The sequence below is a fragment of the Xiphophorus couchianus genome, chromosome 23, assembly GCF_001444195.1.
Source record: "Xiphophorus couchianus chromosome 23, X_couchianus-1.0, whole genome shotgun sequence".
In the NCBI taxonomy this organism is placed as follows: Eukaryota; Metazoa; Chordata; class Actinopteri; order Cyprinodontiformes; family Poeciliidae; genus Xiphophorus; species Xiphophorus couchianus.
In genome coordinates, this window is record NC_040250.1 from 25,384,205 (window position 1) to 25,526,749 (window position 142,545).

A 142,545-nucleotide genomic window follows, 5' to 3' on the forward strand; every position below is an offset into this window, starting at 1 on the left:
TGCACCACTTCCTACCTCCATTTATCATGTAAAAGAAAATAATCAGGTTCATTGTGAATAACCATCCAATGTACACAAGTCAAGTGCCTCAATCCACAGTCGTGGAAATTTACGCAAAACCATTGTTTTATGTTGTTTCGTAATTGAGTTAATTGCAAAAATGCCAGTTGCTAACTCCCACCTGCAGGTGGCAGTATTTCTTACTTCTACGACACTGCTGCCACATCCTTACTTGATGTCAAGTTATAGTCTGTGATCGATAAACAAAAATCAAGCTACTGAAGTTATTTAAAGAATAAAAAAGATTTTTTTTTTGTATCCAGTCTGCTTGATATTTTCTTTCTCATTTTTTTTTTTTGTAAGGGGTTTTAATAAGGGAAAAAGTTTTTAAAAATTCACAAAATTATTTGCAAATATTTCTAAAGTTACACCTCAGAATCAGTGATTTTGATTAGAAGGGAAAAAAATCACAAAAACAGCCGTGAAATCCCGGAGGGACACACTAATGCAGACGGACACCAAACGACGCCGCCGCGTTACCCACCGCAGATAAGATACTGACTGCATACGATGCTTCAACGAAACCTCACCTCGAGAAACCCCGCACCATCCCTCCCCCCCTGCCCCTCCAAAAGCAACACTGTGGACAGTTTCATGTACACAAAGGCAACCCGTGTGAGCGGATAACCGTGGAGTCGAGACAGTTGTGAGGAGACGGGGGACACGTGGAATGACATTTTATTGCGGCGATTAGTCGTTTTTCAGACAACAAGGCTCCCAAAAAGAAAACATTGAAAACAAACAGCAAATGTACAAAACAGCACACCCTTCTTTTTATTTGCCATCAACAGAAATTTAATAAGGTTGCGAGAGTACATAACAGAAAGTAACGGTGTGTGTGTGTGTGTGTGTGTGTGTGTGTGTGTGTGTGTGGACGTGAGGTGTGATGACGTTGAGATGAATGGGACGAGCTTGATGTCAAAAGCCAAAGTAAGCACCATCGTCATGTAGTCAGGGAAAGGCCATATTTCAGTAAGAAATATCCTAGAACGGGTGAGGAGAGGTTAAACATGATACAAGAGGGTTGTTATCACAGTTTTCAGACATTTTTTCTTCTATTTTTTTTAATACCAACTAAAGAAAAAAATCAGAACAATAATTGGTGTAGCACTACTTTATCATGCAATTTACTTTAGTAAACCTTCTGACACACAGACAAAATATACTTCAGTAAGTAGAACTCAATACATCTCTGTCCAGCAATAGTCACAAAGCCTGTAATTTATACTCTTTAAATGTGAGATCCCTATCAAAAATAATATGCAGATTTTTTTTCCTTTTTCTTAATATATCTAAAGTGCAAGTATTCAGTTTTTTTTTTTTATTCAATGCTTTCTGTAAGTATAAAATACAAAGGAAAAAAACGGCAAGATGTTTTTCCTGTTTACATGTTATATTTTCTGAAAGGAGGAGCATCATATATAACAAACCATATATATATATATATTTATATACACACACATACACGCACGCCCACGCACGCACGCACGCCCACGCACGCCACAGATAAAATATGTTTGAAAGATACAACATATGATCTCAAATGGGGATGGGTAAAGGGATCAAACGGTGTCATGGGATATGTTCATTGTGCATTGACCCCCCCCAAAACCCCACTTCCCCGTTCGGGTGACCCCCCCTGCCCCCCCACACCTGAACGGGGGTCTAGTCGTTCCTAACGTCTCTACAACTATACACAACAGTAGCCTGTACAGTCTGCAGACATCATGGACCCTACTGCTTTGTGCGTGTGCAAACCGAAGACGTGCCGAATGGACCCAACCTCCCTACACCCCTTGCACTCCCAAGCCCCCCCCCGGCCCCCATCCACACCTGTCAGGGGTTTTGTGATGAGTCACACAAAAGTGCTTGGCTTTGACAAGAGGCTGCGATTGGCTGTGATTTTTATTTATTTGTCTTTTTGATTGTTCACTGGGAACTCCATAAGCAAACAAAAAATCAACAAAGAACATTTAGTTGTGGGGGGGGGGGGCACCTTGTTGGAAGTTTGTGTTTCCTTCAGAGCTTTTATTTTTGCAGAAGCAAGTCGCCGCCTCCTGCATGTGTTCTTTTTATTTTTATTTTTATCTGATTTGGAAGTTTGTTGTTGGGCCGCCGCTAACAGATGATGAGCTTTCAGTAGAAATGTCACATTTCAGTCAGAGAGAGACGATCTGATTGGTTTCATTTGAAAGAAGAAAAAAAAAATGCAACCAATATCTCTAGTCCTGCAAAAGTGCTACATTGATTACAGTAATTGTAATGATGTTATCCATTAATATTAAAGTTGAGTGATAACTAGTTACATTTACTCGGTTGCATTTACTTGAGTAACTTTTTGGGGGGAAAAATAACAATTTTTTTAGGAGTATTCTTAATATGCTGCACTTTATATTTTTAATCCAGTAACTTTATTACGAAGTATCGTTACTTTTACTTGAGTAAAATTTCTGGATTCTCCACCAGCTGAATGAAAACAAACATTTTTTTACCCCACAAAATTTCACCATACTCGGACACACACACACACACACACCCACACACACACACACACACACCTGTGGTTCTTGTTAAAGTTTCACAAGTTTTCAATTGAAAGAATTTTGTTTGGAAAAATGTTTGTTTTGCCTGATTTTATTTATTTATTTATTTGCAATTATGTTATTGATGTGAATTATTTTCAGTTTGGTCTTGTAAAAAACAGAAATTTCACGTAAGTTCATATTTCAGTCCATCTGGTGATGTAATTTTTAAATATCAAATTGATTGATCATTTGAACAGTTACTCAGTACTTTAGTAGACTTTTTTTTAAAAAACTTTTTTTCTTTTACCCGAGTAATTTCCTGATTGGATACTTTTTACTCGAGTAAAAATACATTAAAGTAGTGCTACTCTTACTTGAGTACGTATCGTTGGTACTCTCCCATCCTCTGGTATTTTGATTCTTACAGAAAGACTTAATAAGCAAAACCAGAAGTGCTTACTGCTCAGAATATTTGAGCTTTTTTTTTATTGAGATTTCTTGGTGGCGCTTCATTAAATGAGGCTTAGTTTGTTCCAGCTGAATTGGTTCTGGTGGGGGTTTTTTTTGAGGGGAGGCGGGAGGAGGGGGGGTTCCCAGCCATCTAACTGGCAGTGCACAGCAACAGGTGTGGGTGGGGGGAGTGCCACAGAGCAAAAGACATTCACTCTGGTACTTTCTCTAGGATCGTTTTTTCAAACATCAAAACAATAGCAGCTGGAAAATCTTCCGGGTTGGAAACCTTAAGTTTTTAGACCCGTCGGCCGTTCCCATGCCTACTTGTTGCCGATCGTTCTGCCAGGTGTTCTGTCCGGATGCAGACAACAAGCGCCGAAAGCTGGAGTCAACTTTGCAACCTTAACAACAACAGCCAGCAGGAGGCTAAGTCCGTCACTTTTCCAGTTTTTGCTCAACAAGCATCGCATGTTTCAAGAAAATAAAAAGCTCATTTGACAAAGAAGCGCTGCGGTCGATAAACACGAAAAGGCCGGGAAATGGCGCGTTAGAGGTGCTGCTGCGAGGCCGCCTGGAGTATAATTAATCAACCCATCATCCTCATCAATGCTAACAGCTTTGGCGCAGGCTGAACTTCAGCGCAGAGCCTGACCACTGACACACAAAAACAGCAGCACACAAAACGCCGGCCTACCATTTTGCATCCCCAAAAAAAGCTCTAATCTGGGCAACAACATGGCTGCAAGGTCACTCCGGGTTTTTTTTTTTTTTTGTTTGCTTTGAGTCTGTGTGATCTCCCGTGAAATAAGAAACCAGAATCAATCAGCAAAAAAAAAAATCAATCCCACGTGCGTCCCCCTTCGCCTCCTTTTTTGCCGCGTAATCCGACACAGAGCCGCGACCCAAAAGAAAAAGGGGCCTAGTCACGTTTCAAGACAGAACCACTCTGTGACAAAAACACAACTGCCCCCTCCGCAGCGCTGGCCTGTACGGTATACGTGTCGGGGTCTTTCGGAAAGAAGAGGGTGCAAGTTTCATAAAGTCTGAGCAGGTTCGGCCTCTCATTAATGGCTGCCGGGGAGATGCGGGGGGACGGGGGGTGTGTGTGGGTTAGCCGTGTGTTGCATGAACCTGGCGGAGAACTAAATTTAATCAAGCTAAGGAGAGAGTACTTTGGAGGATGAGTGCTGCCACAGAGAGTCTTGACCCTCAGGATGAACTCAGACTGACCTCAGATGTGCTTTGTCGGGCACACAGTCATCGGTGGCTCATGTTCAATAAATACCGGCGTTTTATTTATTTTTTTTATCATTCACAAGCCGGGGCGATGAAATAATCTCTGCAAGCGAGAGAAAAAGGTCCTGCTAGGATCTGAAAGGCGGCTGCTGGTAAGCCCAAAGCAGGGCAGTGCCAGGCTTTCGTCGGGCCTTTCATCATCTCTCTCTCTCTCTCTTTTTTTCTCTCTCTCCATGAGCCAAAATGTCTTTACATGAAACAGGCGGCGTTATCAGAAGCATCTCTCTCGGATGCCAGAAGGGTGATGAATCAAACACAACTCCGCCTTTTTAAAAACAAAAATCGAAGCGGACCCGTTGTCATCCTGCTGCCGAGGTGTGTCTCAGCTTTCCCCGACGCTTTTTATTCCGGCCTGTCTGTGTCCCCCAACCCACCGCAGCCACGTGACGGGATCAGTTGAGCTAGCCGCTGTGTGCCAACTGGCCTTGCATAAACCTGATTGTGATAGAAGCGTTCAATTTTAAGTTATTAAGTCAGCACAGAGAGACCGGACCGGACCTGGGTAGAAGAATCTGAAAGCTACGTCCGACGGACATGCTGTGACCCTCACCGCAGCAACGACTGGAAACACCCTCCCTCCATGCTTTAGCTGATCAGCTAGCAAAAGTGCTTCCAATAATCAAATAAAAGCCCAAGCTGATTTGTAGTTCACCTGTCCTGCAGTCGACCGTTCCCAACAAGCTCTCACTCCAAACACACAGCTTTCCTGGCTCCTAGTGACAAGAGGCCTTGTGCAGTTCGAGACACCATTCAACATACTTTAGAGACCTCCCAAACACTCAGAGAGCAACGGGGGGCCTCAGCAGGGGGAGGCTGGATGTGTGCTGTCAGCCTCCTCTGGACCCCTGCCTTCAAGAAGCAGTTGAAGTCCAGCGGAGACCAACGCGGGGGGGAGGGGGTGGGGGGTCCAACATTGCCACGGATAGGGGCGGTTGTGTGTCTGCATTGTGTGCATCCGAAGAGGAGCGAGGAGGGGGCGATCTCATTGGTGAAGGACACATGAAAACACTAAACTAGTGTATGCGCACCAAAAATAAAACCCAGACAAGGCAGCCTACCGGTTTTACAGAACGAGAAGGGAAAACGAGACCTCACTACGACGTTTTGTCAGCTTGAGCAGTCTTCACATTTGGGAAATATAACGCAGAAGCATCGACCTCTATCTTCGTGCTCTCGAATATCTACCGATCACACAGCCTGTACATCTTCTTCTTCGTCTTTTTTTTTGTTTTTTCTTCCTCTTTTAATAGTCTGTACACTTGATACAATGCCACCATTGGCACGTACACAATATTGCACACTAATATGAAACGTCATACATCAGCCAGGCGGCTTCTTCTCTTGCTGGGAAGGAGAAACCCGAGACGTTTTTGGACAATGTATACATGGAGACATAAACAAGGAAGACAGAAGAAAAGAATAAAAAATAAAACAAATTATGCAAAAGTGACATGTTATGTGTGGCGAGAGGTCCCGAGGACCCGGTCAAGGGCTGTAGCACCATGAAAAGATAGACACTGCCTGGGCCCTCCGTTGATAGGCCTCTGCATCCTCTGGTCTGTACTCACACTCTCTGCATGGGGCAAACCTCTCAGCTCCTATCCGGCAGCTCTTCATCCTTTATTTTATTTGATTTTTTTGTCAACATCATGGTGCATATAGTTAGCAAATCCATCTCTTGGGTCTTTCTGCCATGTCTACGAGATGCCACACCACTAGTCGTGTAGCAAGGGGGGTTCCTGAGCTCCCTGTTGGCATAATACAGTGAGCACCCCCTCGAATTTCATTGGCCCCAGCCCTTTCCAGCCACCCACCGACCCACCACCACCGCATCTGTCCATCCCTCACGTCCCTCTCAGCTGACTTTTGGTGTTGCCGTGCTCCATGCACCGCAGGGGCGAGCAACCCGCAGCCTCCCCCGTCGGTGAGTAGGATATATATATATATATATATAGATATACATATATATCTCTGCCTACTGTTAACAACACTCGTAAATAAAAACATACAACGGTCGAGGTCACAGACCATCCATGTGAGAACACGTAAACGAGTGGAGTGTATAAGGCACGGGTCGTAATGACGTCAGAGGATGCTGTTGCCTCGCCGCGCGCTGACGCGTCTCACTTTCTTTTTTTCCCCTTTGTTTTGTTTGTTTGTTTGTTGTTGGGTTTTTTTGTTTTGTTTTCTGCGTCTTGCGCTCCCACAACTGGACCTTTTAACCTTTTTTTCCCCCCGCATCCTCCCTCCCCAACCCCATCCAGAGGAAAGAGCAACAAAGTAACAAATAAGACAAGAAGAAGAAGAAGAAGAAGAAAAAGAAAAAAACGTTACCCACTGAAAACGTGGGTATCTTAATAAGGATTTCTTTTTTACAGCTGATTCACAAAATCATAATTAGTACATCTAAGTTAGCACTTTTCTCCTTTAGGTTTACATGGACATGGTGCAAGAGAGTTGATATTCAATAGAGAAGCTCAGCTTTATCCCGTTTGCTTGAGCCCCCGAACCCCCCGACCCAAACCCCCGAACCCCCCGACCCAGCAAGGGGCCTTTTGAATTCTGTCTCAAACCTTTTCCAGGATTGCATGATAGAAATACTGTCGTTAGCTGACCATGCGTCCGGTCAAATCATCGTCTACTCCACCAACTTCTTTACAAAGCATGAGCCTACACACATGCTGACAGGTGTTTACAAGCCTGTAGTGCTTCTTATTCAATAAGAGTGCTTTTATATATATATATATATTTATTCTGCGAACCTTTTTTGTTTTGTTTTTTTTTTCTTCACACAAGTAAACTTTACATCTTCTGGTTTCTGATTTTGGTTTCATAAAATCCATTGTACATTATATCCTCTTTGTGCTGATGTCAAATATTAATTCAACATGAAGACTGTCGATTCATATAATAGACCTCTGTGGTTTTTTCTTTTCTTTTTTTAAACTTTGATTAAATCTTAGTATATATATATATATATATATATATATATATATATATATATATATATATATATATATATATATATATATATATCGCAGGTTGAAAACATTTTCGAAATAGCTTTAACGTGTGCAAAATCTGTCATCGATAGAGATAGACTATAAACACTCTGTTCATTGTCGTTTAAGTCAAGTAGGAAACAGTTTCATATCTTACAGTTCGGTCCTTGATAGCAGCGGCTTACTGTTACATGGGTGGTAAGTGGGGTGACATCCAGTAAAATGAGCGAGGAGGCAGCAGAGGTGCTGCCATGTCTGTGGAGGTTGTGTGTGTGGGGTGATTCCCTTGGAAAATCTCGATCTATTTTACAGTTAAAAGTCTGGTGTGTGTTCTCCCCCCACCCCCCTCTATCTTTCTCTCACACAGTTCAGATTTCGACTTTGCTTGGTTCACCTCGGCTCCTCTTTAAGATCCCCAGTCAGTCGTCGTCGCCGTCGTCCGCGCCGTGCGGGCCCTCAGGTAGCAGTTCGGAGGCCCGCTTCTCTCTACTCCGCTCCTGGATCTTCCGCATCTCCTCCGCGTATTTACAGAAGGTGTTGCCGAATTTGGACCACACTTTGCAGGGCACCGTGATGGAGTTCCGGTACGTGGGCTTCACCTCGCTCACCCGCATGAACACGCCGTACTTGTTGGAGCCCACGTCGAAGAAGAAGCGCTTGTTGTCGACCGTGAGCGAGGTGCCCTCCGGGAGCTCCGCCGGCTCCTCGTCCACGCCGTAGTCGTCGATGAGTTTGGCCAGAGCGTCGCGGAACTCGATGAGACCCTGCGCCGGCAGAGCGATGGTCTGGCCTTGCGCACTTCCCAATCCGGGGCCCCGATTAACGGTCTGCCGGATCCTCAGGAACCGCCCCCTCTGGTTCTCTTTCAGATCCATGTAATATTTCCGATTCTCCCGCACCAGGAATTCGCTTTTCAGCGCCCGCCGCGGCTCATCCTGCACCATGTCCGGGTTCGTCGGGCCCAGCTGGGCGTAATGTTCGATAAAGTCCCCGAGGTAGTCGCGGAACTCCACGGCCACGGACATGGAGAGCGTGAGGCGGCTCTTGTTCCCCCCAGCGCCGACCTCGGCTATCTTTAGGAAGCGGCCTTTCACATTCTGCTTCACGTCAAGGTAGAAGCGCTTGTTCTGGATGTCGACGCGCTTGGAGGCGAGCTCCTCGGTGTCGTGCTGCAGCCGAGACATGGCGCCCATCGCGCCCGGGGGCAGCGAGCCGGGGCCTGCGATGGGCCCTCCGTGGTCACTGCCACTGTCTCTGTCCGCCATGATGCTGCCTCCCTGCGTTACCTTCCACCGTCTCCCTCTGCCTGCTGCAACCTCGACTGCCCGTCAAGCCGCTCCGCTGCTCTATCGCGAGACGACAGAAGGGCAGGGGAAAAAGAAAAAAGAAAAAGAAAGTAGCAGGAATCTGTGCTGCGTTCAAGAAACACACGCTGCTTTCGCAACACTCAGCAGACGTTTTAGCTTTAAATAAAGCCACGTACCGCGGAGTAAAGTCAGCTTTGGTCAGAATCCAGCTGAAACGTCGCAGTAAAAGTTTGGCCTTAACGAGATCGGAGGGGTTCGTCACATGTGCTGCCCTCGTGTTTTGGTGTCTGAAATCTTCTTTGTCCTCGTTCTCATTCTGAAATCCGATAAAAGGCAGAGCCCGGACAAAGCCTCACCTGGTGGTTATCGGACGGGTGTTTCAGCACCAAGGACAGCCGTTCGGGGCGGTCAGCACCACGGACAGTGAACCCGCACAGTCCCAGTGGAGGCGGATGAAGAGCGGGATGAAGGGGGGATTTGTGAATGAGTCCGTGTGGGAGTCCGCGGGGCGGGGGGACCTGATGAGCTGCGGAACATCATGAATTATTTCACTCACATTTTTTTCTTCTTCTTCTAGCTGTGTCATTCTTAGGAACAGCGCAGTTCCCGCTTGCCAACATTAATAAATAGATTTTGTGTTGGAAACGGATTTATTTTTGTTAAATAAACCAAACCTTTTTTTTTTTTTAGTGTCGGTTGTACTTTAATTTGACATGCGCATTTGCTACCTTTTTGAACCTTGATTTATTTATTTTTATGCAAGTTTTATCAATGAACTTGTTCATATGTTTTGGTAGGTTTTTTTTCCCAGTTAGTTGAATATTTCAAGTTTTTGTGATCTTACAGTGTCTATGTACTCACATGTTTTCAGATTATTTTTTTTTTTAAAGAAACCTATATTATCTATTTCTATATTTTGGACCTCGTGGTGAGTTTATAACCAAGTTTTGTGGATGCAAAACAAGCCACAATGATCACCAAACAGATGAAGATGCTACTTTATTATTATTATTATTTATCATTATTATTCTTTAACTGTAAGTTTACCACGTAAGTTGATTGAGAATAAATTCTCATTTTCAACAATGACCTGGCCATGAAGCAATAAAACATAATAATATATTATGACGGACTTCAAATCGTTGTGAAATGCCATTGCAGCCCTTCACAGATTGATGGGCTGCAACAGTTGCCTCTCTAAAGTCACAGCGTTTGTCTCAACAGGATCACCTCCTCTATAACTTTATATGTAAGCTAATTAGCTTTGATTAGCAGTTTGCTTCTTTTCTCATTAGAGTTTTGACAATCCTGGAAACTATCATTTTCACATTGGTAAAAAACCCCCAAACTTTTCCGAGAGTCTGATTGGACAGGGTCTGTTTTGTTTTGTTTCTTCTGATGACGGTTTTGCATGCCTAATGAAATCTTTATCATCCTCTTTCTTTCCTCGGGATATTTCTGTAAAATAATGTGGTTTTGTGGCGAGTTCACATTTGATCAATTTGCTCCAGCCGCGTTTGACGTGGCTGAGCTTATTTCCAGATATATGTGTAAAACAGGAACAATGCAGCATTTTATTGAGACGAACAGTACAAACAAGTAAAGCTAGCGTTTGCACAAAAAAATGATGATTAATAAGTGTAATTTAAGTATTGAACACTTTGTGTCCTTTAGTTAACTTTAGTCTGTGAGTATCGTCAAAGTTTCATCGATCAAAGGACAGAAAATTGCGCTAATATTGTAATTAATATTTTTAAATATGCTATATAGTACCACCGCTGCTTTTTCCTCTCTTTTCAAACGAGGCCTAATCTCTTGCTAGTGACTTACCATGGACAGTAATGCTCTTGCTAAGCTAACGCATTCATTTTCGGTTGAGCTTTAATTAGCTTCTACTGGAAGCACGTTAGCTCCCGTTTACCCACCATCTACATTTAATTCTTTTTTTAATATTATTTTTCAAAACAGACAATCCAAGAGTCTCTGTCCCTAAACTAACAATTTGAATTTCCCATTTGGTAACCTTTACCGTAACCCTAGCGACGCTAACAGTGAAATATCAGCAAACGGAAAGGGAGGAGAGCTAGCGTTGTCCTAGCACATACGGGTGCCAAAGAGGGTCAATACAGTCAGACGTGCATGAATTGGATTTTTTTATTTTATGTGAAGAAACAAATGCCGAGTCCGATTGTTCTTTAGAAATGAATCACACATTTATGTGAGTTTATGTTTGGAAGTGAGGAAATATCAGAAGGCGTCCAAAAGAAACAAAGCTGACTTAATTGGTGATTGACATGGGTGGAAGATAATCGCAATATTATTTTTAGACCATGAGATGTATTGTAATTTTGGGTTCATATCAGAAGAGATTTTATCTTACAAAAAAAAATAAAAATTTCTTACTTTCGCAAAAGAACAACCTCCTACCTTAGCTTATAACAAATGTTCCGCGTTCTAAATTAAAAAAAAAAAAAGGTTCTTCCACGGTTTTGAACTTTATCAAGAAATCAGATTTGGACCTTCGAACATGACATTTGAGAACCGCTGATCTACAACAGCGACGCATCACATCAGAATGTCAATCAAAAGTTTATTGGTTTCAGTTGAAATAGTGAAACTCCTGCGGCTTAAACACACACTGAGGACACGGAACATGTCCAGCATTTGTTCATGTTGATTTTGGGTGACGACGGTTTTACAGTTTAGGAAAATCCAGCATTCATTTTCCCGGAAAAGTCTTATTTAAAACGAAAGTACATTTACTCAAAAATGCGCCGGATGACATGGGGTTGTTTTGGTCATACCGAAATAGATGTATTTCGCAAAACTTGCAACGGAAACACTTTTTCCGCATCTCATGAATCACGTGATCGACAGCCTGACGTCACTGCTGGCGGTGGGGGGGAAGATGAAGTCGCTCCCAAGTAGGCGGGGCTTGTCGGGCCCTCGCCTGAATAAGATGCCGACGTCTGCTCTGATTGGCTGATAGATGATGAAATATGGATATATCTCATGTATCTATTAACAACATATGACTATATGACTTATTGCCTGAACAAGATTGAGATTTTAATTGAATTTCCTATTTAACGGAAACACAGTGATTACAAAATTGTGTTTTCTAGTTTATTTTATTTTTATTTATATTATTATTTTTTTTTACATTAGCAGAATATAGACAAAGACTTGTGTTGACACCATTAGTGATGCTGCTTTCACCCATACCTGCACACTTCCTTTTTAGCCAAACTTTTTTCCCTCCACTCAACTTTCCCAGCCTATTTCTGGATACAGAACTTATTAAGCCTTGTGTCTCCAACTGATTGGGTGGAAAAGCGGGGATTTTTTTTAAAATTAGCAGCACGTGAGGAGCGGAAACGTTCACGGCCGCAGACAGTGGCAGCTGTTGCAGGAGTGAATTGCAGTGACTCGCGTATTTCGGGGCGTGCTCATCTTGTAGCGGTGAGGACAGAGAGAGAGAGAGAGAGATGGGGGGGCTGAGTGTTTCTGACGGGAACGTAAAGATGAAGTCCTGAAGCCCCTCTGCACACATCGGGGGGGATCCATTGAGAGAGTTTCGCAGCGTTAGTCATCCTTACAACCATCCGCAGCGCGTGTGAGTGTGTGTGTGCGCGTCTGTTGCGCGCCCACCCCGTGTACCCTGAGACCCACAACTGGGAGGGGGGGGGGGGGGGGTGGCACGGTCGCACGCCGGCGGAGGGCGTTTCGCCCCGGGTTGTCAGGCTGTTTGCGCAGGACGTGGCGGGCCGACGCCGGCGACAGGGCAGGTGATGTTTGCTCACGTCAGCCGCTCGCGTTTGATGCGGGGCGCAGGGGACGCGGATGGAGGGCGCGCGCTACTGTTGCACCGGATAACTGCTGCTCATCCTGTCCGTCTGCCCCCCCCCCCCCCCCCTCCCCCCTCCCATCCCCACCTCTTCTCGTTTCTTTCTTTCTTTTTTTTTTTTTTAACTTATTTTCATTTATTTTTTCTTTTAGCTTCTTTTTGGACCAGTGGAACTCTTGAAGAGCGAAAAGACGCGGGACTACAGGATTTATTTTTTCGTATTTATTCATTATTTTTATTTTTAGGCGCGTGTGCGTGGAGTGCGCATCATTCCCTGTGATTCCCCCTGTACGCGCAAGAGAGGCAACGCGCCCACCCATGCGATGCTAGCCTATTAGCTGAAGAGAGAGGCAGAGGGAGAAAGAGAGAAAGAGAGAGAGAAAGAGGGAGAGAGGTTTCAAGTCCTGGATCTTATAGAGGCGGCTAATTTACGAGTCTTGTTTTGCCTTTCAGGAAGGGGGAGGGGGGAAACCGGGAGAGATAAGAAGGGGAGGGTGGTCGGTGAAGGAGAATGCAGCAATCACATTTTTGAGCATGCAGAAGCGGGCCGTTTCCGGTTCCTAGGCTCGCCGTATCATCAGCCCCCATCCGACGCCAAGCAGCAGCCGTATGGGGAAAGCAGAGCCAGACCCAGATGGCATGGACACTTCCACGACGTCTGCCGCTCTGCCCCGCCTGCCCTGCCGGAGCCCGTTCGCTGCCGCTGCAGCCGCTGCCGCCGCCGCCGCCGCCGTCTCTCTCCTCCAGCTCGCTCCGCCGCCCAGCAGCACTGCAGCACAGCACAGGCTGACGGCATGAGGCTGGATCCGGTGCATCTCTCCATGCTGGTCATCGGGGTCTCTTTCGCCTGCTACGCCCCGAGTCTCAACTCCCTCCAGGACCAGGCGTACCGATCGGCCGTGGTCATCGAGGGCGAGGTGCGCTCCTCCCCGGAGAACGTCTCCGCCAGCGAGCCCTACAGCGTGAATGTCAGAGTGCTGGATGTGTGGCCCGTCAACAGCGGCGGCCTCGAGAGGGAGCAGCTCGTGACCGTCGGGGACTTCGGCTCCGAGACGCCCTGCACCACGGTGGAGAAGGACCACAGGTACATCTTTTTCATGGACCCGACCGCCGAGCCGCTAGTGTTCAAGGCGTCCTACGCCCCCGTGGACGCCAGCGAGCCGGAACTGAAGAAGAATGTGGAGAGAGTGCTGTGCGAGGACTGCGGTAAGTTTAACTCCCCACCCGACATACACACACCACCACCACCCACTCGCTTCTCCTCAACCTCAACCTCAACACAAACACCCCCTTTATACCTGCCGTGCACCTTCAGGTGCCACGGTGATGTAAGGCGATCTGTGGATGCCTGGCGTCTGGTCCGCACAAGCTTGTCAGGGGGGAGGAGGAAGTGGGGGGGCGGGGGGAGGGGGGCAGAGAAACTGAACACCCGAAACCTCCACAAACTCCAGATTTTTTTTTCTTTTTTTTTTTTTGGGTCCGAATCGCGAATGAGAAATGAGCGACGGGACGCGCCGAGCAAAAAGTTGTAGATTCCAGTTTCGGTTCCGTGTCTGGCGGAGATGCCGCGTGTCACAGAGTCGGACCAAGTGTGCCAGAATCACGAGACGGACGCCTTAAGCCTCCTCCTGCAACTTTTACACGGCTGCCCTTTCGTTGGAGCGGCTGCTGTCGGATTTGGTGCTAAAATGGTGCAAATCCTCCAGAGCTCGTTGCGACGGCAGCATGTCGGTGGAGGCAACTTGTCGACAGCTTCTGCGTGTAAATATGACACAAACGTGCCTTTGTTTATTACCCTTTACATCACAGAAGCTGTTGTACATAATGTCTCATGATTAAATATGTATAAGAAACTCCCAGTACAGTATGTAATAGTGTAGTAGAAGTTTACGTTAAAACAAGAGATTTTGTGGGGAATAAACTCAATTCTTCTCAAATTTCTCTTCCCCCCCCCCCCACGTATGGGGATCAGCTAATTAGCTCCAAATGAAAAGGCGTGTTTGTTAAAAGCAAGGTTGGGATGAAAACAGCTGACACCACGCAGTTAAACAAGACAAAAATAAATAATAAAAAAAGCTTTATGTTCTCTATATGTAGCATGCAGAATAAACACGGCTGCTGTCTGGAGGCAGCAATACCTCCAGAAAAGCTCACTCGGGATGTCTAAACAAAGGATTCAGCGAGTGTTTGAAATGACAGCTCCTCGATCTATTTTTACATCGGCGACCTGCTAAAATTATCAAGCCTTTAATCCGTTTTGACAGCCGCTGTTGTCGTCAGTCTAAATATATTTCCGTAAAGGAGGCAGGAGTTCAGGAGAGGAGCTCTACTCAGCAGATGTTAGCTTCAGCTTTGCCTCTTTTTTCTCTTTTCTTTTCTTTTTTTTTTGCCCCGTGTGTGTGTGTGTGTGTGTGTGTGAGAGAGAGAGTCCCTGCAGCTTGGCTTTGTGAATAATGCATGTTTTTCACCACAGGAGTAACACACACACACACACACACACACACCCACACACGCACACACACACACACACACACACACACACACACACACACACTCACATGAAGAAGCAGCTACAGCGGACGCAGAGTGAGTTAGTGACTTTATCACCCTGCAGGATGGCAACAAGTGGCATCGTTGCAACTTAGGTTTTTTATTTTTATTTTACCTTCCATATTAAAGTGCTTTTAGGTTGCTAGATGGTAAATGAAATCACACAGGCGTAAACAATAACACCTCAGTTAAAAATAAAGGTTATTGCTTTTAAGTTTCGCTTTACTTTTAAAGTTGATCAGAGCTTTTCGGAGCTTCTTAATTGTCATCGCTGTATGCACACGTGTATATGAGATGATGCTTTTAGCCGCACTTTTAGGTTTTCAAAAGTGCAGGGGATGTGAGTGGATTGGAAAGGGGTTGTGGCTGGGGATCACATCATACAGTAGCTCCAAAAAAATACAGCAATGCTCCCTGAACGGCACAAAGCAGTCATGAATACTTAAAGGGGCAGAGTTATGTGTTTTTCAGGCACATAGTGGCATTTTGCAGCACAATTAAGTGGCTAAAAATGCGGTACACTGCTGTACAAAGTCAATTTTACTTTGTAATTTAGTCTCTGTCTCTTTAAGAAGCTCCTGCTCTTCCTGAAACATCCGCTTTTAGGAAGTCATCAAAACATCACTCCTCTGTTAACCCTTTAACGTCGTTTCACCAGAAGTAGCTTGGGTAGTGACTCTAGCAGATGTGCAGTTCCACCAGGTGTTTGCTAATCCCTGCTGGCTAGTCTGAAGGAGCTGAGTGGAGGAGGGCAGCTCTGTGAAGCTCTGAGGAGGAGCTTTGTCCACGGAGGTGGCGCCCGGTCCACCCAGGCGTTCTGCACAGCTGAATGGTTGCCACGAGAGATGAACAATTTTACATGATACTGCCACTTTGACTACGCATGATCAGGGATCAGAATTCAAATGTGTTTTTCTTAAGCTCCCCAGTTTTGTTTTGTAATTTCTGTCACTTCCTGGAATATTTTTACTTGTTGGTTGTGACTGGGGATTGGATGAGAGCGATCTGTCTATCGTTCGCTCGTGATGTGGTTCTGTTACGTACTCTGCATACGTTTTGGCCTTCTTGGTGTTCCATACGTAGGAGCCTGTGTAGGAGACGTAAATTTAGTGAGGTAGAAAAGCTCAACGCTACAAACTATGTGTTTGTTCACGAAGATGTATGTGCAAGTCTTGCAGATTTTGAGCAAAGCTGCATGAAAAGTGAGGGTGTTAAAACTCACTTTAACCCCTTTGGGATTTGACCACCGGTTTGAACAGGACCTGTGCTTCACTTCAACCCCCTGGCAAAATTAGCAGGATGTAAAGGCTGGTAAAAATGTCCAAAGGTCATTGTAAGAGAACTGGCGTCTTGGGTCCACCAAATCTCCACGACGACAACTTAATGTCCACTTTTTGGGGAGAAATGCCAGAGAAAGCCTTTTCTGTCCTACCATCACAAACGGAAACATGTGGAGTTTGTTGAACTCTGTTGTACTGTAACTGGAACAATGTGCTAATTAGATTACAGTTGAGCTTCTTGGCTCTGATAAAAGTCGAATAGCTTGTTTATATCTGTCCAAACAGGCTTTTTACAGACAACTTTTTAGCACCGTTTGTGCTCGGCCGGTGTGTCCTGGTGTAGCCCCAAAGAGGTTGGAAAGTGGACTTTTTAACCGATTTAAACATTTAACCTAAACAAAGACGTTTATGGTCAGGCGAAGTTAGTCCATTTCATTAATCAGCATTCTTCTTTTAATCTTTCACTCTTCTGCCACATTTCCACATTGTCGTTTTATCTGTGTGGATTCAATGGAATTTCCTAAAAAAAACATGGATTACGCTACAACTAAGAAATATCGTAGGGTTTGGGCGATATGGAATTTTATCACGATATCTTGTGACGCCGATAAATATTGTAACTTAAAAAACAATTTATTGCTGACTGTTTTTTTTAGATAACTGTGTGACTGTGACTGCACAAGCACAAATATTGTTCTCGAAAAACATAAAAAATAGGCTTCTTACGATGCCACTCATTTCAAAACGTGTGATTTATATCACCGAGATGCACAGTATCTGCATTTAACTTTTATTTATTTTTTTATTTACTGATATTTATCGACGATCTTGTGGAGCCAAAAGTGAAGAAGATGGCAAGAATCACATTTGAGATCTAACTTTTACTAACTTCTTATTTACCGTTAGTAACTGATATCCGCCATGACAACGATAAATCAAAATGTCTCATCTTGATAGGACTTTTTTTTTTTTTTGCGATAAATGACACGACAAATGCCCAAACCTATAACTGTAAAACAGTTTGAGGATCTCTGCATCCTGATCACATGCAGGGTACATCCACAGTTAAAGGAGTTGAAGGTCCAACATATTTATCAGCATGGAAAACTTGTCAGGATGAAATGGAGTTACTGCTACTATTATTAACTATCTTGTCACATTCTCACATTACTTGAGAAAAACATTAATTGCTGTTTTTTTATATCGTCTTAACTATTAGCTCTAATCCTTTCCCTTGTTCTTGTCCTTCTCAGCGGCGTCTCTCTCTGTTGCAACAACGTTTTGTTGAAATAAAATCCTCAGTTGCGTCCATGACGTCTGTCTGTGCTGAGCTGAAGTCAGAGACGATCTAAACTATTTCCATCGCTCTAATTTGTTGCCTCTTCCCCCGACGTTTTGGGTTTTCATCCTTTCAGTGCCTACTCCCTGTCTTCTCCCTCCGTCTCTGCTTCATTTCTTTCCAGAATAATTGTCTCTCCAATAAATTAGCCAGTTTTTAGTGCTTCCTTTGTTCCTATGGAGGACTGGTCCTGCCAAGATAGGCACTAAAAATCCAAATAAATAAATGGCTTGATAAAGTAATTAATTCATCGGACAAACACTGCATATGAAAAATAAATAGGAGAGCTTTCCCAACTCCTCCTCAAGTTGACCAATAGGAGGGAAGGTGACTCTGCACCTGACCGGGCTCCTTTACCGTCTCCTTCCTCCTTTGTCACTTTGCCTCCTGCGGAGAGTCAGAGGAAAGAAAGGAAATATGAGGAAAAGAAAAAAGAAATATGTAAATAAATGGACAAAGGAAAAAATTGCAAAGAGATGATACTGTGTGATTTATAAAAGTGACGGCAAAACAAATTAAAAACAGAAAATGAAAAAAATGAGGAAAGAAAGAAATATTTAAATAAAAAAATCTTTAAAAGAACTGGATTGGAAATAATAAAAAATGTGATAATACCAGGATACATGATCTATGGAATAATGGAAAATTCACAACATTTGAGGACTTAAGAACACGATATGACATTGTCTCCAGGGACTTTTATAAATATCTTCAAGTACGGCATTACGTTACAGCAAAAATGGACTCACTTGAGCTCCCAGGGGATTATTATTTACTTGAAAAAACTATTCTTGATTGTCATAAACGTGGGAGATTTGTGTCAAGATTCTATGCTGAATTGCAAGCCCTACGGAAAGATAATATGGAGAATTTAAGATCAACCTGGAACATAACTCTGAAAAGTACAATTGATTCAGAAGCATGGGAAGACATTTTGACTCTGCCTTCCAGAATGTCAGTATGTAACCGTTATGAAGAAATGCAATATTTATAATATTTTACATAATGTATATATTTCTCCATATATATATATATATATATATATATATATATATATATATATATATATATATATGCAAGTACACACCAGGAAGTTCTCCAAATTGTCCCACATGTAAAGTAATCACAGGGACTAGAATTCACTGTTTATGGGAGTGTAAAATTATAGAGGCATTCTGGCGAGGAGTATGTCGAGAAATCAGCTCCGCTATAGGACAAACACTTCTCCCTAGTCCAGTCCTGTGTCTCCTTGGGTTCATACCCAGTCACCTGGATACTCACAAAGAGATTGTGCAATTCCTATTGATGTTGGCCAGAAAATCGATAATGCTTAAATGGGTTGGTTGTGATGCCCCTTCGATCCAGCTGTGGAAAAACTTACTTTCTGAAGTTGTTGTATTAGAAAGATTGAGATACTGTATGAATGGGAAATTCTTTGCTTTTAAAAAAGATGGGAACGTATTCTTGAATACTTCAAAATTTCAAAATTAAAAAACCAGTCATGTGAATCCGAATGATGTTTATGTATAAATTGGTTACGTTTCTCATACGATTGCTGTAATTTATGTACACGCCTCCGGTTTTGTTTTCTGTATCAGTGCTGTATAAGTTTTGTCCTGTTATTGTTCTTTCCTTTTCTCTTTTTGTATAAATGTTCAAAAATACCTAATAAACGTAATATAAAAAAAATGTGATAATGCTAAATTAATACTTCATACTTTTGAAAATTATAAGAAAATATTACTTTATCACACACTCTATAATCAATTAAATTGGGAAAGTTTTATTATTTAATTTTTAATTTACAAACATCATTGGCACCTGCACTGGTTCTTCTGGAGTTTTTCGGGAGCACGTTCCAATTCATCTGATAGAAAAATAAATTCACATTTTGACAAGTGGTCCACGTTTCCATTACCTAACAGTTGAAAGCTTTGTTCAACAGTTGTTGATTTGCTAGCAAAAGATATAATGACGCAACAGAGAGAGGTAGTAGTTTAGAATGAGGAGGACCTCATTATCCTCACATAAAATGGATAAAAATTAATATAGTCAGCCACATCTTTAAAAAAAAATGTACACAAGGTCAGATTCAGAAAAGTTTTCGTCCACATGAACTCACACAAATCTGCCCCTGAGTGTTGTTTTAAACGTGCCACACCCATAGGGGGCAGTGTAGCGCAAAGCTTAAATCTGCCAGCCAATCAGATGGCTTCAAAAACCCATACACATGAATATGTTGAAAACAGCCACGACTTCCTGTTGGGAATAAAACATGGCGCCAGTAGGTTCATTTATGTGAACAGACATATGGGTTGATGTACCTTTAAATAGCATGTTAGAATAGAAAGTTACTAAAGCATAAAAGTATCTCGATTGGGAATCTTGTCAAATCAAGTATGTGGATATTTGGGCGCAATATTTGTCGCAGGCCAAGGGTATAACTTTGTGTTGTAAATTGGTGGGGAGGAAGAGGAGCAGCAGGGGGCTCCTCTTACTGGAAGGTCTTTTCTTTTATCAGTGCTAAGAATAAGGCCAAAACCTACATGTGAATGCCAGACAGTCTTATTGAATAAATTAGGATTTACGTCCTGATCAGGCTTGTCAGATTAATAATACATTTTGAAAATGATCTTTTAGGAGTAATTAAACATACTATGAAATATAAATATATTAAGACATACGTAATCTAATTAATCTATATAATGTCTTTCACTTGGTGATGGATCTGCTGACAAAGGAACTTTTCATTCATATTCTAGTTTATGGACTCAGCCTGTATTTGCTGAATGTTTCCCTACAGTGGAAAACAGTTTCACAATTCAGTAATATTTTTATGAAGAATTATCACATAGTTGTAGTTTGGTTTCTGTCAGTTCTAGAAACAAGAGAGAACAAAGCAAATTTCTCTTTATTATGGTCCATAATTTAATTTTACTTAATAGGAGCCATGATTTAAAATGTAACAAACTTTGGTTTCTATTTGCTTTATGAAATATTTCATCCTATTTGATGATTGCTCTGAATATCAACACGTCCTACGATCAAATGATGTAATTTGGGAAAAATGTAGAAAAACGGGTGACTGTATTATTTTTTTCTGTCTGTCAGCTTTAGATTAGTAAAAGATTAGTTCAAGTGCATCAGGAATTAACACAAAAAAGGACATACAAACACCAAACAGAACATTCTGTCTGTTGCAGATTTATGTTTTTGAATTTCCATTTTGCAATCACTAGGAAGTGATCGCCTTAACACTCGCGGTGGTTGATAAGCTAATTTAAACACCTGCACTTCTGATGATCTGTCAGAAAATCTATGTGGGTCGCCTTATTTTGTGTTAATTGAACCGAAATACTCCGAACTGCACAGCAAGAGTGCATGTTAAGGTGATAAAAGTTAAGCTAGCATAGCTAACCGACTCTCTCTCCACTTTCTTTATTTTAATTAAAGCTTTTTACTGAAATGTGATCCCTTTGCACCATATCTTGCTGTCGTAGTGTTGACAATATCAAAACTTTGGGTCCCCTTCTCAGATTATTTACTTGATTGTGTCGTTTCCCCGACCACCAATATTCCTGACTCGATGCAAAGCAACAGCAAGTCACCTGATGTCCAATCCACTAGATCGCTGAGCGGACTTGCCGTTTACGTTTTACATGGGAATTTTAAAAAGCACCACCTGTCTGTTAATGCTTTGAGTACAACGTGCATACATAGATGAAGGCACATAAAGAAAAAAAGGTGCAGGAAATATTGGTGGGGACGTGTCCCCGTCATGCCAGAGTTGGTGGGGACACGTCCACACCAGTCCTTCAGGAAGTTACGCCTAAGTCGCAGGTTGTAATGCGTGGGACTGTAAATCTCCGTTTTCCCATGTGCACACGCAAACACAAATACAGTTATATCAAATCTTCACTGTGGTCAGAGTATTTTCCTAAATGATCATTTCATAGCGATGAAAGGTCGAAACGGATAAAACTGTATTTTCTTCCCAGACATCCGGCTACGCTAGTGCCTTCATTTTAGTTCGCATCTTTACGCGTTAACGTGTTGAGTTTCCCGTATAATAAAAAACTAGATTTTGCAGGAATCTTTTTTGTAATGCTTAACAGCCGCAATCCCGCCACGAGTACCAGGCCCTGAAATGTAGCAAAGTCGACCGGCCCTGTCCAAACCTCAACTGAAGTGTTTTTACAGCTACGCGTGTGATGCGGCTCGGCAGTAAACGCTGGCAAACACAGCCAATTCAGTCAGCACTAATTTAAAACAACACCAGCTGCGGGTATTTTGAGTTTGTTCTACCTTCAAGCTAAAAAAAAACCAAACAAACAAAAAAAAACTGAAATGATTTGCAGATCTCGGCCTTCTGCTTACTTGAGCTGAACGCGAGACTGATTCTCTCGCTAGCGTACGGATCGTTACGGAGCTCTGCTGCATTCCACTTCTTTTCTTTCTAATCTCGCGAATGCTAAGCTACAGCTAAAATGCTCGCTTCTGAAAGCACAAAACAATTCCTGACATCCCGAGCGCGAGGCATGTCTCCTCTGATCACGGCTGCTGGCGTGCCGTTTCAGATGCATTGACAGTTTGTTCCTAAAAATAGCTTCATCTGATGCCCAAACATGCTCCTGTCACTGAAGCCAAATCTAACGCTGCGTAAACTCCCTCCTTCTCTCTCTCTCTCTCTCTCGTCCTGCTGTAGCCGAATGTAGCTAACGTGTGAGGTACAGCTTCTGCCTGCCCTTCTGTCAGTCACTCAAAACGTGGAGCAGAGGAAGGAGACGGGCGGAGGGGTCTTTAGCTTTAGAACTACAAAGACATGCGGCAGTAACTTTCACTCATAGCGAGGCCTTTGCTACCCCGTCAGAGCTGAAGACACAGAGGTCAGGGGTGAAACTACTGTACGTGTGTGTGCGCGTTTGTTTCTAATACCTTGTGGGGACCATCTTTCTGCCGTATACTACATTGTGGGGACACACTGCTCTTTGTGGAGACTAAAGCCTGGTCCCCACAAGGGGAAACGCTGTTTTTGGGTCAGGGGTCAGATTTAGGACTAAGGTGTGAATTGAGTTTTGGTTAGTGTCAGGTATGTAATGGATAGGGTAAAGGTAAGGGTAAGCTGTACGCTGTAGAAATGAATGGAAGTCAATGGAAAGTCCACGCAAAGATAGCCGCGGAAACATGTGTGTGTGTGTGTGTGTGTGGTTCATGGATTCGTCTCAACACGTGTGCACAGTATGCACTGTTGGTCCAATTTATTCCGAAATGAGACGGAAACGCGTCCTGATCCACGCACGCCTGTGGGGTTTTAATATCCACTCCCCACAAAAACAGAAACTCTTACCAAGAAATTTCGGTCCAGTTTTGTAGTGTAAACATTTCCGCACACTTGGAAATGAGACGAAACTTAATCAACTGACTTTTCAGCAAGAAATAGGAGCTTGGTTTAAGTCAAAAAGACTTTCTCAATGTTGATGAAAAGGTTCTAGCTATACGTGACGTCATCTGCCAGTGGAACAAGACATTTTCCCTCTATTATGACTTATAATAGGGGAAAATGTTTTGTTTATCTGATAAAACTAGATATTTAGAAATATTTTAACGACTGGTCTGTGTTTTGATTACCTAACAGTTGGAAGGGTTTGGGTTAGCAAGGGTTAGGTAACCAGCAGTTGTTGAATTCAACAAGTGTTGGTTTGCTAGCCGTCAAAGCAATAAATAAGAGACATTTTTCCCATATTATGACTTATATTAGGTAGATAGTTCTTTCAAATCAATATTAATAACCTATGCAGCTATACAAATACATATTATTGAACTATTTGTTTTGATTTTGTGCTAGCTCCTACTAATGGTGATAGTTTTGCTAATAGTGTTGCCTCCTGCTAATAGTGTTAGCTTATGTTTTTAGTATTACCTAATACTAATGGTTTTAGGTCCTGCTAACAGAGCTAGTACCTGCAACTAATGTTGGCTCCAGCTAACAGTGTTAGCTCCTGCTAATGTTGTTAGCTCCTACTAATGGTGCCAGTTTCTGCTAATAGTGTTAGCTTGTCCTAATGATGTTAACTCCTGCTAATGGTGTTTCTGCAGTGTTCAAGATTTCATGTTATAGACCAACATTATTGGTTTTGCAGAATTTTGCTGAGTTTAGATGGGAAGCATCTTTGAAAGCCAGTTTCCCAGTTCTGTCAGATCTCTGGACGAATGAACACATGAATATGTTTTGACCTGAGCTATTCCAATGTCGATTTAGTGTTGTTGTCCTGCTGGAAGTTGTTAAAATACTGTAGACTGTGTCTTCTTTTCCTCTTAACGGAGTTATGCACCAGTGAGTTGGTCTCCCCTTTAATAAAATATGTTAGTTTGTGGTTGTGACGTTACAAAACGCAGGAAAGCTTAAGGAATCAGAACACTTCCCTGAGCCCATATGTATAATCTTCAAGCAAGGTTTAACGTTTATGGCTGTCTTTTATAATCCAACCATTTCTTTTCAATGTTTTTGATCTTTGCTCTTAATTTACAGAACTAATCCCTTCTGTTACTTTTTTTTCATTCAGTGCTTTTTTTCTCTCGTTCTTTTTGCAATCCAGGAAATGAGCCTGCAGCTAAAATAGATATTTCTTTCTCTTCTTACCTGATGAGTGATTCAGTCTCCCTCAAGAAAATATCACGTTTACTTTTATCGGAGCTTTTTTTAAAAAAAATCATGTCTGTGTACTACAGGTGCAATTGTTTTACATTTAGATGATTAATTTAGAGTTGTATTGTCAGTGTGCACACTAGTTACGTATCCAGTTTGACAATGATGGAGATTTCCTAAATTTACTTAAAAATAAGGCTGATCTTGCATAAGTAAAAGTTAAAAAGTCTTATGTTCTTTATGAAGCCCAAATTTGAACAACACCCCCTTTTTTTTTAACAATTTACGAGGAACATTTGGTGTTTTTGCACAAAGTCTTTGTATCAACTGGAATTTTACTCAGTATTGCTTCAGAAAGGATATTGCTGGTATCAAACATCACTAATATTTGGAGGCGTGGCCAACACGGACTGGACGGCTTTGTTTACTTCCTCTGCTGCCATTGCTAAAACCACAGACTGCAGTTCTAAAACATCATTCACAATTTCTCCTTCTGTTCGCTGATTGGTAGAATTGTACCGGAGGAATCCAAGTCAATGTGAGAAAGTCCAGACGGACAACTGGAGGGAGATGAGAAAGCGATATCCAGGCTAGCTCCATGGCAAACAGAGGCTAAAAGCTGAAGGGGGTAAAGCAAAGGCTAGCTCTTCTACAGTTAGCCGGGCTAACTGTAAAGCTTCCTTTCAAACTGTTATCGATATCTCTGTGCTTCCTCTGACTTTGTTTTGAAATCCCCCACTGACAACGGAAATGACTAACTTTGACTCTTTCTCTCTGAGAACTAGCCACCACACCAGAGTGTTGCTATCAGTCAGACCTGATCGCACTTAGCAAGGCGTGTTCATAAACTGAAAAAAGAGTGGGGTTTTTGTGTTTCTGACCAGCTCGTTTCTAATCGAGCAGAAAGTTCTCTTGATTGCGAGTCACCGGCTAATTTCTGGTAGCGTCTGTAATCATGGCCCATAGATCTGCATTTCACTTCAGGCTGAACATGGGCTGCTATGTGGACAGCATGCTGGCATAAACCTGCATTCAGAGAGACTTGCTGGTTCGATCTATGACTTGATGAGTATGTGTGTGTGTGTGTGTGTGTACCAGGTTTTCATATCCTTACGGGATATGAAAACCTATTTCTGTCTACAATGTGGGGTCATCGGGACCATTGCTTCTTGTGGGGACATTTTCTTGGTCCCCATGAGGGAAATTGTTGCTTTTGGGTTAGTGGTTAGGTTTAGGGTAAAGGTTAAGGTAAGGGTTAGGTATGTGATGGTTAGGGTTAGGATTATGGGTAAGGGTTAGGCTGTAGAAATTAATTGAAGTCTATGTGAAGTCCCCACAAGTGATGAAAACACGACTGTGTGTGTGTATGTGTGTGTCTATGCACGCACCGCCTCCCCTCACTTGTCTGCCTCGTCCTTTCTGCCTCTTTGTTGTGTTATCTATGTCTATTTCAGATCCCCTCTGTGTGTCGCTCTCTCTTCTGTTACCCTTTTCTTCTCGTCTTGCTCACTGTCCTAGTCTCAGCAGAGCACCCCCCCCCTCCTCCCCGCACACACACACAGCAATGCCAGTTAGCTGTTGTAGTTGCTGCTGTGCTGCAGATGCCCCAGTGTGCTGTCATTAGCAGAGAGATCTGGGGCTGCTATAAATTATGCACGCAGAATAACAGAAGGCAGAGGAATTCTCCACTGCTGCCTTGCCTGCCTGACTGCATGCATCTCTGTGTGTGTGTGTGTGTGTGTGTGTGTGTGTGTGTGTGTGTGTGTGTGTACCGCAGGTGGATGTATAGGCCACGTCTCAGCCCAATTATGTTCTCCTCATGTCATAATGATCAACTCCGTTTGCCGAGGAGTGTGTATTAGCGCGCCTCTTTGTCACACAGCTCCCTCCTGACGCCAGAGTCGTGTAGCTTCATGTCCTTCAGTTATTCAGTGTGTTTCCATGGATGTGTGCATGTGTGTGTGTTGTGTTGTCTGTGAATAATGTATCAGCACTCATCTTTCTCAGCAGTCAGACTTAGTGGAAAACTCCAACACACACCTCTTAAAGGGACGTTGCCACATGGCTTTGTTTGTGAATGAGAGAGGTTTTAGTGTAACCCCCACCTACACACACACACACACACACACACACACACGTGCACAGATGAACCGCACACACCACCCATCCCATTTACTGCATCAGTAACAGTGCTCTTTTCTGACCTGGTGGATTTGTCTGATGTTTTTTCCTCTTTTTTTCTTTTCTTCTCTTCTTTTCTCAGCAGAGATGATCTCTTCGTAGAATCAAATTCCAAATTAGAAAGCGTTTGTCTCGCTGCTGCACGTAAAGCGTTTTAAGGCGACAGTTTCAGTTCATCTGAGACATCTTACAGTTTTCTTGGAGAGCCTTTTTATTTTCCTTTTTCTTTTTTTTCTGATCTTTTGGCATTCTCCTCCGTTCCCATCTCTGCTCTGCCAGACTTTAAGGGGGTTGGCGTTCAGTCAGCGGAGCCGAATATTTGTGAAGCTAGCAAAGTGACATGTTCTGCTGCCACTCCGGCAAGGACTCTATTTCTGTCAAATCCCCGTTGCTTTTGAGCAAGGCAGTCCGCTGACGAGCTCTGACCCAGCGCAGTTTCCAGACGAACACAATGTGCAGAGCTGTGGAAAAAGTATTTGCTCCCCCTACAGGCTTCCTGGGCAGCTTTGCTCTCCTTTAAAGTTTCGGATCATCAAACAGATTTTAATATCAGTTAAAAGATAACCAGAGCAAAACGATAAATAAAATGCAGTTTGCTAATGAATAAAAGCGATCCACACCAACCCGACGCTATGTGCAGGGAGTAATTGCACCCTAGGCATAATCCTGTCACAATAATCAATAAATCATCTAATCGCATGAATTAAAATGAGCGCCAATAATTTCCATTTGTTAAAGAGACGCTTCAGTTTAAATATTGTCGAAAAATCGGCTGCAAACATTTGACGCCCAGTACGAAGCAGTTAGTTTGCACTACCTGCCACTTTTGCCTGTTTTCCAGGTGTTATTCTTTTTTAATTACAGAAACGTCATAATCCATTTTAAATAATGCTGTTTTGTTTATTTATTTTAGATATTTACTTCAGTTCTTGTATGAAACTTTCTTAAGAAATTGAAGAGTTTTTTTCCTCTCTCTCTCTTTAAGAGGTTGCACTGGCATTAACACCCCATCATTAAATTAGTTAAAAATGGTTTCAAGATGTCAACATTGCTGTAAACTCTTCAAAATCTGAAACCGTTTCAGGCCCACCTAAGCATAAAAAACGAGTTCTTTCCTCCAGACACAGACATCTGTAATAATTGTCAATAATCTTTTAACATCGTCGTCGAGATTCTTACCTTTGCAGGATGATTTAATTACTTCTGAGGGTTTTATAACACATTTGTCCTGTTTTAGGTCACATACAGCTTTTACTTTTAGTTTTTGTTAAGATCATCGTGTAAAAAAATAAATAAATACAGAACCAATTTCAGCGACTCATTCGTCAGTCTGGAGGCATTAATGGAGTCTTGACCCCTAAATATGTCTGCATGCGGCTACGGCTGCTCTGCCTGGGAACCAGGATAAACATGAGATCAAAAAGTAGCATTAATGTTGACATGTAGCAGCGACAGCAGTGGTATTATAGCCAGCTGCTGTTCACGTGTTGAGCTGACAGAGAGGAGCTCAGCTCAGCTCTTATGTAACAACTACAGAGGCTGAATCTGCCGCTCTGGCATCAAATTCAACACAAATTGTACGATTTGAAAATTCACATCCACTGATTTCTGAGTGTGTTTTTTTGATTTTTTGCAAAAATCGTATTTAGTTTTGTCAGTGGTGGTCAAATTCATGTCTTTGTTATAAAGCAACATGTCATCCCGTCCTTCTAGCTTATTTGAGTCTTAACGGAATAAAAATCTCACACTGTTGCAACGTTTTTTCTTCTAAGTTGCTCCAATAAAAGCACAAAAACAAATGATAGAAAATCAAATATTTCAGCATGGATTTGAACAGAGATTGTTTTCTGCCAGTTTCATTCAAATATGAATAATTAGTTACTGAAATGTTTCCCACCCATCATGAACAATGTTTCTTACTGTTAAATGTTTGACTTCTGAAACCTTCCACTCAAAGGTTTCCTTGTTAAATATTATTGTTGATGTGTTTCCATGTTGGCATTGTATTAACCCCGTCTGCATAAAACTCCTGCTTGCTAATGGCTCATTAGCGAAGTGTTTTATTTAGCAGCTACTAGCGGCTAATTTTCCTCTTTAACCCTACTGAAGCGGTGAAGGTGCACTAATTTTCTCCTCACCCATTTCTTTTCTTTTTTGGCTTCCTCTTCGTTGAGGAAATAATGGCCGTCTCCAACTTGCTGTAGCTCACTTTAACTTGAGATCACGTTTCAATAATTTAAGAATGGCATGAAGACCAGATTGTTTTTTGTTCCGGCCCCTTTTCATAAATTTTGCATGTGAAAAATCTCTTCACCATGACAGTAGGACCGTTTTTCTCCATGGAGTCTCCTTCACCCGTTTTTTTTTTTTAATGATCCACGACTAGTTGAACACATTGGCTGTAATTTCCCGATGCGTAAAAACTCATGATTGCTTCAAAAACTGTATACCTTTATTATGTTTTTCACCTATGGATTTTCACATATGGATTGGGGGTTTACATTTTTTCGCCTTGGCAATGCATTCTGGGCTGACGACGTGCGTAGGTTAAAGTGGACTTATGAAAAAACACAGGAAGTTGGGGCGTGCTGTGGTGGGGGGTTAACACGCCCCACGTTTGGAGGCCTTAGTCCTGGACGCGGACATCGCTGGTTCGACTCCCGGTCCTGACGACCTTTGCTGCATGTCTTCCCCCCTTCCTGTCTGCCTACTGTTGAAAAAATACGAGCCATTAGTGCCGCAAAAACTCTTCGGAGAAAAAAATGGGAAAAAACCCCCCAAAAAACACAGGAAGTCAAGTTTGTGGAGGCTAACGTTACCGACATAAACATCTGGGTTGTTTCATCTGCTGCTACACAAGAGATATCTGCTGAAATAAACAGCCATGATTGGCTTGTGAACTACTTACTTGGCCCATGCTAGAGCTAGTAGGAGCTAATACTATTAGCAGTAGCTAACACTATTAACAAAAGTTAATTGTTTTAACAGGAACTTATTCCATTAGCAGAAGCTAACACCATTAGCAGTAGCTAACACCATTGGCAGAAGCTAACACCATTAACAGAAGGTAATACTATTTGCAGGAACTAACGCGACAGTGAGGCATCTTTAAATCTTTGTAACATTCTAATAGGGCTGTTCAAAAAAATATTTTAGTTATCGAGTATTCTATAGAATATTTTTATGATTATCTGAGGAATCAGATCTTTCTCTCTCTCACTCTGCGCCATCCCTACCTTTCGCTCCAAAACCGTGACGCCTTGACTCCAGCGCCAGAAAAGCTACCGTACTCCAACAGCTTTTCTGTAAGCTTCAGAAGCAGAAGTAAGAGCGCTGCCCTCCACAAATAATGATCCGGGCGGAACTCGGTGCACTACATAATAAAACATCATTTAACCAAGCTTCGAGGCAGATCAGTTTTCCTCGAGGAATTTTACTAATCGAGGTACTCGAATCATTCGAGGAATCGTTTCAGCCCTACATTCTAATATATTTGAGAAAATGTTTTGATTCCTATGTAATTGTGAGCAGCTCTAGAGACTCTTTGCAGCATACTGTTGGACTGGCATTTCCTAGCAGCAGCAGCACCAACACCAGCTTTATTGGCTGAATCTCTCCTCTTCCTCTGTTTGGTCCTCCTCATCTTCATTTCTTCTCGTCATTTGTCCATTACATCATATTTTAATGCGCTCTGGTTGTAATTGAAAGAGCTGAACTTTACTTGTTGGTCGGAACTAACGAATCACGACCTAGCATATGTCATGATGTCAGTGCTTTACGATTTAAACTCTGTCTGTACCTCTATTAAACAGAAAGCACTATAGTAGAGTCGAAATGATAAATCGGATTAATCGTGATGAACTGATTATTGAAATAATCGTCAACTGTTTTAGTCATCGATTAATCGTTAATTGGAGTATAGACTAAAAAAGGCCATTTGATGAAAAAAACAGCACAGTCAGAAATATACAAGTCAAAAATTTATTAAATATATTTAAGATAAAAAAAACAACTTTTATCTATAAATATGTTTGATCAAAAATTCCCAAGTGGCATCGTTTTAGTTTCAAATTCACTAAAGGAATGCTGTTATTGTCACTATTGTAGGCAATTAAAGTTTTTTCCTTATTTACAAAAATTCTGTTAAATTGCTTACTTGCTTCTTTTAATGCATTTCCAAAAGTGTATAAAAAAAGACCTAAGTGTGTAAATGAAAAATCTGTAGAATGTGACGAGTTTGTATCCGATTAATCGATTAATCGTCAGAATAATCGACCACCAAATTAGCTGCAGCCCTACAGTATGCTATCATACCGTACCGCATAGGCGTAACTTCCTGAAGGACTGGTGTGGACGTGTCCCCACCAACTCTGGCATGACGGGGACACGTCCCCACCAATATTTCCTGCACCTTTTTTTCTTTATGTGCCTTCATCTATGTATGCACGTTGTACTCAAAGCATTAACAGACAGGTGGTGCTTTTTAAAATTCCCATGTAAAACGTAAACGGCAAGTCCGCTCAGCGATCTAGTGGATTGGACATCAGGTGACTTGCTGTTGCTTTGCATCGAGTCAGGAATATCGGTGGTCGGGGAAACGACACAATCAAGTAAATAATCTGAGAAGGGGACCCAAAGTTTTGATATTGTCAACACTACGACAGCAAGATATGGTGCAAAGGGATCACATTTCAGTAAAAAGCTTTAATTAAAATAAAGAAAGTGGAGAGAGAGTCGGTTAGCTATGCTAGCTTAACTTTTATCACCTTAACATGCACTCTTGCTGTGCAGTTCGGAGTATTTCGGTTCAATTAACACAAAATAAGGCGACCCACATAGATTTTCTGACAGATCATCAGAAGTGCAGGTGTTTAAATTAGCTTATCAACCACCGCGAGTGTTAAGGCGATCACTTCCTAGTGATTGCAAAATGGAAATTCAAAAACATAAATCTGCAACAGACAGAATGTTCTGTTTGGTGTTTGTATGTCCTTTTTTGTGTTAATTCCTGATGCACTTGAACTAATCTTTTACTAATCTAAAGCTGACAGACAGAAAAAAATAATACAGTCACCCGTTTTTCTACATTTTTCCCAAATTACATCATTTGATCGTAGGACGTGTTGATATTCAGAGCAATCATCAAATAGGATGAAATATTTCATAAAGCAAATAGAAACCAAAGTTTGTTACATTTTAAATCATGGCTCCTATTAAGTAAAATTAAATTATGGACCATAATAAAGAGAAATTTGCTTTGTTCTCTCTTGTTTCTAGAACTGACAGAAACCAAACTACAACTATGTGATAATTCTTCATAAAAATATTACTGAATTGTGAAACTGTTTTCCACTGTAGGGAAACATTCAGCAAATACAGGCTGAGTCCATAAACTAGAATATGAATGAAAAGTTCCTTTGTCAGCAGATCCATCACCAAGTGAAAGACATTATATAGATTAATTAGATTACGTATGTCTTAATATATTTATATTTCATAGTATGTTTAATTACTCCTAAAAGATCATTTTCAAAATGTATTATTAATCTGACAAGCCTGATCAGGACGTAAATCCTAATTTATTCAATAAGACTGTCTGGCATTCACATGTAGGTTTTGGCCTTATTCTTAGCACTGATAAAAGAAAAGACCTTCCAGTAAGAAGAGCCCCCTGCTGCTCCTCTTCCTCCCCACCAATTTGCAACACCAAGTTACACCCTTGTCGTACCGACCAAGGTAAATAAAAAGAAGTCGACTCTGAACCGACCTCCTCTGCTCTTCATCCTCCCTCTGTCCTGGTTTCCATCAATTATTACTGTGAAAGGAAATTTTCATTAATTTTAAATCAACTTGTAATCTAAACCCCTCGCTACACACTGCACATATCCACACTGAGAAAAAGAAAGTGAACTCTGACCCTTACATTAAGCTCCGAGCATCATTTCATTCACGCTGTGGCTCCAGACTGGATGCGTCCTATTAACAAGGTGTTAAGAAGATCCCAGAGTCACGAATGCTCTCCTTTAAACCAATTAGGAATGACAATGAGCCTGGGACCGTCTCGTTGTACAATCTGTCCAGAGACAGTTGGATTCGCTCGCAGTAGATCCCTCGCCATGCTGCTCTCTTCATCGCGTCAGAGGCGTTGTGTGCTGATGGAAAGCGCTGATCGGCTTCCTCGGGCTGCGCTATAGGCTGCCTGAAATCAGCTTCACGCAGCAAACCGTTTGTTCACAGCCTCGTTTGGTGCTGCCAACGTGCAAAGATGCCAGGGTGAGACGAGATCCTCGATGAGTGACTTTCGGTGGACGGGGCACGGCGGGAAGGCCAGGGAGGTTTCACTGTTCAGCAGCGGCCTGTCGAACGACGATCAGAGTCACTTTTCCTGCTCCTGATCCAACATGTAACTTCGTTTTTAGCACTTGATCGGGTTTATGGCCAAGGATTTTCCGTACGCTACCTGATATTTGCCAGACATTTCAATCTGGAGAGACTCAGACGGAAAAAACAGCGATTAAAAAGGTTTATTGACATGCATGAATTTAAAGTTCTTTGGCGCTCGGGCCCCGGCTGAGGACATTGAGCTGTGAATTGCAATAAGCTCGGATGAGCATTCCCGATGTAGGTTAGGAATGTCATCCCCCGGGACCCGACACTGGTGGTGGAGGTCGGTGAAGGATGCGAGCCTGAAGAGTGGAGGTGGAGAAGGGGTGGAGGAGGGTTGAGCGCAGCTGGAAAGCGGAAGATGACATGAATGGGGGTCCTTATCAACTGGGCCTTGGTCGGTGATTGGACGTGACGTGGCTTGGTCCAGCGTTGATAGGTCAGCGGCGATGAGCGGGACGCGCCGATTGGATGATGCAGGTGGGGTTAAAGGGTCTTCCAGTTTGAATTTGCGCCCAGGCTTCATTTCATTTGGCCTGGGTGAAACCTGTTGGACACTGGGGAACAATGCGGTGGGGTTAGGTGCAGTCAGACGTACATCTCTGTCAAGGTTGGATTGTGATTTCATGAACCTTGATGATGCAAATATCCACGCAGGTTTTTTGGTTTGGGCCTTTTCATTATTTGCCTAACTAGAAGTTCAGTTTAGTGTGTCATCTGTGTCACTGTCTGTAATCTCAATTTATCTGTTTTGTCAAAGCCTCCTCTCTGGTGTTTGGTTTCTTTAAAAAGGAGCAGTGGCTGCTCGAGAGACGACGTCTTTAGGTCGACTCTCGTCCTAAAGACGCTTCGCCTCCCTACAGAGGACAGATCTGATCGATGCCTCGGTCCTCTTATCAAGACAATTGTGCCTGTTGGTCTGGGTTTCCAGCTTGCGGTTAAACATTGTGCGTTTGGCGGTTTGGTGGTTGGACGGCGGGCGTTTTGGACGGAAGAAAAGTGAGGATCGGTGGGGTTAGAAAAAGAAAAGGGAGGGCAGGAGGGACGGAGAGGCGAGATGCCGGGATGAATGAAAACAGAGGAGGCAGAAGTCAAAGACAGAATGCAAAGTGTTGGCACACACACACGGAAAAAAAAGAGCAGGTAGAGATATGAAATGAAAGAGGGATGAGCGGAGGACTGGTGGAAAGCAGGATCACTTGCAGAAGACTCCTGAGTGGAGAAAAGGAGAGATAGAGAGAATAGCTTTTCTCCACCGTTCTGCCCGCAAGCAGCCCTTCATTAACTACTCTATCTATCTATCTATCTATCTATCTATCTATCTATCTATCTATCTATCTATCTATCTATCTATCTATCTATCTATCTAAGTCTTTCTTTTCTTCCTGGCTGTCTCACACCCACAGTCCTTTTCTCTTGACTGTACATCTAGAGCAGAAGACAGCCCCTCTCTCTCTCTCTCCACCTCTCTGTATGGCTGTGTGTAGTTAAATGTGTGTATCTGTAAGAGGGGAAAAACCCTGATTTCTGCTGAATCTAATGTTTTTGTGTGTGTGTGTGTGTTTTTTTACCTAAATAGATCTCTGAGCCGCAAATAGAACAATGCACAGCAGCCAGGATAACACACAAGGTCGGGTCGGTTTGTGTTGTTTGTCAAGAGTCTTGGAAAAAAAAACAACCCAAGAAGGTATAGACAAGGGAAAACAAAGGAGGGAGTTATTGACAGAAACTGTTGAAAGCACACACACACACACACACACACACGCCAATGCACGTGATTATTTTCTTAACTATGTGTGTGTATGAAGGCCTTTGCACACATTCTTACTTCCTCACGCCTACAGAGGGTTGCCCGGGGCTCGCTGTTAGCCGGGCGATGCTGCATGCAGCCTGATGTGGCTGCCATCACTCACCACACACACACACCAACACACACAACACACACACACACACACACACACACACATTGCCTTTCCTACTTCTTCCACAATCTTATTTTCTACCTTCTTTCTTTCCTTCTTTTTTCCTGCCTGCCATCCTCTCTCTCTCTCTCTCTCTGCCGTGCCCTCCCCGGTTTCTATGGTGACAGCTGTGCGCTGCAGAAGTCACGCTGATTGGAGAAGGAGATAGAAGGAGCTTCTCTTCCTTTGTGCACGCACGCACACTCACGCGAGCGCGTCGCCTCCCGCCTCACACGCACGTTTTATGAATGTACTCCGGTTCCTCCCGCGGGGTTCAGGCATGTCGTCGCCGGGATGCCAAACACACCTAATCGGCCATGGCGTCCATATCGCTCACTGTTATTGGATCATGCTAAGCGAGAAATTAGATCAAGTTTTTGTTGACGCTCGCTCTGGCGGACAGAGACGAGGCTTGACGGGGGAGGAGTAGAGGCAGCGGAGGGAGAGAGAGAGCCGACCTTGAGAGGAAGACCTCTTGACGGACGGCTGATGGGAGCGCTGGTCACGTTTGATTGGACGCCGAGGCAACCTGGTCACAGGTTATTGGCCAGACACCGTTTCATAACCTCTCGGCGTTCCCGCTTCTTCTGAGTTCTCCACATCACTCAGCGATACAGACAGCTCGAAACTCACACACACACACACACACACACACACACACACACACACACACACACACAGATGTTTGCTCAGCTATCTTTGCGGGGACTTTCCATTGACTTCCATTAATTTCTACAGCCTAAACCTTACCCTTACCCTTGCCCTAACTCTAACCAAAACTCAATTCACACCTTAGTCCTATTTCTGACCCCTGACCCAAAAACAGCGTTTCCCCTTGTGGGGACCAGGCTTCGGTCCCCACAAGGGGCAGTGTGTCCCCACAACGTAGTATATGTCAGGAAAATGGTCCCCACAAGGTATTAGAAACAAACGCACACACACACACAGACACACACCGTCATGTTCAGCACACGTCTATATCCAGAAACAATCACACATCCCCATCAGTGCAAACACTGAATCGTACCTGCTTGGATTTGTGTGCCTCGCGTCATGTACTGGTGTGTGTGTGTGTGTGTGTGTGTGGGTGGGGGTGTGTGTGTGGGTGTGTGTATTCACTCCCTCCCTCACACTCGGCGGTACACATCGGCGGTGCTGTGGGAAAAATCTTTGCTGGGGTGTAAATTGCAGCTGCAGTTCGCTGAGTGAGGTCCTGCTACGGCTTGCTGGCTCGTCTGGGCTGCGTGTGTGGGATGTGTGAATCTTCTCTAATTGGGTTTGTGCACATGTGTGTTCAGAGTCGCTCTTTCATATTTTCTTCTTTGAGGCGAAATGTTTAGCGCGGACTTTTTTCTCTTTTTTTTTAACACTTTCAGTGTTAAGTCGTAATATTATGTTTGTTGCATCTCCCGGCTTGAAAGTTTTTATCCCTGAAATGTTCATCTGTAGGCTTTTTTTTAAAAGAATTTTTACCCAACTCAAAACACAACATCTTTCTCCTGTTGACTAAGTTCTTATTGCTGAAGTGCTGTGCAACTGTTGGCATGTTTGCTGTCTGTTCTGTTGATTGAGCTTGCAGCACACTTCAGGCAGGCTCCAGTTGCTTGTCTGGAGACACAACCGTTTCCCCTCTTTATAAACTTTAATGTTTTTGCTTTTAACATCTTTGAAATTTAATGGGCAGGTTTTTTTCCACGGTAATCTCGCGGACACGGCAATAGGGGTTGAATGATTTCATATTTTCTAAAGTCACAATTAAAACGATGAAAGTTGAGTCGACTTAGTTGCTGTGATGTCACAGAAATGGGGTAGAGAAGACTTTACAGCAAGTCACAGGGCCGGCTTTATTAGCTTTATTCGCTGCAAACATAATTTTAAAAAAAGGAAAAAAATCTGCTTGGGCAGAAGTCCATAAAAGCAGAACTTTATCCCGGACAGCTGTGGTCTTCTGACTGATTTGTCCGAAAAGTCGCAGAAAGTCAAGCCTGACTTTTTTTTTTTTTTCCCCTCATACTCATATGCTCATCTTGGACCAACAGGAGTCAAATTATCGATCACAGTTGTCCATGTTGGAACATTACAAGCTGCACGTTTTATAACCCGGTCACCATTGGTTACGGTTAAATTCAGCAGAGCCAGGCTGTTGGACCCGGTCTGCTCTCATCAGACCTATTTTAGTTAAAGAAGAACTTCAGCTTTGTCTGCATTTACTTTGCTTCTGGTTCATTTGTCTTAACTGCTGTAGGTGACCAAAAATAGTGGCGTTGTGTTGTGTCTTCAGCTTTTACGTTTGTTTAAAATAACCTTATACGAGAACGACCTCTTTATTTCCCACAATGCTGCTCATTGGACATATTCGTAAGCATGTTAGAATATGCAACGTGCCTCCAGCTTAAAATTGAAATGAGTTCAAATCACACAGAGTTAGCTGTAATTCTGTTTCTCTGACCTTTTTAAAATCATTATTATTATTATTATTTTGGTGTATGGAAGTTCATTTTGATTAGATTTTCTTAGCTTAGCAAATTCTCTATTATTGGATGGAGCTAATTGCTAATCAGGTTCATCATCCAGCAGGAGACCAAGTTCAAAAAAGTATCCATCTTGAAGAATGTTCCAAAGGTAAATCTTGTTCCCTGTGTTTATCTGAGCAGACAAAGGTTAATCCATCATATATAATTACCCGTCACTTTAAAAGAGACTGGTGGCCGCTTGCTACAGATGAGTCCTCATAAATACATGAAAAAGAAAAGCTAGATTTGACTCATGACATTCAAGCAGATAAAGGTGCATACGCCGGTGGTAAAGGTAAATTTGATTAGATAGACATGTTGCCGGGTATTTCTCTGCATCCCTCGTCTCCTTCTCATGGCTGTAATGACAGCTGAACGGGGGGCAGTGGCTCAAACGTTCCTGATCATGTTAAAGTAAAGGAAACTCGTACTTCTGCTATTACCGGAGCCACTCTAAGAGCTTCAGATGGCAGTGATATGAATCTGAATGTGTCCACTTTATTAAGCTGGATACAGCAATCACAAGAGGGACAAATGAACATCCGGTGGGTTATTTTTAAATTACTGCGACCTGTGAGCAAAAAAAAAAAAAAAAAATCAACAGTTAGCATGTTTTTCAGTTAGCATTTTTTATTTTTATTTTTTTACCACATCCTAAAATGTGTTGATAATGTTCTGGTTTTTCAGTTGTCTCTTTGAGTTTTAGGTGATTTAGAGATGGCCTACTGTCTATGATCGGTCAACCAGAAGATTTTTAAAGTGTAAACACGAAGAACAAAATCTGTTTACAAAAAAGCTGTTTACAAAAAGCTGAGTTTATCTGTGGCTATAATTTTAAAAAATATAGCAAAGAGTCTCTATAATGCAGTTTCCGTGGCTAGTGCTAGCTAAAGACGTCAGTCTCCATAATGCAGTTTCCGTGGCTAGCGTTAGCTAAAGACGTCAGTCTCTATAATGCAGTTTTCGTGGCTAGCGCTAGCTAAAGACGTCAGTCTCTATAATGTAGTTTCCGTGGCTAGCGTTAGCTAAAGACGTCAGTCTCTATAATGCAGTTTCCGTGGCTAGCGCTAGCTAAAGACGTCAGTCTCTATAATGCAGTTTCCGTGTCTAGCGTTAGCTAAAGACGTCAGTCTCTATAATGCAGTTTCCGTGGCTAGCGCTAGCTAAAGACGTCAGTCTCCATAATGCAGTTTCCGTGTCTAGCGTTAGCTAAAGACGTCAGTCTCTATAATGCAGTTTCCGTGGCTAGCGCTAGCTAAAGAGGTCAGTCTCTATAATGCAGTTTCCGTGGCTAGCGCTAGCTAAAGACGTCAGTCTCCATAATGCAGTTTCCGTGGCTAGCGCTAGCTAAAGAGGTCAGTCTCTATAATGCAGTTTCCGTGGCTAGCGCTAGCTAAAGACGTCAGTCTCCATAATGCAGTTTCCGTGTCTAGCGTTAGCTAAAGACGTCAGTCTCTATAATGCAGTTTCCGTGGCTAGCGCTAGCTAAAGAGGTCAGTCTCTATAATGCAGTTTCCGTGGCTAGCGCTAGCTAAAGACGTCAGTCTCTATAATGCAGTTTCCGTGGCTAGCGCTAGCTAAGGACATCAGTCTCTGGAGAACGTACATCCTCACCTAAGATTTCTTGGCTGTCAGCATTTTCAAATCCAACGTTTTGCATTACAGAAAAATGTCCAAATCTCCAAACGATAAAAGTATTTTTTCTGTACCCTGTTAGCCGTCATCTGATGAAACTCTCCCTCGTTCTCCAAGGGTGCATTCACACCAGCTCTATTTAGCCCTCTTTAATCAGACTCTGGTTCATTTGTTTAGAAAGTCCGGTTCGTTTTGGGAGATGGGAATGAATCGAACTCTGGCCCATGTAAAAACCCATGCATTGATTCAGCTGTGTGAACTCTGGTGAGGTTTGAATACAGGCGATCGCTAGGAAAGCAGGAAATGAACTACAACGCTTGGCATTCTGGGTAAACACAACTGAAACAAACATGCTTGTCTTGCGCTAGCGTGAAAAAAAACGTCGTCTTTTACCAGAGACAAAACAGAAATCCAACAACCCCAAAAGATCTGATGCTACTCCATCGTTGTTTACATTTCATGAAAGAGGCAGTTGCACTCATGTCTTCTTCTGAGGTTTTTGTGTTGTTTCCTTCAGTCGTTCTTGGTGCAGCGCCCCCACAGGCAGGGGAGGGAAACAGGTGTTTCAAAAGGGTTTGGTTGGTTTGACACAGTGCAGAGTGAAGGCAATTAATAGTCAGAAAAATCGATTGAATAATTTGTTGCTAAAATAATCATTAGGTGTAGCTTTAAATCAGGCCAGGACATTAATTCTTACCCTTTCTGCTAAATAAACAAGATTCATTAATTTCATCATCTTTTTTAAGCACTAAATGTTTTCCGTAGAGGGGTCTGTGTGGAAGCAGACTGAACTGACACCTTGAGACAGTTTGTAGGAATCCATTACCAGACTGACTGGTTGTTAACAAGGCTGGATATACGGTCAAACTGCATGTGTCCCACCCCACCTCCTCTGTGTGCTAACCTCCCACTCATAGTGTGTGTCACCAGACTTCGGGAAAAAAAACCCCTCCCGTCTGCGGAGGCCCGACATTTTCAACTTAACGCCTCACTCCGTTAACTCCCACACGGATTTCAGATGAACCCTGTGGTCTTGGGAGACGTCAGAGCTAGCGTTGCTGCAGGATTTTTGCGGTGCTGCATTGCTACAGTGAAATCATTCATATAAAAAAAAACAAAACAACAAAACAAACAAACTGTAACTCGGAGCCATCCAGACTTTGAAGCAGAGTAAGAGCAGCAGACTCTTTACGTTTACAAGTGTTTTCACGTTCGTGTTTGGCTTCCAGCTGCCGCGGTATTTCAGTGCGGTCTGTTCTTCTTCGTGTGCGTCTTTGTGGCGGGGGTTTCTTTTCTGGGTGGCATTTCTAGTTAACTCTTAATCATTCCTAATGTATTTACTTACAGCGAAGCTTTTCGTAACTTGCTTTTGAAAAGTGCAGCACAAAAACAAAGATTATTATTCTCCGAAGTATTTTGTCATCGTGAAGCTAAATGCCAGATCCGAGCAGCTGGAATAAGCGCGATGTCGCCTCCTCCCTTTGTAGAATCTCATCTCTTTTCCACATATGGTACATTGTTATTAGATTACAGTTCCCAGGATTTCCTAATTGTCTCCAGCAAAAAAAAAAAAACAAAAAAAAAACACACACACACACAAAAAAAAATCCAAAGCAAAACACAGGAAGATCACAGAAAGCAGGCTGCTCCGTGCCCTTTAGAAAACTATTTGTCACGGCGAGACTGTAGACAGCAAATGAGAAAGCTCTGCTTTTATTCATATTTACCAAAAATAATAAAAATGCTAAAAGCTCATTTTTATTTAACATGCCTTCTATGATTCCTTTGTTCATTCATAGCAAGCAATATGCGATTTTAAACAGCCTGAAGGAAAAAAAAAAAAGACAAATTGATTAAGAAAATAAATAGATAAAATAAAATCATTTATTTTTTAAAAAAACATCCAGAACTGATGCCCAATTTGCCTTCTGAATTTGTATACAATTCAACAGCTTTTCATTTCTGTACATATTTGTTATGGAATGTGTCTCCGTGTCCTGTTGAAGAAAATTAGCCGGCTTGTTCAAGAAATCTCCTTTATTTCTGGGAAACACACGAAGAAAGCAAAAAGCTTTTGCCACAACGAGAAGCCGCCAAAGGTGTTAGCCTGAGGACAAACGTAAAAGTCAAGGCTATACGCAGACGATCTCAGGACTTATCTCTCAGATTCTCCATCGAGCGGCAGGAAGGACGAGGAACTGAACTCGGGCAAGATGCCGCGCAATAAACTGTACAAACAAAGGATCAGAGCAATTTCTGCAGCCTTTGAAACAAGCAAAGAGAAAGGAGCAACGAAGCTGTTGCACTTTATGAAGGAAACTAGAACACAGGATCTAATATGTGAGTTTAAGCAAACACTCTGGGTCAAGGGTCTCAAACTCCAGTCCTCGAGGGCCGCAGTCCTGCAACTTTTAGATGTGCCTCTGCTGCACCACCTGAATAGAATAATTAGGTCATTAGCAAGGTTCTGGAGAACTGATCTACACAAGCAGGAGGCAATTAAGCCATTTCATTCCAGTGTTTTGTACCTGAGGCACATCTAAAAACTGCAGGACTGCGGCCCTCGAGGCCTGGAGTTTGAGACCCCTGCCTGGGTTCATTTAGTCAGTTTTCTGGGAGTAAACAAGTTATGTTACAATATTTCACCTGAAACTTTCTTTTACAGTCTGCGTGACTAAAAGAGGTTTGGTAAGATGTTGGGATAATAATTGATGAAGCGTCATATACTGTATATCTGGATAATATCAACGCATATTTCGCCGAACATAAAGTTGCAAGACTTTTGAGTTAAACATTTTCACTAACTGTACTCTGATCAGTGACGTGCGACGAGGTTCCTGACTGGCACCGGCTTCTCTGGAGTCTGATGGAAAAATACCAAATAGGAGACGAGGTATTTTATTTTTGTCTTTGATTTAAATACTTGGTTGTTTTAAAGACTTTTAATTGTACTTTTACCAATTCCACGCGGTTCAACATTACAGAACTTTCTCTAGCAAATTTTTTGGGACTTTTCAAACCCGGAAATGTTCGAGTTCTTTCTAAAAATTTCTGAGATTAACGTAGAAAATCCCTGAATTTTTTTTTTTCTTGCAACGTTTCGACTTTTAATTATTATTTTTAATTTAGTTTTTTTTTTCTAGAAGGTTTGTGCGATTGATGTCAAAATTTCAGAGTTTTTTTTTTGACAGAAATTTACACCTTTTTTTCTAACCATAATGGCCGTAACACGCCGCCGTTACGTGTTACGTAGGTGGTCGGGGTGATTCAGGATGAAGTGTAGTTGCGTAATCTGGTGTAATCTGACGCCTGCAGCAGTGGGCCTGCCATGTCCTTTAAGTTGCTCAAAGGATTTTATGATCACAGACACTTTTGCGTCAGACTTGTTGTCATTTAACCCCTTATCCATGCATTTCTTGGGGAACTGGAAGATGGCGTAACGTGTTGTGAATCTGAGTCAAGATGGAGCCATGTTGATCCGCACAGATCCTCAGGTATGAGGCGGAGATGTCACGGTCCGCCGACGCTGAAATATTACATCCTCCTGCTGAAAAGCTTCTAGTTACACAGCTTCTCTTAGCTGCCTCGATCTCCTCGCTCAGTTTGTTCACACAGGGCCTTCGAGTCTCTTCCTTGCTCTAACGCAGCTTCCCCGGATGTGAAGTAAGCCGGTTTATTATCGTATGCGTGGAAAGTCTCGGCGCGGACACACAAGTCCTCACAAAACCTGATGAATGACGTCACGGTGGACAGATGGACAGACAGATTGGGTTCTCACCTGAGGTTTTGAGTCCCACTGGAGGAGACGGCTGGCCAGACACGGGACATGTTGAAGAAGGGACTCGTTGTAGAAAACCTGTTTCCATATATTCAATAAAATGTTACAAATAAGAGTTATTAATGAAATGCAACTTGGTAATATTTTTGCTGTCTGTTATTTAGCTTCCTTCAAGTTGGAGGAGGTAAATAGCGCCCCTTATAGGCGAAACGGTATGGACAATTTCTTGTCTCAGCATTTTATGTTGTGACAAATTGTTGTTTTGAAGTATTTCAGTATTATGTGTTTCCAAGGCACATATAGAGACATTTTATAGCCCAGTCAAGTGACCATGTTACTGTCAGTTGTTATGAAAATGCTGCTTATATCAGATATGACTTAAAAGGAGTTTGACTTTGTAATTTAACTCCTTGAAATTGAGCCTCTGTCTCTTTAAGAAGCTCCTGCTCTTTCTGAAACTCCGCCTTCAGGAAGTTGTCCCAACATGGCTCCTACTATGTTGGGACAACAGTTGAAGTAACTCTTCAACAACATTTTTTTACCAGCGCTGCTCTGACTTGTAGCTCCTATTATGAGCTCAGCGGTTCCATTAGATGTTTGCTAATTACTGCTGGATAGTCTGAAGGAGCTGATTGAGAGAGTCCAGGAGAGCTAGTTCCTCTCCGGGGTTTTGTTCAGCTGAGTGGTTGCCCTGGAGATGAAGGGATTTCTCAAACATGCGTGAAAGAGTCGAGGCGACACTCATGTTGTCACGATGTGACGAGGGAATTGCATTATGACATGATGCAAAGCTTAAAAACAAAGTCAATTTTACGCAATACCGGCCCTTTAAAAATGAAAACACGCTGAATGTTTGCGTTCAGAACCAAAGTTTATGTTTGACGAAAGCACCAAACAAAGGCGGACTCTCAGCGATCACAGACGTCTGCTGTTTGTGGGAACGTCGCGGTTCTTCGTTTGTCTGCAGTGATGATGGAAAACGAGAGGCAGACAGAACCAAAGTTTTACATCAGGATTTGATTTTAAAGTGACGAAGTATGCAGCTCGCTCCACCGTGAATGTAGCTCGTCTTTGCAAGGAAGTCGAGGCAAATGTGAACATTTCTGGTTTGGAGTAAAACAGACTGAAGTCCAAATCCAGCAACCAAAGCCACACTAACACTGTGTCCACATTCATCCGTCTGTCCATAGACAGATGCATAATTGTTATATTGTTGCATAAAGTAAAAAAAACAAAAACACTTGTTTTGTTCTTATTTTATGAAAGGTGCCAAACTGACTTTTTGTGATTCTGCCTGAATTAAAAGGGATTGTATTGATTATACCACAGCAGAAATGTGACCGTTTTCATATTTATTATAAAACCTTACAGTAAATTACCCTACTTTCAGCTCTACATTAAAATCTGTCATAAATCATAAGTCATGTATGTTGTTATGCTAATTGTACTTTTTTTTGTTTTATCTCTTCCATCAACCTGCTGGGGAGCTACAAATGGAGATTAGCCTCTTTGGCTAAATCTCCCATCTTTACATCAAGTCATCATGTTGATTAATATCCATTGTCTTCTTTTATGAAATAAATAAAAAATAGAATTTCTTTCTAACCTTATTTATGGTATAAGACAAAAGGGACTACTTCACATATCTTTAAAATGAAGTTACTTACTTAACAAATAACCAATTTATCCACCACCTGAGTCCTAAAAGTCAAACAGTCATTTGAAGGTTTCAAAAATCATTTAGCTTGTAAAACTGTTTTATTTCTATAAGCAACAGCAAGTGAAAGACAGCTTCCCGTCTGAAGCATAGACACGTTAAAATGTTTTTTTTTTATAAGTTCATGTTTGCATCAAGCCTTAGTGGAGATCCACTGAACGGAATCTGGTCCCGAGTCTGTGACATCTGGAGTCCCGCTCAAGAAGCTGCTAAAATGCCTGGCAAATTATTCAGCAAAAAAAGGGGGGAAAAAAAGATGATGGCTTTGACACTCGCTGCTGCAGCATAACTCATTCTGGGCGAGGAGTCGTGGAGGCAGAGCGAGTCAGCATGTGGTGAATCGAAGGTGATTTACTGAGACGTGATGTGGATTTATACATCAGCAGTAAGAGTCTGTGACAGGACTAACGCTCACAAAATGTGACCACTGGATCCCAACGATGTGCTGCTGCTCATTCGTTTTTTATTAATAATCCTGTTAAAGGGGACCTGTCATGCAAAGTTCACCTTTTGCACATTTTGAGTCTCAACTGCTTCTAAAACCAGTCCAAGTGCTTAAAAAAACACTTTTGGCTGTACTTTTGGCGAGACGTTTTTTGGTGTCTGGAAAACGAGCCGTTACCATTGCCTAGCAACCCAGGCGGAGCCCCGACGCATGTGTTCAGCTGGTTTTACCACCGTACAACGGCTGCTGGAAAAGACACGTGTTTTATTGTCGACTTACCATTCCGAAACCACTTGCGGCATTTCTGTTGATTGTGCAGGAGGCTCCACTTCTGCTTTTCAAAGATGTTTGGTCGTATAATTGCGCACTGGTTTGCTGCCATTTTCACATGCGAGTGTAAACGTTGTGTTTCTTATTTGGATTCAAAGTGACAACAGGCTTGAAAACAGCTCATAGACAGAACTGGCCAGACAAAAATTTCACTAAGAATGATTTTGTGCAGGCTGCACAGTGGCGCAGTTGGTAGCACTGTTGCCTTGCAGCAAGAAGGTCCTGGGTTCGATTCCCGGCCGGGGTCTTTCTGCATGGAGTTTGCATGTTCTCCCTGTGCATGCGTGGGTTCTCTCCGGGTACTCCGGCTTCCTCCCACAGTCCAAAAACATGACTGTCAGGTTAATTGGTCTATCTAAATTCTCCCTAGGGGTGAGTGTTGTGTGTGAATGGTTGTTTGTCCTGTATGTCTCTGTGTTGCCCTGCGACAGACTGGCGACCTGTCCAGGGTGACCCCCGCCTCCCGCCTGGAACGTAGCTGGAGATAGGCACCAGCAACCCTCCCGACCCCATTAGGGACAAGGGTGAACAGAAAATGGATGGATGGATGGATGATTTTGTGCAAAAAAAAAAAAAAAATGTATGTAACATGTTTTGTATAACCCATCGACCTATCCTAACCTGTTCAAGGAAGCGCCTTTAACAAAGTCTTGTTGAACTAACTGCAAGTTGTGTAAATAAGATTTTCTTCGAAAATTTAAATTGGTCTACTTATGGGTTTTTTTCTAGCTAAAACAACCCATAAGTAGAAGCGCTGACTCTGCTGACTAAGAGTTAGTAGAGTATTAAACCTGAGCTGAGGATCTCTGCACCTCCCCCAGAGTTACAAATGCACACAATGCTTCCCAGGATTGAGTTTGTGAAAAAGAAAATTAGAAAACGATGTCAAATTTTCCATTCTACTTTGTGTTGGTCTCTAAAGTAAAATCCCAGCATAAACACACTGCAGTTTGTTGCGTGACAAAAAGTGAAAAAGCTCAAGCCGTGTGAAAAAGTTAACCTGAAGCAACCAACACATCGAACAGCAAAGCAGTGATTGCTTAAGGCTGCTAGCTTCTTTTGTGTGTGTGTGTGTGTGTGTGTGCGTGTGTGGGCGGGTGTGTGTGTGTGTGTGTGGACACAGTAGGGTTGTCAGCATATGTAAGTTGATCTAAGTCGCTCGGCAGCTCGTTGTAAATCGTCACTTATTTGACAGATTTTCCTGTCAGACCTTCAGTTCCAGAAAGGAAAACGCGCATCGGCTCACATGTGCTTGAAATGTCGAAAAATAAACTCCAGACTCCATTTTGATACGTGTTCTGCCAATCCAGCACTTTTATGTTTTCAGTGTTGTCACGATGTCTAATGATGACAATGTGTGTAATAAAAACAAACATTTAGCCACATTTAGTTGTTTGTTTTTTTACCTCTTTTGCTTTTAGTTATTAATAATGAGAGCACGTCTGGAAAGTAAGAACATTTTGACAAATGTTCGCCTCGTAGCTCTCCTTAATAGGCTTGTTTGAAGGTTAGAAAGTAGAGCTGGGCGACACCGACTTTACGTTTTATCACGATATTTTGTGGTAGTATCGTGATAACGATAAAAGTGACGATAAGAACCGTTTATTACTTCCTTTTTTGGGGGACTGCATGGCACAGCAATCAGACAACCACAGACACAGATTAACGTTGTTGGAAAACATTCCCGGGTGTAATACCTTTATTTAGGACACCAGCCACATAAGAAAGTGTGATTTATATCACTAACCTGCACATATTAACCACATCCAATCATATTTTCAAATTTTATTGACGCTCTCATTGAACAAACTGGAGAAAAACAACAATGCTGACACAAAGGACATAATTTAATTGGATTTTTTCACAACAATAAATCGGAACGCTTTTAAGAAATTTATCGCGATAAATGATAAACGATATGATGTATGAAGTTCTTCTAAAAGTGGTTCTAGTGCTTAAAATATGTCTTACACACACACTGGTAAAAAGACAGGAGCAATGAAAACCTTTAGTTTGTCAATGACGAAAGCTTTTGATTTTCCATTTACGTGTTTCCTGCTCTCCCTCTTGTGTGTGTTTTCCCTCTTTGCCTGTCCAGCGTCTGCTCCTAAGCTGAGGCCGATGCGAGGCCAGTCTCTGCCGGAGGGGGGCAAGATGTACTTGAAGTGCGAGGCGTCGGGGAACCCCAGCCCTTCCTTCCGCTGGTACAAAGACGGACGCGAACTCCAGAAAGGCAGAGACCTCAAAATAAAAACCAACGTGTGAGTGTCTGAGCGAGTTCAGTGTGTCTGGATATCACCTGGAGGAAACGAAAACGGAGACACCTGGCGAGTTCATCCTCCACCAGATGAGCTGCTACCGATAAAAAAAAAGAAAAAAAGGAAGGGTGTTAGTCACATTAAGATAATATAATGAAGTATTAGGGCCAAATTAAGAGATTTTTAAAAATTTACTACGAGAATAAAGTCATCATTTTACAAGAGTAAAAGTGGAATGTTACCAGAAGAAAGTTGTGAAAGAATGAAGTTATTTTAACGAGAGCGATTAAGATCTCTGATTCTGGAATGGTTTTCCCCCCCCAACATTATGCAGACGCTGCTTGTTTAACAGAGGCCAATTATTTGTCATGTGGTCGTCAGTTACTAAGGCTACGCTCACACAGCAGGAAAATGAAAACTAAATCGATTTTTCTTTTCTTTTTTTTGCCCAGATGCGACCCATATTCAACTTTTTCACCTCAGTCTGAACGTCTCAGTTCTGATTTTTTCACCCTCCCAAAAAATCTGGGCTGCTCCACGTCCTGATGTGGTGGCAATTCGGACGCGGCCGGTTTCAAAGTGTCCGCAGTCTGAACGGGCCGCTTTGGGATCGTAAACTGTTCACACAGAACTTGCTTCGCGGTCGAGTTTAAAAAAGAAACAAAAAAACAAATGGGAATTGCGCATCAACACCTGCTGTGTGAACGCAGCCTATGTGTTCGGTGGTTTTCAGTGTCAGTTTAGCTGTGAAACCGGTGAATAATAGTGATCATAGTTCCTCCATGAATGATTCATATTCTCTGGAATATTTCAAAGTCTCTCTACAACCAGTTTATGTGCCAGTTGCTAGAAAAGAAAACGTAGTTTTTCATTTTACTGTGACCAAGAATAACTGAGCGTGTCTCTTGTCTCTTCCCCTCTGAAGAAAAAACTCAAAGTTGCAGATCACTCGTGTCCGTCTGGAAGACTCCGGCAACTACACCTGCGTGGCTGAGAACTCGTTAGGACAAGAAAACGCCACGAGTATAATCACCGTGCAGATCTGTAAGCACCGGACCTGGGCGGCTTCGTTCTGCATGTCTGTCTGCGAGGCAGTGTGTGGCTGAAATACGACGTCAACAGGGAAAATGGAGAGCTGTTGATGAAGGGGTTAGAAGTGCATCAGTTTGGGTCGGAGCGGCGTTTCGACGCTTGAACTTGTTGGCATCGTTTTATTTAGAATACAAAGTGAAGAAGCGCATTCGATCGAAGGAGTCAAATTGTTCTGAATTTGATTGGGTCAAACTTGACTGCTGCGGCTTAATGTGTGTTTCACTGAATGTACAGAGACCGCCAGACATTTACATGAACGTTACGTTCATTTTAGCTTCTCAATTAATTGTTTTAGCTGCAAATTTGACTGTAAGGTTAAAGACTCGCAATTTCACTGAAGCCAAGCTGACCTTGAATGTGATGCTGGCTTGACTCCTCCACACATGCTGGATTGATTTTATTTGAATGCGACAAAGCACCTTAATAACAAACGTACAACATTATAAAACATAAAACCACCAGGACTTCCGTTTGTAGGCCTACGGGTCTTTGTCTCACCCGACCAGAATCCGTTTCTCCAGAATCTTTTTGACTCGTCTTGTCTGGCAGCTGAAATTCTGCTTTTTCAAATTTACTGGAGGTGTTTTGTTTTACGATTGTCATTATTCCCTCCGTTATAATTGGCAAAATTATTTATTTCTAAGTGATAGAATGAGTTTTGTAGTAATATTCTCGAGGTGTGCTAACTGCTAAGCGTCGCTGTCCTTTTTCAAGACGCGTTTTTTTTCTGCCGTTTTCACTTCTTGGTTGATCTTTCGAGATGTTGTAGGTAAAATTATTTCCGTGCGACCGCATCTATCGCCACGCCTTCGCTAAAAGGAATAACAACATGAAAAATATACCTTCAGCTGAAAATATTAATTGACTCTGGAATAAATGTGCTGAAAAATGTCGTGTTTAAAGTGAAAATGGATTCACTGAAACTTAATACAATAACAACCAAGTGTTGTTTTTTTTTTTTTTAAATCGGTGCTACTGTTCAAATTATCTCTCTGTTTTGCCGCCTATTTCCAAAATGCTTGAATTTTGCTGTGGGGATAAAGTGTACGAACCCCGACAAATTGCAATAATCTAAATGTATAACTTCTGACTTACGAGAGAAACGTCTCTAAAAGTTTTCAACAGGTTAGCAAACAGAGTCGCTATGTGGACCTGGCCGACCTAAGGCGGGAAAATTTCAGTCTGACTTATTGTCGGAAACCAAACGCGGTGCACTATTTTATTTATATTATAGTCTGTGAAATATGTTTCAACTGCATTTTCAAAGTGTCATTATTAAACAGCGCACACACCTGGCGTGCTAACAGCCCTCTGTGTCTTTGTTTTGTGTCAACCCTGGCCAGTGACCACCACCACCCCATCTCCAGGTGTGAGTCACGTGAGGCGCTGCAACGACTCGGAAAGGGCCTACTGCGCTAACGGAGGAGACTGTTTCTTTATACACGGTTTTAACCAGCTGTCCTGCAAGTAAGTTCTTGCTTTTAAAACCTTCAGCCTCCATCTCTCCACCCCGCTGCCTTTCATCCGTCAGTGTCTCTGCTGGGTCCCCGGACCACCATGCGCTTCGTGTCATGCGTGTTAAACGGCGCCGCCATGGCTCAGGTTTTCCCACTCACTGGGCTCTCATGGCGGCTTGCAGCTGCAGAGGTTAAATGTTCATACCATACGCGACCAGAAGTCTTCGTTCCCTGCTGCAGCGGCGTGTCTGTGTGCGAGTGAGTGAGAGGCGGCGCGACCTGGAGCGCTCTTCACCGCAGAGGTGTTGGTGTGGATGTCTGGCATTCTGGGAAATGGAGCCTTTATCTTCCCGTTTAGCATCCAGCACGCTGGATTTCGACGGTGGCTGATCGACTTAGTGAAACATTTAATCATCAGTCAGCAGTGTACATTTAGTCGTCATAGATGTGAATGTGGTGTTGATGCATTTAAGACGTTTATTTTTCTGGTATGACCTGATGTATCTATGCCTGTCCTAATATTTTAGAAAGCATCACCTAAACCTCGCATGTGTAACTGTTGTTGGATATTGACCTCTCTTCGTTTCAGAAATATTGGAGCTCGTTTTAAATGATAGTCTCCCTGGAACAATAGTTATGGGTTAAAGGTCACGGCCTTTTCAGAAGCTTGTTTTGTGTGTGTCTGTTTTATACTTTAACGCTGTTATATGTAACTTTTATAAAAATATGTTTTTTACATATTTGTTAAAACTGTCATTATGTCATGACATTATAGTATGTGACAGATAATTCGTAAAAATACATTTCTAACTAGAAACAGCCAATCAGAGCCAGGAGGAGGGTCTTAGCGCTGTCAATCACCCTACTTTACATGGTGCTCAAAACCTCACCCTTGCTCTTTGCTAAGCTACAGCTAGCTCACCACAACAAAGCCTGTAATGAATGCTAATGCTAGTTAGTGTGGCAACCGATGATGGTGGACAAATTGTTTTCCTGTAACGATGAGTTGTTTGTCCGCCATTAGCACATTTAGCAGCACGCACATGAGGTTGATTGGCAGCGCTAAGACCGCCTCCTGGCTCTGATTGGTTGTTTTTGACTAGGAGTGGTGCATTCCTTCAGACAGCAAAGGTAGCACTGGGAGGAGGTGGAGGACATCGATCTTTTCACAGATTATCTGTTTCATAACAAACTGTCACTTCATAGTGACAGTTTTAGATAATATGTACCAGTAGAGCATTTTAAAAAAATAAAAGTTAACTCTATAAGTCGTAAACAGAGCAATGGGAATCTGGCCAGATGTGCAGTACTGTAATTTCAGTAATAGCTTTCATTTCCTCCACACTTTGCGCTATCTGAAAATTCAGAAAGGGGAGACGTTGCACTTTCCAGCCGATATCGGGTTATTACGGTAATTTCACCCTCGCTGTAGCAGGAAGTGAAATTAATCTGAGGGGCGCTCTTTTAATAGACGGTAAATTGCAAAAATAACTTGCTAGAGATTGAAAGTTCCAGTCGTTACGGATAAATGGGCAAATATATTTACTCACAGGACATTTAAAGAGCTGTGTACAATTAAAATAAGCAACAATATCGATTAAATACCCCAGCTTTAAAGCAAATGCTAAACTACCTTCGCTGTGGACGGTGACACTGGTGTTGCTAGAGCAGCTTTCATTTTACAAAAGACTTGAAGCAGCTTCAGCTCTGTTGAACATTTGTGGACTGAGCGTAAGATTGTAGCTACGAAGCTAAACAATTTAAATGACGTGTACCAATTCTGGCAACAAGAGCGGCCAAATGTCCAACCAGAATTATGCCAGGAGCTCGCTGGTCTTTTCTGAAAGAAATTGTGTTTTTGGTGCTTGTTGCGGAGGATCTCATCTAATGTGTTTGAATTTTTAGAAAAAAGTACTCAACAAGGTCAGATTGGTACCCTCTGTCCTTGGAATGGTTCATTCGAAAAGTGATTCTTAAAAAAATAAAAATCACTTGCATGACATTTGCACCTGTGGTGGTGAATATATACTGTATGTAAACCATTCTCAGGTACTGTAGCTGTTCTGCTTTAAGGGATCCCAGCAGGTCCGTGTCAAGTTGCAGGAAGCGGGTAACGTTACAGTAAACTCTCTACAATGCTACTCTGCTTGGTGAAGCAATGAAAAGTTAAACAGGGCGTCCCGCTGACACGGAGTGTTAGCTGCTCTCTCTGCTGGCTTGTAATCAGGAGCCGCTTTGCGAGCCGAGGGCAGCGCAGAGGACAGAGCAAGAGGCACGGCTGTCAGATGACTCGCTCCTTCACCTTTAACTGGGAGTTGAGCCACACCTGTGAGTTTCTCAGTTACTACCAGCGCAATGAAGCCTGGGCTGTGTCTGTTGGACAACGGCGAGAAGTCCAAATTAAAAGTGTTAGATTTTTTGTTTTGGCTTAAATAAATGTAAGCCAAGCACGGGTTTGACGAGTCTGTCTTTTTATTTGTCGTGGCAAAACGTGATGTTTGTCAAAAGTACATTTCTGATACATTTTGAGAAAAAAAAGCACAGCATATTCCATTTTTTATTTTTATTCTTTTGTTCGTTGTACACAAGGCAACCATTGATTATCAAAAGTGTGTACAATAGAAACAGTGTACGATCGTTTTAACGGAAATTTAGGCCTGTCACGATAACGCATTTTGACAGCCGATAAATTGTCCCAGAAGTTGCTGCGATAAACGATAAGATTGCCATTTTGAGACCATTTCTGTCGAATATAATAATAATAATAATAATAATAATAATAATTGCAACAATGTGAGTGCACCCTCTCAAAGACTAAACAAAATTGACAAATAAACAAAAAGGTAGTACATCAAAAATACCAAGACATTACACAACAATGCATTTTGTATTTTTGTGTCATTATTCCTCATCTGATGGTGTCACTTACAGATTTGAGATATTTTTTTACTTACTACTTTTGTTAATTATTTCACAAACCTCTGTAACTTATTCAAATGAATAACTTTAGGCGTTATGTTTCGGAGCTGCAGACTGGCTAATAACGTCACGGATCGTTAAATTACATATAAAACCTACTTTGCAGTCAATTCTGCACCTAAGGTTAAGAGTTAAGACACTCAAATTGGTTCACAGTCCATTAAATTCATCTCCAGTTATAAATTTGATATCCTAAAAAAACTTTTACAAACTATCGGACCTAACCTGGACACGGAGACTTCCCTGTCAGGTCCACATAGTTCCTGCACTTGTGAGTGATCCAGTCCTCCTTGTGTAGAAAGTAAACTGCGAGCAGTAAACGCATCACTTTCTCTGAGTAGGAGGCGTCTTCTCAGGAAGCAGCCATCAGACTTGCAGGAGTTTAGAGCAGCAAGTGCAAGAGTGTCTCTTAACTGAGTATTAAATGATTCAGCGGTGACTTAGATCAACGTTTTACACAGAAAGGGAAAAATGTCTGTCTGCCTGAAATTGGAGAAAGAAAAAAAAATTCTCCAAAGGAAGACAAAGCAATAAACTGAAAAACAATCATGCGTAATCACAGCTAAAAGTAATTACTGACATTACAACATATGACATTTTGTATTATTATCTAAAACTAATAATACAAAACCTGAAATATATTAAGAATTTAAACATTTTTCTTCTTTTTTTTTGCAAGTTTGCATTTCAACAAGACATTATAATTTAAATTTTCTATATTGGCCTTAGATGTTGTATGTTGCTCTCTCTACTGTCCAGGTTTTATTTTGATCCTATTTGTGTTTTATTTGACATAAATTATTGGTGGAAAAATAAGAGAAAACATGAGGACAGGAAAAGGAACTGCTGCGTGAACAGTCTTCGCTCACTTCAAAATAAGAGCATGAACATGAACATCTAGCTAGTTGAAGAATTCTTAAAAGATTACAATCAAAACTTCGACACAAAATGTCAAACTTTATTCAACTGAAAGTGTGTAAAACAGCAAAGTAAATCGGTGCTTTTTAATTTATCCAGAAAAGTTAATTCAGAGGAAGCCCTAACCTTGTTAAAGTTAGCAAAAATGCTAAAGCACTAAGCAAAAAATTAGCTCATTAGCGAAAATCTGCACATCTCTGCTAACAAGGAATCCGTTTTCAGTCTTTCTCTTATTGTACTGTCCTAAAGTTTAACATACAATCTCCCTGAGGGCTCGTATAGTGTGAGCTTTGGCACCATGCTAACTACCACCATGCGTGCTATTGTGGCGCTGCCCACGCTTGCTAACGATTGGTTAACCACTCCATGTGATTAGCAACATCTAGCTGCTACTTCCCTTCTTACTTCCTCCAGGAGGTAGGGGTGTATGGTGTTTTTCCATGACTGTTTCAACAATCATAGATAAAGTATTTCTTCCATCATTGTGTATTATGAGGCATAAACAAGAAACGCATGACATAGATAGATAGATAGATAGATAGATAGATAGATAGATAGATAGATAGATAGATAGATAGATAGATAGATGCCTTTCTGTTTTTTTAACTTCTTGGATAAGACAGCAGAGTCGTAATCTTTAAATTCCAAGCTGGATCATTTGGAAGACGTGTAGCATTTCCTTCCCCTGACCGAGTGGAGAACAGATGGTATGTTAAAGTCCTGTGTGATCAAAAGCTTTATTATAATTCTCTCTGTACAACTGAACACATCTGAGAGAAACTCGTCCTTAGATCCACCGTAGATGTCTTGTACCTGCTCTCGTTGCTTCCTTTGCTTCCTTCTCTCTCGCTCTCTCTCCGTCCCACGTTTCCCTCCTTTCACTCGCTGCCGTTGTCTCCGCCTCCCATCTGACATACCTTGCGGACACTGCTGAAGGATAATTCAGGATTTATTCTGGTGGTGCTGACAAGCAGAAAACATAGTTTGAAAGGGTTGACACCCAGACGTTACGGGCGTCTTTTGGGGGAAGAGGTGCGCGATTGCACGGCCTCGTGTGCGTATACGACTCTGCTCTGTGCTCAGCATGCTGCATGGCCAGGAACCTACAGGGTTGTTTTTTTTTTAATGGGACCCGGCGTGGGTTTCTCGGCTCTGTCATCCTTTGTTGGCCCGTCTGCCGGGGTCGCTGGATAACAGGATGTAAATAAGACCGCTGTCTGTAGACTGTCGGTGCTGATTGCTCACTTCAGAGATTTGTAGACCCTAACTCTCCCTCTTGTTCTGTCTCTCATGAATCTGCACAACTGCTGCAAATCATTCCAGCGCATGGCACTGGCAGGCCGCAGGAATTTATGATAGCTCTGAAACTTGAGGGGGTATTTTGTTAGCTGTTTTACTCCCATCCTCCAACCTCCCCATCTGGGAAAACATCTAATATCCTCTTCCCTAAAGGGCAAATTATTGCTGCACAGCAAAATGCACTCTGTAGGTTAAATTGGAGGACAAGCGATGCAGAAAGAGATTGTGTTTAAAACACAGGTGAAAGTGTAGAAGAGCTCATTAATGGATTTCACCGACTTAACATCCCTTCACGTTCATGCAGATGTGGAGTTTTGCAGAAGCGTTACTCAGATTGGGAAGTGTTTTCCTGATTTGGACTGACATCACTGGGGTTAGCCCTGCTCTCTTCCTCTGGTGATTCTAGACTAGCTTTGAGTAGCTTTGTCCTAGCAGAGGGTTGACAGTGATCCAGGCAGAGAGAGGAAGTGACAGCTAAAGCCACGGCAGCAGGACTCGTTGCCTTGCCAACATCTAGTAAAAAGTACGTAAAGACCAGCAAACTGCTCCAGGAAACTCATTTTGGTTGATGTTTGCTTCACCGCTAAATTCAATGCTAGTCCATTTCTGGATATCCTCTCAATCATCTCCACCACCTCACAGAGATAATTGTGGCCGAATAAAAGTGACACACTCCCGACCAGACGTAACAAGAGAGAAATGACAGTTCAAACACGGTACTTATGCTAGCTTTTAGCATAACATTATTGCGAATGCAGGATACAGGGCCTTGTAAATGGATTAAAGCTGCGTTTCCATCACAAATGTGCGCAGAGCTTTGTCGATATTCCGCTAATGTTGATTAAGCAAAATTTCACAGTTGTGGTGTTGTTTAATAGGAAACGGCATTGCGACACAGCACTGGGGTTTGCCTCAGAGTCCGAAAAGTAGTGCGACGTAATCCATACGTGACAAAAGTGTGTTGAACAGTATGTGGCTTTTTGTCTTGCTTGGAAAATGAAAATGGCAAGAAAACGTGATGCAGTTTTGGTTCGCAATCTCACCATCTAATCAGTGACCAGCAGTTCCTGATGTTTCATTTTCAGCCCGATTCAGCTTGGAAACGCAGCAAAGGTGGTTCAAAAAAAGGGGCTGGTACCATGTAACCGTTACCAGTGGAAATCCCTTGTGGCAGAGATAAGTTGTGGTGCTGGCGGGAAAGAGCATTCAGTTTTGTCTACCAACTTTTACTCTTTGCGTCAAATAAAACTGGTGATTTTTTGATTCTGAACTTAAATATGTGAGTTTGTGGAGGATGAAATTATTACAATTGTGAAGTTGTAAGTTGTATTATAGTATTATTCAGTTTCTCATATCGCCAAGAGTTGAGTAGACAAGGTTTTTTTTAAGGTAGCCCTGGAGTGGTAACTATTTCCCAGGGTGCTTAGCTGCAGGTTTTTGTACATTGTTTTGGCACCATGAACGACATGGAAGTGTTTTACTTTGACCTGCCTTTTGTGTGTTTTTAAGGCAAATACTCATTTTAAAGCAGATGTCAGCCTGCAGTGATGGAGGACAATGTCTTCAAGACTATCTAAACTTTATTAATAAAACCCTATCAGATATCTGTTCATGCAGGTCAAATCCTAAAATAAGAAGCTGTTTTTGTGTTTGTTAACCCTCCAGGGGGTCTTCTTGTGGGCTCTGGTGTCCCTTATATGACAGTAGGCTGACAGGAAGGGGGAAGGAGAGGGGGGAAGACATGCGGCAAATATTGCCAGGTCCAGGAGTCGAACCCGCGACGGCCGCGTCGAGGACTCGAGGCCTCCAAACATGGGTCGCGCTATCCACTACGCCACCGCGGCACGCCCCACACGAAGCTGTTTTGACTCGATGACGTAAACAATACAATGAATGGATTTCCAACTACCTAGTTAAAAATATCTAATTTCCTCTCAAATGTCATTAAACTCCCTTTAATCCAATATACAAGCGTTATTAGTTCAGGCCAATATTGATGCCTCAATAGAATGTTGGTGCGCACGTTTATGTTGAGATTAATGAGGCTTTAATCAATTGACGGAAGCCGAAGAGTTTGCCTTCGTGTCGTCCAACGAAAAAATGTGCTTTACTTTGATGGGCTCTCTGCTCATTTTCACTTACAAACAGTTAGGAGGGAAACTAGGAAGAATGTTTAGGCAGATAAAGAAAGACTAGAGAGAGAGGGGGCTGCTTCACCTCTTTCTCTCTGCTCTATTTATATCTCTGGGAAATTGCTGAGTGGGCTCTACTGAGGGTTTTTGCTGTAATTGATTCAAAATGCAAGTTCTCTCTTTCTCAGTGAGAAAGAGGAGCGAAGGATACCCAGTCAGTTTGTGCAAGAGGGCAAGAGGAAGGTCCTTGCATTTTAATCTGGATAAATGTGTTGACCAGGCACTACATCAATGGAATAAATACGGCACGGGTTATTACTGCCGGGGGCCGGATGGAGTTGCCGAAGAGCCTCTGTCATCATCGCTGGAATAGTGCCACGTCAACAGTATCAGAAGTACTCTGGTCAATTGTTGTGATCCATCCAGAGGATAATGTGCGCTGCAGTCGGATCAGATTCTCTAAAGCGTGCCCGTCTTTCACTCGGCTGCGGTACGAAGAAGAAAAAAGGCGCCTCGGTATCAGTTGCGGCAGGAAAATTGATCAAACCAATTATGCAAAGCGGGGTAAGAGCTATGACATGCGTTACAGCGCAACGTTCGTGATGATTTTTGATTCACATTCAGATCTGTGTTTATGTCCCAACAAAAACAACAACAACACACCTACAATTAACATTTAGCTGGAGGACGTGGCACTAAATTCCCCCGTGCTTCAACCAACGGAGGCTAAAGAACACATACCTTGTCGATCAAAGACATATGACTGCTGGTATGGCTAAAAAGGTGAACAGTGCATAGTATGTGTGAAAAACACAATGTGAGGAGAAGTAAGTTAGCAAAAAAAATTATAAGTAAATAAACCCTGGGTGTTTCCCTGCATGTACTTGAATCAATCTCCTGTTTCCTGTGATGTAGTGAGGAGTCCTGCTTGTTAGTTTCGGTGCTGTGAGTTTGATAGCTGATAGCTGATGCCAGGGAGAGAATAGCCGACTCGCACCCCCCCACCAACCCCCACCCTCACTTGCACTATTCGCTGACAGCTCGCCAACCATCCAGAAACAGAACAGCACTTTCTGCAGCTGCATGATCTATTCCAACCATTTTTACGCTCACACTCTGCGGAGAGCTGTCTGTGTGTGCATTTTATTTTATTTGCGCTGTTTGGTTTTAACCCCATTTGAAACTCCTTAAGGATTTTAACTCTCCCGCGGTCGTAGCGCAAAGCTCGGTGAAGATCGCGGCAGGTGTCACGGTCGGACATCGCTTCCTCCGTTTCTGAAAAACACTACTAGTATTTTTGTTCCTGAAGCCACAAAAAAAAAAAAAAACGCACGTCGGGTCAGTGTAACCCATCCTGGACCTGCGCACATGGTAAAAAGCTCACACCATCCCTTCTATGGACAGCGCGCCTGTACACTGAAGTTCTATCACTGAGTGAATTTATTACTGAAAGCACTAAAACCTTCATAATACAAATCAGTTCTGCTCTTTTGAGTATTTTGTCTTTGTAGTTTTCGTAAACTTTTCCCCTTTGGTTTTCCAGCAGCAGAACCCCAGGGACACCATAGAAGTAAATAGAAACCCAGCTGAAATTTATGCTAAGGGTATATTTGCAACTTGAAATAAACGCTGCGTGTGCCTTCCTGTGCTCTCTCCAGTGAAAACATTTTAATGTGGAGTTATGGGTTTCTTTGCGATCAAATGCTCCGTTTCCTCGTGGACAGCCTGATAAATCTAGGTTAAACTCTGAGTCCGCGTCAAAGATCTTGTTACTGTAATGGCGTTTGAGTCCGATTGATTTGTTATAACGGTACACTCAGTGGTCACTGTTTGCAGACGCAGCATTCAGTCTCTGCCCTCCCTCGTAGCTGGGAGAGTGTTCAGAAAAGACGAGGCCGTTCGAACGCACCAACCCGCTCTGGTTGCTAAATGAAAAGTATAGAGCAAGGTGAGTATAGGCAGCGGATGTCATGGCCCAGGACATAAAGTTTATTTGGGGCTTTTCTTTCTACCTTTAATCTTAGATGAGCCACGAAAAGAGGAGCAAAAATGTAACTGGGCACTTTTCTGTCCTTGTAATGTTTCTCTGGCTTTTAAAGAAACCACTATTGTAAGCAGAAATGTTGTTTTGTTTTCTTGTTTTTCTTTTAAATATTTTCTGTATATTTTGTCGTTCAAACAGTTTAACAAATTTTTGGAAATCTTTCAGGTTAAAGTAAAGAACTCGCAAGTGACATGTTACATCTTGGATATTGCAGGGTTTCCCCCAGAAAACGTGCTAAGCCCGGTGGTTGGGCGCCAGGGCGGTCATTCATCCAGCAGCCCGTCGTGTTTTTAAGTTAATAAATGTTTATAGTTGACAGGAAATTTGAAAATATCATTTGATTATTATGTATTATTGGGAGATTGGAAGATTAACACCTGTACACCAACTATAAAGTCTTAAAAAATGCACACATTTTAAAAACACATAAATAAATAAGCAATGCTAAGCCTGGTGGGGGCACAAGCAAAGCCTGGTGGCCCGCCAGGCTTTATAATACACTGGGGGGAAACCCTGCATTCCCTACGTTTGGGATTTCAAACTTTTGCAACTGTCTCACCTGGCAGCAAAACATTTGCTTGATTTCTTTCTATAAATCACAATAATTTTTCAACTAGCTTTACCAACAGTAAAAAAAAAAAAAAACAGCTTAAGTCTAAGGATCACAGCTTTCACATATGTTATACTTAATGAGTGAACAGTGTTTTGTTTTGTTTTTATCTTGTCCAAAGTTGAGATCTGAAAGAAAAAAAAGACACACAAAGCGAATCTCAAGGGCAACAACAGACTCTTAATTAACCCATAAGTCAGTGGCCATCTAAGAAAAGACTGCTGGAGAACTTTCCAACTCCAGACTGACACTCATAGATTTCCTTAATTATGTTTTTAATGCTGTCTGAGAGGCAGTCGCTTGGAGACCTAACAATCAGGCACAATGCCTATGGTTTTAAGTCCAATGTGCCTGGACTAATGGCTTGTTGCAAAAATTGTAATTCAAAGTACTGAAATTCTGCCAACCTTCAGGCACAGAAATTATGCTTACTCCTTTTAAATCATGTTGACTACAGAAACTACCCAAATGACTGGTGAAAAGTTTATATAACCCCTAAAGTTTTGACCTAAAAACACAAAAGCTGAAATAACTAAGTTTAAATGGCCACTATAGGTAAACAGCCTCAATTGAAAGCCAGTGTTTGCTTGTAATTTTTGTGTGTGTATAAAAGGTCGTTGAGTTACCGAGTTAAACGTTTACTGCGGTGCTGCATTCAGGGTCAAAGGATCTGCAGGAAAAGGCAGTTGAACCGTATAAAACAGGAAAAGGACATTAAAAATATCCAAGGAATTGAGAAAGCCAATGAGCAGCGATTAAACTCTAACTAAAAAGTAGAAAACGAGGGATTGTGTTGAAGCCAAGCCACGGTCAAGGAGACCAACACAACATTTCGGCCACAACTGCCAGGAAAATTTGGAAGGCAAACAAAAAAACCCACAAATATCTCCAGCCGACATAAAGGACTGTCCAAAAAAACAAAAGTGCCGTGGCAGTTTTAAGATGCACAATAAGGCCATTTTTTTCTTCAGGCGTAAAGAAAAGAATGGGCTGCATGGGGCGAGACGCCAGAAGGAAACCATTACTACGTCGGGACCAAAAAGCAGCCAACTTTTCAATAAGCCAAGAAAAAAAAAAAAAGCGTAACGAGACGAGCCTGAGCGAAGGAAGTTGTAAAATACAGGAGGAAAAGTCTCTCGCTAGCTCAGAATCAAACAAAAGCGTGAATGAAAGAAAAGTTTTAGTTTTTCTATATAAATTGTATAGAGGTATGAAGTAACATACTGCATGTAAAACCAACACTAAACTTCTGCGTGTGACACAAAAGAAAGCCATTATAGTTTTATGTGTAGTGAACGCTACAGAACACATCAATAACTTGTTTATTCAAACTAATCTCTCAAAACTATAAGGGATTTGAAAAAAAAAAACAACGCCATTAGTCATGTTTAAAGCTGGAGAGACATCATTTCCAGTTAATTTACAAAAGTTTCTCGTCTTAAGTTCAAGTGACAGAAATAACAGAAGGGAAGTGAGATTTCAAAAGTAAAACTGTGACTTTCAAACAAAGCAGCGTTTTGACGCATGGAGTGAAACTGGAGCAACTTGGATAAAAAGGCTCCGCTGTGAATCAAGTCAAAACACTTGATAAGAATAAAGTCCTAATAATTTGAGAATTGTCACACCAGTAGGGAAATAAAATCGTATTGTTACAACAATAAAGTTTCTTTGTAGTTGGTGGTTTGTGCTGTTTCTAATCCCTCCTTTCTCCCTCTTTTTGTCTCTAACCCCCCCCCCCCCCCCATCCCACTCTCCTCCCTCTGTGTCCTGTTTTCGCTCCATCAGGTGTCCCAATGACTATACGGGGGACCGCTGTCAAAACTCCGTCTTGACCAGTTTCTACAGTACGTCCATTTGCTCTTGTCTGTCTCCTTCTCACTGAGATGCTGCATGCCACATCGGAGGGGTTGGATAATGTGTGTGTGTGTTTACTAAACTGCTTCTCTGTTTCCTGTACGTGTGTGAGGGTGTGTTTGCATGAGGTTGTGTCTCCCCCCACACACACACACTTCCCTCCACCCTGTTTTTCTCCTTTTCCTCAGGTGATCTGCAAAAACCCAAAATCTTACCACGCATTTCTTTTTCGTCTAGTTTCTGGTGAAAATATCTTAACACAGTTAAAATAAGACAAAACTACCTTACAAGTGACTTTTTAGCAAAATATGGGAGGTTTTTTTTAAGTCTTTTTTTTTTTTTTTTTACTTATTGGGTTTTTTGGGGGGGGGGTTTAACCAGGATGTTTTTTTAAAAATGATTGAGATTAAAAATTACTTCAAGGGAAAAGAGGCGACAACAAAAATACTTAATATTGCTGATAAAGTTCCATTAGCAGATTACTTCACTTTTAACAAGGCATTTGTCTCAGTAAAATAATCTGCCAGAGTAACTAGGCATTTTAATTTGTAATATTGTTGTTTTTTTTTCTTTCGGCAATAAAGAGGTTCTTTTTTTTTGGGAGAAAATTACTTTTGGCACAAAAATGACTCGGGCTGTTATTTTAGGAAGTCCGATTATTTCACTTATAACTAGAACTTTTTCATCAATATTAGGGGTTTATTGACTTGCAACAAGCTCTCATATCTCGCTGTAAAGTTACGCACGTTAGTTTCGTCTCACTTTAAGCGTACTGAGATATTTGCACCAGGAGCCAGACCAGAAATACTTGGTAAGATTTTGTGTTTTTGCAGTGACTCTGAGACAGCCGGCGTAGAAATGTTCTGATTTTCGTATCATTTCTGTTCATGTTCGTGCATGTTTGACATCGCATCGATTAAATGTTGAAAACCTGAACTGAAAATGCTATGAAAGGTCATGAGTTTGTAAGCAACAGATTTAGTTCATGTCTGCTTCTGTAATTCAGACTTACATGAAGCAGAGAGCCGACTCTCTAAAGAAGCTCGAAGTTGCTTTTCTTTTTCTTTTCTTTTGTTTTTGCCCGAAATGTTTCATTGCTCGTCCATGTCGATGCTCCATTGGTGCTGGTATCTTCCTGCGTGCGCAGTTATTGGGCAAGTCTTATTTTTCAGGACTGTTTTTTTATTAATCACCGACTAGAGTGATCTGTGTTGATCCAAAATGGCAACTCACTCCTCAAACGTGAGTTTTCAAGAAAGTGAAGCTTTTGGCTTTTATTAGGAGAATATCTACACCATTACCGTGCAGAATTATTGCGCAACTAAATGAAAGACCGACGTCTTCCCACCTTACTTTTTGATTTTCGTCGGTCTAAGTGAGACTTTTAAAACAAACATCTCAAAACTTTACAATAAGCATTTCTGGCATTAAAATAAAGTCAGTTTTCAAAAACATCCCACTGGAACCAGAGCTATTTCATCAATATTAAGAACTTACTGATTTAAAACAGGATTTTGTATCTTGCTTAAAAGTTACTTGTAAGTTAGTTTTGTCTTAATTCAAGGGTATTAAGATATTTGCACAAAACACTAGACAAAAGTATTGGGTAAGGTCGTATGTTTTTGCAGCGAACTTGACACTCATCACCTGCTTAGTTTAAACGCATCAAACATTCAAGTTTATCCAGCGTGGAGTCAGAAAATATGTTTAAAAATGATGATGTGGTCATACTTGCCCAATAATTGTGCACACAGTGCAAAGCAAAACAAAAACAATCTGTCTGGGAAAAGCAACTTTTCTGTTCTTCCATCTGGCCTTTTAGGCATCATAGTGAGTTTTTACTGCTTTGATGGGAGATTTAGCTGCAAAAGATGTTTGCTTGTTTTTTTTTCCCAAGAGATTTGTATGAATTTGATCCGGGCAAAACCAGAAATCCCCAAATTCAAGTCTTCTGAGAAGTGCAGCACACGTACGTGCGTTTCAGAGAAACCTCTGAAGTGTTTAGAACGTGAGAGTCTAATTCTTCCACTGACGTCCATGCAGGTTGAAAACCTCAAAATGATCAGAAAAGTAAAGCATCCTGACCTTTGGTTTCCGCCGCAGCGTCCATGGATCATCTGTTAGAACGGCTGCTTTTACAGCATGTGGTTTGAATGCTGCTTGATCATTTCTTTAAACTTGCAGCGTCTTCGGGAATTCTCATTTTGGGCTCATGATTACAGTGACATTAATTTAAATGAGTAGTTTCACATTTTGGGAAATCCCTGGAAAAAAAAAAAAAAGTCAGCATCGTCTAATACCTCAGCCAGGTTTAAAGTCCTGTTAGTAAAACTCTGCCTCACTTCCCTCTACATTTAAAGTAATATGTAACTTTTATGAAGAATATGTATTTTTACATATTTGTTAAAACTGTCACTATGTCCTGACAGATAATGTGATCGAGCTCCTCTGCCTCCTCCTCGTAGTCCTGCAGCCATCTGCAGAAAAACACAGCTCGGTTATAAACAACCAATCAGAGCCAAGAGCAGGGTCTTAGCGCTGCCAATCACCTTCCACGCTTCCTCTCTGCTGAGCTACGCCTAGTTCCCCAAATCGGAGGCTGCCATGAATGCTAAGGCTAGTTAGCATAGCCACTGACAAACAGCTTTCCTGTAACGGTAAGTTAGTACGTTGAGCAGGGTGTACACGAGATTGATCGACAGCGCTAAGACCGAAACAAAATCTGCCGTAGTGTGAATTGCACACTTCTCATCCCAATGTACTTCAAAATAAGCGACACTCGTACTTTGTAGACGGGACGAGAGCTTAGCGTGACACCAAGTCATCATTCAACCAACGAAAACTGTGTTGCCAGCAGGTTCAGAACTTCAGCTGGTTCTGTTTCGGTTTCATCCAGACTCGTCTGGACTCTCGGCAAGAACGAGACGACGCATGGATTCCCCCAAAATGTTGGACTACTCCTTTAAATAACATTGATGCAAATGGGGTGTGCCTTGTTGCTTTTCCTGCGATTGCGGGGACAGCTTCAGAGTGAGACGCATTCAGAGTGGGCAAAACTCACATGAGGAGCTTTACGTTCTAGCTTGATTCTGAGTTTCATGTTGTCTTCACGTTGCTGTCCAAGCAATCCCAGGAATAAGACCTTGTGTTTCCAGAAGCTCCATGCCATACCGTCCTGGTCTGCTGTCATGAAAATCTCTCAAACATTCGGAAGAATTCGAAACTGGCTTCACGTCAGAAGATGTCAGAATTAACCGGACGTTTACCTCACACCCAGTCACCACGCCGTGTCTGCATCTGAAAACCTGTCTGTGTGACTTTTCTTTTTTTTTTACTCTGTGTTGGAGAAGATTCACTCTCAGCTCAGGCCCAGCCATTAGACCGGCTGAGCTCTTCCTCCCTCCCAGTAAAACAGTAAAATTGGGAACTCTGGGATGATTTTTCCCTGTAAATTATGCGCAGGGTTATAGACAGCTGTAAGCAGCAGTAGCGGGACAAAGAGAGGTATGCTGCGGTCGATACGGAGGCACACGACTGCCATTAGTCAAGCGAGTCACAGCACTCACCCCCCATTTGCTGTGTCAGCCTCATCAACTGTAGCATTTGTGTGTCTGTGTTTTTTTTTTTTTATGTTGGAGAATAACTCACTGCTTTTTTATATCTTTTGTTTTCTTGTTCTTCCTTTCCGTCTGTGCTTTTACTTTTGTTTTTGTTTCTTCATTTGTTTTGTATTTCTGTCCGATGTCGTTGGCTCCAGAAATGAGGTCTATTAACTATAGCAGTAAGTGACGTGGCTTCTTGTCTCGTTGTTTTTTGTTTGTTTTTTTGTTTGTTTTTTATTTAATTTTATTTCTTTCCAGTCTTCCCGTGCGTCTGCATGCCCTCTCCCCGCCTGCTGCTGGTTTCTCTTTCCTTCAGCTTCTGGTTCATTTTCCTCCCTTCCGCTTCACATTTTCTGTTTGCCTTTTTTCTTTCTTCTTTTTTTTCCCCCTCCTCGCCCACTCCTCCCCGCACCGTCACTTCCGGTGGTCAACCAGCTGCTTTATCTGTCCGTTACTAATACGGTACATTCGTCGGTCCAAACGACTGATGTGGAAATCATAATTTGTTTAATGTATCCGCCTCCAAAGTGGACTGCCCAGCTGACCATGTGTCTCTTTCTTTTTTTTGTTGTTTTTTTTTACCACGACAACTTTCTGTGCTGGCAGATCTTTTCAAAAATGGATTTATGGGTATGGAACATTATTATTCATTTTATTGTGCTTTAAATGGCTTGCCGAGTTCCTCTCACAGTCTCACATTACTGTAACCATCTTCTTTCCTGAACCAACAGCTGGGTCTCTCTCTCTCAACCTGTCCGTCTTTTTTTTCCTCTGCCCACTAACCTGATTAGAAGAAGAAACCTAACCTCCTTTCTTTGCGTCCATTCTGCCCGTTTTAACCTGACAACTCTGGGAAAGCTGCCGGTTTACACAAGGAGACGCGTTAACGACAGGAGAACAAAGTATTCACACCCTTTGGACTTTTACATTTCGTCATGCTTCAGCAACAAGCTTCCATATGTTTTTATTTGGATGTAATGTCATAAATCAACACAACGTAGTGTATTGATGACAGGAAAAGGAAAAATATGTGCGCCTTTCATTGTTTTCTTTGCATAACAAAAACAATTGTATGTGACTGAGGCAACAGTGGCATCCTGAAAAAGGGGATGAGGGGCCCATGGCCCCATCTTGAAAAATGTTGGCCACCCCAGAGAATCTTCTCCAGGCTGAAGAAAGGCAAACTGTCTTCTTCTTCAACGAAGACGTAAACGTAAAATCCAATAAATAAACGTAAAAAAATAAAACTAATCACGATTAACATATGTATGTATATAATTTTTACTTCTTTATTTATTTATTTTTATATCAATGCCGCACTAATGATTTTACTGTCCAGGTCTGGCCACCCCTTTGAAAATTTCCATTGACCTTTAAGTTGTGCAATTTGAAATTGCGAAAATAAATTTGCTCTATGGAAACGTGTACATTTTGAAAAAAAAAACAACAACTCCTTTTTCCTCCTTTTTCAACGCAAAGTTTGGCGCTAGGATGAGGTGGTTTTCCAGTTGTATGAAAATATATGTATTTTCATACAACTGCAATGGAAGCTATTTTTTTACGCATGACACGTGACCGACAGTAACATCGCCTAGCTGGATGTTACTACTGGCGAAAACAAAAAAGAAGACAACAGGAAGTGACAGGAGGATGATCTGGAAACTGAAGATTTTGCGCCTTCCTTTTTACAAAGTAGCTCAAACTTAGTCCAGCAAATTGACTGGAGCATCAATTTTCATGTTTTCATTCTCATTTGGAACCAGGTTCTGACGTCTGTCACGTGAACATGCTTTGATCTAAAACCGTTCTATTTGACCTCTCGCTGAAATCTGAGAGACGTTGTCCTCTGCACCAGTCTCAAGTGTTTTACGGTGTCTGAGAGTATGGAACTAAATTAGTGGCATAGTTTTCTTTAAGGAAAAAAAAAAGTTCAATCTGAAAAGAAGTTTTGACTTTTTTTTTCAGTTTCTATTTTGTTTCTCCAGTTTACATTTTTTTTCTATCAAACTTTATGGCCCTAACTTAGCTCCATATGAGAGGCTTATACAGCTGCGTGACGTGCAGTGCTAGTTTTCCTCCGTGGTTAGCTGGGGGTTTTCTGTAGTTTATGCTCCTGGAATCCGTCTGGCTTCTCCTCTTTTATGGCCGCTGCTGTGTGGGGACAAAAATCTCTGCAGCAGAGTCCAAAACGGGATGAAAAACTGTGAAATCAGACAAAAACACTAATATGATGAGGTTGTTCCATAGTAGTTACAGCTTAATAGCCACAGAGTGCCACTCTAAACTGTATATGAATTTTAAATGAACTGAATTACTAAAAATTGATTTTCAGAACTTTTTATATTGTTTTATATCCTGATGCTGCTTTAATTTTTCCACAACCTGTCAGCTCGGTCTTAAAGATGCCGTTTGTTTTCTGACGCTCTCTAGCAAATCACTTTACACACATCAAGTTCTGAAAGTCATGCATTTCCCTCAGTTTTATTTAGGGATATCAGAGTAAAAAGGGGCTGAATGCAAACAAACAGTTCAGATTTTTGTTTGTAAGATGAATGACATTTCTCAATAGTGTCATTTGCGCTGGTCTTTCTCGCAAAAAAACAAAAGAAAAAAAACAGCAAAAGAACAATGAAACGCGACAGCATGTGAAAATGTCCGTTGGGTGTGAATATTTTTGCGACGGAGGTGAACGTAACAACCGGACCAAAATTTTTGCTGACGTGGAAGCATTTGCCCAAAACAGGAAAAAAACAAAACAATAAAAGGAAGTTTCAGAGTCTGCCTCGTCCTCTGGGCTTTGGCAGTTTTGGCCTCAACAGCCTGCCGTAGGACGCCAAGCTCTGAGTATTTTCTCTGAGCTTTGCCAGAAGCAGGCAAACAGCTTGGCGACATATAGGCTGTCCTTATTATTACGCCCTTGATTGACTCTCTGTCAGAATCGAGAGCTCGCCTCTCCTAAGTCACAACTGCTGTTCGGCCACTCGACGCACACAAACACACACACACAAGGCCCCTTCATCAGGCCCTGTTTAGACACTCTCTTTGTGTCTCTTTGTGTCCTTTTTTTTTAGTTTTTGCAGAATATGATGTGACAACATTCACAAAACATGAGAAATTTTTGGCCAATACGTTTGTCTTGAATCATCAAACAATAGATAACTTCCTAAGTTTTCCACCATATAAATGAAATTTTAGCAGCTGTGTTTTAACAAACTGCGAGCCTTAAGGGACTGTAATCTAACCAGAACTAACATAAAGGACCTCTATAATCCAGTTAACTGAAAAGAGGACAAAGTCAGGTCACTATCTGCTTCCTGGGAATTAGTTTCTCTGCTGACGCCTCGTCCCCTTCCTCCTCCTCCTCCTCTTCTTCTTCCATCCTGTGTTTTCTTCTTCTTCTCCTCCTCCTCGTCCTTCCTCCTCACTTTGATTTGATCTTTGCTTCCAGTCTCTCCCTCTTCCCCTCATCATCTCCTCTGCTTGTCGCTCTCTCCATCATTGTGTCGTTGAGCTTGCTGTTCAGACACAGAGCGTTACGCCAGAGCAGCAGCCAGACTCGCCTTCAACGTCGTCACAGACTTATTCCTTCCAAAATCGCACACAGTTTATTACATGTACTGACACCCATGGTGAAGCCAAATTAAAAAAAGCCTTAACATGACTCCAGCTGTTATATCTGCAGCATTTTATGACATAGTCGTTTTAACAAACTCACCAATGACTCAATTGGAAAATATGGGAGTCCAGAAGGGCTGCAATTCAATGAGACTGCTTAAAGGGGTGGTGTTATGTAAAGTTTTTTGAGCGTTACAGCATGTCATGATGTTATTCCCTCATCAAAAACAGACATGGAGCGTTCCCGTGATTCTTTCATTTAATCTCCATGGCAACCATTCAGCTGTGCAAAACGACTGGGTGGATCTAGCCCCGCCTTTGAGGACAAAGCTCCTCCTCAGAGCTACACTACACAAATTTCCAAGCTTCCGCCTCACAGAGCAGCTCTCCCCTGTTAACTCCCCCCACTCTGCTCCTTCAGACTAGCCAGCAGCAATTAGCAAACACCTGGTGGAACTGTGCGTCTGCTGAGCTCATTATAGGAGCTACTTCTTAGTTAAATGCTGGTAAAATCGTTGCTAAAGGGTTAAAGAGGAGCCATGTTGTGATGACTTCCTGGAGGCGGAGTTTCAGAAAGAGCAGGAGCTTCTTAAAGAGACAGAGGCCCAATGTCAAGGTGTTAAATTATGAAGTCAAGTTTTTTTTTTAGTTATGTTTGATGTCATTTTAATAACAATTGAAGTGAACATAGTTACTTGATTGTGCTATAAAACAGCACCATATGTCTGGAAACTACATAATAGTGCCTCTTTAAAGGTGGAATGGATCCGTACAAATATAAAGCAAAGGCATAAAGGATTAATTAAAGTATACATTTAAATTAAAATGTCTTTATTTACACAAAGCATATGTAGTTATTTTATTGTCTACATTTTATTTCATTGTATCATTAATTTAGAGGCTCAGATTGAGTGGGCGGAGCTAATTGGACTAGAACGTTTATCTTAAAATCAATATGAGTAGGATGCTAAGCGATCTCAAATATACATCCAAAGCTTATTGTTGAACAACTGCAACAAACACGACAATTTTGTGGTCAGAACGTCACCATAACAACCATTTATTTTAAGGCTTTCAGACAAATCTGTTATATTTATGTACACTAATGCAGAGAGAGATCGAGATGAGATTCTGCAACATGTGGCAACCAAGACTAAATACCAGAATGAGCTGCTTTTTCAGACAATATTTGACAAGTTTGTTTTTTTTTTTTGCTTGTTTGTTCGTTGTTGTTTTTTAGGAGCACAAGCCACATGCTCACCACAAAAGCTTTTTTTTTTTTTTTACAAATGTGGCAAAATTGAAGTAAAAATAAACAGGCCAGGAAGCATTATCTGTCCAAAACACAAGTTTCTTTACTCTTCCTGCTGCATTTAAGCGACTCATATCTTCCTAGAGCCACAATGGACACAAGCAGGCCTATCACAATAACAAAATTAGAGATAAATTGTCATAGAAATTATTTCAGTAAGCAATAATATTTCAGTAAAATGAAAAATGTCATTTTGAGACCATTTTTAACGACATAATTACGCAAGTTTGCCCTCTCAAAGACTAATAAACTTTAATTTTGTACAGAATACTTCCCACTGGAACTGGAGGACATTTTATATAACCAAAATAAATAAAACTGAAATAAAAACCATACGTAATCGAAACCGTAACTAAAATGGATTATGAAGCCTCTGTGAACAAAATTGCCCTTCAAGAAATGTTAATCCTTGTGGAAATTGTCAAGCTCATTTTAGTTTATCATGTAATTAACTGATTAATTATGCAGGTCTCATAGGACTGCGATGGTGGGGAAGAGTTAATGGTACCAAAAAGCAAAAATAGCCCATCTTTGTTAAGACTTAGTTAACATTAAAAAAGCAACAACCCACATACGGTGTTTATTTATTAGTTCTTTAGGAAATTATCATACTTTTTCCACATCATTGCCTGTTATAACCAAAACATATTCTGCTCCTACAACATCATGAACGTTAACGCTGCAAAAACACAAAATATCACCAAGTATTTTTGGTCTAATTTCTAGTGCAAATATTATTGTACACTTCAAATAAGACAAAAATAACTTTTCATCTTTATAAAGGAGCTTGTTTTAAGTCGGTAATTCCTTTAGCATCGATGAATAAGTTCTAATTTCACTGGTAGATTATTTCACTCCTAACATGAGAAAAAATTATTATTATTATATGTGAAATAATCTACCATTGGAACTATAACTTATCCATCAACATTAAGGAATTATTGACTTAAAATACGGGCACGTATCATGCCGAAAAGCTGTTTGTAAGTTAGCTTTATCATATTCCAAACTGTGTCAAGAAATGAGACCAAAAATCCTTGGTGATATTTTGCGTTTTCGCAGTGAAATTCATCTACAGTGAATTAGAGTCCAGAAACTGGCTGCTGTGGCGTTAACAAACTGTGTTTGTCTTTTTACTCCAAATTTGTATCATTTTAAAATGTTTGTTTTTTTCTTTTTTTACCTGGAGGATTTGTGTTCTTTTCATCCCATCCATCCAGGCATGTAGTCAGACACCGGTCCTCGCATCACGCGTGTCACCAAATCCCCGCGGTCATGTGCAGGTATCAGAGAGTCTGGCGGGACGCCCGCCGGGCGTCGTGTAGCTCAGACGTTGGGAGTCGCTGTGTGTGTTGTGGAAGCTGGTTATCGCAGCCGGCACCGTTAGGTGTCAGACATGTGATACGAAGCAGCGGGAGTCGTTCAGACAGCGCAGGGGGGGATGTGATGTAGAGAGGAATAACAGTGAGAAAACCTGCTTCTGTAGTTACCGCAAATGGAGTAGCGCTCATTCGCTATGTGTGTGTGTGTGTGATCTCCAATGCACGAACGTTTGTGTGTGTGTGAACTTTGTGCGTCTGCTTGTGTGCTTTCATCCACAGAGGCAGAGGAGGTCTACCAGAAGCGGGTGCTGACGATCACAGGCATCTGCGTGGCCTTGTTAGTGGTCGGCATCGTGTGTGTGGTGGCCTACTGCAAAACCAAGTATGTGTTCGAAGGAAGGATAAGCGCTCTCTCCTTACATGAGAAGGACTTTGTAAACCCTCCTGTTAACCCCGTATGAGGTAGCAGCAGTGATCACCTGCTGCATCTGTCCCAGATGCGGTGGGAGAGAAAGGAGAAACATGACCGCACTGCAAAAACACTAAATATTACCAAGTGTTGTTGATGTAGTTCCAGTGCAAATATCTGAGTACACCTGAAAGAAGACAAAACTAACTTTATAAGTAACTTTTCAGCAATATATGGGATCTTGTTTTAAGCTAATAATTCCTTTGTATTGATGAAAAAGTTCTAGTTCCACTGGCAGATTGTTTCACTTTATAACACGACATTTTTCCCAAATTGTACGGGAAATAATCTGTGAATGAAACAAGTACTTTTTCATCAATCTTATGGAATTATTGACTTCAATCAAGCTTCATTATGGCCGTAGTAGACAGAATAAAAAGTACATTTCCGCCAAAAAATCTCTGAAATTTTAAGGTTATTCTTTGAAATTTCCAAGTTAAAAATAAAAAAAAAGGAAATTGCTGAGCTCCCAAAATTTGAAATATGCTAGAAAAAAACAATACAAAATTTTGACTTTAATCTCAGAAAATTTTTAGAACAAACAAGGAAATGTCTGAGTTTGAAAAGTCAAAAGAAGAATTGCTAGAAAAAGCTGAGAAATGTTCTACAAAAAAAAAACTTTGAAACTTTTGAGTTTGAAAAATTGAAAATGTTCAACTTTGGGAAATTTTGTGAGCTTCCAAGTTTTTACTAAAAATTTTCTGAAATCAATCTGACGAATTCTGAGGTGTTTTTTGGCAGAACTTTACTTCTCCATTTTTGTTTCTATCTACAACAGTAGCTTAGAAACAAAGTTCTTATCGCCTGTAGGTAAGATACTGACTTCTTAAACCACTCAGCAAAGCCCCACTCACAAACTTTCTCTAGAACTTGGAAAAAAGTAGAAACTTTAACTGTTCGTAAAAGTTTCTACAGTGTACGTATTGTCAAAGTCTTTTTTAAATAAAGCTGCTACTTCTGCTGTTCTTGCTTGCTATTTGCTGACGAGGGATTCTGGACGCGTTCTTCAGTCAGTTATAAGCATCATTCTTCAGTAAATCTTAGCAGGTCTTTTCTGTGTGCGGCATTAGCTAATAATGATGTTTGCAGCATTTTACAGTAACGAGCAGCAGAAATACAAGAACATGTTTCATTTTTAGATGAACACAATACTCTAGCACGACAGCTTTGCTTAGAAAAAAATTATTTCCTTGCAAGACGTGACAGAAAAAACGCAGAGAGCAATAAGAACGATTCTTGAAAACAGAGCAGGACGTCGGGGGGAAGTAAAGACTTTAATGCTTTCTGTCATCTTTACACATTATTTTTCTCCAGGAAGCAGAGGAATCAGATGCAGCGTCACCTACATCAAAACCAGAATCAGTTCGTGGAGCAGCCAAACCGCGTGCTGGCTAATGGTCCCAACCACCCTGGGCCCGGTCCAGAGGAGATCCCCATGCTCGATGTGAGTCCACACAGCGGGAAGTACAAAAAAAAATAATAATTTTTTTTAAATACTCATCAGGTCGCCACAAGCTAGACACAGGAAACAAAATACAGGAAGAAAAATCACCCGGTGGAAAATCTGAAAACTAATTAGGTTATCTGGGCAACAGGTCAAGTAGCATGATGGAGTGTTAGGAGCATCGAAGAGAGGAAGAGTCTGTCAGGAGGGGGCGTGATGAAGAGGAAATAGCCACTCTGGAAGATTTCATGGGCAAATAGTTTCATAACTACAGAATAACGTTTCTCGGCGTGTGATTTGGCGGCGGCGGGGGGATTTTTGTCACTTGCGGCAGAAAGACGCCGTTGGAGCGTCGTGGAGGACGGAGCCGAAGAGTGGAAACATACGGCCGCGATCTCCAGGTGGTCGGGCAGAAATTCATCGGCAACAGACCCGGTTCAAAAACCAGAAAACGACCTGAAACGTAAAGCTGATGATCACGGCGCACAGACACAATATCTCACCGAGGATTTCTGGTCCAGTTTCTACTGCAAATACCTTAGTACACTTAAAATAAGACACATTTAACTTTTCAGCAAAATAGGGACTTGTTTTAAGTCAATTATTCCTTGATATTGATGAGAAAGTACAAGTTTCAGTGGCAGATTATTTGATTTATAACATAAGAATAACGCCTTGTTATAAATAAAATTATCTGCCAGTGGAACTGGCACTTTTTCATCAATATCAAGGAATAATTGACTTAAGACAAGCTTCTGTGTCTTGCTGAAAAGTTACTTGTAAGTCAGTTTTGTATTATTTAGGTGTACTAAGTTATTTGTACTAGAAATACATGTCAAGATTTTGTGTTTTTACAGTGTATGCCATCAGTATTCGATCCCTTTATCTTTTTACGTTTTTTCACATTACAGCCACTAACACCAGTGATTTGCTTTGGGATTTTACGCGACAGATCAGCTTGAAGTGATGCATCATTTTTTAAGTGCGCAGAAAGCGATTCATGGTTTTTAAAAAAGTTTAATTACTAAAAATCTGAAAAGTGTGGTGCGAAGATGTAACTTCATCCCTTTATTTTACAAAATCCAGAACGAGGTTCCTTCTGACGCTGCTACATTGGTACACAAAGTCGACCTGTGCGTAATTTATTTCCATGTGTTCTGCGAAGGCGTCCCGAGGTTCATTAGAGAGCAAACAGAATCATGAAGACAGTGTGGCGGTGGTAGCATCATGCTGTGGGACGCTTTTTTTCAGCATCTACAGAGAAGCTAGTTAGTGCTGAGGGGAAGCCAAATACAGGGAGATGATGGAGGGAAAAAAACTCTTACAGGCTGCAAAAGACTTGAAAGGAGGTTCAACTTCATTGAGATCTTTTTAAAAATCTGCAGTAAGATTAGAAACGAGCTCTCCAGAGACGGTCTGAAACAGCTTGAGCTGTTTTAAATGTTCAGTGTAAAGCTGGTGGAGACGCACCCCAAAGGCTTTCAGCTGGAACTGCAGCCAGACCAGCAAATTATCCACAAAGGATGGGGGTGGAGTCCATACTAATGCCTGATTTTTATTTTCTTTATGTGTAAAAAAATAAATAAAATTAAATCAAACTACTAAGTAGTTTTGTATTTCATAGTCATGTGGCACTTTGGGTTTGACCGTCATGTAAAACTCCAATAAAATACATACATTCTTGTGGTTGCAACATAACTAAATGTAAAAAATAAAATAAAATCGGTTGGTGTCTAGCAAATCAAGCTAGATTTTATTTTTTAAACGTGCAGCTCTGCAAAAAAATGGAGACCACTTAAAAGGATCAGTTTCTCTGATTTTACTCTTTATAGGTCTGTGTTTGAGCAAAATGAACATTGTTCTTTTATTCTATGAACTACTGACAGCATGTCTATGAAATTCCAAGCAAAAATTTAGTGTTTATTTCCAGAAAATGAGAAATGGTCAAGATAGCAAAAAAGATACTTTTGAGAATTATTTTTCTATTGATATAATTCTACACTGCAAGAAGAGTAAATTTGACCCAAAACTTTTTGGTGTAGTTTGTAGTGCAAATATTGTACTACACTTAAAATAAGACAAAACTAACTTACAAGTAACTTTTCAGCAGAATATAGGAGTTTGTTTCATGTTGATGTAAAAGTTCAAAATATTTCATAATTCTATATCAATATAAAGGAATTATTGACTTAAGAGAAGCTCCTCTAGCCCTGCGACAGACTGGCGACCTGTCCAGGGCGTACCCCGCCTCTCGCCCGGAACGTAGCTGGAGATGGGCACCAGCAACCCTCCCGACCCCATTAGGGACAAGGGTGAACAGAAAATGGATGGATGGTTGGATGGAGAAGCTCCTCTATCTTGCTGAAAAGTTGCTTGTGAGTCAGTTTTGTCTTATTTCAAGTGAACTAAGATATTTGCACTACAAACTACACCAAAAATACTTGGTGAGATTTTCTGGGCTTTTTTCCCCACGAAACATGAATGTAGCGTCACGTTAAAAATAGCCATTATTTCATCTCTTGTTTGGAGCTTTTACAGGGTGTCCAATCTTCAGCGAGGCCTACAGCAACCGCTCAAATAAGAGCAGATATATCATTGTGTTTAATTAAATTTTACTGCCCTTTAATTATAATTTTGGTGTCTATAAGAAATACCCCGGGAAATTCATGAATACTAAAGCAAGGACAAAGGAGGCAAACTGCGCAGTAAGCCTCGGCTGCCTGCTTAGCCACTGCTGCTGATGGAGACTGTTTCACTTTGGGACTTAAAATTTAACACAACAATTAAAGTTCTTTAAGCCCTCAGCGCAGCTCTGCCTCCAAGAGGGTGTTTGTGTTAATAAAACTCTGATCCGCTGACAACACGGGGGGAAATTTAGTGCCACATGCTTGATAGATGTTAAGGAGAGAGCAGAAAAACACCTACCGCTCTCCTGGAGACAGAACGGCCATGAGTCAGCAGCGACGGAAGCCGATAAAACGCTGAAGCATCTCCTTGTAATTGCTGTCGGATTTACATTTGTGCAATTTGCGCGTGTTAATCGTCCGCCCCGCATCGCCGTGTGTATTTCTTGCGCTTTAGAAGAAGGGAGGCAGGAAATGCAGTAAGTTATTGTTGTTATGTTTGATTGTGCAGTACATCCCAAAGAGCGTCCCGACGACAGAGTGTGTGATCAGCCATGGAGCTGAGGGTGCTGGCAACTATGCAGGCAGTCGAATGTCAACCCGCTCCCATCACTCCACCACTGCCTCACATGGTTCCAGGTAGACCAAACACACACACACACACACACGCGCGGATGTTTGCGCAGCTATCTTTGCGGGGACTTTCCATTGACTTCCATTCATTTCTACAGCCTAACCCTAACCCTTATCCTAACCCTATCCATTACATACCTTATCCTAACTCTAACCAAAACTCAATTCACACCTTAGTCCTAAATCTGGCCCCTGACCCAAAAACAGCGTTTTTGGGTCAGGGGTCCCCCTGGTCCCCACAGTGTGTCCCCACAACGTAGTATAAGTCAGGAAAATGGTCCCCACAAGGCATTAGAAACAAACCCACACACACACGTGCGCGTGCTAGAACCCGGACACAATAAACGCAGCCAAGTGTGTTGGCAAAGGCACCAGCACTGATGCAGCAAAATCAACCAATCCAATAAAAGTTTTGTGCTTTAATAATAAATAAACTGTGGCGTATTAAAAGTTTTTATTTTTTATGGAGCAAGATCAGTGCCAACATGATGAAAAAAACCTTTTTATCTTGAACTATGTAAACCAAGAAAAAAAAAATGTTTCAAAACCAAAAGAAGTAAAGCCAAATTTGATATTAGTTTGAATGAAAATGTAATTCCGTGTAGTGTTTTAGTATTAACCTTTTTATATATGGAGGCCTAACTTTAATATTTTACTATGTAATTTATTTTGCCCAAAGTGATGTTTTTATTTTTATGTTTCCTTTGGTCTATATCATCTTTTGGCAAAAACTGAAACAGGCCATTATTTTAGGAAGGTGGCGAAATATACAGTAAATATTTCTCTAGCAACTTTCAATTTTATGTTTTTTACCTCTACATGCTTTTTTACACTTTCAAAATGTATTTACTTGTAAGTTTAATGTTTCTGTTTTTCCAGAAAGTAGGATGTCTGCAAACAGACTGTGGTTTGTAAGCCTGGCAGTTAGCTTGTAGAGCTAACAGCGCTACGAGCTAATGTTGTCTGTTGTGGCACTATTTTACACAGTATCAACTTTTCATCATCGCTGGTAGCTAAACCTAATCAGCAGATTACTGTCACTCTTGTCTCGTCACAAGAAGAAGATAAAGGCGTCTTGTAGCAGTCTGCTAGCTAGCAAGCTACAAACACCACAGAGCTGTTAGCTTGCTAGCATGTCAGCTTGTCTTTATTTTGATGTAGCTCAACTAAAGTTTACAATTGTACTTTTCCTAAAGAACACGTTTTGGTATTAAAAATAGTCTGATGCTATAATCTTAAATGTCGTGTTTTCACTAACTGTAAGCAGAAAATTACAATTAAATAACAGCAATAAAGACTACAAAAATTACTACAAATATTTAACATAAGAAATATACTTAATGAATCCATCCATTTATCCATTCTCTTTATCTTGTTGTGACTGATATCGATATCTTTGGGTGAGAGACTGGATCCACATGGACAACTTTTCATTGATACTCTGATCTACTGAATATGACAATATATTTATTTTATTAGCTTCACTCCCTCTAACTTTATTTTTTTTAAATTCATTTATTTATTTATTTTCATTTCGGAGTTCTAGATCAGAAGTTAGCTTTCAGCTTTAGCTCTCATTTCTGTCAGTTTTCAACCATTTATTTTCAAGTTAGCAAAGATCAGGAGGACCAAACGTGGAGACGCAGCATGCAGCTTCTGTGCACCACAAATCTGGAACAAACATCCGGAAAACTGGGAAAACAGGCGAAACACCGAGTTCCTTTAAGTCTACTCTAAAACCCCAACAGTGGCTTTTGAACCATAACGAAACACTGACCAACGTTTTGACGCCAACAGTGCCGTAACGACGGCACTGTGCAAAACGTGACGTTTCAGTTGTTGATGACGTCGTATTTTTGTGTTTCTTATGATGCGAAGCACTTTGAACTGCCTTGTTGTTGAAATGTGCTACGCAAATAAACTTGACTGATTGATTTAATGTTATGGCCCTAACCTGTCGCCATAGATTTTATGCTTTAGACTTAACACAGCTCAGCGTTGCTTATGCCGCTTTAACCTTTCACGCCCGATGCTAACCTGCAGACACGAGGAGCAGACGTGGAGCATGGAGCGGACAGAGAGCGTAAACTCAGACTGCCAGTCGGGCGGGCTCTCCAGCTCCGTGGGAACCAGCAAGTGCAGCAGCCCGGCATGCATGGCGAGGCGGGCCGCCAACTACGGCTGCACAGGCGTGTCAGGAATGGGGATGCAGTACGGGGACTCTTACGACTCTCTAAGAGACTCGCCTCACAGTGACAGGTAAAGAAAAGCTTCTTTTGGGACAACGGGTTCAGAATACTAAATCATTAAGCATCTGCAAAACTGCATCGACAACAAGTGTGATGTAAGCAAGAGCTGACATTGACATGATTTTGTCTATATTATCAAACATATACTCAGGAACGTTTTTTTAGTATCAGAGGTTCGTTGGCGATCTCGTCTGATTTAACATGTGAACTTGAATCATTTGACTACATGTTTTTTTCTGAATGACCAGGTAAAAAGGAATCACTGAGACGATGGTTGCATTTACACCAGCCGTGTTTAGTTCGCTTTAACAGAACTCTAGTTTGTTAGAAAGTCCAGATCAAACTCTGGTCCGCTTAAATACCTCGTTCTCGGTTCAGCTGAAGTGAATTCCGGCGTGGTGTGAATGCTGAGCAGACCAGAGACTGCTCCGAAAGCAGAAAGCGGACTATGGTGCTGGGCATTGTGGGTAAATACAATCAAAACAAAAGCGCTAGGGATAGCGCTTGCAGGATAAATGACTTGTGGTTGCTTACCAAAGACAAAAGAGAAATCCTACAAAATTTAACGGCACTCCATTTTCGGTTACATTTTGTGGAGGAGGAAGTTGCGCTCAGCGTCTTCTTCAGAAGTTTTTGTGTCGTTTCTTTCAGTGGCTCTTGGTGCAGCACCACCACAGGCAAGGAGGTGAACAGATTTTTCAATTGGTTTGTGTCATTTGACACAGTGCAGTGTGACAGCAAAACTCAACAGCTTAACATGTAACAAATGTTGCACCTTTGACCCCCAATGGAACCGAGTCTGCCGCACTATCAGGTGTGAAAACACCCAGTGTCTGACATCTCTGCAATGTTTCCATCCAGCTTTCTGTTTTGTTGTTCTCAAACTACCGTAGTAGAAACACACAACTCGGTAAAAGTTAACCCAGCTCGCACTTGAATTTATAGTTACACAAATGTAGCAATAACTGAAGGATAAAACTAATTTATTACAGTCATGGGAAATGTCTGCATTAAAGCACTTACTCATGTGAGATCAATTATATTAAAAGAGCTTGATTTGAGAGTCAGATTCATGTTTTCTGCTGCTTCAGTTACTGCTCTGTTTGCTTTTCGTCTTTATTTTTCCCATCCAGATACGTGTCGGCGCTGACCACGCCGGCACGGCTGTCTCCTGTGGAGTTCCACTACCCGCCTCTGCCGCCCCAGGTGCCCATCTTCCAGATCACCTCGCCCAACACAAGCCACGCCCTCTCCCCGCCCCCTGCTGGGGCTTACCACAGAGACGACGACCAACCGCTGCTAAGATGCCCCGAAGTACGTAGGCAGACGTGACGCACGCTTAGCGAAGTCATTAGGCGGAAGCAGGAAAAGACGACGGGGAACAAGAGACCTCTTAAAGTACATTACTGTGAAGTGGAAGACAAGGATGTAGGACTTTCAAAATTCTTTACAATAAAATCCGAAAACGGTGGTTTTGACTTCTGTATCCGACTGACAGAAACAACCACCAGGTCACGTGTGCATGTGTGTGCGGTTGGCAACAGTCGCCTCCCTGTTGCCAACTCAGCAACGCTGTTGCTGTGTTTAGCAACTTTGCGGGCAAAAAAATTGGTATGAGCCAAAATCAATCTTTTTAAAGATCGGTGATCGGTTAGAATAGTGTTTTTCAAAGTGACGGGCCACCAGGGCCCGCTAAGGGCCTAAGAAAGATGGAGGAAAGATGAAGGGGGGAAAATATGCAAAAATAAAAATATTGACTAAAAAAAGTCTAATCAGAATTTTTTTATTCAAATTTTTTATGTTGTAATCAAAACTATTTCTCAATCGTTATTGTAAAATATCCGTTAAAATCATTTATTGATTTGCCACTCTCATCTTTTTTGCTTGGCTGCCAGTCAAATGTATGAAGCTGCTTTTTGTTCCTCCAGCTAGCACAGCTAGCTTAGACAGCATTGCTAGCAAGTGTGAAATGGAAAAGTTTCTGACGGACAAAAGCCAAAGGACCCGTCCAGCTGCCCGGCTGTGGAGGACACTCATGCAAAAACCCTAAGCACTGGCGGGAAACAAACATAGTAAAACATGAGGCAGCATTAAAGCAAGATTTGCTGGTAAAATACTTTCCCAAGCTTCAAACATTACAGTGACCGGCCAGGCAAGGAGAACACTACTAGAAGAATTAGCCAAGAAGTCTTTTTTTTATCTCTTGAGGAGCAGCAGAAATCCACAGCTTTGGTGGGAGGACTGGCCGACAGGCCGACTCTTCCCTCATCGGACGAGACCAACTGTGAACTTTTCTACCTTACAGGGCGAACGCCGTGTGGCAGAAAGCCAGCACTACACATCGCCCTGAACACACCATGTTTATGGTGAATGATGGTGGTGTTGGTAGCATCAAGGTTTGCTTATTTTGTTTTTAGCAGGAACAGGGAAACTTTCCAAAGTTATTGGGAAAATGAATGGAGACAAAATACAGGGGCGTACCAGAGGAAAAAGCCTTTCTAGAGGCAGCGACAGGAGGTTCACCTTCCAGTAGGACAACAACAACGCTAAACGTACAATGGGATGGTTTCAATCAAAGCATGTCGGTGTGGTATAATGGCCTAGTCGATGCACACAGATTGTCTCTTTCCTTTCTGATAAAGCTTGAGCTACTTAAGAGGAATTAGCTAACATTTTAGTCTGTAGATTTAGGCCTGTCGCAGTAAACAATAAACCATTGAATCTTATGGTAAAATTAAAACGAGCTCATTAATTTCCATTTGCATGATTTATCATTTTTCTCTCTTTCTACTAAAAACTGAATGATAAAAGTCTTCAGTCTGGTGTTTTGGTCTCAACTAGCCCTTTTGGTGAAGGACAATTTTGTGTACAAAAATAGACTTCATAATTCATTTTATTTATTTATTTTGTTTCTCTTGTTTGGCTTATTTATTTTTGGATATTTAAAATGTTTTCCAGTTCCAGTGTTAAATGTTTCAGTAGAATTTAAAGTTCATTGATCTCTGAACATGTTTTTTTTTTTTTTGCATTGTTATGCCATTATCATTATATTACTTGAAAACCTCAAAACATTATCGGTTATCACAATAGCGACTGGGATGATTTATCGTCCAGCAGAATTGTCTATCATGACAGGCTTATGTAGACATAGAGACGTGTCACAAAAGACTTGGAGCTGCAAAAAAACTTGGAATACTGTGAAAATGTGTTGTGATTAATATTTTTGTCACTCACTGCTTTATATCGCAAATACGTGGAAGTTTCTGCACCCATTTAACATTTCAAGGATTTCCAGATGTTCAATATTTATCGAATATTTTAATCGATTAACTGTTTCTGAAGTTTCGTTCTCAGATGTCACTGACTCGCTCCCCTTGTTTCGCATCAGGACGGAAGTTTATACAGGCAGCCCAGACGACCCCGGCGGCCCTACCTGACAGAGAGCACAGGAAGTCTGCCGTCCAGCCCCTACCACCTCCCGGACGACGAAGCCTACGAGACGACGCAAGAGTACGCCTCCTCCCGGGAACCCATCCGGAGCCGGCGCCGGCCGCGGCGCAACCGCCTCAACGGACACACATCCCAGCGCTCAGCGGGGTTTCGGGACTACAGCTCGCAGAGCTTCAGTCAGTCTGAGGAGGAGGAGGACGAGGAGGAAGAGGAGGACGAGGACGCTGACGGGGAGAGCACGCCTTTCCTCAGTATGCAGAACATGAACATGGACCAGCCGCTGACCGGCTCGGGGTACCGCTCGTCAGCCGGCGCGGACACACGGACTCACCGTGGGCTGAGTCGGCCGAGCGCGCGCAGCAACGGGCAGAGCCGCAGCTCCCAGTCACAGCGCTCCAAAGCCGACAACATGCCCCTTTAAGACTGGACCTCCCCCCGACACCCACCCGTAAGACCCCCCAGTCCCGTCCCGCCACGACCCCCGCCACCTCACACACCTCCTCTCCTCCTTCCTTCACAGAACCAGTGGACTAGAGACCTGCACCTAGGAGAAATATTTTTATTTTGTATAACAGACAGATATTCTAAACAAATGAAATATTTATTTTCATTTCAGCAAAAATTGTCTACTAGCTAACAGCAAAGACTTTTTTTTATAACGGGGGGATATTTATATGTGAGGTTTTTTGATTTACAGCATTATGAGAGATGAAAAAAGGAGAATTACGTGCCAATTTTTTCACAAGTTAGATAAATAGAATAATATTGTGGTGCCTTTTGCTGTATGCTGAAGTCGGAGGTCCCGTTGAGTTTTTGTAGCTTTTCTTATAAAGACTCCTCATTTTTATAGAGACCAACCCTCTTCCTTCCTATTGCTTTGGTTTGGGGTTTTATTATTATTATTATGTTTTGCTCTGATTTGGGATCTTCCTGTTTTTGAACTGTGATCTGATTATGTCATCATGCAATATCGATTCCTTCTGTGTACAAGGTGTCTGTTTACACGAGTTCGCCCCGCGCGGCGGTCCAGCCGGATGTGCAGGGTGGATTCCTCTGATGAACATGCATCTGTCATTAGCCGCGTCCGTGTCTGCTGCCTGTCACTCATCTTGTCGTAGTTTCTGTCGGAAAGAAGGGCGGTCAGGTGTGGCATGTAGAGGATCGGCGATCTCAGATGTCCGTCTAGATGTTCAGGGTTCTGTCATTACATTAGTATGTGTGTGTGTGTGTGTGTGTGAGAGAGAGAGAGATTTTCATAAAGCCTGGTTTGCGGCCCCTCACCTGACGCGTCCGCCGGTCGCCAAGCTGCCAGAAGCTCCACTGCACTGTAAGCGGCTCCCTCGCGCGAGCCAGGGAGCCGCTCGACCCGAACTGAACCCGACCAGTTCAGTTGTAATATCCAGCCTGACTCTGGCCTCCCGTGGACTGCCTGCCCATCCCCCCGCCCGTTTCCTATGCCAGCAGCTTAGAGCCGCACTGTGTCTCAGGACTTTCCCCATCGCATCACAGCCGAACGACTCGCAGCAGACGGCGCCTCCACCGACCCCGTCATCCCAGTCTCAGATCAGTCCACGCGGCCAGACCCATACCACCGCCCACCCGCACTCACTTCCGTCGAGTTAACAGAAAGAAGAAAGAAAGAAAACTCATAGCCACAAGTTTAGGGCGCTGAAGTTGGGAACGGGATTGGAAATTCACAGATTTAAAAAAAAAAAAAAAAGATTATTAATATTCAGAAAGTTGTATGTATGTATGTAAGTGAGCACGTGTAGATGTTTTGTCCAAAAATGTTGGAGGTGAAGTTGGAGAATGCCGTTGTGCTGAGGGCACATCCGGGGCTTTGCTAGGAATTCTGCCTCACGCCAACCCCGCACCGAGAGGATGACGTCATCCCGGCTCCTTACTCCTACAAGTGCAGCTCAGAAAATTACAATGGTTCGCTCACTAATTCAATTCAAAAAGTGGAACTCATATATTATGAAGAGTCATTACACACAAAACGACGCATTTCAAGCATTTCGTAGCCTGGTCATTGCCTTCTTGTGCTTCTCCGCTCCATTAAAATCTCGCCCAGACAGTTCTCCCGTTTACAAGGGTTACCTCCAGTAGAATTTCTACTGGGCCAATTGGCGAAAAGAATGTGAAGCCGTAAACGATGACGTGGATTTTGTGCGTCTAGTCTGCCTGTTAGCGACTGGGTAACATTTAAAATGTCATCAGAGTCCATGCTCAACTGAATTTTGGTGATTGTAGCTTAATGCTAGCTACAATAAGCGCCTTGTTCTGTGTTCTTTGCTTCGTACAGAGCTGTGCTGCGAAGCGAGATCGTAATTGAGCGGAAATGTGCAGGAAGGTAATGGCTAGGCTAGCTTGCAGCTAACGACGGCCCAAAATGTTGGTTACCAAAATTAGAATATCACAGAAAACAATTTGAAAAGATTTAAAATGTAAACATGTTCAGCTCCCTGTCAGCTGTGAAATGTCAAGTCCATGCTAATCTTTGAACAAGCTGTTTTGATCCCGCTCTGAATGCTGTTTTAATTGGGATCAAGGGTGTGGAGTTTACAGAGCGGAGCAAGCTACTACCTTGACATTACCATCTCTTTATGTTATTATTTTTTCCCATATTTATGGATCAAATACCCATCTAGAGGTTATTCCTCTAAGTAATTAGTGGGCCAGTTAATAGGAAGGTATGGCAAGCTTCCAGTTTCAAGGAGGTTTTGTCTTGTTTCCATAACGGTTGCACATGTCTATAGACGTGTATAAAAGCATTCAGCATCCATCTTTTGCAAACAAAAAGACATCGATTACAGCCAGTGATCAAATTGTGTATCTCACATGCAAAAGTGATGCAGGAGCGTTGGCATCATGTAGTCTTATGCCAATAAAACCAACGTGCTACGGGCGTACTATGTTATGGCCTTCACAGTGAACTTCTGACTCGACAGTTGTCCAGCAACGACCATCAATAAAAATACAAAAGGTGCTGTGCATTTTGCATTTCACTTTCAAGTCAATGTCCCAGAGTTTGTAGGAAGAGCAGAGAGGCTCAGAATCCACTCTGCTTAAGGTCCAGATTGACGTTCCTGCTGATGTGAGCCTGCTGTGCTTTATCAATTCCAGTCAGTACAGAATGTCTTCCATTCTTATTCATTTTCCCACAGGACTCACACCACACTTTAGAAAGGGCTTACAGGGGCAGTAGCCCAGAGGCCCCCCAACTTTTGGGTGCCCGCAAAAAATTGGGGGCACCCAAAAATCTTGGGCACCCCAATATATATTTTTTTCTTTTGTTACTGAATGCATGTTTTGCAAACACTACTTTATGTAGAACACGTAGGCCCAAGATTTATTATTTTTATATTTGAACATTATAAAGTAATAGCAGATTTGTTTGGGAACAACATGGAGTTGTTGGCTAGAGGATGTATTAAACCTACGATGCATCAGTTCATACCTGCTGGTGTTTAGGACTACCTATTGATTCACTGTAATTTGCATTAGTAATTGAATATTTCCTTATCGGATAGGGTACCAAAACTGTCTCCAGCCCAGGGGCGCACATCCTTGTAAATCCGGCTCTGGGCAGGACTTGCCCCCCCCCCACACCCACACACACACTTACAGTAGTACCAACACCTGCTTTAGCATCCATGGTGCGACTGCACCAGGCTGCCATTATTCCATCATTCCGCACCGCATTGCTGCAAAAGAAGTCCAGCTCAGCTACTGAATGCATTCACTCTGCGGTACAAGGACAACCTTCTTAGAATATGGTATTTCAGATTTTCTTTTAATTGGTCTTATGACATATTCAAACTTTCCAAGCAACTGAAATTTGGTTTTTCATTAGCTATCAAAATCAACAATAACAAAATGGTTGGACTGCATCGCTCTAGCCTCGTTTCTGCTAGAAATGTGCGCAAAACTCTGTCGACATTTCTGCTCATGTTGGAACAATAACACCCCACAATTTTGTAATTGCTGTGTTTCCATGGAATGAGAAACCCAATTAAAATAACATGTGAATAAACTTGTTCACATGAGTCGTTAGAAACATGCCACTACTTCCTGTTTTCTTCTTAGTGTTTTGCGCCAGTGGTAACGTCCAGTTGTCGATCTCGTGACTGGTGTGACGTGAATAGCGGTCCCATCGAGTCACGGCAGTTTTCCAAAAATAAACCAGCTTTGATTCGGTCAAATAAATAAAAAAATACCCAGAGCTGCAAAACATTTGATCAAAAAGCGAGAGTTGTTTTTTTTTTTAAAGGCGTGTTGAGCAAATTTATTTTCGAAACGTGAAATCGCGCCATCATTGGTCAAAGGAAACGCAGCTTCTGACAGACTATATGAGTTTCACTATTGAATTCATTTGAATGACGTTTGAATTTACTGAGATGCACCTGATGGTTTAGTCTTTTCTTTTCCAAACTTCCACGTGTTTTCGTCACGGTAGCGGGTGGCACAGCTTGGACGTGAATTAAGAGGCGACAAAGCACACTTGTGTGGCGGTGTGTGTGATAATCCAGGTTAACACGTCCTCAGTTGTGATTCCGACATTTCGATCGCCTGAGCTACTTTTGCTTCGTCATGGCGCCTGACAGAGGTTGTTGTTGTTGCTGTTGTTTTCCCGCCGTCATGTCTTCCTCTCACCCTCTTAGGACCTTCCGAAAGCAACCAGCGGAGGAGTTAAAACCCCTCGTCTGGAACACACAGAGCAGCACACTCACATTAGGCCGACCAAAACTCTTCCACCCCTTGGAGACTCTTTGAGGATGAACGTCACTGTGTGCCATAGAACTCGTTCCCCTGTTTAGGTTCCGTTTTCTTTCCTTCCACAGACGATGCATGGACCAGACATATAGAGTATCTTTAAAAAAAATAATTAAAAAAAAGACCAAAAAACAAGGTGACAAATCCCGCTCAGAATCCCAGTAGAGGTGGATCATTTGGGTATTTTTCCCTCCCCCCCAAAAAATGTTCCGCTTATAGTTCTATCGTATTGTCACTGTAATCAGTCTGGGATTTTACAACGTGGAAAATCAGCAAGTGAGGATAGTGTGCTTCTAGAGCTAGTTGAAATGTTTAACTACTTCTCTCCCCCGTCCCCACCCTGTTTTTCCTCACCCCACACTTCCCCACCCACCTGTTCGCATTTACACACACTGACACACACCCCAACTTTAATACACACACACAGAGAGAGAGAGAGAGAGAGACACAGCCCTTCAACGTTTGTTTGTCAAGCAGTTTGTCTTTTTTACCTTAAAATTCCCTCTCCTTTCCCTCACTTCCAGCTCCACCCTTTTCTCTCCCTCCTCCCCCCCTGCATGTCCTAGTGGTACTGGTAGTTGGGTGCATGGAAAAAGCAGCAAGCAAATTGTTTTTCCACTCAGTTAAAAATAAGAGAGAGAGAAGAATATTAACAATAAACGAGTAAAAAAAAAAAGTCATAATTTTAAACATCCAGCAATAAATTCCCCTTCTCTTCATGTCCATCATTCTTGGAATATGCTAGGAAATTTTTTGCAAGTTTTATCAAAAACATACTACTTGTAAAAGAAGAAAAATCCAAAATCACCCCTTCATATGGAAAATAAAACTTTATTCCTACAATTTTGAAAACGTCCTGTCATCTTTGCAAAAGTTGCCAAAATGTAGATTTGAGTCTGGGGTGGGGGGGAGAAGAAAAATTTAAGAATGGGGTTCCAGGTTCAAATTGCATCACTAGAGGGCAGTGTTTACCTTGAGCGTAATCTGAACTGAATACACTATTTGTATTCTTCTTAGAAATGAACATTTTCAGAACAGTTTGAAAGCCTCTGATGGACAACTGTTCAAGAAGAGTTATCTTATATAGTGCAAGTAAGCAAGTATGCCTGTCAGGTTTTGATTTAAGATGATTTTTCTTTTGTCTAAGAAGTTTGTTTCTGATCAGAAATCAGATGAAAATCTCACAAGGAGTGGGAGATTTTGGGGAGGGGGGCAGTTTGGACCCCCCACACCCCCAATCTTGGAAAAGTCTAGAATTACTTTTTCATTGCAACTTTTTAATTTTATTTTAGAAAATGCATGAGGCCAAACTACATCACTTTCTAGTTTTCAGTCAAAAGGTTCACTTTTTCACACTTTATGCTACAGACTTATTCCAAATTGTATTAAATGAATCTCTTTTCTCAAAATTCTACACACAAAAACACCATCATGACAATACAGGGGGGGAAAAGTTTGAGATTTTTTTTTTTTTTTTTTCCACATTTATTAAAAATAAAACACCCCATTTAAACGGTCTCTGTAATTACACTCATGCTGTAAGACGTGGTTTTGAGGAGCACACCAGCATGGACTTGGCTCCTGCAGATTCCCCCTGAATCTCGATCCAAATCAGTAAATGTGGAAAAGGCCCCGCCTCCCAACCTGCAGCACTTAAACAATGTCCTGCAGTTTTGGTTAAACCTTCTGTTTTGACACCAATAAACTGTCTCAGTCACGGCTACAACATTCTTGTTCTGGAAATTCCCATGGGCTCGGTTTTTCTTTCTACAAGTTAGGCAACACAAGTATCAGAGGGTGTTTTGGTTTTTACGGGGGAGGAGGGGGGACAAACATTCTAAAAATCTGTATTTCCTGATTTCTCTTCGCCCTGCAGAGTGCGTGGCTTTGGCGGGAATCTGCTCAACAGGATGACGTCTCTCCAGGTAGACGGGCCTACTTGTTTGGCGGGAATTCAAGTTTCTACAGGAGGAATGCCAAGGACGGGGTTTCTTAAGAAATGCCTCCCAAGATCTCTAATTGTAAGCTGTAAGACTCCTTTTACAATTGGATGATGTGATATTTCAATTATTTAATCGCTTTGCCAAGTGCTATGACCAAATAACACAACCATGCAGAAGCAAACAAAGAGCCCTGCAGGGAAACCCCGTCAATCTTAGAAGTAAAATCTAACAATGCAAATTGCTGTAAACTCTATTTGGAATAAAGACGACCCGACAGCTGCGACTGCGGTTCAGCTGGCGGTTCCACCCTGGGCCGTCAGTGTCGGAGGTAGAAATCACAGAGCACTCCTTGCTCTGTGGTTTCTGCTGGCCAGTGGGTGTATCCACCAGCAGCCTGACAAATTCCCATTCATCCAAAGCCGCCTCACAGGTTGGGTTCTTAGTTTCAGGCCACACGCCCTGCGAATCACCTCCACCTCACGCCCGCGGCGCCAGTGGGAGCTCTGGCCCCAGCAAACGGATGAGTTTTCACTGCGCGAGGAGGTGCTCCGCTTGAAACGGGTGAGGAAACCTTTCATTCAGAGTCGCACAAAGTTTGGATCGTCAGATTATTTCTGTTAGAAGTTAGAAAATACCTCAGGAGTATGTTTTACACTTTTACGGTGCGTGGAGTATTTTGTTTTCTTTTTTAATACGTGACTTTACACCAGCTTTGTGAAACTGAAGGTGTGTCTTTATAGCATAGTGGATGTTACAGGCAAGGTGATGAGGAAAAATCAACTGTGAAATAAAAGTTCTACTCTTTATTTGTAACAATTTCACCGTTTTTGGTGTAGTTTTTCCTGCTAAGGTGACTCCAGAATATCACTGCGCTCTAAATGTGAATTCTCTGTTTTGCTACTTTGATGTGTTTTCAGGCTTCTTTGTGTTTTCAGCACTTTGGAAAGGTTTACTGTGAACATCGGCTACAAAGCAAAAACAAATTACAGCTATTTTGATTTATTTATTTCCCTCTGGAAATAAAAAAAAAAAAACACTGAAATCTGCAGCGTAGTATCTGGTTAAATTACACAATTAGTGCTTTAACCACATTCTTCATTTTTCAGGAATGATTCTAGAAGCTAAGTTAGTCCAACATATGCCCAGTTTTCCAAAGTGATTCACTGGTTTGTTTTTGTTTGTTTGTTTGTTTTTTTTTTTTCCTATTTTGCCACATTAAGATGATAAATCTTAAAGTGTTCTGTTGGGTTTCTGTAACAGGCAGCAGATTGTAGTGAGTAATTGTGAAGAGGAAGGAAAAGTTTAATTTTATCAGAACTGTAGTGAACAGCTCAATTTAACTCAAAAATGACTTATTTTTTTTCCCAAAGGGAAATTAAATGTTGCAGCTCTTATGATGAAAGCATCCTCAGAGAGGCAGGAAGGATCTGCAGTATTATGTATTGAATTTTTCCAGAATGTTTGACTAAACGTAACATAATTCATGTTATTGTAACTCCAAATGAAGGTAAATGTGGAACAGTTACTATCAAAAGAGTCTAGCGCTTTCTCCAAACTAACACAACTTTTCTTTTCATTGTCAGCTGGATGGCACGACGCTGCTGTCGCTTGAGAAACATCTTGATCTGTGTGTGTACGCCATGCTGCTGCCTGACCGCGCTGTCCATCTACGCCATCGTCACCATTTCCCTGCAAGTGAATTCAATGATGTTGGGACACGTCCCCAGGGTCTCGTCAAATCTGGCGAGCCCCCATTTTGTAGCCGCGGGTGCTTCGAGCAACGGCAGCAATCCCTCCGTCCCTAAAACCTTCTGGGAACGACATCTGCGAAGCGATGCCTTGTGGAATCGGCTCCAATGGCACGTCGACCGCCGTTTCAACCCCATCGTCCGCAAAGAAAAGTCCGACACGTTGTTAGAACGAAGTAGCTTTGACGAGTCTCTGCTGCCCCAAAGCTACTTTGAAGTTACGGCCATGGACAGCGTGAGGGAGAACTTTGAGAGACTACCAAAGCAGGTAGAAGAATTTGCGAGCAACATGCACAAGAGGAACTACTCTATCCTCATCCGACCAGATGGAGAGTGTGGAGCTCAGTCAAAGCAGGAGAAGGAGCCTCCGCTGATTCTCTTTGCCATCAAGTCAACGGCGCTAAACTTCAGGAACCGACAGGTCATTCGACAGACTTGGGGTCAGGTGAGATGGGTGGAGGGACAGAGGATCAACAGCAGCGACGATGATATGGGCGGAGGATACATCCGAAGGGTATTCTTACTGGGCAAAGAAACCCCAGAAGACCTGGGTGTAGACATATCCCATTTACTAAGAGCAGAAAGTAAGCGTCACGGAGACATTCTGCAGTGGGATTTCAAAGACACTTTTTTCAACCTGACTTTGAAGGACGTGCTCTTCTGGCGCTGGTTCTCACGCCACTGCGGTAAGCCTCTCTTCGTCTTGAAGGGAGACGATGACGTCTTTATCAACACCCCAAAGCTGATCAGCTACCTCCAGGATCAGCTAGAGGAGCACAGATCCCGCAACACCCTGCATGAGTTCATGGTCGGCGAGGTGATAGGGTCTGCTTTACCCAATCGAGTGAGGAGATCAAAGTATTTTATCCCAGAGGGCTTCTACAGGGGGCTCTACCCCATGTACGCGGGCGGAGGAGGGGTGGTGTACTCGGGCGAGTTGGCTCGACGCCTGCACAACATCTCTAAAACAATTCACCTGTTTCCTATTGACGACGTCTACGTCGGAATGTGCATGATTCGGCTCAACGCCCATCCCGTCCACCACCCGGCTTTCCGCACCTTCGACTTCACCGAGAAGGAAGAGGCACAGCCGTGTTCGTACCACACCATCCTTCTGGTCCACAAGCGAAGCCCCAGAGAAGTAGCCGACCTGTGGGCCAACCTGAAAGACACGAGAGAACAATGTCAGGATGTACCTCTGAGGGCGGTCGAGAAGAAAAAACAGAGAGCAACGCCACCACCGAGTGTTTAAGCGCAGCTCAGGACTCTTATCTGAAAAAACAATGTTAAAAAGAGTTCTGATCAACTGTGACTGCTTCAATGTGTTTTCCACACATTGGAAAACTTTTCGTTTGTTCATTGTACTTCCTCTTGTTGGGTTATTAAAGTAATTCCAGGAGTTAAACTGACAATCATGGTTTTTTGAAATTACCTAAGCAAATAGATATTTGTGTTGGACCTCTGGAAAGGGCTTTGGATGATCCATCGTAGGAGGTTGGGTTTCGTCCAATAACCGGTGGGTTGCCAGTTTGAACCTCCCCCCATTTCAGTCATGGTGTCTTTGAGCAAGACACTTCACCCGCCTACTGGTGGCGGTCTTCAGTCCCAGTGGCCCTGATTCAAGAGCAACTTTGCTAATGCCAGTCTCTCTTAGGGCAGCTACGGCTACAATATAACTCCCCACCATCAGCGTTTGAGTGGGTGAGTGACTGACTGTTGTGTGAAGTGCTTTGGAGCCCTCAGACTTGATAAAGTGCTATACAAATGCAGGTCATTTACATTTTTTGAAAGTTTAAATAAAGCATGAAAGATGAAGATCGATGGGGATTAAAAGATAAGGACAGTTACCACTTTGAAGGGATTTTTAGGAGCACTAATACTCCCCACTGGATATTTTGGGGAGTATACTACTAAAAGTGGAATTTCCCCCCCAAAACTTAATGAAATTACATGATCTCCGTCATAATACAACCCCTGGCAAAAAGTATGGACTCACCAGTCTTGGATGAGCACTCATTCAGACATTTCATGCTGTAAAACAAACTCAGATCAAAAACATGATACAATATTAAGGTCGTTCCAAAGTGCAACTTGTTGGCCTTCAGGAACACTCAAAGAAATGAAGAGAAACTATTGTGGGAGTCAGTGAATGATACTTTAATTGACCAAGCACAGGGAAATAAATATGGAATCACTCAGGTCTGAGGAAAAAAGTGTGGAATCACTCAAATTGGAGGTAGAAAAAAAAGGACACACCCAGTCTATTTCCTTTCCCTAAATGGACACCTGCCCCAGATTAGATGTGCCCGTTAGTGTGCAGTTCAAAACACCTGCAGTCATGACACCTTGGAGGGCTGCTGGACGAAGTGGAGTGGTGAGAACCATGGCTCCAACAAGAGAAATGTCCCTTGAAACAAAAGAGAGGATTGTGAAACTTCTTGAGGAAGGTAACCCTTCACGCATGGTTGCTAAAGATGTGGGCTGTTCACAGTCAGCTGTATCCAAGATATGGACCAAATACAAACAGCATGGAATGGTTGTCAAAGCCAAGCGTACTGGTAGACCAAGAAAGACATCAAAGCGTCAAGACAAACAACTTAAGGCCATTTGTCTTGAAAACCGAAAAAGTACAACTAAACAGATGAAGCATAAATGGGAGGAAGTTGGAGTCAATGTATGTGACCGAACCGTAAGAAATCGCCTAAAGGAGATGGGATTTCAATACAGGAAAGCTAAACGAAAACCAGCATTGACACCTAAACATAAAAGAACGAGACTCCAATGGGCTAAGGAGAGGCAATCATGGACTGTGGATGACTGGATGAAAGTTGTCTTCAGTGATGAGTCAAGAATCTGCATTGGACAAGGTGATGATGCTGGAACTTTTGTTTGGTGCCGTTCCAGTGAGATTTATGAAGAGGCCTGCCTGAAGAAAACAACCAAATTTCCACAGTCCTTGATAATATGGGGCTGCATGTCAGGCAAAGGCACTGGGGAGATGACTGTGGTTAATTCTTCTATCAATGCACAAGTTTACATTGACATTTTGGACAGTTTTCTCATCCCTTCAATTGAACAGATGTTTGGTGATGATGAAATAATTTTCCAAGATGACAATGCATCGTGCCATCGGGCAAAAACAGTGAAGGCATTCCTTGAAGAAAGACACATTCAGTCGATGTCATGGCCTGCAAATAGTCCAGATCTCAACCCAATTGAAAACCTGTGGTGGAGATTGAAAAAAATGGTCCACAAGAAGGGTCCAACCAGCAAAGCTGATCTGGCAACTGCTATCAAAGAGAGTTGGCACCAAATTGATGCAGAATACTGTTTGTCACTCATCAAGTCCATGCCTCACAGACTGAAAGCTGTTATAAAAGCCAAAGGTGGTGCAACTAAATACTAGTGATGTATGTTGAATGGTCTTTTGTTTATGCGTTTTTCATGATTCCATACTTTTTTCCTCAGAATTGAGTGATTCCATATTTATTCCCCTGTGTTTGGTCAATTACAGTATCATTCACTGACTCCCACAATAGTTTCTCTTCATTTCTTTGAGTGTTCCTGAAGGCCAACAAGTTGCACTTTGGAACGACCTTAATATTGTATCATGTTTTTGATCTGAGTTTGTTTTACAGCATGAAATGTCTGAATGAGTGCTCATCCAAGACTGGTGAGTCCATACTTTTTGCCAGGGGTTGTATAACCTTTCAGTTCAGAGCTTTAAATACTCCTTTAAGAAACAATCACAGTCCAACACAGACAGTTATTGCAGTCAAGTGTCTTTATCACGTCGTGGAGTTTTATTAACAAGTTCCCCTCCCGGTTAACACGACCTTTTCAGAGCAGAGAGTTACGGTTTAGAGGACTTTCCTCCCCACTGCGCCCCGCCTCGGAGGAAAGAACCGCTGTGTTCGCAGAGATCAGCCTTCTGATCACATCACAAAAAAAACACTGTCAACACAACAGAACGTCAGCCGTAAACAAAAGGTTGCATTATGCCAGGAGCCGTTTAACACAATACAGCTCCTTTGTGAGAAACATTGAGTTGCTCTTCTAAGAAATGCTCTTCTACCTGTGTAAGACGCTCCAGCACTCCCAGTGTTGGACACTTAAAAAGAAAAGAAAAAGAAACAATTTCCTTTTTCTCGGAACAACAACTTGTTCCTTTATTGCACAACCTTCGTGTGAATCACAGCCGTTATTGGTTTTTATATGCTGGTTTTATCTAGTTTTTCCCATTATTTTTGAGTTGTTGCAGGCTTCTGCACAGAGCCAATTTCTTTCTTTTAAAATGTTCAATTAGGTTTTAATTTAGCACCGCCTCTGTAGCTGGAAATTAAGAGTTCAGCGTCAATAACCATGTGGCCTTAAACTGGACAACAATACTCTTTGGTAACTCCTGACACACCGTCCAGGCTGCGTTGCTCATATAAACTGTATGAGTAGCCGGCGCTGTTTGAGTAAATGCAATCAAATTAACGATCTGAACGATTACTGTCCATTTTAAAAATGATACAGAAAAAAAACCTTTTATTTTAAGTGGAATCATGGAGCTTTGTCGTGAGTTTAAACATTTTCAGCTTCAGAATGAGGAGTGTTTACCTAATACTTGAGATACAACGAAGGCTGACATTTGGGGACGAATGCACAAACTGGATTCACTGGTTCAGCTGGATTCACTGGTATTTGGAATTCTCTGATTCATGGAGAAATACCTCGGTCTTGTAGGTGCGTGTAACAAAACCCACAGCATCATTGCTTTCTTGCATCATCGTTGATGGTTACATGAGGAATGCTGTTTACAATAGACGCTAAATTACTGATAATAGTAGCGGGTTTTGGTCACGCAGCGTCAGAGGGAATGTCTCTGCTGATCCTGAAAGTGCTGCTGGGTCAGAATTAGCATCACAACCAAACAGCTGAAACTGAGGAGAACGACTTGCGTTCATTTGATAATGACAGCATCTCCAATAAAAAGGTGACAATGGCATGTTACATCGCCCAACAGTTCACCAGCTATATCAGTTTCAATTTTGTCTGTAGTAACTTTATCGATGTACAGTACAGACCAAACGTTTGGACACATTCAATGGGTTTTCAATGGGTTTTCTTTACTTTCATGACTATTTATGAGGCAATAAATCCCACTTATTAACCTGACAGGGCAGGTTGACCTATGAAGTGAAAACCATTTCAGGTGACGACCTCTTGAAGCTCATCAAGAAAATGCAGAGTGTGTGCAAAGCAGTAATCACAGCAAAAGGTTGCTACTTTGAAGAAACTAGAATATAAGGGCTATTTTCAGTTGTTTTACACTTTTTTGTTTAGTGCATATTTCCACATGTGTTATTCATAGTTTTGATGCCTTCAGTGTGAATCTACAATGTCAATAGTCATGAAAATAAAGGAAACTCATTGAATTAAAAGGTGCATCCAAACTTTTGGTCTGTACTGTATATTTTTTCAAATTGTTTCTAGATATTTTTATATTCAGTGGGACATATTTTGTTATCGTTTTAACAAGTGATACATAGTATCATTTAGCACAATCGAGTAACTTGCTATTGCCAGAGGTAATTTGTGTTGCCTTCAGTTGTTAAAAAAAAAAAAAGCTGTACATATCAAATATGACGTAAAAGAAATTTGACTTGGTAAATGAACGCCTTGGTTTAAGCAGCTCCTGCTGTTGCCTTCAGAATGTCACATTTCTCCGTTTGACAACGTTTTTAACCAGCGTCGCACTGAGAAGTGGTTCTTATGCTGAGCTCAGCAGATGTGCTGTTCTAACAGGTGTTTGCTAATTGCTGCTGGCTAGTCTGAAGGAGCTGAGTGGGGGAGGGAATATGTAAAGCCAAAAAAAAAAAAGTAATTTTTACATTATATTGCCCTTTATAAATCCCCCAATTTAGTTTGGTTATTTTGAAGACACCATATTTTAAATGTAACATGATCCCCGATAGCCAGGATTGCTGATCAAACCAAAGTAACTGAACGGTAAACACCTGTTGGTAAACACCATTTATTGAAGTAATATAGCCATAACATACAGTAAATCATAGAAAATCATTTTGAACAATTGGCTATAAAAGCAACTAGGACATTTCCCTGTCTGGGACAAATAAAGTTGGACCAAATCATCTAGTGGCAGGCGGCTCCTTTTTGAAACTTGACAAAAAACAGGAGAACGGCAAAGGGGCAAAGTAACTATCAAGCTGACAAAATATGTTTATTTCATTAAAATATTGTTTACACTTTTTATTGATTTATTTATCCCATTAAAGCAATAACTGGAGATTAAATAAATGTTTTACTCTATTGCTGCAGTCGCAGTTGAGGACTGTTGTAGAAACCGACCTGAAAAAAACGAGGCTTAAAAGTTTTACTGGGAATTTAGAAGGAAAGACAGGAACACATCTGGTGCTTCTTCTAGTTGTATTTCAGTTTCACTGGAACATTTTAGATTGTTTTTGGTAGAAACAGCAACAATTAGGTTCACTGAGGAGCCCAGCCACTCCAGCCCTCGGCTGTTCTCTCACAGCTGGCCTGCAGAGGGAGCCGTTGCACAAGAACAAACGTTTGAAATCATCGTGGAATCAAGATCAGTCGGAGAGTCACTGGATCTTCCCAGCTCACAAGCTGCTATGATCCATTTTCTGTCCTTTTCTCCTCCTCGTCTTCTTCCTCCTCCTCCTCCTCAGTGTCGTCCTCATCTTCGCTCTCACTGTACTGGTAGTTACAGCGGTTTGTGTTCACAAAGAGGTCACTGTCGTCGTCTTCGGAGTCGCTTCCTTCCTCTTCGTCGTCTCTCCCTTCCGCCTCCTCTTCCTTGCTGCTCGTCTTGTCCTGCGATGACTGCTCCTCCATAAAGCCCTCGGGCCTTAAAGGAGACACTTTGTGGTTTAGGAGGCGTCCGCTGCTCTCCTTCTGAGGGAGTTTGGGATTCTACTTACCAGAGTTGCTGTTTCTGCAGGTTCTGAATGTGATCTTTGTAGAGAATGAAGCTGATCTCTGCCTTCACCTTCTCCCCTTCTTCAATAGGATCCACGATGACATAATCACCTAAGAAAGAGAATTTAATTATCCAGGAAATTCATCTATTAAAAAAAAGGGATTTAAGGCAAATATTAACTTACAGTGATCGTAATTTAACTTATTAACACAATATAGGGTATTCCCCTGTAATACCCATATTCCCAAAACAAGATATAGCTGCATTTTGGTTATAAAAGTGCATAAAACTTTGTTTATATTTTGCTAATGTTGAATACACACAATTTTCACAATTGCGGCGTTTCCTTTAAATAAGAAGCACAACTAAGATCACATGTGAATATGTTTGTTCACATGATAAGTTGTTAAAAGCGTGCCTCGCATCGTTCTTCTCCCACTTCCTGTCGTCTCCTTCATCTTTTCTGCAGTGACTGCCTGTAGCAACATCCAGTTGTTGATCATGTGACGCAAAACAAAAGTGTCTCCATCAAAGTTTTGTGAAATGCGCTAATTTCAACATGACCAAAAACGGCTTCACCCCAGCTCAATTTTTTTTTTCCTTTTGTGGAAATTGTGTTTTTTCAAAATTGCTGCGTTTCCATTGGCCGATTTTTTTTCGGAACCAATTTGCGCAATTATATAATTGCTGGAAACGCATCTTATGTTAACACACAGACATGTCTGCTGATCTTCATCATTTTTTTTAACACATCAGTCTCACTCCAGTAAAGAAAACTGGGTCGTTATTACCAACAGATATTTATTTCCATCATTACGCCATTTGGTTCTGGACAGGGAGGAAGTTGGTCATGGATACTTGGGTCATGTGACAGAGATAGTGGTGCAGAACAGGATTGTGGGGAGTTTAAATGAAGCAGGGAAGCAATGTCAATAGTGTGAATGTTTCCTTGAAGATGTTGAAAGGGTAGTAAGATATATATAATGTTGGTAAATATCGGCCATGACAACAATATTATCGGATATTGATATTGGCCCAAGGCTAGATTGAGTATATTTAAACACAAATCGCCCCATTAAGCATCTTTAAATACTCATAAATGGCTCAGTGACTTCGTTTTCAGAAAAATAATCCTACTCTAGAAATTACCTCTCTTGATCCAGATGTTCTTGCGGAACTTGGTGGGCATGCTAACCAGGAACGTCTCGCCCTGAGCCGTGATCGTTTCGTGGAGGTTGTTACCGCGGCTACCAGTCACCTGTTAAGAGCGTGCAGGTGGAGAAAGGAGATAGGAAATGGTTAAAACGTCCTCCTGAGTGTTGTTTCTGACCTGCACATTAATATGTTTACCTTCACAATCTGCTGGTTCTCCGTGGGAGTGATGAAGTCTCCCAGAACTTCCTTCACAACATGTTTGCGTTTAGTGGCCTGTGACATTTTAAGTTATGGGCAGCAGTTTCCTTCGCCAGCTTGAGGAGAAAACAGGAGAAAAAAAGAAATTACAAAAAAGTCAGAATAGATTCTGTACTTGTTCTGCAGACACTATAGCACACTTTGTCAAACTCTTAATTCTCAGAAGGGGAAAACAAAATCGGCACAACTCAGAGGTCGCGTTAACGGAATATTTCACAGCGAGTGAAGTGCTTGGAAATTAACTGGAGTCATTTAATTTAATTTATTATAAGTTATTGGGACCACAGTCAGTGGTTTGTGTCACTATGGAGAAAAAAGTTAGATGCATTTATCTGCTTTATGTGTGATGGGATCTGAATTCACGGTTCAACAAGGTGAATATTAACTGAACCACATAAAAATGTGGCTAAATAGCCTAATGTTAATATGATTATATTTTGACAGGTAAAAATAGTACATGACCGATTGTTTTCAAATGCTGTCGGTCAAAATGACGGAGAACAAAAAGGTCTAGCGCGACCTCTGGTACAAATAGAGATGGGCATAACTATGATTTATCAGATAACAGAAAGCAGATTTAAGAAATTAGTCATGTTGAAATGCTACTACTAATACGTAAGGGTGGGCGATATGGTCTTTAGAGTTTTATCACGATATTTGCGATATTATTGTGACGACACAAACTATTTGTCACGTCTCTTAGGTAACTATATTGCTGCCACTGCAAGGGGCAACATTCATGGGGCAACAAACACAAGTACTGACATAATTTGCACATGGCTGGTAAAAAATAAAATCACAAGAGTTTGACACACCGATAAATTAATAGACGTGTAGACTTAAAGAAAAGCTGGATAGCTACATTTGGAAACTCCTAATTAAATGTTTTCAAATTAAACGGAAATCCTTTCATAGTCCGCAAATTGCATGATTACAGAACGTTGTACTACACCTGGAAACGTTGCTGCACATTAACCAAACTTAGTTAACTATCCCATATCAAAGTGTCGACAACTACAGAAAGTTACAAAAGTGATTTTAAAAAGCAAACACACTCGAATATGCTACCTTTGAATGCGGTCATATTCTTAATACCATAAATAATTTATTAATTATACCAAGAACTTAGCTTGATATGCTAGCACTGCTAACACTGGCTATGTTGAAAGCTACTACTTGTATTTCCGCTCCTACCTTGAAAACTACAGACAAAAGTCTCGTTTCAAAACGAAGTATGTTTCCTAACAGCGACAAAAAGAGGAGCAGAAAAGCTGAGCAGAATAACAAAGCCTTTTCTACCAATGAATATGCCACATGCTATCGCGTTTTCTGAAAACACCAGAAACAAACGTCTCACTTCCGGTGTTAACGTGCTTTTTACTTTCAAAGTAAAAGCACCATGATTTTATTTACCTTCTTTTTTAAACAAAAAAAACTTTGCTCTTTTGTCACATGCTTTTCTAATAATTATAAGTACATTGAAATGAAAATTCAATACAATAGTAATATATTGTCCTCCATTTAAATATTAAACATTATTGCGAGCTGGGAAACAATTATTCTTATTTTACAGGTGTCTTTCTGCGGAAGAAAGATTTAACTGTTTCCTGGGTAATTGTTACTTTGCATTATGGGATTTGCATTTCTTTCAGAAATCAGAGCAATGTTCAAGATCACCAACATTTAAATGCTTGTAAGATGCAAATAAGAATACCACTGGATTCCAGAACGGGTGCTGGGGCTTCCGACTCCAAACGCAGAAATGTTAGGTTAATTTATCTGTACTGTATAGATGTGGGTAGTAAATACTTACAATTACCTCAGTAACTTTTGGGTACAGGAATACTTTTAGAAGCAGTTTTTACTACACCCTACTTCTTACTTTTACTTGAGTAATGTTATTGTGAAGCATTTCTTCTTCTATTTGAGTAAAATAGATACTTAGGCCTTTACTGAATAAAGAACAAACATATCTTTTAAATACAACAAACACAGATCTACCATTGATGTGAAATGCAGACATCTTGTTTGCAGACAAGCTTTGTTGTTCTGATGTAATTTTGTATCTGCTAATGGGGCATTTGGAGATTAAGTGAAGATTCTGTTAACACCATATATTGTCACTGGAAACACGTTTTCTTATTCTGTGGATTACCTGCTGTATTAGTGTCCTAAGTTTTGTATTTTTAAAAAAAGTTTAGCATTTCTTCTGCTTAAATTTGTTGTTTTGTAATTGTCATTTGTATTAATTTGTACTAAAATACCAAAATTTGCGCATAACTTCATATACTTGTTTCTCTTCCTACATAATTTTTAAATATTAAATCACATGGTATGATCAGTTACTTTGAGTAGTCTCTTCACAGAATACGTTTTTTCTTGAGTAATTTATTGCAAAGCTACTTTTTACATTTACTTGAGTGTAAATATGTTGAATGCTTGTGTGAGTGAGTGTGTGTATGCATGATTTACCAATAAATGTGTGTGTATTGCCTTGTGATGGGCTGGCAACCTGATAGCGCCTCTTTGTCCAAGGACAGCTGGAGATAGGCACCATTTAGACTGGGTATAGACGATGGATGATAATAATTCACTGTGTCCATTCATGATTCCAAATGTCTAAGCAAAGTGATTTATTTTGGAAACTGGAAGAACTTTTTTTGAATTCCCACATTTTATTCAAACATCGTTTTTTTTCCACTCTCACAGCAGTTGTTATTGGAGTTTAATAGTCCTGTGCAAACCTTTCCTTGGAAACAGAAATCTCAATTAATACCATTAGCACAACAACTAGTAGCAGAACTTTAAAAAAAAAACAAAAAAACACTGAGTAGACATGGTCTAAGTTTCACAATACCTCGAGCACAAGCACGTTTATTGCTAGTAGAGATGAGTTACAACCAATACTGCCTCTGCTGAAACAACGGAAAAAAATGTGCAAACGAACTCCAGTTTCAAATTACAGCAAAGTTTCACAGTAACATCAAAGCTAATGTCAGTAGAGCTGGTCTGACAGAGTAGATTGGCGTGAGGTGGGAGGAATGACAGTAGAATACAGCAAATGGTTTAACGGAACATTGTTAGAACTTGGAAGTGTCTTCACTTGGATCCTCATGCAGTTTGTTCCTGTGTGTTTTGTGAGCTGACATAGTTGTACCAGATACAGTACATATAGCATGAAGATTAGTTGACAACAGCTGAAGAGCACATCTTGTTGATTCCACATGCATTGGACCCCCTGTAAAGGTAGTAGTAACCCTGCAGAAGAGACAAACAGAACACAGAAAATAACATATTCTAGTTTAATGCATTATGACATTAAGCAGAGTTATATTTACACCAGACCTTGACATATTTGCAACATGGTACTGGATTCTTTTATTGGTAAAGAAGCTTAAAAAGACTTAAAATAAATTGAAATTTTATTGCACTAGCATTACCTCGTACTGAAAAAAGAGAAAAAAAAAATCAGTAAAAAGAAAAAAACAGGATGGTAAGGTAAATTATATAATTAACCACTGCGAGTGATGCTGGTACTTACAAAATAGTGCCGCTACAATTGCTTGTGTGCTAAGAGAAATGAACTATCGTGGAAAAATGTGTTATTTGAGCAAGAAGTTAATAATTTGTTATTTGAGTCAGGTTGTAAATATTAATTTATATGAAGCAAGCCGACTGGAAGTCAGCGCTAAAATATTGTCCGATAAGGAAATTGGGGCTGATTTATCGGTGCACCTGCAAAACAATATAAATGTAGGATTCTACACATCTGCCAGCATATCTGCATTCCTGTATCCTATATTTAACTTGAATCAAATAAAGCTAGTGGTAGATGTTGTTATTCTTGTACCTCCTCTCCATAGTCCTCCCCCCAGCTATTTTTGATGGCCCAGAATGGGATGCCATTTCCTGGAAGAAGAACAGCATAATGAAAACAGTTTAAAATTCCCTGAATCACAAACTAATATCAATAGATTGTCATGAAACTACGATGGGGGAGGTGTAATTTACTCACGTTCGCCATATCCCACCAGCAGCACAGCGTGGTCGATCATCCACGGATTGCAGAAGATCTTCATTGGGTGACTAACACCCTTTCTATAGAACTACGGGAATATAAAAGACAACCGTAACTGTAAAGGCAAATTTTACTCTTTGATAATACAGGGAAAAAAATAGTACGAGTTGCATCAGACCAAACAGAGAAACGGAATGAAGAAGTAAAGTACTCGCCTGCATTGCAAAGGCATTCAGAGCGACAGAGATTGGTCCTTTCTCTGCCAACCAAGCAGCAATTTCTGAGAACAAAAATAAACCAGTACAATATTTGCCTGTATAATGACACTTTGATGCCCTACTCGCAGAATATTGACTCTCTTACGATATGGACTTGCGGTTTTATCACAATATTTTGCGGTACTATTGTGATAATGATAAAAGTGACGATAACAACGGTTTATTGAATCCTTCTTACGTCTACTGTGTGTTGCAGCAATTATAGGCCCCACAAACATAAATAATGCTCTTGAAAAAACATTGTCATTTTAGGATACGCTTCTTTAAGACACCAGTCATGTAAAGAAATATGATTTGTATCACTAAACAGTAACTATTCTCAAATGTATCAGTCTTTATTTATGCTTTTATTGAACAAAGAGCGAAGAAAAGAGTAGAACTACAAAAGTCAAAAATAAGAACATTAATTGGAATTTATTGTGACAGCAACAAATCAAAATTCTTAGCATGATAAGAAATTTATCGCAATAAATGATAAACAATGCGATAAATGCCCACCCCCATTGCTTACCTTTTTCGTCTTTGGAAATCTCCAGCGAGCTGTTGATGTAGGCAGCCACCTTCCTGTCAGTGAAATCACACGTCTGCTTGTGTCCTTTGTAGGTGTAATCTGTCTCTGTCTCCAGGCCGCCTTAATGGCACAGGAGAGACAAACATACATGAAAAAAATATATATATAACTTAAGCTTATTTAAACTAAAATCCTCCCTTTTCAATTTTCTGTTTGTTACTGTTCCCGTGAAGATGTTTCTTACCCAGCTTTTCAATAGCTTCATAAGCGTTTGACGGCAGTCCACCTCTGCATGCCTGGTCCAGTCCATCACAGTCAACCAGCTCTGCATAGGAGAGTGTATGAGTGTATGATCCATTGATTTAATGGAAAACTGACTGTTTTCATTGCATTTCGAAGACGTCAGTGTTGAGCTTTTTCAGTCAGAATCTGTGAGGATGAATTACCCTGCTCTGAAAGTGACAGCAAAGTCCCATTTTTCAGGAACCACTGGCCCTCAATGTTTCCTGTGACAGAAAACGCCCAGCAAGATCCACACATGCCCTATGAAACACACACAATGAGGGTTCAAAAATATCCCTGCGCTACATCAATTTATGCCCGACAGGGTGAGCCCTCGGTTATTAACTCTTCTGCTTGGCATCACCTGGTTCTTCACAGGACTAACGGCTCCATGATCCCTCCAGTCCCAGCTGTCAGGGGCGGGGCCTTTGGCAGTGGGGGCGGGTTTCATTGGACGATGAAGAGTCCACTGACTGAGAAGCGGGTTCAGGTACGTGGAACGAAACTCCTCCTCTGGACGAAAACAGATGGAGAGAATACAAAGCTGAAACGTTTGCGATACCGGAAAAACGTCGAGTTGACGCAGAGCTGCAATGTTAAAAAGCAGAACAAAGATTTCCTCGTCGGAAATAACCGGACGGCGCCCGGTTGCACGCACCAGTTAGGTCGCTGAACTTGGTAACGCCGTACTCAGCTGAACCTTGATCCAAAGTCTGGAGCTTCTCGGCCGTTTTCAGGTTCTCGTGAAAGATCCGTAGACGCCTGTCAGTCTCTGTCGTGGAAACGCGCACAAAGACAATATTTAACATCCCAACATGCAATGTCAGATTAATACTTCATGTGATTTCTGTCTATCACTCTTTTCTAATCAACCTTTCTAAATACAACCCAATAAACGTTTGTCATCTTCTTCGATTAGCACTTCAGGTAAGCTAATCATTGCCCAAATTGAGCCCAGAATTTGAAGTTTGAGATTTGACTCCTTTTGGCTTCTATGTCTTGGCTAAAGCTCTACAGTAATTAAACTTTACTGTTGCGCCACGCTCCTTTTCCATTAAACTTATGTATTCTGTTTAGGGCTGGATGATATGGCTTAAAAATATATCACAATATTAGGGTTTCATATCGGTCGATAACGATAATTATCTATTAGTTTTTTATTTTACATATCTGAAATACTGCCGACTTTCTTGTTTCATCCAGTTTCGTCTGGATGTGTTGTGCTAATTTTCTTCCTTCACTCCCAGCCGTTGTTTTCCAATTTTAAGCAGTAAGCAGTTATGCGGCACAGTGGGAAAGCCTGATATTGCTGCTGCTGAAGTTCCTCAACAGGTTGTTGCTAGGTAACCAAAGAGTAAGTGAGTTTGTTGATGCCACCAACATTTTTACTGTCAGTCCTGCACTTTATATTTTATATTTAGATTTATATTCATATTTTATACTGTATTTTATTTTATTCTGGAGTAACCTCACAACATTGAAAGCTCAAAACATTGTCCTGAGCCGTATGCAACGAAATTTCGTTCTGTATACACCCTGTGCAAGCAAAATGACAATAAAGTCAGTATAAGTCTAAGTCTAAGTCTAAGTCATTATAGCTGGTTGTGAAAGGTTGAGCAGCGAAAGCCTTTCCTCCGCTTTCGTCTCCCAGAATGCTGTTTGGTTCTGGATCGGAGGTCAGTGAAATTATTGTATGTTGTATCGGACATATTATCTACAGACACTGATCAAGTATTTATCACTATATATGATGTTATTGATGTATTGCTCTTATCAAACAGTGGAGAAAATAGTAAAAATAGCATTTACAATTACGTCAGTTTTTTTTACATCATTCATTGAAATTTATTGAGATGACAATAAATCAGAGTTCTTCTCATTAAACATTTTTACAGTAAATGATAAACGATACGATAAATGCCCACAGCTAACTCAGCAGTCAAGAAAATGTGGTTAATCACAGTTGCTGCGAAATTTTATAAAGTGGATAACTAGTTTTTCAAATAGTGGCAAGTTAATTTGTACCAACTTTTTCCTCTTAAAAAAAGTAAAACATTAGTTGAAAACTGCTTTTAATAATTTCTCTTAATAAGATTACTTTGACCCTTTAGGATTTGCGTGTTTTACTTTTTCACAGCATTCTACGTATACATGGAACTGAATGTGGGCTGACTTGTGAGAGTGTTTTCCCTTCGGGGCGAACACAATGAGCTGCAAGCACAAAAGGTTCAGTGTCTGTGCACCAGAATGTGACTCTGTGTGTGAGCGTGTTTGTTTGTAATACCTTGTGGGGACCATTGTCCTGACACATACTACGTTGTGGGGACCCACTGCTAATTGTGGGGACCGAATCCTGGGCCCCACAAGGGGAAACACTGTTTTTGGGTCAGGGGTCAGATTTAGGACTAAGGTGTGAATTGAGTTTTGTATAGGGTTAGGGTTAGGTATGTAATGGTTAGGGTTAGGGTAAGGGTAAGGTTTAGGCTGTAGAAATGAATGGAAGTCAATAGAAAGTCCCCACAAAGATAGCCACGCAAATGTGTATGTGTGCGCACATGTGTGTGTGTGTGCGCAGGTGCTGGATTGTGTGAGCATGTGCAAACCGCTCACCTTCCTGGCTGCTGTAGACCTTATTGTATTTAACTATGAACTCTTTAAACTGGCCCAGCAGCTCCACGGACTCCTACCACAGAGAGAACAAAGAGAATAAACGACTGCTGGGGCACGCGGCGAAACACTGACCAGGCCCTCACTAAGCTGCTTTTTTTTTGTTTTTTTACCTCTGAGGGCTGGACGGTGGATTGAGCCTCCGCCTTGTTGGGCTGTTCTGAGGCTGGACCAACTGAAACGAGGAGAGCATATTAGTTGATAAACACGTGCTTCAGTTTCCCGTTGTTAAATGTCGATTTATTTTAAAATCAACAGCACTAAGTAGCAGTAATGGAAGCTTTAGCTAGGTGAACGCTAACATTAGACATTGACTCATCACCCTTTACGTAATTTACCTCATTGATCCCGGTTATGTAACATGAAGGTCAGATTGAACAAACAAGACCATGCTGAAAATACGAATAAGGGTGATTTTTGTTTGTTTGCTTGTTTAATGTTAATGTGGATCACCTGATATTGCAATTAGCCTAAGAATACTTTAGCCAGAGAAAAAAAAAGACCTGTGTGTTTAATTTGGTTTTGCTCTCTTTCCAGGTTTTGTTGTTGCTTGATGTAGGAAACCAGGTCTCTTTTGTGCATTAGATCTTGGATCTCAATGAGACAACATGTATAAATAAATAAAAAATATATGTACAGAAATGAAAAAATAAGATGAATTAATAAAAATTAAAAAAAAGGAAAGATGAGATCTATAAGAAAGAGCGATCCGCTCGTCTGGTTGCTGACTGACCGACCTTTAGGCTGGCACTTCTGTTTGAGGAGGGTGGTGGTGGCCTGCCAGGGAATGTCCCACACTTCAAACACACACACTTCAGTCTGATTCGGGAAAACACACCAGAACAAAAAAACAACAGACATTAATATCATCAGAATCATGTGCTTGTTCATGTCCTGCAAACGCTAAAAATAAGGAAACGAGAGGAAGTTGCTTGTCTGTCTTCATCTCTTCTCACAAACTTTACAACTTACTTCAGTTAAGTGAGTGTGTGTGTTTCACTTTGATTTATTATTTTTTTATTTTCTTTTTAAATTTTCTGTCATAACTGGATTGTAGAAGCATATCTATATATATAGAGAGATATATATCTATATATATATATCTATATATATATAGATATATATATATGAGAGTTGCACAAGCATGCCCAAAGCTACAACCAGTCATGTCACAAGACTAGATCAGTGCTGACATTTCTGCCTGAACAAACACTGCTGTACATTAAACAACACAATCAGTTAGACATTTGGTATCCATTCCATAAGGCTGGCAACTTCCTGTTTGTTGCTTAGTCTGTCGCTGTCTGTCACTCTCACAGCGTACCTTAAGTTTCTGAGGCTCAGGATAGAAGTCACAGGTCCTGAGTATGGCAGCTTTCTTACACTGGGTGTTGCTCAGTTCCAGTGTTAAGGTGTAGCGGATTCCCTTCACCAGCTGCAAAAACAGATGAAAATGTAGAAATTGCAAGAAAGAAAGTAGTTCTCCACAAAAAGGATTTAGAAACCGACTGATGTTGGGGCTGCGCAATTTACTGCAAAATTAGTCACTGCAATATCAGTGTTGCATGAACTACTTCTTAAAATGCAAAATGTGCCTGTTATTAGACTCCAAAGTGTTAAAAAAGATGCCAGGCAGTAATATTTATTTGTTTATTTATTGAGACATAAGTTCTTGAGGACGTTAAACATTTTTAGCAAAAAAAAAAAGATATTTTATTTTAGGAATATGGCTTCTCTGGTGGTGGTGTGTCGATGATGCGCTGATAAATCGACGCTTCCGGTTAGGAAAAGACGCTTTTAAGAATTGAAGTTTCACACTAATAGTACGTCTATTTCACTTCATTTAATGGGTAATTTTTATAATCATAATTAGATAGCTTTTAAATAAATATATTCTTTAGGAAATGTACATCAGCATCTGTTCTGTACTATGAAGTTTGTGCTTTTATTTTGAAATGATGGATTTATCCTTCCGTCTAGACCTCACGTATGTTAATATGTCGCAGGGTTAATAATCGTTGTAAACACAGACATTTAATAATACTGAACTGACTCTTAAATGATTAAAAGCACCGATAAGACTCAATAATTTAAACAAAGAAGAAATAATTGTTTTTGAGTCTTAACCTGTTTAGTGGCAGAGACGAACCGGCTGACGCGGCGGACGTGCATAGCGTTGGAGCCCCGGTTGTATCGCTCCTCCGCGAAAACCAGAACCTTCTTCAGGTCCGGGTCGGACTCATGAAGCCGGATAGGAGAGCCGGGGGGCCCGAACAGAGGCCGGTCGAGGTCTTCACCCAGCCCGAACACCGAGACCAGGGCCAAGCAGAGGATTAGAGGACAGCAACGGACTCCGACCCTCATTTTGACTCCTGAGCGCTGGCAGAAAGAAAAGGGACCAGCCTTCAGCTTGCGCTGGATTTAAAAGCGCTCTGTTTGTTTTCCCAGAAATCTAAATCAATAGCGGGTTAACTGCGGCGATTGCACAAACGAGTTGCTCTTGTTGCCAAACAAACTGGACCGCATGTGGGAGGAGCCTGCGAGATTTAACGAGAGGATTTTGTTAAAGGGAAAATGCGCTAGGCCGCCTGGGGAACACCAGGGGGCGACAGAGAGCCTCAGCTAGTTGGAGAGAAGAAAAGGAAAATAAAGTCTTTTTATTTACATATATTAACCGTAATGTTTATTTGTTTCCATAAGCAATGTGTAATTTACAGGGTGTTCATGAATCATTTTCAACGATATATCCAATAATTTATTTACAGTGTATAAAATAGTTATATTTGCGATCTGCAATATTTGCACATTTTTAGGAATATATTTCTTGAAAAAACAATTGATCAGGAGCGAACTCAAAGTACTGAAGTGGTTCAAGGTATTAACGAGTTGTGAATTAGTTACTCGTTTAATTTCAAATTGAACTAATTACATTTCACTAGGTTTCTTTTTATATGTACATAAATATAACATGTTTTAATTTGCCTTCTGATTTTTGTGTAATTTCAAAGTTCCCAATTCAAACACCAGAGGGAGACAAAAAGTCCCTCGTTTTTTGTTTATACCACACTTTATTTTGAAATTAAATTACTTGATCTGGGGGGGAAAAAACACTAGAAATTAATAAAATGTGTAATTTAGAAATACTGTACATAAGTCCAAGTTAAACTTTCGGAGTCTAATCAGTAAAAACCCACAGCTCAACGTTAAAAACAACAACAACTTTATTTTAGAGGTTCCTAACAGGAACTGTGGCCATACTACAGGAAGTAACATCTGTTGATAGCTGCTATGCTAACCTACCTAGCCGCTCGTTCTGTCTGACTGTGTTGCCAGTTTATCGATTGAACGACGAGGCTAGCTGGTTACCAGTTCACCCAGTGGAGGACCAACCATAGCGCTGCTGTGAACGTAATGACTCACCCATATTTAGAGGTCAGGTGGTATTCTTAGCATTAGCCTGTGTGCCAAGCCAAAGTCCGACAGGCAGACATGGAGACTCGGGGGATTGAGGACATGTTTGACTTTCGTCGGTAAGTCAGCTAACGGCAGGCTAACTAGAACTCCCTGGTTAGCCAGAATAAAGCTAATGAGCCACTGGTGGAGGGGCTGTGTTCCTCATTGCGACAATGTTTTATGAAGTTATCGGTGACGGATATATGATGCATTTACAGGTCAAACGTGTCACAGAGAGTTAAAACGTTCGAAAAGAAACACGATATGCTAATTAGCCAAGTAGCAGAGACATCATGTTGCTATTAGTTACTCTGGAACTTTATTTAGGGTGCACTTCCCAACACTGGTAAGGATATGCATCACTATTTCATTTAGTTAGATATATCAAAAAATAACGCTGCCTCTGTTGAAGGTAGAGTTTGTGTTCATGTCCACCTGCTCTAGGAAGGGTTTAGTTTAGGTAAGTTTAATAAACGTGTTGTTTTACTGTTGTATAAAAGGAAAAACTACTTCTGTCACGCTTCAATGAGAATTTGATGTCAAAGAGCTGCACACGAAGGACACGTGTAACAAGTTATTGGAAATGAAAGACAACATTCAGTAATGTCTTTTCAAATGGCAAATGCTGAGTCTGCTTCTTTACACATTGGTGTGCGGCCATGATTTAAAAAAAAAATACATTTCTGCTTATGTACTTTAGTGTCAAATTTGCAATAAATGTAACTTCATGACTCGCTGTCAGGCCCAATTTACATCTGGAAATGTATGAGCAGGTCAAACCAGCGCAGGCCAGCATGACGGTAAATCACAATCAAATGCATTTGTCAAGTTTGAGGCAGTTTGAAGAGTTTGACTTCAGTTCCGCTTTGCAAGTTTTAAATGGAAATATCTGTTGCAAAAATAAAGGTGTTTTTTTTAATGAACTTATTTTGTAAACATGTGTATACAGTCATTTTCAAAAGAGGGAGTGAAGTTATTTTATCCCTATTGATCAACTGTAGAACCACGGTAGGAATGTCAGCCGTAAATCCACAGTGAATTTTATTAACACTTGAAAATGGTGCTAAAAGAAACTGGGAATTTTGACATGAAATACCTGGAGACTCGCCCCGTTTTAGTCCAGCAGGTGTGTTTGCTTACCTGTGGCATTTGTAAGAAGTTAGCCTTGACTTAGAGATGTTAGGTGTGTTTGATTTGATTTGATTTTTCTCCTGTGGAATCGAAACAATCTGTGTGTTTGCAGGTTTCCCAAAGATGCCGTGGCTCTCCTGCTGTTGCTCATCTACTCCCCAGTTGGCGTTTGTTTGATGCTGATGCGGATTTTTATCGGCGTTCACGTTTTCCTGGTCAGCTGCGCAATCCCAGATAGCTTTGTGCGGAGGCAAGTACCGGTTAAGGTGGCGGGCCTTCGCCATTGTTCTTAATTGTTTTCTTTTTTCTTCTTTAATCTGTTGGTGTTGGCATCTATTTTCGCTTGCAGGTTCGTTGTCAGGGTCATGTGCTCGGTCCTCGGGATGCACGTGCGACAGAGAAATCCTCGCTCCCGGGATAAAAACACCAAGCTCTGCGTATGCAATCATGTGACAGAGTTTGACCACAATATTATCAACCTCCTGACCCCCTTCAATACTGTGAGTGTTCAAGTTTTACTGGGAAAAAAAAAAACCTGATTATTGATCGCTTTTTCACTCCTTTTCATCTCCGCATTGGGGCTGCAACTAACGATTGTTCTAGTAAACAATTTTTCTGACGATTAATTGGATAAAAAAATTGCTCTGTAGATGTTCCCTTTAAGCTCTTTTTATACATTATTAGAGATTAATTAACAGATGCAAATAAATAATTTGGCTCCTTTTTAAAATATAAACATTTCTTGCTTAAAATGCAGCAAAGGAACCACAGCAACAAAGAAATGTACTTCTAGTGTCAATACAGTGTAGGGATCTGTTGACTATTTCTTGAATAGAACCAATTAAGTAAATAGCAAAAGGTCTTTTAAAGGGAGATTTCTTTAGCACAATTTGAACCAAGTGAAGTGTCAGTTGTTTTCATTTTAAATGTAAAATGTTAATATTTTTTGTAAAGTTTTGTTTTAAAGGTTTGTGTTCTTTCAGCAATTTGCCTTTTTTTGAGTCTCTCTACTCCAGTTAAGGATTAATCTACTACTAAGCTATTTGACGATTGTTTCAATAATTGATTCATCACGTTTAATCTAATCGACCGTTTCAGCGGTGCTCGGGCTTATTTCAGTATATTGTTCAGTCTGTCCATAAACAAACTGAGGACACCAACCAATCGGATGCTTAAAGGAGAAGGGATAAAGAAAGACTGCATGGTTTTAAACAAATGTTTTTTTGCCAAATAAAAACCTGGCATGCATTTGTCATCCCAGCCCTAGCTAAAACATGTAGGATTTCCTTTCACTTTCACAGTTATGGGCTAGTTTGTATTGATTCTGTTGCATCTTATCTGAATGAAACACACTGAAAATATGCAAAGAAATGAATTCTTTTGCGAGGCAATATGTATGCGCTGTGGGGTAAAATGTAAATTTTTTTTCTGCGATGTGTGACGAAGCGCTGCAGCGGTCGGGGCCGTTTTAATGCCTCAGAGGTCGGGCTTAAGGGGTTTAGCTAATAAAGCGTTGCAATAAAAGGTCAGAAATGTTTGAAAGGCTGAAGAGACTCTGCTTTAGAACACAACGTGAAGTTTTTTTAAATCTTAGCTTTAAGTGCTCAATTTGATGACAAAATGTAATATTTATTGCTGGTTTCATGACGCTGAAACGTGCTACACAAGCAAACTTGACTACATCTGCCATGTTTCGTTGTAAGCGGTGAGTCCAGGCTTGGGTAAGCTTGATTTGTTGTTCCTCTGCTCCTCAGCCCCAGCTGGAGGGCTCCACGGGCTTCATGTGTTGGGCCCGGGGCTTCATGGAGATCCACTCGGCCTCCAGCCAGGAAGCGGTAGGAGAGTCTCTCCAGAGGTACTGCTCTGCTGACGGTGCCCCGCCTTTACTCGTCTTTCCTGAAGAAGACACCACCAACGGCCGCGCCGGTCTGCTCAAGTTCAGGTCCGTCTGGCTTTCTGTTGTTTTTACCTGCGTGACCGTTTCCTCTAACCGAGGCCAACCTGAATCTTGCAGAGGAACACGAATATTCACAGCATTTATCGGCACGTTTACTTCTGTTAATTTTTTACTAGAAATGGTGAGGTCGTCTTTTACTGGGAAGCTTAAAGCAACTTCTCATTAGATTCGTCTTTTTCCTCGCAGAAATGTGGATAAATATTAGGACTGCAACTAACGATGAGCTTAGTAATCGATTAATAATGCAGTTATTCTGAAAATTAATTAGATAAAAAAAAGAACTGGCACATTTAGCAGATTTTTCCATTTAAGCCTTTTTTATACAATATTAGAAGATGCAAATAAACAGATAATCCAATTTCTTAAAAAGAAACTTTATGTTGCTTTAAGTGCAACAGCACATTGTTTTATTAGCTAAAAACAATACTTTTAATATAACGTGAAAAGGTCAGGTCTTTCTGCTTAACTTAATATTAGTACAGTGACTATAGATTACCTGATAACTGGATATCAAAAGCCGCTTAAAGAAAATTTGTTTCTTTTTCAATTTTTTTTTTTACAGAATTAGAACCAGGTGAAGATAAAACTGCCACTTGAGGAGTTTTGGGTGGAACATATTTACAGATATATATATATTTTTTATCTTAAATGCAAAATGTGTGTGTGTATATTATATATTTATATATATATCTTTTCTACAATTTTGGCTTACTGCCCAGAATATGTTGTTCTTTCAGCAAATGGCCTTTGTTTTGAGTCTGTATCCTCCAGTTAACGATTAATCGATTACTAAATGACAATAGTTTGAATAATCAATTCATCATGATCATATGTATGGAATAACACGTATGCTGGCTGGATTTCTTTACTGGAGCCGATTTAACCTTTGAACTTTGCATTAACATACATCCTGCACTGGTTGCTAGGGTTACGCCAATAAGTCGGTGCTGATTTCCTGAGGTTTTGGCGATCGGCTGATGCTTACACGCAAAATCAATCTTTTCTTTTTACTGATCTGCTCCACGTCTGCAAATGTGTAAAAATCAGCCACTGCTTCTTCTCTGGTGATTATTAATTAGGCTTGGGGAGCAATTACGTTTTGACATTGGTCCAGGTTGGTTTGTGTTGCTTTATCCCCTCGATGAAAGAAATCGTTATCCAAAAACCACTTTGAGTCGGCTTGTCTTTGTCCGATTTTAAAATCTGTTTAATATGAAGCGTCTAAATGGAGCAACAAAACTAAAGCAGAGGAGGTAAAACGCTGCATGATGACGACATTATTTTACCATCAATTAGTTTTCTGTTTAGCATTTTTATGCCCTTCTGTTTTAAATGTTTGTTTTTTGTTTTGTTTTTTTATTTTAAAGGAAGCCGTGTGATATTGTATCATCTAACCTTTAACTCAAGGTTGACAGAATACTTTGTAGCGATTGAGAAATGTGAAGGTTGGGTTTGCTTCTCTCGACGCTGTGCTGCAGCCACATCCAGGTGCTTCCTGTGTGGGCGCCGGGCTTCAGTTTCCTTTTCCAGCTCAGCGTTTCGGTCACTTTACTGACTCATCCTCAGCTCCGGTATCGTGAGCCGTCTAATCAGCTCTGCTGCTGATTTCAGTCAGAATCTACTCATGTCAATTTGCCGTCTCAGCCATCGATAATGAAATGAGCAAATAACAGTTTGTTCATGTTATCAATGGGACATGTATTTTAATGTTGTTAATATCAGGAGGAAAGTTTTCCAAATAGTGTTTGCTTCAAAGTAAATGTGTATTTTTGTGTGTGTGTTTGCTATTTCAGCTCGTGGCCTTTCACACTGACTGAATCTATCCAACCTGTGGCCTTACGGGTGTCCAGACCTCTGCTTTCTTTGGTAACCGGATTTTAGACTTGTGTGTCAGGTCAGAATAGATGGAGAACATTTGCAAACTAAATCATCTGCTGCTTTATTAGCGTCATTTAGCTTATCATCTTTCAGGAAATCAATAAAACGCATTTTGAAGCGGTTAAAATCTTCGATGAACAAAATATGACTTTGTTCCAAATCTGAGGATATTACACATTTAAAGTTTAATCTGATCTCAGTGCTAAGATTAATCCAGTCGGGCGTTACGGAGAGCTCTACCAGCTCCATGATGAACTCCTTCAATATAAGTGAGGATGTTTGTATACAGATAATGCAGCTTCTTTGTGTAATCCTGGTCATTTTTTTCACATCTATAACGCGATAACACAACCGTCTTTAATGCGTTTCGTTTCTTCCAACAGAGCACAGTAGAGTCCAGCTGGCTAACAGACCTCCTGTGGACATTTTTCTCTCCATGTACAGTGTATCATGTAAGGTACTACATATTTTATCACTACTTACATCTGTTAGACAGCGATAGGGCCAAGGTAGAAAGCAGCTATGGTTACATGTTGCCTTGGCAGCACTAACAGCCTCTGGCTCACCTACTCAAAACTAGTAATGCTGGATACCCAGCTGCAGTGTGAGATAGTTTGAGAATAAAAGTTTCTACAGTAAGTATCGACATACTTTGCGTTCTGACTTTAAAAATAAGGTTTTTGACATCGCCTTTTATTTCAGTTGGCTCCCACCAGTTTCCAGACAAGATGGTGAATCTACGCAGGAGTTTGCCAACAAAGTCCAAGAGGTAAGACTCCCTCATTGGAGTTGATGAACATAAATCACACGTCTAAAAACCAAAAGTGGAATTTATTGGACCTCCAGATGCCTGGCAAGCAGATTTAAGATGAACGGGCATTTAACACCAGGTGTCCGCGCGTTTTCAAAAAGTTTCAAACTTGTTTCTCTGAAATGAAGGCCTTAAAAAGTCTTAAATTCATGTATATGAAATGAAAGCCTTAAGAAGTCTTGAATATATTTATATGAATTAAAGGCCTTTAAAAGTCTTAAATGTATTTATATGAATTAAATGCCTTGAAAAGTCTTAAATTCATTTATATGAATTAAAAGCCTTAAAAAGTCTTGCATTTATTTTTATGAATTAAAAGTCTTTGATTTATTTATATGAATTAAAAGTCTTGAAAAGTCTTAAATTCATTTATATGAATTAAAAGCCTTAAAAAGTCTTACATTTATTTTTATGAATTTAAAGTCTTAGATTTATTTATATAAAATGGAAAGCCTTAAAAAGTCTTAAATTCATTTATCTAAAAGGAAGTACTTAAAATGTCTTAAATTCATTAAAGGAAATGTAAGTTGGCCTTACACACATTAATCTCAGGTCTTAAATTTTGTCATGGCAGGACCATTTAATCTCATACATTTTATGTAGGTTTTTTTCCTGCGGGACTTTTCTATGGCTTGATTTGAATTTATTGTCAGTTGGTTTTTAAAAAATAATAATTTTAGTCTATTTTAATAGATTGCTTTCTTCTTGTTTGGCTCTCTTTTCCTCTTTTAACTCTAACGTGTGTCGTCTTGCTCAGCTTCTCGCTATTGAACTGGGGCTGGTCTCCACCAAGATTACTAAAGCAGATAAAGCAGAGCACATTAAGAGGAAAAGACATTCAGTACCACAAACGACTACAAGTAAGTAACTGAGCTGTTTTAGACAATCTACCGTGTGGCACATTCACAGTTTGGGACTTTTTCAGTGGCCGTTTTGTATTCTACAGGTGCCACATCTGGCTCCATCGGGCTGGGCTTCATGGCCCAGAGTCTGGGCTCAGATGACCACCGGATCGCTAAGATGGCCCAGCAGGTGAAGGATGTGCTGCCACATGTCCCAATCAGTGTCATTACAAAGGATTTAGGTACGGACCGGTTTTAATTCTCGTTATTGTTTGTGATTTAACACATGCGTTCATCTTGAAATGTGAGTACACTCTCAGAAAATGTTGAGGTTTTACGGAACCTTAAAATGGTGAATATGTAACATCAGAGGCACAACAATGCATGACTTTTTCGTAACATTAGAAATTTAATAAAGAAAAAACTAGGGTAGAACCATGTGTTATTTTTGCAACAAAATTGAGCGGTGGAATAAAAATATTGAAGCTATTTTCTTACATCTTTACTGTTAGTTATTCCAAAAGTATTGGATAATTAGTATTTTTTTCCCACACTGAACTAAGACAACTTGTGCTACAAGTGCTGTCATTTTTCTGAGTTTAGGCCTGTCGCAATAACAAAATTGTCCCAGAAATTATTGCGATAATATTGTCATTTTGAGAACATTCTGAGCTAATATAATAACAATAACGCATTATTTATGCAAGTATACCCACACAAAGATAAAAAAAAAAAAGGTTGAAAGAACATTTAACACTGAGAATGAAAAAATATGTTAAATATCCAAAATAAGCTAACAAAGCATCCAAAACAATCATTAAAATGGATTATGAAGTCTCTGAAACCAAAAATTGCATTAAAAATAACAATCATTCAGCTTAGACAGGGAAAACAGGCAAAAGTGGCAGGTAGTGCACTCTGACTACTTGGTGTCGAATGTTTGCACCGTTTTTCAAAATGGCGGCTTCCCAACAACATTGAAAGAGAAAATCTCTTTAACAGCTATTCCCCAAATCAAAATTATCGAGTAAATTTTTAATTTACCATGCGATGAATCGATTTATTATTTATTGAGACAGGCTTACCTGTCCTGCATTGTTTCCCCCATAATTCAGTATTCTTCCAGTTGCCTATTGGTTTTTTGTTGTTTTCCTTTCAGCTAAAACCAACTGTGTTGACACCACGATAACAAACCTGCTAGAGAATAGAGAGGAAGTGTCGATGGAAGCTACTGGGACGTCAACATACGGAGCCTCCAGGATCAGCTCCTTTCCTTCTGGATCCTCTCCTGCCATAAAGGTTTGACCATTCAAAACGCTGCCTTCACTGACCTCTTGGAACCTACACTTCTTTTTGATTGTAGGTTACAATCATAAAATTGTCTGCTGTCTAAAAAGCAGTTATCCCAGCATCATTCCTACACCTGGCAAATTCAGGTTTAAATTAATCTTTCAATTTGACTAACATCTTTGTTGCAGCAATGCACCGATCTTTTTAAAAAAAAGCTGTCCTACGGGTTCCAGTTTTGGCCGATGCCGATTTTTTAATTATTTTTTTGTCTGAAAATTTACTTGGCAACAGAGTAGGTAAAGGGCACAAGTCCTTCCAACCTCAAAGACATGGAGGTTATCACCGATGTTAACTTGTCAGAATACGTTGAAAAGCTGGTCATCCATTAAAAGAAATGATTGACTTCTTTAATGCCTAGGAAGTTTCTAAGAAGGGCATAAATAATCAACATGATTTCTTTCTTTTTTGTTGTTTTTACATTGTATTGTGTTTTAGGACATTCCTGTCTCGCTTCCTGTCAGAAACACATCTTAGTTGCTTCAAAATAATTTCAAATCTGGCAGTGGTTTGAATAAATTTAGGCCTCTTGGTTCTTCATTTAGCATAAATCTAGATCAGCTAGTCCCAGAGTCTGAAGCTAACGCCTTGTGCCAGAGGGGATGAGATCAGAGAGGACTTCCAACAGTATCCTGAAACAACTTCAGTCTCACAAACATGACGGCAGTTTATGCCTAAAGGATCTTTGGATTGTCATGGCGTTAGCATCGGGCGGTACTTTACCCAGAAAAAAATGATTATTTTCACAGAAAATGGAGGCAGGCAGTGGTCTTCCTGGTCTAAACGTGTGCTAAGAATGAAACTTGTGCAACATTTCTGGCCTGAGTAACTCAAAAAAACTAAAGCAATGTAAAAATTAATCATAGAAATAGTGTTCATACAAACTGCTGTGATGTTTTTGAGATTAGCTTTGTCGTGCGTTCCCTCTTGTACTTCCTGTTGGCTTAAATCTGGATTTACATTCAATCTCTGCAGGTAAGCTACTCACTGCTGATAGCCATTTAGCAGAACCACACACCAAAAATCCTAAACTGTCCCTTTAAATACTAAATTGTGAGTTGGAATTGTCTCAGATCGGACTGTGGACTCCGACCTGCAGCCCAGATATATACAGATGCAGTAATCTGTTCCAACCTTTACATGGTAGAACGAATTTCATATGTATTCAAAATCCTGGGAAGTCCAAATTATTATTTGACTAATGCGGTTCATGCTTTTACCTTTCCTCTCCATAGCCTGCTGCCAAAGCGTTTGGGAGATCGCCAGCTGACAGACACATGTCTCTCCAGCAAAGAAAAGAGGCGTTGTATAATTATGCGAGAAGGTGAGAGGTTAGAGGAATACCTGCAGTAATATCATTTTTTGAACAACTTGGCACCCAAAAATGCCTACGCAGAATATTTTTACGCTGTAAAAGTGAGAAGTTACTGAACAACATCAGCCGGTTCCCATTAAAAGTAGGTGGAGTGTTTGGACGCGCTTTTGCTGCCCTCAAGTGGCCAAAAAGTAAATAAATCCCAGATTTTTTTATGCTAGAAAAAAATACAATAAATGGGGGCGATGTGGGGAGGAATGTAGTTTACCTGAAGTGTCATTAAGAAGTTTATGAATATTTATCATCAGCATGAATATATTATTTAGTTTGGGTTTTTAATTATGTGTTTGATTCAAACATTTTCCAATGTGGAAAAATTACTAATTCTTACTTCAGAAACGAATTCAATTTGTTTAGACGCATACGTTTGAATGTGCTGTGCATTTGTTTTCACATTCAAACCTAAATAAATAACCTCAAAAATGTATTGATACACCCTCACAAATCTAGTCTGTTTTGTAGCACATTCAAGCAACGTGGCAGTTCACAGCGCTTTGCGTCATAAAAACATTAGACAGCAACCATCTATGAAACCAAAAATAAACATGACATTTTATCAAAAATCAAACGCATATACTGATCAATGTTCCAGTTACTACTAATTAAAGGCAACTCTAAACAGGTGGAGGGTTTTTTAGCCTTCATTTAAAGGATGTCAGTGTTTCAGCAGTTTTGTAGTTTTCTGGAAGTTTGTTCCAGATTTTTTTGTGCTGCTTCACATTTAGACATTTTCTTCTAACAAATATATAAATGCAAATTGCACCACAACCACATGCTTTATGGAAATATAGAGGGGGAAAAACATAATAAATTAAAACCTAATATATATATATTTTTTATTTTAATTGAAGATGTTGAATCGTTATTCACTCCTGGAAAAAAGGGAACAATTGAAACGAATCGCTTAAAATACATTCATTCTGACGAAGAGCGGACTTAAACCTCCGTATGCAGACAGTAAACAATAACGCCTGTGTTTTGTTTGAGCGAGATTAATTTCACTAACCAGCAGTGGTCTTCTGCAGACGTTACATGGAGAAGCACGGACTGGACCTGGAAGATGGCCACTGAACAAAACGTCGGATGGTTGGAAACTGGTTGGAGGGAGGGAAGCATCTTCAAGCTGTCCTGCTGTCTACTTTTGAAAAGTGATTTTTATTTTCTATCAACCCCGTCGAGCTGGAAAAGGAAAAACAAAAAAAAAACTAAACTGGTTTTGTTATCCGCAAATAATGGCAACAAAGTATTCAGAACATGTATACATTCATTGAATGGTGATTTTATGCATGTGTTTAATTCTTCATCCTGGCTGAGACATAATTTTGATAACGGTTTGTATAACAATCCACTGACTGTAAATCATCTATTTATTTTTATAATGTCAGAGTTGTTGATGAAAATAAAGTTCAGCTTGACCTTGCTTTCAAGAAATTATTTCAAACATAAGGCGTGTGAGCTTTCTTTATATTTATATTTATATATAAATAGAATAGAATAGAAGTACTTTATTCATCCCAGCAGGGAAATTACTTCACAGTTACAGCATAGAGACAAGACACAATAACAACCACCACTGAGTAGTAGTTGTAGATAAAATAAAATATAAAATGCTGTTAATATAAGAAACAACTTAAGAGCAGTCCTTGCAAAGATTCAAAGAATGCAGATATGTATTTGTAAATATACTGCTCAAAAAAATAAAAGGAACACTTAAACAACACAATATAACTCCAAGTAAATCAAACTTCTGTGAAATCAAACTGTCCACTTAGGAAGCAACACTGATTGACAATCAATTTCACCTGCTGTTGTGCAAATGGAACTTTGTACAGAACAAAGTATTCAATGAGAATATTTCTTTCATTCAGATCTAGGATGTGTTATTTGAGTGTTCCCTTTATTTTTTTGAGCAGTGTATATGTACAGCAAGTGTGCCACAGTGCAGTTGTACAAAATCGGACTGATTAGTGCAGAACAATGATTTAGCTTAAATATATATGTGTGTGTGTGTGCTCCTTCAGTTGCCTTTAACTTTGCTGATTTCAAGTTTCCAGTTCTGCCCCGCTGTCACGCCTTTGCTCTTCAAAACAAGAGTTCCTGGCAACCTCATGATCAGGCACGTGCAGGGGGGGTGGCAAAAGGGACTTGAGCCCCTGCCCCATTTATCCTTGATGCCCTCAGTGCCCTTTTTTAGTTTTTATGGCCCACCATATCCCATAATTCATTGCGGGTCCCAACCAGGCGTTCAGGCAGAGCGTCGATAGAGGTGAAGAGCGACAAATTATTTAGCTATTTTACACTTTAAATCAGTGGTCCCCAACCACCGGGCCGCGGACCGGTGCCGGGCCGCGCAAGAAATAATGAACTACTTCCGGATCTTTTATTTTGAAAATCCTAAATCGGATTTTACCGGTTACGTCTTGCGCGTCAAAATTGAGCCAACTTGCAGCAGAATGAGTAACAAAACAGCATCGGAGTGACGGGTCCACGCGACCAAAAAGGTTGGGGGCAGCTGCTTTAAATGACACAACGTGATTTGGTGCAACGTCTTTAGGCGAGAATGTAAGTGTCTGTCTCAAATATCTCTACTCGGTTCATCAACACGTCACCTAATTGCAATGTTGCTCTGACATTTTCGGACAGCCAGCTCCCCTGGTCAGCTGCCAGCTGGCCGGGCGCTCCAGGTTCGGTATGCTGGAGGAGAACGCCTGACTCCTGGTACATTGTTATAAAAACTCCCGCTAGTTTTCCCCACGGATAATATACTACATTTGCTTTGCATTAGTAGGATCCAATTAAATTCTTGATTAATATGGGTTGTTGCTCTGTTGCTGTACGGTGTTTTAAGATCTTGTTCAATGTGCCCTTTTTAACTTTGAGCCCCCGCCCCTCCAAAGTTCTCTGCACGACCCTGCTCATGGTGCATTTAAGTGCGCCTCGTACACGACGTTGTTAGAACCCGGCTAAGCGAGGGATGAACATTGTTTACCAGACGGGTCGTACCATATGAGAAAGTTATTAAATCGTATTTTATCATCAACTTGTAAACAGTTTTTGTTTTTTTACAACACTTTCTTAACACTGAACTTTTAAAAATGGTTTTAATTGATAAAATAGAATAAAAACGTTTTTAGAATGGTTACGTTTTAAAATGTCCCAGAAAATTCAAAAAGATATAACTTGCCTAATAAAATATCTCACTAAATTACAAAATGAGATTTTTATGCATTGCATTTATGTCTATATTTCAAGTACAGCCAATTAAAAAATTAAAAATTTTGTTCCTCAGAAAATAATATTTCAAATGAGCCAATTAAAGGAAGGATTTTTGATATTAAACTGACACCACAGATATTGTTAACAGGCCAGATTTCATAATCTTCCACAACAGAGCAGAAAGATTTCATTATTTCGACTGAAGTTCGTTTGAGCCCATATAAAAATATCTTCGGTTTTATAATCATAGAAAATAGCACATTTGGATTGGAGCACCAATTTAATTTTGCACCAATGACCACCATCGTCAAATAAATCTGCCAGTCAACCTGCTGAGTGGGCTACTTTAATTGATTTTCTGTCAAACCGTCTGAAAGTTGTGACGAAAGTGTTTCGTTTTAAAAGTGAGCGGTTGTGAAATTATGAGAAACGAATTTCAAATAAAATCCGACCAAAACTAGGACAATTTCTAGAAAAAAAAAAAGTTTTGTTGCCATGAAATAAAGGAGATGGTGGCATTTAGAGTAAAACAGAATATGTTGGTTTGGACTAATAAGTCCAAGCCAACCGTAGTTGTTAACCTTTGATCTTTTCGTGTTATATCTGTGTTAGGTCAACAATTACACACGATGTTATCAAAATACAGTTGCACCTGCGGATGTTCACACTTTCTTCCTGCAGGTGAGGAGGAAACTGATATTTCCCACCGTCCGCAGAGGCACCGGAAGCTGCGTCCTCCTTCCTGAAGAAGCAGCGCTCTGGCTGAGACAAAGCTAGAAGTTAGCCATGTCAACTGTTGAGGAGCCCTCCAGTGAACCTCTGGGGGTTAAAGAGCAGAAAGAGCTGGATGCAGAGGTCGGGGACCACTTAGGGGACAATTATGGCGCCGACCCAACCCGATACATTTTGTACAGGTACTTTTCCCGTCTTGTCGCTGGCTAACCTAGCCTCAGTAGCTACTCCGTTAGCAAGGAGGCGTTTCTTACAAGTTTCTCGAGACGCCACTTTTTCCATATTACTTCTTTAAGAATGAATGTGTTTTAAGTGTCGTAGTGATAATAATTTTATCATGTTAATGGTCATTTATCAGACGGTAACAATAATTAAGTCGCTACAGGCTAATATAACAGCTTTGGTTTGGCATTTCTGCCTCTATTTATGCTCGAATAGTGATCATGGTAATAAAAGAAATGACAGTTTCCGCTGACGGTCAGTCTAGTTTTGTTAGTGGCCCTCCTTTAGTTTTCAACGTTGTGGTAAGCTGGTTTCCGGGGGTATTTGAGGTATGCAGTTGGATCAGTGCTGTGTTTTTATCTTTCAGAGACCGGAAGGAGTGGGCTGATCTGGAGCCTGTTCCGCAAGACGACGGACCAAATCCCGTGGTGAAGATCGCCTACTCTGACAAGTGTAAGCTGGTTGCTAGGATACCACAGGAGTGCATCTCCACTGATTAGAATATCATCAAAACGTTGAGTTCTTCAAAAAGTGAAACTCTTGTTATATAACAGATAATTATTTACACTGGAAAGTATGTCCGTGCATTGTACAGTATATGCAGTAACTAATTAGCGGAGGATGGAGGATCTCAGATTTGATTTACTTTTCCAAATTTCGATTTCCGATTTTGATGAATCTTTCCCCCCCACATTTTCCGAAAAAAAAAAAAAAAAAAAAAATCAAATGTGACAGAATATACATATATTTAAAAAACCGGACTTTTATTTATTCAGTGCTTTTGGAAGTTAATCTAAATTCAAAGTTGAAATAAATATAAACTATAAAACACGCATGTGAAACAGAATAATAGTTTTTAGGTGGGCTGACGTCACTCTGAACTATGGAAACACTAGAGTGCGTTGGTATATGTTTTGTTTTTTTCCCCCCAAAATGACGTGCTCCAAAACAAAGATTTATTTCATCATTAAAACCCATATTTTTTTTATTCATTTCAATATTCTTATTAGATTTTAAAAAAAAATCATCTGCTTGCTGTAACCTTAAAAATGAATATAAATAAAAACCCACATGAGTTTCACATTTTGAATGAAAGGACTTGAACTGAAACTTTTCAGTGACATTCTAACTGATTGAAATCAACCTCAAGTGAGTCGCTGGGAAACATTTTTGCAGTGTGATGCGGCACTCTCTGTGTTTCCATTTTGGAGACTGAACGTAATGGGATTTGAACGTCGCGCCACTCGTCACCGTGTGTTTTGTCCAACAGTTGCTGATGTTTATGACTATTTCCGCGCGCTCCTAAAGAAGGACGAAAAGAGCGAGAGGGCTTTCGCTCTGACAGCCGACGCCATTGACCTGAACGCAGCAAACTACACAGTGTGGTGAGCGTCACTCTTGTGAGACAACGGCAGTTTAAAAAAGTGAATAAAAGCAAAAAAAGTTTAACTACTGAGCTTAAAACGAGGGAAACATACAGTGTAGAGTCTTTTTTTAGTTGTTTTTTGGGGGTAGGAGTTTCTACCATTTCAGAATTTTAAAGTATACAATTTTCAACTGGCTTTAATTTATATTGTGTGTTAGAATTGGGCCAAATACGGCCTAGGTATTGAACCTTCAAGCTGGCAGTTAAATGTTATTTTATCAGTCAAATCACAATAGTTTTATTCTTTGTATTCTGCTAAATTGGACCAAGTTGAAAAGATGCTTAATAGTTTTTTCATTTTAATATCTCATCCAATGCAGAGACGGGTATTTATTCATATTTCAACAGTTTGTTTATGAACTTTATAAACTCTTTTCTCCCATAACCCTTTAAACTTTCTTGAGGCGGCCTAAGATGAAAACGGGTTTCACTCTGGTTTTTATTATGGATATTTCCCAACCTTATAAATGCACTAAATATTCTGTGTTTGGAAGTTAATACACTTTACATTTGAGATTGGTTTTCATTATTTTTGAAACAGAATTTATTTGCGTTAGTTAAGATGCCAAGAACAGTGAAACGGCCCTTTAAGACTACTACCCAGTCAGAATCCAGCTTCAGTGTTCGGTCATCAAATGTACAGGTGATAAAAGTAAACGCTTTGCACTCAAATATTTAAAATGTTTAGGGAAAAAGCAACAGGCTAGAGTTTGGGAAAAGCATCAAAGCTCAGACTGTGTAATGTTTCCGGATACGTTCTGAGGTTGTGGTGCGATCTAACGCTGGACCTGCTCCTGTTCAGGCACTACAGGCGAGTTCTGCTTCAAGCTCTGTCCAAGGACCTGAGGGAGGAGATGAAATACATCACCAACATCATCGAGGAGCAGCCCAAGAACTACCAAGTCTGGTGAGCCGCGTTTCCACTGATCACAACAAGTCGCGCACAATATCACTAACATCGGTATCGGTCCAACATTTGTCTTTTTTTTAATTTTTTTTTTACATATCGGTATTGGTCCGATAAATTGGCTAACAGCCAGTATTTGTTTTCATCTTGTTACCATTTGTTTCTGGTCGTTTTCTTTGCAGAGGTGTCAAAACAGTAGAGAAACATTGTATGATATCGGTTATTAGCCATAACAGCAGTATTAAAATCGGACATCAGTATCGGACCAAATGTTCATATTGGTGCGTTGCTAATCACAATCTCCATTCCAGCAATTTAAAGACGTAAAAATTAGAGGAGAGTCAAAACATGGGCTTACTCTATACATCTTTGTTATTTTTACTTCATCTTGATTTTTAGAATTGAGGTTCATAACAAAACATCCATCCATTCATCCATTTTCTTCCGCTTTATCCGGGTCGGGTCACGGGGGTAGCAGCTTCAGAAGGGAGGCCCAGACTTCCCTCTCCCCAGCCACTTCTTCTAGCTCTTCCAGGGGAATCCCGAGGCGTTCCCAGGCCAGCCGAGAGACATAGTCCCTCCAGCGTGTCCTGGGTCTTCCCCGGGGCCTCCTCCCGGTGGGACGTGCCCGGAACACCTCACCAGGGAGGCGTCCAGGAGGCATCCTGACCAGATGCCCGAGCCACCTCAACTGGCTCCTCTCGATGTGAAGGAGCAGCAGCTCTACTCTGAGTCCCTCCCGGATGACTGAGTTTCTCACCCTATCTCTAAGGGAGAGCCCAGCCACCCTACAGAGAAAACCCATTTCGGCCGCTTGTATCTGCGATCTCGTTCTTTCGGTCATGACCCAAAGCTCATGACCATAGATGAGGGTGGGAACGTAGATCGACCGGTAAATCGAGAACTTTGCTTTTTGGCTCAGCTCTCTCTTCACCACGACGGACCGGTACAGTGCCCGCTTCACGGCAGATGCTGCGCCAATCCGCCTGTCGATCTCCCGCTCCCTTCTTCCCCCATTCGTGAACAAGATCCCGAGATACTTGAACTCCTCCACTTGGGGCAGGACACCCCCCCTGACCCGGAGAAGGCACTCTACCCTTTTCCGGCTCAAGACCATGGCCTCGGATTTTAGGCACTGATCCTCATCCTGGCCGCTTCACACTCGGCTGCGAACCGTTCCAGCGAGAGCTGCAGATCACGACCCGATGAAGCCAAAAGGACCACATCGTCTGCAAAAGCAGAGACGAGATCCCAAAGCCACCAAATCGGATCCCCTCAACACCTTGGCTGCGCCTAGAAATTCTGTCCATGAAAGTAATGAACAGAATCGGTGACAAAGGGCAGCCCTGGCGGAGTCCAACTCTCACCGGAAACGAGCCCGACTTACTGCCGGCAATGCAGACCAGACTCTGACACCGGTCATTCAGGGACCTGACAGCCCGTATCAAAGGGCCCGGTACCCCATACTCTCGGAGAACCCCCCACAGGGCTCCCCAAGGGACACGGTCGAACGCCTTCTCCAAGTGCACAAAACACATGTAGACTGGTTGGGCGAACTCCCAGAACCCTCCAGGACCCTGCTGAGGGTGTAGAGCTGGTCCAGTGTTCCACGACCAGGACGAAAACCACACTGCTCTTCCTGAATCCGAGGTTCGACTATCCGGATTCAGGACGGACCCTCCTCTCCAGGACCCCTGAATAGACCTTGCCAGGGAGGCTTAAGAGTGTGACCCCACTATATTTGGAGCAAAACAGATGTTTTGATTTTATTTGGATTTTTTTTTGTTGTTGTTGCAGTGAGATAAAATGACTAACGAGGGATGAAAAGAAAAACCAGAATTATTGGAAAATGAATCCATTTATAGAAATCAGGAGTCCTTAAGACCCCGTATTTGCGTGTTTTCTGACTTCCTGTCCAGGCATCACAGGCGCATGGTGGTGGAGTGGCTGAACGACCCCTCAGCGGAGCTGCAGTTCATCGCAGACGTCCTCAGCCAGGATGCCAAGAACTACCACGCCTGGCAGCACAGGCAGTGGGTCATCCAGGTCAGCGGCGCTCCTCATCCTTCCTTCGCCTCACAAAGCTTCAGAGGGAATCTTTTCTCCTCTCTTGTTTTTTTTTTTTTCTGTTAAAGTTTGGGGTGTGACGGTGTGTCTGTTGGGGCTCCATGTCTGACGTCGTTTCTTTGTGCTTGACCTTCAGGAGTACAAGCTGTGGGACAACGAGCTGGACTTCGTGGAGAATCTTCTGGATGAAGACGTGCGGAACAACTCGGCGTGGAACCAGAGGCACTTTGTCATTTCTCACACCACAGGCTTCTCTGACCCGGCCATCGTGCAGAGAGAGATACAGTAAGCATTTAAAAAATATATATTTTTGTTTTCTTTTAAAAATAGTACCTAATAAAAGTATCCATACTCCTTGAGCTTTTCTTTTCTACAGTTAGTCATGTTACAAAAACAAGCTTTGATATGTTATACAGTTTCTTGTGCAAAATCAACAGATTAATTGAACTGCACATTTTTCAGAGAAATTGTCAAGAATAGTTTAGGTGGCTAACTCTGACCTGCAGGTGGCAGTATTTCTTACTTCTACCACTCTGCTGCCTCAACTTTACTTGATGTGAAGTCTTCCTGAAGGCCGAGGCAGCAGAGTGGTAGAGCGACATGGCGAGTAACAAAAAGTAATGTTTACTGTCACAAATTAGTGCAAATATTTGTAAAGTAGCAACATAATGAGTTAATGAATTTTATTGGGGTAAAAAAAAAAATTAATATGAGGTTTTTATTTTATGATTCAGAGAGACCTTAGGAACATTTTTTACCTTTGATCAGCTAAAACCAATTTTAAATCTGCAAAGCAGCATTACACTTCAAAACAAAGCGGCCTGAGTTTAGTCTGTTTTATAGGAAATCTATTCAGATTTCTAAATTAGCGAACCGTTTTCTCTTTGACTTTATACATTGTTTTTAGTTAAGGGTCATAGACCTTAACTGAAAAGGTTAGTTAAGGCCTAACTAACCTTTTTGGTTAGGTCAGTCCTCAAAGTTTGACAGTTTTGAGGACTGTCAAACTCTAGTCCTCAAACTGTGCTGCAGTTTTTAGATTTACCCCAGGTACAAAACACTGGAATGAAATGGCTTATTTTCCTCCTTGTATAGATCAGTTCTCCAGAGCCTTAATGACCTAATTATTCTATTCAGGTGGTGCAGCAGAGGCACATCTAAAAGTTGCAGGACTGCGGCCCCCCAGGACTGGAGTTTGACAAGTGTGTCATAGAGAATGACTTTTATAAAAATCATGTTTACAACATATTGACAAAAAAAAAAGACTTGACTAAAAGAATATTTCCCACACTACTAGTGTTTTATTCATATATGGAAAAAAAAAAAAAAAATCAATTCTATAGCGAATCATAAGTCCTTGTCCTGGGAATTCTGAATCGATTTTATTCTGTTTGATTTAATTTTTTTTTTTTTGTAAAATTATATTCTGATTAATAAGGAAAAATCCAGGCTAACCTCATACATAATTTAAGTAACAGAAGCAAAACAGATTTTTGTTTGAAATGTAAACTTATGGGATTTATTACAGTAAAGAACCATTTAAATAAATACTCTGTTGTTTTCTCTCGTCAGTCACATCATTTAAACAGAATCTCTTAAACATTTGAATTAAAAAAACTGGTTGTGGAATCAAACATTGTTTCAGAACCGAATTGTGAACCTAGAAGTCAGAATCAAATCACTAGATGCTACAAGATTCTCTTCTCTAATATATTGCATGAAAACACTTCAGAAAAACTTCCAAAATTAGTATTTATCAAATTGCAGTTGCGTTATAAAACATTTCTAAATTCTCTTGCATTTTTAGCTAAAGCCATTAAGATCCACAGGTCTGAGTGGAGGAGAAAACAGCACAAGGATTTGAAAATGGTTCCCAGACAAAAAACGACATGAGAACAGCTGTTGGCATGTCTTCCTGTTTGAGAAATCCCAAACATTCCTGGTGTTTGCTGTCAAATAATGCATGCAGCGTTTGTTCCACTGTGTGAATCTTTCAGCCTTCATTCATTTTCATGCCTTCTTCTCTTTGTGTTAGGTATTGTCTGAACCAGATCAGGAAGGCTCCTCACAACGAAAGCGCCTGGAATTATTTGAAAGGGTGAGAAGTGAGATTTAACGTTAGATTTAACTTCCTGGAAACCCTGAAAGGGAACAGTTTTTTTTTTTTTTTTTTTTCTGGTTTTCTCCAGTTTAAGAATGAATTGGTCCCTTTCAGTGTGGAGGACAGGAATGTTTAAGCGTGCAGCAGGAGCCCGCTGACACGGTTGTGATTCAGTTATTAAAAATGTAGAGGCTCTGAGGTGCTGTTTCTTCTTTTTATATATATATATATATATATATTTTTTTTTTTTTTCCACCTTTTTTTTGTTTGTTGTTCCCATCAGGATGCTGCAGGACAGAGGCCTCTCATCTCAGCCGGGCCTGCTGGAAAAGATCTTGGAGCTGAAAGAGACGCACTGCTCGCCCTACCTCCTCGCTTTCCTCTTCGATTGCTACGAAGACGCTTTGGAGTCCAGCTTCCAAAAGGAAAATCTGGAGCAGGAACATAAGGAGACGTTAAAAAAGGCTCTGGAAGTGAGCACTTGTTGACACTTTGAGAAATTAGCACTTTTTGTTTATTTAATCAATTTCTGAAGCTGCAGTCGATTCATGTTTCTTCCGTCTCGTGTTTGTCTTCCCGCTAAGATCTGCGAGCTTCTGGCCCAGGAGAAGGACACCATTCGTAAGGAGTACTGGCAGTTTTTGGGACGTTCACTAAAGAACAAATATGGAGGAGACGGCCCTTCGAATGAGGAAACCAAGCCGGCCGACACCCAGGAGGCCAGCTAGAGCTCCACGTTAACACTCCCCTCCATGTTCCATTAACATTAACCAACACATGGAGTTTGATATCGCTGTAAAGTCTTCTGTAAATCCCTTCAGTCTTGGAGTAAACATGTCGTCACTTAGAAGAATGTATACTCCGTATAAATATTAACTCCCCTGTTCTTGCTTATTTCATCTGAAACAGTTTAAAGAAGTTCAGTTATTTTTTTTTAAATATCATTACACATATTATGTGTGTGAAAGGACTCTTTGCTTTTGTTAGCACAACAGCATCCAAGCTACAGCTCAGAGGGTTGATAACGGGCGATAAGTCGGTGGCAGAAAACACAAACGGGACTTTAACTTGGCTGCTACTTTGCAAACTAATGTGGAAGATTTAGTGTGAGTGGAAGGGTAGGTCATGTTTAAACATAACTTGAGTTAAAATACTGACAGTTGTTAGCAGAACCTTTTCCTTCTGTGACAATAAAGCAGCTGAGCAATAAAACACTACTGTGCTGCTGGATTCTGATCATTGATTTATCGTGTTGCAATAATTTAAAATATCAATCGGAAGTCAAATTCAGCAATTGATGCATTATGGGATGGAGGCTAATATCAGCCTGTGACTGCTGACGTGTTAAGGAAGCTAATCTGTATTGTTTGCTCTGGTGTCTGGTTATTTCTGTTTTTGTAGGTTTTTTTTTTATAGCAACTACAGTTTTTTGGGGTTTTTTTTTTACCACTCAACATTCCACTAATATAATCTGTAAACAGCGTTTTTAAGTTGTGCACTCAATGAGTCCAGAAAGGTGGACACTGAGGCAGCCCTGAAATTGCTACATAAAGTGTCTTTGAGCTCATTTTTAGTGTCATTTAGGGCCATGGAATAACATGACGTAGAAAATTATATCAAGTGACGCATTACGTCAAAAGTTAGTCCAAACAAAACTTAGAAAATGAGGTCAAACGAGCCATGGTATTACGTGAGTCCAAACACAAGTAGTATACAGTATGACGTAAAAAATTAGCCCAAACGAGCTAGCGTCTAGCATGACGTCCGAAATGAGAATACAATGAGTCCAAAGGAGACAGCATGACGTCAATAATGAGTCCAAATGATACAATATAACATGACGTCGGAAATGAGCCCAAATAACTCATAACAAAATTACTCCAAAGGACACACAAGGCTACGGCTAACTAGCTAGCCATGTGGGTGTAAATGTATCACCAGTTTGCTGGACGACGTTCGTTTTTTGTACATTTATATCTTTTTAATCTTAAATTTAATTCAAAGTGGTATTTAAAAAGTCTTAAGTGTTTAACTTGTTTAAAATTTCTTGGACAGGCTTTGCTCCGTGCCGCCAGGAGAAAAGCGAACCTGGAGCCCCTGCGGGTCCTGCGGGCCCTGCGGGTCCTGCTGCTGCTGCTGCACACGGACCGACAGCTTCACTTCCTGGACTCCCTCCGAGCTTGGAAATGGATTTACTCCACTAGATGCAGCTGCTCCTACTTCTGCTGACACTACAGCCCAATCCACCCCTCTTTTCATTTTCTGCATCCCAGCAGTGTGTAATTATGTCTTCTGTAAGGCTACTCGCCATTCCCTCCATCTTCTCGGTGTGGAGGATCGAGTTATTGGAGAGTTCACGTCACCGGTGTTTGTGACAGGACCGAGCATGAAAACTGCCTGGCACTTGAATTACTGAATGAAAAGTCAACTCGAAATTATTTCTTTTCTTTCTTTCTTCTTCTTTTTTTTTTTTAAACAGCAGGATATTACGTTTTAGGCTTCGGGTTCCCAGCTGCACCTGACTCTTAAAAGAAAAGCAAAAAAACACCATGACACACAATCAAGGCTGACATGCCAGTGTCGGTTTAGGTTACACTTACATTTTTATTAAACAAGAAGCGACACCTGCTGCACCTCATTAAGCGTGACCCTAACCCAGGGCCAACCGCACCAGCATATGGTCTCACAAGGGGTCTGAGGATCTCATCTCGGTACCTAATGGCAGTCAGGCTACCTCTGGTGAGCACATGGAGGGCTGTGCGGCCCTCCAAAGAAATGCCACCCCACACCATTACTGACCCACTGCCAAACCGGTCATGCTGAAGGATGTTGCAGGCAGCAGACCGCTCTCCACGGCGTCTCCAGACTCTGTCACGTCTGTCACATGTGCTCAGTGTGAACCTGCTTTCATCTGTGAAGAGCACAAGGCGCCAGTGGCAAATTTGCCAATCCTGGTGTTCTCTGGCAAATGCCAAGCGTCCTTCATGGTGTTGGGCTGTGAGCACAACCCCCATCTGTGGACGTCGGGCCCTCATACCATCCTCATGGAGTCGGTTTCTAGCCGTTTGTGCAGACACATGCACATTTGTTGCCTGCTGGAGGTCATTTTGCAGGGCTCTGGCATTGCTCCTCCTTGCACAAAGGCGGAGGTAGCGGTCCTGCTGCTGGGTTGTTGCCGTCCTACGGCCTCCTCCACGTCTCCTGGTGTACTGGCCTGTCTCCTGGTAGCGCCTCCAGCCTCTGGACACTACGCTGACAGACACAGCAAACCTTCTTGCCACAGCTCGCATTGATGTGCCATCCTGGATGAGCTGCACTACCTGAGCCACTTGTGTGGGTTGTGGAGTCCGTCTCATGCTACCACGAGTGTGAAAGCACCACCAACATTCAAAACTGACCAAAACATCAGCCAGACAGCATAGGTACTGAGAAGTGGTCTGTGGTCCCAACTGCAGAACCACTCCTTTATTGAGTGTGTCTTGCTAATTGCCAATAATTTCCACCTGTTGTCTATTCCATTTGCACAACAGCAGGTGAAATTGATTGTCAATCAGTGTTGCTTCCTAAGTGGACAGTTTGATTTCACAGAAGTTTGATTTACTTGGAGTTATATTGTGTTGTTTAAGTGTTCCCTTTATTTTTTTGAGCAGTATATTTATATATATATATATATATATATATATATATAATCAATTTAATTAAATGCAACATTGTCTTCAATAAATATATTTCAGTATTTTTAATGGGTCTACTTTAAAGGACTGTTTGTTTGGAGAGAAAGCAGCGTGTTAGCTTTGAGCAGCACAATGAAGTGAGTAAATAAAAAAAAAACACAAAGAGTTGCTTTGAAAGGCTTTCATCAGATGCAGGAGGCCTTACTTCTGTCTGAGCTTTGAGTCTTGAGGGGGGGAGAGAAAGATAAGAGAAAAAAAATCAAGTTATTGTAGGAAAAAGGATCTGAAGGTTTGACGCTCCAGCGATTGTCAGAGGGGCTGGAAACGATTGCTTCCAGTTCACAGGCAGAGCAGGGCCGGGACCCAGCTTCCCTCTTCAGTCCGTCTCCCCAGAACAATCCCGTAAAGCCCACACGTCCATCTACGTAAAGGGTCGGTGGTGTGTGGCGTATAAAACGGCCCTGCAGCGCCGCTGTGCTGCCATGACGGTCGAGGTGAACCTGTTGAAACACGGGGCCCTTGCTCAGATCCTCAGGTTTCAGGGATCAAGTTGATTGAGCTCATTTCTAATTCCCTTTTAAGAGCAGGAACAAGCTGAACATCGGCCCTCAGGCACCAGAGGGCATCGTTCATAACAACGGTGTGTGAGTGAGGTGGAAAACCTCCAATTTCACCTTCACTGCAGCAAGATTACAAAAAAGAAGAAAAAAAAAGATTTTCGGGGTGATAGGATAATCTATTTTTCACTGATTTTGGAAATGGTTGCATATGCTATTTTCTTTTAGCACATCTATATTTCTGTATGTGACATGTCTCCCTGGACACCTGCATATCCATCGCCGATGAGTCCATCATCAATAAATACAAATGCACTGTTTAGTTCTGTCTTTCACTGCATGCCACCAGAAGCCAAACACTGAAAACATGTCATAGAAAAACAAAACGTGAAATTTTGGACTACAAACTAAATGTTACGTGTCAAAGAAAACGTACTGCACATTACCCTGAAGACCATTTCGATCGCGAACCATGGCGATGGCAGCATTATTCTATGGGAACGCGTTGGTGCAGAGGAAGCCGGTCAGAGGTGACAGGAGGAGCCACATCCTGGACAATCCTGGGAGAAAACCAGGTTGAGGCTGAACAAGTCTGGAGAACGGAGTGGAGCTTCAGCTTCCAGCCGGACAAGAAACCAATGTACAGCCAAAGCTACAAGTGAAGGGTTTAGAGAGAAACATGGTGTTAGAATGTCCCAGTCAAATCCAGTTGAGAATGTGTGGCATCTTCACAAAACATTTCAGTCTCCAGCTGTAGATGGCTACCAGAGCTGAATCCCAAAATTCATTAGGCTAAGCTAAGCTAAGCTAAGAAGTTCACAAAACACTGAGGCAAATATTTGAGTCTCTACATGTAGCTAGCTGACAGAGATGTACGCCAAAATTCACTCAGCAACAATGAAACCATGTTGAATGAATTAGCTAGGCTAAATTAAGCTAAGATAAAATGATACTATGTGGCATGATCACAAACACAAATATTTCAGACTCTAGATAGCTGACGGAGGTGTATTCCAAAATTCCTTAAACTAAGCTAAGTTAAGCTAAATTGAGCATATGTGGCATGTTCACAGACACTGAGGCAAGTATTTCAGTCTCTAGCTGTAGACAGCCAACAGAAACACATCTCAAAGTGAATTCAGCTAAGCTAACATGAGCTAACCTAGGATGCACTTTCCTAATTCCAGAATTAGGACGTTATTGGGCAGCAGCACAATATACAGAAAACAGAAAATATAGCATGCTAAACATAAATTATAAATAATAATAATATTAAGAAAATATATATAAATAGTGTCTATTTCTACTAAATTAAATAGTCATCTAGGAATATATTTAAATATTTTTGTGCAAATGGAGCAATTAGAGTGAGCTGTATCCAGCAACAATTAGACTCAGTTAATGTACAGAGTTATGGCAGGAAAGATTACCTATGGCTATAATTACAGAAAAATGGTTCTAACAACAAATTGGGAGAAGTGTGTGTGTGTGTGCGTGTGAGCTGAATACACACTATTTTACAAAAGTTTGTTTTGCAAACAGTGGCATTTCCTTCCACTTCACAACTGTACGCCACTTTGTGTTGATCCATTACGCAAAGCCAACAATAAAACACACAAACTGTCGTCATGTGCCAAAAAGGTTTTCAAATGACGGCAACGAAGCTGCGACAGCTTCCACTGTGATCCGCAGTGTTGTATAAAGTACTGAAATCTCAGAGTCAAGTAAAAGTACAAGTACCTCTCCAAAATATGACTTTGGTAAAAGTCGAAGTCACTGACTGAAATGTTACTTGAGTTAAAGTCTTAAAGTATCTGAAACTTCTTGTACTTAAGTATGGAAAGTACTGTAAAAATGGATGTACTCAAGTAATGTAATGAAAAGTACAAGTAAAAAGTAAAACAAGGCAAATGCAGTTTGAATGACATTTTTTATATTTTGGTAAACTTGTCAAATACACTTAAAATAATGTACCCAACCAAGTGCAGGCAAAATTAAACCTGCTAATAGATATACCTGCAGGCATCATTTAGTTAAGAAAATTAGGTGCTTTACCTATAGCACAAGGTTAACTTAACCTGCTTTACAACTGAACCAGCTTCTTAGTATACCCTCCAGGACAGAAAATACAAAGTTTTTGTAAGCCTTAAGTTTTCCCTTTAAGTAAGGTCAGTGCTGAAAATGAGAAAAATAAATAGTACAGAAAATGCGGCCAACATGAAGAAAAAGAGCTGTTACGATTACTCTACTTCACAAATCAGTGAATCAGTCAATCCTACAGTCAGTAGGTGGTGCACACAACTGGTCATTATGCAAAAGAAAAAAAGAATTGGGAGGGAAATGCAGCTTATTGGCATCTGTAAACCTGGTTCTGAACTTGCATGCCTTTCCTATATTCGTTAAATTGAGTCTAAATTGCTATCGCTATGGCTTCTGCCCCCCTTGAACAGAGGAGTCTAGGTAGCCTGATACAGTCAACATTAGGCCTAAGCTAAAAACACCATGTATGGAACTGAAACAATGCCAAACAAAGTTCATTTATGGTCAAGATTTCACAATACAGTAGTGTCTAGTGACCAAGCTATAGTTACTGAAACAGGAGGATTATAACCATTTCATAAGACGTTACCTCGATGTGTTTCTTCAAGTTGGACGGGGAGTTTTTGTAAGATAGGATTTCCACATCTTCGGGCAGGAATAACATAAACTGCATGCGGTACGACGAATCTTTAACACCCACGAAAGAGTATATTGTGTTTAAATAAGGCCAGGGGCTCTCATCACCAGCTGGTGGTTCCCCTGGAGCCGTGTCCGACGTAGTTGCAGTCGTTGTGGTCTCCGTCTCCTCCTCTATGTGACTGCTGCTGATTGCGAGACTTGCTTTGTGTTTAATGGGAGAAGCGAAACAGGTGTATCCTATTGGTGGTGATGAACAAGCCCAGGCAAGCAGGCTACGGACTTTGTTTGGTAGCCTGCTTGCTACTTGCTAATCAGTAGGTGGGTCAAAACACTTTGTTTCTCTCTCGCGCTTTTTTGTAATGAGTAACTAAACCACACATTGAAAATGTATCGGAGTAAAAGTACGCAATTAAGTTCGGAAATATAGTGAAGTAAAAGTGAAAGTCATCAAAAATTTTCATACTCCAGGAAAGTATGAAGTACTCCAAAATATACTTAAGTAAAGTAGTGAAGTATTTTTACTTCGTTACTATACAACACTGGTGATCCGCTCCCTCTTCATCCAGACGTATTCCGCTGTCTATGTGGAGATGACATAATTTAGCCACCAATGAGGAATCCCGGCCCAACAGAACCCGTGTGGTGAAGTAAGCCGGTCTTGTTAGTTTATTTGTGTCTTTTAACGCGCCTCAGTCGTGACCCTGCGGCTGAAACCTTCCCGTTCACTGTGCCGTGACCTCGCACAAGTTCATTATCATTACGTGGCCTTTTATTTCCCCCTCTTCCTCCCCACTGATGAGTCGTCCTAATGGTCTGATCATCATCATTACCATCTTCACTGCTCCGGAAGGAAACGGGAACAAAGTTTGAAGTGAACGTTAAAGCACGCAGTTTGGACAGAATACATAATTCGCTTAAAGACGTCCTGAAAATCGCCCTTTGTTTTTGTTTTGTTTTCTTTCCCTTCCACTGACCAGACAGTCTGTACCTGAGGGATGACGGCTAATTGCTTTTTTTTCCCAAATTGAATTTTTTTTTTTTTTAAAAAAGCTTAACAATATAAAGTGAGTTAGGCAGGAAATGAAGACTTGTTGCTATGGCAAGGGATGATATCGTTGCTTAAATTGTGTTGTTTTTTTTTTGCCTACCTGCTTCTTTGGTTGTAAATGAGCTAATTGAGAGTTTTGTGTCTCAAAGTAATTCTACAGAAACGACATAAAATAATAATTTTTTTTAAAACCCTACAATATAGAGGTTAGGAGTTAAAGTGAAAGGCATTAACTTTCAAAAGTATTTGGATCATTTGAATGTTTTCACATTTTGTCATGTTATAACCTTTTAGGAGAATTTTTGATTTGATAGATCAGCACAAAAATAGTGCTTGATTGCAAAACAAGAAGGAGAAAAACTGATCAATATCAATAATAGATGCTGTTGAGGTTTGTTTCTAACAGTTTTCACCCATCATTCGTTGCAAAATAGCTCCAACTCAGCCGTATTCAAAGTTTAGCCACAGTTTACCCTAATTACATTGAGCTCTGAGCTTTGACTGGGCCATTCTAACACCAGTCTATCATGGCTCTGGTTGTATGATGTATGCAGAAAAATCCATTACATCACATAGTGAAACAAGAGCAACATAACCTCGCACACATTTTTTCTTTTTTTTTTTTTTTACATCTGACAAATAGTGAAGCGCTGTTCATAACAAATGAAGAGGATTTTCACTGAGATGTTCAAATTTCCTCTGCAAAAACGTTACATATTGATCTCATCCAAGCAGAGATGAGATCAAATCTTTGAAATGTTTGCTGCAGTACTTTTATGAACCATGACGAGCATCGTCACCTAAACAGGTTGCATGTCTCCTTTCGGTCAGTTGGGGGCAGCAAAACAAACTCCAAACACTTCATTGACAAATTAACACTATTTAACTCCTCAGATATTTGCGTTTTTGGCACATATCTAGTTAATTTCTTCTTAGTGACTCCAAAGTTAAAGTCCGTCTGGTTTGTTAGCTGCTGCTCTTTTGGCCATGATGGCTGCTGATCTCCTCCGTTCTTTGCAGGCGTTTTAACTGGGCCTGTTTTTAAATGACAATACCCACCTGCAGGGACCGTGAATGAGGCTGATGAGCGCAAAACGTGAATGGAGGGAAATCCAGACGAACCACTAAAAACAGGCCTCTGAGAGCAGCAGTCATTATGAGATGAATTTTAGCGAGTTTGTGCTATCGATGCAGCTACACGCAGTCGTTTTTAGCTACCTGTTCATCGAGCAAAATCTCTATGACTCGGTAGATCTTTAAATTCTGACCACCTTATTTAAACCTGGTTCTGACCAGGGCCGGATCTAGTAGACTGTGGGCCTCTGGGTATGGCTCCCGACCCCACACACATTTCTTTTTCATGTGAACACAATATCAGCTTGACAGGGCGTCCTAAGCATTAGTGGAGATGTCAGATGGTTCTGCTTTTACTGAAAAGATGTAGGAAAACCCAGAGCGGCACTGAGCGAAGTGATCAGCATCCCTCCTTGGAACGGCTTCATCCATGCAGAAGAAAAGAAAGCAAAATATTTTCATTACAATCACAGGCCTGTTTTTGTTGTTGCAATCACTAAAATGCACTTTTAAAGGAGCAGTATTATTTGTTTTATAGCACAATCAAGTAATTATGTTAACTTCAGTTGTGTATATATATATATATATATATATATATATACACAACTGTATATGTGTCTACCTTAGGATAGACACAAAGTTATGATGTCATATTGTTCAAATACTCATTTGTCTTCACCAAAATCAAATTGATTGATTTAATTAAGACAGTGCAAATTACTGAATGTACAATATACTGGATTTAGCAAAAATGCTCATTTCCATCGATAGTCCTATAAAAACACAAGACTCAAACATTTATACATTAAAAAAAAAAAGAAATACAGTAAAATACAATTTAAACAAATACACATGGGCTTTAAAGCACAATGTATGGAAAGCATCTGTTGACCACAAAACAAATCAATGAGGCCGTCCCCCCAAAACCCAGTGCCCTGAGCTACTGCCCCCTAAGCTTCATCTAAATTGTGACCCAGGTTCTGACCCCTGGTCCTCCAGTCTGGTCCAGTCAGACTCCGTATTGATTCTACGTCTCTCTGCCTTCAGGAAGAACGTTGTTGAACTCCCGTCCCAGCCCTGCAGAAAGCCGGTCCAGACTTTTTAATATTCATGGAATCTAAACGAGGTTTTACGGTCCGTCCGACCCGTCACCGCCACCACACAACAGTCCGGTTGCCGTGGCAGCTGGCTTTTTGGCACGGCGGAAGCAACAAGCTCCACAGATACGTACTGTGATTTATATTTCCAACGCTGCTTCTAGGAGGATTTCACTTCTTTGCCAGGAAGTCTGACTTGAGGACACTTTTCTTTTTCTTCCTAAATCCCACCTGGTGTTAAAAAAACAAACAAATTAAAAACATATCGTCTGGTTCAAAGAGTGTTCTGCACATTAAAATGAAGCCGGCTTCGGCTCGTTCTGCTCACCGAGCGCCGTGTGTGCGAGGGACGATCTCGCCCGTGAGGATGGGAATTACTTTCCTCCTCAGTAACACCGTCTTCCAGGTTTGTGACCATGACGAGTAAATTGCCTGCGTTACGCAGGAGAGCGGGGACGTGTTTGTGTCCCGATGAAAGACATATGCTGTTAACAACTTCTGCTTCATCAGATTTGTTCAGGCAATTTAACGCGGTGCGTCACATCGGGACTGAAATGCTCTCTGTGTGACCTGCGACTGCTGCAGGTTAACGCAGGTTATTCTCTTAGACAATGTAATTCGCACAGCTCTTAATCACAGTTAGGCTTCTTTCCCCCACATGAAAAGCCGGTAGACTGAGCTCAATTGGGGAGTAAAAAAATGCAACATTTGTCACATTTTCAGTTGGTGAGTTTCACTTTCGTGCTGCACTGTGTCAATCAAACAAAAACCCTTCGAAAAACCTGTTCCCCTCCTCACCTGTGATGGCGCTGCACCAAGAACTACAGAAGGAAATGACATGAAAAACACTGAAGAAGACACTGACACTTCCTTCTTCACAAAATGTAAACAAAAGTGGATTAGCGTCAGGATTTAGAGGTGGTAGGATTTCTCTTTAGTCTTTGGTAAAAGACCACAAGCCATTTCTCCTGTTAGCATGTTTGTTTTGGTTGTATTTTACCCAGAATGCCTTGTGCTGCAGTCCGCCTTTTTGTTTTGGGAGCGGCCTCTGGTCCAGATGCGTTCACATATGCATTCGGACCACATTAGAGTTCACTTTAACTGGACCCAGACGGAGGTTTTCAGGCAGACGAGAGTTTCACATCAGAGTCCGATTGTGCGTTCACACCCTCCCCAAACAAACTAGACTTAAACCAGACAAATTAGAGTTTGATTAAAGCGGACTAAACAGAGCAGGTGTGAATTCACCCCTAGTCACTAAAGGATTCACAAAGTCGAATCCTTTCAAATGTAAAATCAGGTTTGGATCCGTTGCCTCCTTCAAAACTCAGATTTGTGTTTCCTCCCTTGCTGAACGGTGGCACCGTTGCTGCTGATTGTGGCGACATCAGCGGACCGACCAACGCCGACAGAGACCCCCAACCCTCCCGCCTCCGCCCGTCACAAGCCAGCAGGACTGCAGATCCATCAGCAGATCATCAGTTTGTCATTCACCGCTTCTTATCTGCAAACCTATGCAAAGCAGTAATGACCTAATTAGAGTGGCTCTCGGACTCACTGGCAGCTGTACCGCTATAGTCAATGAGGTGGCTCATTGTGATAAATGGAAGTGAGAGGTTTGTCTCTGCTGTAATTTTTCTGATGGGCGCAGTCAAATCTTTTGGCTAATTTTTCACGTTGAGACGCAGCGAAATGACAACCACGACAGTCCTGGGTGTCCTGCCAGCGCGTCTCACCGTGGAGTCCCTTCA

At 41.2% G+C, this 142,545-nt stretch overlaps 7 protein-coding genes and 1 long non-coding RNA gene across 11 annotated transcripts; 4 read left to right on the top strand and 4 right to left on the bottom strand.

Annotated features, from left to right (window-relative positions):
- Window positions 1-7,444: 7,444 nt before the first annotated feature.
- purab (purine-rich element binding protein Ab) lies at window positions 7,445-9,297 on the bottom strand. The gene has a single exon (XM_028009306.1). The coding sequence runs from the start codon at window positions 8,599-8,601 to the stop codon at window positions 7,756-7,758; it is 846 nt and encodes a 281-aa protein (XP_027865107.1). The 5' UTR covers window positions 8,602-9,297; the 3' UTR covers window positions 7,445-7,755.
- Window positions 9,298-12,585: 3,288 nt separating this feature from the next.
- On the top strand, window positions 12,586-84,252 carry LOC114139377 (pro-neuregulin-2, membrane-bound isoform-like). Of its 3 annotated transcripts, none has more exons than XM_028009303.1 (12): window positions 12,586-13,696; window positions 47,348-47,510; window positions 48,433-48,551; window positions 49,943-50,066; window positions 61,824-61,882; window positions 66,101-66,124; window positions 72,023-72,125; window positions 73,527-73,656; window positions 76,792-76,919; window positions 78,957-79,172; window positions 80,296-80,476; window positions 82,551-84,252. In XM_028009303.1, the coding sequence occupies exons 1-12, from the start codon at window positions 13,285-13,287 to the stop codon at window positions 83,031-83,033; spliced, it is 2,142 nt and encodes a 713-aa protein (XP_027865104.1). In that variant the 5' UTR covers window positions 12,586-13,284; the 3' UTR covers window positions 83,034-84,252. The 3 variants fall into 3 exon arrangements, with proteins under 3 accessions (XP_027865104.1, XP_027865105.1, XP_027865106.1); XM_028009305.1 differs by lacking the exon at window positions 12,586-13,696 and adding an exon at window positions 13,980-14,251; XM_028009304.1 differs by lacking the exon at window positions 66,101-66,124.
- On the bottom strand, window positions 83,373-88,638 carry LOC114139379 (uncharacterized). The gene is made up of 2 exons (XR_003594432.1): window positions 83,894-88,638; window positions 83,373-83,733 (listed from the first exon to the last, which is right to left on the bottom strand). It is a non-coding gene; the product is annotated as an uncharacterized LOC114139379 (long non-coding RNA).
- A 313-nt stretch (window positions 88,639-88,951) lies between these two features.
- LOC114139733 (N-acetyllactosaminide beta-1,3-N-acetylglucosaminyltransferase 2-like) lies at window positions 88,952-92,491 on the top strand. The gene is made up of 3 exons (XM_028009826.1): window positions 88,952-89,409; window positions 89,775-89,892; window positions 90,915-92,491. The coding sequence occupies exon 3, from the start codon at window positions 90,919-90,921 to the stop codon at window positions 92,329-92,331; it is 1,413 nt and encodes a 470-aa protein (XP_027865627.1). The 5' UTR covers window positions 88,952-89,409; window positions 89,775-89,892; window positions 90,915-90,918; the 3' UTR covers window positions 92,332-92,491.
- A 4,591-nt stretch (window positions 92,492-97,082) lies between these two features.
- eif1ad (eukaryotic translation initiation factor 1A domain containing) lies at window positions 97,083-100,800 on the bottom strand. The gene is made up of 5 exons (XM_028008623.1): window positions 100,639-100,800; window positions 99,382-99,500; window positions 99,181-99,289; window positions 98,033-98,141; window positions 97,083-97,959 (listed from the first exon to the last, which is right to left on the bottom strand). Exons 2-5 carry the CDS (start codon window positions 99,466-99,468, stop codon window positions 97,722-97,724), a joined length of 543 nt encoding a protein of 180 aa, XP_027864424.1. The 5' UTR covers window positions 99,469-99,500; window positions 100,639-100,800; the 3' UTR covers window positions 97,083-97,721.
- A 1,296-nt stretch (window positions 100,801-102,096) lies between these two features.
- ctsf (cathepsin F) lies at window positions 102,097-109,710 on the bottom strand. 2 transcript variants are annotated; one of them, XM_028008619.1, is made up of 14 exons: window positions 109,328-109,709; window positions 108,525-108,635; window positions 107,938-108,019; window positions 107,314-107,375; window positions 107,144-107,216; window positions 105,192-105,305; window positions 104,898-105,046; window positions 104,698-104,794; window positions 104,496-104,576; window positions 104,252-104,371; window positions 103,678-103,742; window positions 103,460-103,550; window positions 103,295-103,353; window positions 102,097-102,702 (listed from the first exon to the last, which is right to left on the bottom strand). In XM_028008619.1, the coding sequence occupies exons 1-14, from the start codon at window positions 109,562-109,564 to the stop codon at window positions 102,628-102,630; spliced, it is 1,416 nt and encodes a 471-aa protein (XP_027864420.1). In that variant the 5' UTR covers window positions 109,565-109,709; the 3' UTR covers window positions 102,097-102,627. The 2 variants fall into 2 exon arrangements, with proteins under 2 accessions (XP_027864420.1, XP_027864421.1); XM_028008620.1 differs by lacking the exon at window positions 102,097-102,702 and adding an exon at window positions 103,024-103,179 and having other exon boundaries at window positions 109,328-109,710.
- A 755-nt stretch (window positions 109,711-110,465) lies between these two features.
- On the top strand, window positions 110,466-121,414 carry aup1 (AUP1 lipid droplet regulating VLDL assembly factor). The gene is made up of 12 exons (XM_028008621.1): window positions 110,466-110,730; window positions 111,897-112,034; window positions 112,134-112,284; window positions 113,539-113,726; window positions 115,535-115,607; window positions 116,003-116,076; window positions 116,322-116,388; window positions 117,188-117,290; window positions 117,377-117,514; window positions 118,432-118,571; window positions 119,855-119,943; window positions 121,020-121,414. Exons 1-12 carry the CDS (start codon window positions 110,690-110,692, stop codon window positions 121,063-121,065), a joined length of 1,248 nt encoding a protein of 415 aa, XP_027864422.1. The 5' UTR covers window positions 110,466-110,689; the 3' UTR covers window positions 121,066-121,414.
- Window positions 121,415-123,926: 2,512 nt separating this feature from the next.
- On the top strand, window positions 123,927-131,895 carry fnta (farnesyltransferase, CAAX box, subunit alpha). Its single transcript, XM_028009517.1, has 9 exons — window positions 123,927-124,124; window positions 124,532-124,617; window positions 125,435-125,549; window positions 126,393-126,497; window positions 128,417-128,543; window positions 128,701-128,849; window positions 130,600-130,662; window positions 130,949-131,138; window positions 131,250-131,895. The coding sequence occupies exons 1-9, from the start codon at window positions 123,997-123,999 to the stop codon at window positions 131,391-131,393; spliced, it is 1,107 nt and encodes a 368-aa protein (XP_027865318.1). The 5' UTR covers window positions 123,927-123,996; the 3' UTR covers window positions 131,394-131,895.
- The last annotated feature ends 10,650 nt before the right edge of the window (window positions 131,896-142,545 follow it).

What these genes read in the sequence shown, in the direction of transcription:
- ctsf (XM_028008619.1), bottom strand. Translation starts at nt 109,564, where the DNA reads ATGAGGGTCGGAGTCCGTTGCTGTCCTCTAATCCTCTGCTTGGCCCTG. An exon ending in CAAGTTCAGCGACCTAACTG is followed by an intron (nt 105,047 to 105,191) that starts GTGCGTGCAACC and finishes GTTTTCGTCCAG; the next exon opens with AGGAGGAGTTTCGTTCCACG. An exon ending in GCTGTCACTTTCAGAGCAGG is followed by an intron (nt 104,577 to 104,697) that starts GTAATTCATCCT and finishes TCTCCTATGCAG; the next exon opens with AGCTGGTTGACTGTGATGGA.
- LOC114139733 (XM_028009826.1), top strand. Translation starts at nt 90,919, where the DNA reads ATGGCACGACGCTGCTGTCGCTTGAGAAACATCTTGATCTGTGTGTGT.
- fnta (XM_028009517.1), top strand. Translation starts at nt 123,997, where the DNA reads ATGTCAACTGTTGAGGAGCCCTCCAGTGAACCTCTGGGGGTTAAAGAG. An exon ending in GATCGCCTACTCTGACAAGT is followed by an intron (nt 124,618 to 125,434) that starts GTAAGCTGGTTG and finishes TTTGTCCAACAG; the next exon opens with TTGCTGATGTTTATGACTAT. An exon ending in GCAGCAAACTACACAGTGTG is followed by an intron (nt 125,550 to 126,392) that starts GTGAGCGTCACT and finishes GCTCCTGTTCAG; the next exon opens with GCACTACAGGCGAGTTCTGC.
- purab (XM_028009306.1), bottom strand. Translation starts at nt 8,601, where the DNA reads ATGGCGGACAGAGACAGTGGCAGTGACCACGGAGGGCCCATCGCAGGC.
- LOC114139377 (XM_028009303.1), top strand. Translation starts at nt 13,285, where the DNA reads ATGAGGCTGGATCCGGTGCATCTCTCCATGCTGGTCATCGGGGTCTCT. An exon ending in GTGGCCTACTGCAAAACCAA is followed by an intron (nt 72,126 to 73,526) that starts GTATGTGTTCGA and finishes ATTTTTCTCCAG; the next exon opens with GAAGCAGAGGAATCAGATGC. An exon ending in CGCTGCTAAGATGCCCCGAA is followed by an intron (nt 80,477 to 82,550) that starts GTACGTAGGCAG and finishes GTTTCGCATCAG; the next exon opens with GACGGAAGTTTATACAGGCA.
- eif1ad (XM_028008623.1), bottom strand. Translation starts at nt 99,468, where the DNA reads ATGTCACAGGCCACTAAACGCAAACATGTTGTGAAGGAAGTTCTGGGA. An exon ending in GAACATCTGGATCAAGAGAG is followed by an intron (nt 98,142 to 99,180) that starts GTAATTTCTAGA and finishes TCTCTTTCTTAG; the next exon opens with GTGATTATGTCATCGTGGAT. An exon ending in CTGCAGAAACAGCAACTCTG is followed by an intron (nt 97,960 to 98,032) that starts GTAAGTAGAATC and finishes GTCTCCTTTAAG; the next exon opens with GCCCGAGGGCTTTATGGAGG.
- aup1 (XM_028008621.1), top strand. Translation starts at nt 110,690, where the DNA reads ATGGAGACTCGGGGGATTGAGGACATGTTTGACTTTCGTCG. An exon ending in CCAGATAGCTTTGTGCGGAG is followed by an intron (nt 112,035 to 112,133) that starts GCAAGTACCGGT and finishes TTTCGCTTGCAG; the next exon opens with GTTCGTTGTCAGGGTCATGT. An exon ending in GATCCTCTCCTGCCATAAAG is followed by an intron (nt 118,572 to 119,854) that starts GTTTGACCATTC and finishes TCCTCTCCATAG; the next exon opens with CCTGCTGCCAAAGCGTTTGG.